This window comes from Callospermophilus lateralis, chromosome 7, assembly GCF_048772815.1.
Source record: "Callospermophilus lateralis isolate mCalLat2 chromosome 7, mCalLat2.hap1, whole genome shotgun sequence".
Classification (NCBI taxonomy): domain Eukaryota; kingdom Metazoa; phylum Chordata; class Mammalia; order Rodentia; family Sciuridae; genus Callospermophilus; species Callospermophilus lateralis.
The window spans coordinates 37,953,475-38,097,653 of NC_135311.1; the positions used below are offsets into that span (position 1 = coordinate 37,953,475).

General features: G+C 38.7%; 2 protein-coding genes and 1 pseudogene across 2 annotated transcripts; 2 read left to right on the forward strand and 1 right to left on the reverse strand.

Annotated features, from left to right (window-relative positions):
- Positions 1-17,811: 17,811 nt before the first annotated feature.
- Positions 17,812-22,562, reverse strand: LOC143403279 (tripartite motif-containing protein 43-like). The gene is made up of 6 exons (XM_076861227.1): positions 22,152-22,562; positions 21,393-21,488; positions 20,588-20,818; positions 19,957-19,979; positions 19,144-19,241; positions 17,812-18,305 (listed from the first exon to the last, which is right to left on the reverse strand). The coding sequence occupies exons 1-6, from the start codon at positions 22,560-22,562 to the stop codon at positions 17,812-17,814; spliced, it is 1,353 nt and encodes a 450-aa protein (XP_076717342.1).
- Positions 22,563-28,162: 5,600 nt separating this feature from the next.
- Positions 28,163-105,996, forward strand: LOC143404192 (myomegalin-like). Its single transcript, XM_076862478.1, is given in 43 exon segments — positions 28,163-28,237; positions 29,217-29,332; positions 29,564-29,660; positions 29,790-30,002; positions 31,220-31,378; positions 32,554-32,688; positions 32,880-33,017; positions 34,130-34,309; positions 35,213-35,407; positions 37,421-37,588; positions 37,761-37,776; positions 37,779-37,841; positions 48,470-48,561; positions 52,675-52,791; positions 53,022-53,159; positions 54,145-54,257; positions 55,691-55,818; positions 67,274-67,362; positions 73,308-73,540; positions 78,578-79,010; positions 79,843-80,035; positions 80,918-81,034; positions 82,103-82,129; positions 82,132-82,630; positions 84,151-84,386; positions 85,398-85,449; positions 86,453-86,676; positions 87,316-87,468; positions 89,349-89,534; positions 91,470-91,721; positions 92,896-93,027; positions 93,512-93,631; positions 95,001-95,190; positions 95,780-95,907; positions 98,125-98,364; positions 100,667-100,696; positions 100,699-100,782; positions 101,333-101,386; positions 101,389-101,558; positions 102,543-102,686; positions 103,729-103,867; positions 104,162-104,208; positions 105,955-105,996. Coding segments are annotated over 43 exon segments (6,357 nt in total).
- Positions 105,997-106,409: 413 nt separating this feature from the next.
- Positions 106,410-113,708, forward strand: LOC143404194 (plakophilin-4 pseudogene; annotated as a pseudogene).
- The last annotated feature ends 30,471 nt before the right edge of the window (positions 113,709-144,179 follow it).

Here is a 144,179-nt window from a genome sequence, read left to right on the forward strand (position 1 = left end):
ATAAAATGGACCCCAGGAAGGGAATAATAATGCTGACAAACTGTAGTAAAATTTCTTCTCTTTTTTCTAAATGTTCTTTAATATCCACTTAAACAGCTGAGGGCACAAGCAGAAACAAAACTTTATTTATTTTTCACTTTGAAAGAAATGAGGATTCTGAATGATATCTGCATTACAAACCAATTTTCCCATTATCTCTTCTTTTGCATGAGCACTGTGGTTCCTACATCATTTTAAAATGGTCATAAAGACAGGTACAAGATAGATCTAAGTCCTGGTGCTATTTGCAACCACATATACTTAAAATGTAAGGAGATAAACACCCTTAACACATTAAACCCACTAAGTTAAACAAAACATCTCAAGATATGTACACAGGCTAGAGGTAAAGGCTTTAATACAGCATAGCAGTCCATTCCATGTGTTTAAGAGATTAAATAAAAATCATTGCTCTCTCAAATATTATACTGCTTAGTTTTCACGAAAATCAAGTTTTTACTGAGTTTTCTGATTTACAATAAAATGTACTCACTTAAAAATATCTGTACTTAAGCTATCATCTGTAAGTCTATTTTTGCCTATTTGCAAAGTGAAAACTGTGTGTTTTTAATCCCTAGAAATGTTATGTAGTATGTATATTTTAACTGTATGTATTAGGAATAAATGAAACCATATTTTGGTGACTCATAGTGCATGCATTAAATGAAAAAAAAAATGCCTACCAAAATGCATTTTTCACTGGGAAAAATAAACATTGGTTCTATGGAAAGTAAACATTAACTTTTGTAGATTTCAGTGTAGGACAGTCTATCACAAACATATTTGCTTCTTTTCCCTCAGAACTGCTTAACTTTCAAATTATAAAATTCAAATGTTAAGAATTTTAAAAATCTTTTTTAAGTGTGATTTTATTATTTCAACATTTGTTTTTCATTCCACATGATTTTCAAGCAAGCCCAGAACACTTAAAGCTGTGACTAGTCATTGTGAGTTTAGATAGCAACATCTGCAACACCCGTGGTGGAAGAGTTTGCTGTTAACACATTCAGCAAGTGAGGTGGCTGTTCAGACACAAGTATATTTGTCAGATGGTCCACAGCTTTCTCAAGTTCACCTTGAGCTAGTGACTCTTAACCAAGCTGTATTTCTTCAAGGAAGACTTTCTGAACAGCTTCAACATCTTTAAGATCCTGTAACTTGGAAAACACACTCTCTTCTGGGCAAACTTCTGCTTTACTCTTTGTCCCCAAGTGTGATCTTGAAGTTGGTGTTGCTCCACCTCTTGCAATTGGAGTAAATGGTGTAGCAGATGATGAGCCCCACATACCCTTCGGGTCACTGCACTGCTTAGGCTGACCTCTTCCTCAGGTGCAGGGAGTGCCACTGCTCTCCCTGTAGAGTGGATTGTGGCTGCATAAAAAGAGAGTGAAATATTAATAAATTTTCTTTATGTTAAAGTTTATGTACTGATTGCTTTTCACTCATCAGGCTTTGCTCTGCTTTAAATACAATAACCTGTAGTTTCCTGACATGCATTCTTAGTCTCCTTTGCTGCTTTCTCTTTCATTCAGTTGTGTGTACTTCCTTAGTCTTTAACTCACTATACCAGGTGCTTTGATGTGTCATTATTATATTAAGTCCAAAATAATATCAAGACGTGTCAAAAACTCGGAATTCTTCTTACTTCTAAATCCTGCTCAATTTTTTAGCCTGTTGTGTTTTTCCTTGTAAATTATCCACCCAACAGCCCACAGTTTTTTTCCTTCTTATTTAGTGTATTTCTCTTGCTTTTTCTCCATCATCAAATGTGATGCCCAGGAAGAATGCTATCAGGCTGCCAGGCTCTGATAATTTTAGTAAATTTTCTTTATGGTTAAACTTTCTTTAGGCTTTGTCTGTTGCTACAAACAATAGATGTAGAGATGATAAACTAGTGGAGGAGAAAATAAAAGTTCCCAACTGATCGCCTCCATTTTGTCAAAAGAAATGAGGTTATTTTTTTAGACAAAGGTCTTTCAAAGATTATTCTTGTATATAATTGCATATTCATATTATGCACTTTACATAGTGGAAACTCTTCATATCATTTTTTATTAAAACAAAATTTTATCAAATATTGTATTAAATTTTTATGTATAAAGAATGATGGAAATAATGCACAAAGCTTTTGGAACTCAAAAAATACTTGTATTTTCTATAGAGTCTTGTAGGCAATTTCAGCACTATGTTGTATATAAATATATGCTTTTGCTTTCTTAACATGCTTTGGGAATTTAGACTATTCTATATAAATTCTAGATGGGTAAAATGTTGAATTTATTTGAAAAAAAAAACCTGTTGGGCTAGAGATGTGGCTCAAGTGGTCACATGCTTGCCTGGCATGCACAGGGTGCTGGGTTCGATCCTTAGCACCACATAAAAGTAAAATAAAGATGTTGTGTCCACCAAAAACTAAAAAATAAATATTAAAAATTTCTCTCTCTTTAAAAAAAAAGTGGTTGCAGATTATGTCCATTATTTCCATTGTGGACACTGAATTTGAAAATTCAAAATTAAAGATCCCTTGTCGGGGATATAACTCAGTAGTTTAGCACCTGCTTAGCATGTGTGAGGTTTTAGATTGGTAACATGCACTGAAAAAAATAAAAATTAAAAATCTGATTTTCATTCATATTTATTCCTTTTCTGACTGCTTTAGTCCTCTCTGCTGAAGCTGTACCTCAGGGCCTCATGCTTGCAAGGCAGGCACTCTATCACTGAGCTGCACCCTCAGACAAAGACCTGACTCTTTTTCTTTTTATTTTTTGAGTATATAGAAGATCATTAATGGTTTTATCACATACATACAAAAGAGACACAATCATGCTAGGGTGTTCTCCATGTTAAACAACATTTCTTTAAAAAAAGCCAAATCATATGTAATAAGTGAAAATATTAATATTCTTCTGTTGTGAAGTTGGGGGTGGGGTATGTGCTATTTGTATTTTCAATTAATTTAGAAGTTTACCATGGTTGTGAGCACAGATTATGCAAACTTATATATTGTGTGTGTGTGTGTGTGTGTGTGTGTGTGTGTGTGTGAGTGTGTGTGTCTGTGTGTGTGTGTGTTACTGGTGATTGAACCCAGTATTATGCATTTGAGGAAAACTTTTAAATTTGTAACATTCCTTAAGTCACATTTGCCACCAGATGGGAGTAAGGCTGATAGCACAGTTTAGAAAAGGAGATATATGACTTCAACTGGAGCTCTGTGTGGCTAAATTCACATGGACAATGTTGAATAGAAGTGGTAAAAGAGCCCATTTGTGTATAATGGGTTAAACATTGTCTCCTAGAAAATATTTTTAATTTTCTCCATTTAGAATGATGTTAACCTTGGGATTAGAATATACAGCTTTTATAATCTTGTGTTCTATTTTACTATCACTAGTTTTTCTCGAGTTTTGAACATGAAGGGTTACTGTGTTTTGTCAAATGCTTTTTCTGTATCTATTTATATAGTCACATGATTCTTGTATTTAAATCTATTGATATAATGAATTATGTTTATTGATTTCTGTAGGTTGAACCAAACATACATCTCTGAGACGAGCCCCCACTGAGACCCCCCCACAATCTGATGGATATGATCTTCAGATTCTTCAAGCCCTTCCACACAGCAGTCCCAAGGTCTCAATGCCAATGCCATTCCAGCTTGCAAACAGAGAGACTACCAGGGATGCACTCACACAAAGGAGTGACAATGCAAAAATGCAGCAAGATGGCAGCCACTAGCACACCCAGCACAAAACCTCACATACAAGCAAACCTGGAGGCACACCAACACTGAACCTGCAGATCCTGGCCAGTGTCACCAGATTCATATCATGTAACCAAACCTGCAGGAACACTGACACTGGACCTTCAGGCCCTAGCTGATGACTGGCAAGCAGCAGTCTCATAGAAAACCTTTTTTTTTTTTTTTTTTTTTTTACTGCTAGAATCTTGAGTCATGGAACTACAAGGAATGCAACCTCCCTCTAATCTGCCAACTTTATGGATACAATATACTGAGTCTTTCCTCCTCCTCCTCCTCCTCCTCCTCCTCCTCCTCCTCCTTCTTCTACTGGAACTTCAACACAGGGGCAATTAACCAGTAAGGAACGTCTCAAGCAAATTTTATTTTTTAGTTTGAGACAGGTTCTCATTAGTACCTCACTATGTTGCTGAGGCTGTCCTTGAACTTGCAATTCTCCTGTTTCGGGCTCTGGAGTCACTGGGATTGCAGGTGTGTGCTATCATGTTTAACATTTGCTGAATCTTGATAGAGAAGGCCTATCTTAACAAAGCTCCTGCTAAGTGCACACATGCCTCAAGCCTTATAAAAGGCCCAGAGACCTTAATAGCATCACCAAATTGCCAAGACTCCTGGTTGGAAGAGGACATTTTCAGGTTGCTTGAATGTATGTAGAATAACCTCACACCAATGACAGCCATCACTTCACAGTAACAGAATCCAACTGGGCAAGTTTTTCTGAAGAAATATACAAACTTACATTGTTAGAGATTCTCAAGAATTGAAAAAACACTACTGTGAAATAATTGGTCTTAGAATCCAAGAAACATGTTAATGCTAAAAAAAAAAAAAAAAAAAAAAAAAGTCAGAAACTTGAACTTCTCAAAGCAACTCAGGAATAATTATTTCCCAAAACTCTGAACTAAACAACTTGGACATGATCAAAATCCCAGGGAGGAGGTTTCAGAGCAAATGAAACTAAAGTAAATTCAAGACTTCCAGGAGAAACAGTACTTTGAGAGAAAACTTACCAACGAAGTGAAGACTATCCAATGTAGTTAAATACACCAAGAAACCTGGTTTCCCCCAGAGGCACTGAACCAAACAGAAGAAGATTTAGGAAATGTGGAACAAGTGAGATATCCAGAAACTATTATTTTTTTCAAGAAGATGAAATTGCAGGGATAGCCAAAGAGGCTACACATGAAAAGACACCACAAGTTTTTATTTATTTCTTTATTTGTTTTTTTGTTTGATTTGCTGGTGCTAAAAATCAAACCCACTACCCCATTTGTACCAGGCAAGTGCTCTACCAGTCAACCACATCCTTGACCTCAGGACACCAAAATTTCTATCAGCATTTGTATTTGAGTAAGTATCTGCAACAGGTACCCCTGAGGGATTGATTCCATGATAGAGCTGGCATCACATCTCACAGCACCTGAAGAAACAGTGTGAGAGACAGGCTGTGGAATTGCAGAAAGTTTACAGAGTAAACCTAAATCTGTGGATTGAGATTGCTGCCTTGGAATTAACTGATAGGCAAGCTGTTGTACACACAAGAAGCTGACCGTGACAGGAGGCCAGAGTGCCAAGTTCAGATGAAAATACCTATAATCCTCCTCAGTGAAAAGTCTAAAAGAGAGGGTTGAAGAGTGCTTGCACAGTGAAAAGTCTAAAAGAGAGGGTTGAAGAGTGCTTGCACAGTGTGCAGGAAGTACAGAGTTATTTTCCTATTCTGAAAAAGAAAAAAAAACCCACCAATTCTCACCCCAATTTTAAAAGTTCCAATGGTATGTAGAGAAATGGAAATACATTTGTATTTTTGGTTTTACTGTTATGTGGTGTTATGATGTCAGGAATTTTTATAAACTATAATGGGTTAAACATTGTCTCCTAGAGAGATCTGGGACCTGGGACCTGGTAGTTGTAAATGTGAACTTATTTGGAAATATGAGCTTTGCATTGTGATTTATTTAAAGACCTCCAGATAAGATCACCCAGGATTTATGGTGGTACCTACATTCAATGATTAGTGTCCTTCTAAGAGAAAGAATATTTGAGACATGGACAGAGGAGAGCCATTTGAAGAGAGAGGTAGAGACTGAGAAATGCTGCCATAATCCAATGAGAGCCAAGCTTGCCATCGGCCACCAGGAACCAGGAGAGAGGCATAGTACAGGAATTCTTCACAGCTGCCAGAGAGAGCCAACCCAGTCAGCACCATGATTTTCAACTTTAGCTTTCAGAACTAAGGGAGTTGCCTAGTTTCTGAGACTGGCTGTGGGGTAGATGCTCAGAACCTGGGAAAATTGTTCTGGATGCTGGGTTGTGGAAGAAGATGAAAGACTCAGTTGGGATAACAGATATGCTTTATTTAGAGGTGGCACGAGTCCCCAGTTTTAAATACCAGTTCCATTTTGCCCCAGCCAGTTCCATTTACCCCAGCCAGTTCCATCTAAACCCTGAGTGAATTCATATGCCATTTTTTGAGGCAATGCAAAGAAAAACATTTTCAATAAATTATATAAATGGGTGCATGTTCAGAAGCAAATGTTTATGACCTTGAGTGCATATGCAGAATCAGGATATTCCAGACCTTGGCTACATACTGAAAACATAACCCACTAGAAGCCTTGACCAGAGAGCCTAACTACTGCCACTTGGGGCCTGCACAACATTGACCTCAAACTTGTGATTCTCTTCCTCAGCCTCAAAGGTAGCTGGGATTATAGATATGTGCCACTACACCTGTCTGAAATGCCTAGAATTCTAAAGACACAAACCAAAGAAATCAAGAAGCCAGCAGAATGGAAAGGACAAGAAAGGACTTCCCCACACAGCCTTTGGAGGGTGTTTGACCTTTTTAATCACTTGAATTCAGACTTCTGGCCTCCAGAGGTATGAAAATAAATTGTTTAAAGGCACTTACTCTGTGAATTTTTTATGGCAGGCCTAGACCACATTCCTAATATACACGGAGGGTCACACTGGGAGAGTCCAAATCCTAATTGTCTTAATTTTATTTTATGTGCCTCTAATTACTACATTCAGCACTCAAAGTGGAGATATCAAGGCAAAGAGACTTCTGAGACTCAAAGTAATAAGAAAAATAGTAACTGACACTGATAATTGAAGTGCATGATCATATATCATGTGCATAATACAGGCTAGTAGGAAAAATGAAAAAAAATAGAAATATAACTAAAAGGATAAAATTTTTGGATCTAGTATAACTGACAGTAGATTACTCCTTGAACAAATAAGATAAAACAGCAGTACAAAAATCCAAGATTTTGCCTTGATTGTCACTCTGTGGAACGTTTCCCCTGTGAAACTAACACTCAAAGCATAGTTGATGATTATGGGGTCCTACATTTGCACCTATTTTGACCCCCATAATTTTATTTGGATGCATTGAGAAAAATAGTTTTTGATCTCCAACATACAGAATAATATATAAGCTTGTTCTTAAATTCATTTTTCTAAACATTCATCAAAGAGATTATAGCCATACTTTTCATAAATGGTTTATTTAGAATCATAGAATCTGGTCTTTTATATTCAAATATTCATTGTGTAGGTAAAATGTAAATATTATTCATCTGTTGAGAAACCACAAAATGACACTACTTAAAAAAATTCACCATGTACAGCAGTTGGGCCTCTTTATATTTTTAATAACACATTTATTTTTAGAGCACCTTTTCATCCAGAGGAAATTGAGTAGAAAGTTGAGTTCCCATATGTTCTCTTCCATCCTACACACACATCCCTGGCCACTATCCAAGATCTGCCTGGAGAAGTATGTTTGTTACCATGAATGAAAAAATTCTTATCATTCAAGCCATTGCCATTTTGTCATTTACATATGGCTACAGTTGGATTCATCCATTTCTGAGCAGTGATAGCACTCATTACTTCATATCAACTATTCAGACCCATAACACTGTATGGCCTATTAGTCCCTGAAGATAATAATATATGAAATTTTAGATACATTAAGTTGTTTCCCTTTCCTTAAAGAGCTTTGACCAATTTTCATATTTGTCAGGCTACCATGGGCACAATCATTCCCCTGAGGATTTCACTGTGAGGAGCAAGGTCTGAAAGTGTGTTTTCATCAATATCTGTCATCAAATTGTCACAAAGTACCATCAAGGTCAAGCATAAAATGCTTCACTTCAACTGGCAACCACAACTGCTATTGCAACTGAGAAATAGGACAAACAGCAGAACTCAGAAGGAAAGTGGTCCAAGCTCTGCATATTCAGAGGATCACTACTGCACAGGGCTTCACACTTCAGCCACTGACCACATTTCATGGATAAAGCATCAGTGTAAGTGAACATTTTTCAAAAACTTAATTACACTATATGTTCTTCTAAAACTTGCCATGTTCACAACATAAGCATGTCATGGAGCATGGACATATAGATATTTGTCCTAAAACTTTTCAAATTTAACTTGAAAACATTTTATATTTAAAGAGATGTTAAAAATGTGATGGAATGACTTACTTTGTATTTCCATGCCCAGTTTGTTTCTCCCCTAAAATGATCATACATTTCCATGGCACAATTTGCAAAAATAGGAAGCCTACTTTGGGAGGTTATCACAAACTGAAGTCAGACATTTTTCAGATTTCACCAGCTTCTGTATGAACATCCTATGTTCTATTCCATGATCCAACCTAGAATGGTGCATTGAATTCACTCTGACATCTCCTTTGGTTTGAGTTGAAAGAGCTTCTTTTCTTACTTTTCATGACCTTCACAATTTTGAGGAATACTTCATAGGTCTTTTGTAAAATGATCTTCAGTTTTGGATTGCAGCTATTTTTCTCATAGATAGACTAGAGATAGAGTTTTATAAATAAAGAGCACACACACAAGAACTTCTTTCCTCATTATATAATATTAAAAGTATGTGGAGAGAGAGGCAAGATGGCCGCGAAGGGAGTGCAGTAACTCCGTGTACTGCGTCACTGTGAGGGAAAATGACGAGTTAGAACGGCTAAAAGCTAGCTTGTTAGGAATTTCCATCAAAATTGGGGTGCTCCAAAACCTAGTGGAAGGATTTTCATCACACGAGGATAAGCTTCAGGGACTCAAACGCGAGCGATCTCTCCGTATGGAGTGCTGCTTGTTCGGCAGATCACCCCGCGGCTGGAGTCTGCGGCGTGCGCTGGGAAACGACAGGCTGGTGGCGCAGAGGTACAGCGATGCTGATTCTGCGGGCTCCTGCCAGCTAGGCATTTGCTGAGCTCGGAGCTGAATTCTGGGTTGGAGACGGGGGAAGGAAACGGTCCAGTTCGGTTCTCCACACTGGTCAGACCACGGAGGAAGCCAGCGGCCACCATCTTGGAGAGCTGACGTCACCATTCTTGTTTTCGACTGATTGTAGCTCTTTCAGCTATAGAACAGGTAATTTCAGGCTGACAATTGTCTGCGTCTCGCAGACAAATTGCTCAGACAGTGCTAAATAACCCGCGGAAACTGCTTCTTGGAGCCTGCTCCTATCAGAACATGCAGCGAGCCCGGAGTGGCGGAGTTCCGGCTCCCGGAGCTGCTCTGGCCCAGGGCTATAGAACCCGCGGAAACTGTTTCTTGGAGCCTGCTCCTGTCGGAGCATGCACCAAGTCCGGAGAGGCCGAATTCTGGCTCCTGGAATTGCTCTGGCCCAGGGATAAAGAACCCGCGGAAACTGTTTCTTGGTCCGGGTCCTGCTGAATACTGTGGAGGCCAGAGGGCCGGAGCAGAGCCGCCGCCAGAGCCCGGAACAGGTCCAGCGACCTGCCGGTGTGGTAGTCAAGAAACCCCGGAGGCGGCGCTGGTGCAGGAGCCGGCGGGAGCCGCGCGGCGCGGCACTCCCAGCTACCGCTCCCACCAGTGCTGACAACTGAGGTCTCTTGCACCAGATACGGGGGCGTGGCTACCAGAAGGTAAGCAAATTGGCTGGGGGTTCTCAGCCCCAAGCTCTACAAACTTAGGGCCTGAGGGAGGCAAACAAGGAGAGTGTGCCCAGGCACTAATGAAACAGCTGCTCCACGCGTGTGCAAGGTAGGCGGAACTGTGAACACCGACAAAACAGGCCCAGGGGACCGCCAGACACATCGCTCCGGTTGGGGGAGGGGCAGAGCCGCCGGGCGCCTGCAAGGTAGGCGGACCCACTACCCACCAGCAGAACAGGCACAGCAATCCACAGAGCGGCAGAGCCACCCCCCGAGCCTACAAGGTAGGCAGACCTGCGACCTACCGGCAGGTCAGGCCCAAAAACCTGCGGAGGGGCACAGCTGCCCCACGTGCCTGCTAGGTAGGCTGAACCGTGACCACCAACAGAACAGGCGCAGCGGCCGGCCAGACACATCACCCTGCCCCAGTTGGGGGAGGGGCAGAGCCGCCGGGCCCCTGCAAGTTAGGCAGACCTGCGAATCACCAGCAGATCAGGCCCAGCAACCGCGGAGCAGCAGAGCCACCCCTGGGCCTGCAAGGTAGGCGCACTTGCCACCCACCGGCAGGTCAGGACCAACAAACCTCGGAGGGGCACAGCTGCCCCACGAGCCTGCTAGGTAGGCAGAACCCTGACCACCAACAGAACAGGCTCAGAGGCCGGCCAGACACATCGCCCCACCCCGGTTGAGGGAGGGGCAGAGCCGCCGGGCGCCTGCAAGGTAGGCAGACCTGCCTCTCACCAGCATATCAGGCCCAGCAACCCGCGGAGCGGCAGAGCCACCCCCGGGCCTGCAAGGTAGGCGCACTTGCCACCCACTGACAGGTCAGGCCCAGTAACTCTTGGAGGGACACAGCTGCTCCACGCGCGTGCAAGGTAGGCGGAACCGTGACCAACGACAAAACAGGCCCAGTGGACCGCCAGACACATAGCTCCAGTTGGGGGAGGGGCAGAGCCGCCGGGTGCCTGCAAGGTAGGCGGACCCGCGACCCACCAGCAGAACAGGCACAGCAATCCACAGAGCGGCAGAGCCACCCCCCGAGCCTACTAGGTAGGCAGACCTGCGACACACCGGCAGGTCAGGCCCAAAAACCTGCGGAGGGACACAGCTGCCCCACGTGCCTGCTAGGTAGGCTGAACCGTGACCACCAACAGAACAGGCCCAGCGGCCGGCCAGACACATCGCCCCGCCCCGGTTGGGGGAGGGGCAGAGCCGCCGGGTGCCTGCAAGTTAGGCAGACCTGCAACTCACCAGCAGATCAGGCCCAGTGACCCGCGGAGCGGCAGAGCCACCCGTGCGCCTGCAAGGTAGGCTCACTTGCCACCCACCGGCAGGTCAGGCCCAGCAACTCTCGGAGGGACACAGCTGCTTCACGCACGTGCAAGGTAGGCGGAACCGTGACCACCGACGAAACAGGCCCAGTGGCCCGCCAGATACATCACCCCGGTTGGGGGAGGGGCAGAGCCGCCACCAGCGCCTTTTAGGTAGACAGACCTGCAACCGACAGACAGAACAGGCCTAGCGGCCAGCGGAGGGGCAAAGCCGCTGCTCACGCCTGCAAGGAAGGCGGACCTGTGACCACCGAAAGAACAGGCCCATCGAAAGTACAGGCACAGCGGCCTCCTGGCGTGGTAGGCACATTGCCTCAATTGAAGGAGGGGCAGAACCACCACCAAAGCCTGCAAGGGAGACGTTGCAGCTATACAAGAGCAATATAAATATATAGTGGGAAAAACCAATAAAACAACAGTTTAACCAAGCAGAAAGAAACGCGATCAGTATGAAAAGACAAGGAAAGAAAGGACCACAAGCAATGCAGGTCAACTCAACTTTAGAAGAAGTAATATCTGCAGCAGATGGAATGTCAGATAAAGAATTCAGGATATACATGCTTCACATGATCTGGAGTCTCAAGGAAGACATTAGACAGCAAAATCAGACAATGAAAGACCACTTCGACATCTTCGAAAATGAATTACATAAACAAATCCAAGAAGCAAAAGATCGATAATACAGGGAGATAGAGGTTATAAAAAACAAACAAACAGAAATCCTGGAAATACAGGAAACAATAAACCAACTTAAAAACTCAATTGAGAATACTACCAGCAGAGTAGAACACTTAGAAGATAGAACATCAGACAATGAAGACAAAGTATTTCAACTGGAGAAGAACATAGACAGCTCAGCAAAGCTGTTAAGAAACCATGAGCAGAACATTCAAGAAATATGGGATAACATAAAGAGACCAAACTTAAGAGTCATTGGGATACAGGAATGTATTGAGGTCCAAACCAAAGGAATGAGCAATCTATTCAACGAAATAATACGAGAAAACTTCTCAGACTTAAAGAATGAGACAGAATCCCAAATCCTAGAAGCCTACAGGACACCGAATGTGCAAAATCATAAGAGATCCACACCTAGACACATTATAATGAAGATGCCCAACATACAGAATAAGGAGAGAATTTTAAAAGCTACAAGAGAAAGGAAGCAGATTACATTTAGGGATAAACCAATCAGGATAACAGCTGATCTTTCAACACAGACTCTGAAAGCTAGAAGATCCAGGAATAATATATTTCATACACTGAAAGAAAATGGGTTCCAACGAAGAATTGTGTATCCAGCAAAATTAAGCTTCAGGATGGAAGATGAAATTAAAACCTTCCATGATAAACAAAAGTTAAAAGAATTTGCAGCTAGAAAACCATCTCTTCAAAACATCCTCGGCAAAATATTACAGGAAGAGGAAATGGAAAATATCAATGAAAACCAACAGCGGGAGGTAGTACAGTAAAGGGGGGGGGGGGAATAATCAAAGAGGAAAACCAACCATGTTTAGTAACATAAATAAACAAATATGGCTGGAAGAACAACCCATATCTCAATAATAACCCTAAATGTTAATGGCTTAAACTCACCAATTAAGAGACACAGGCTAGTAGAATGGATCACAAAACAAGACCCAACAATATGCTGCCTTCAGGAGACACATTTGATAGGAAAAGACATACATAGACTGAAGGTGAAAGGTTGGGAAAAATCATATCACTCATATGAACTTCGGAAACAAGCAGGAGTGTCCATACTCATATCAAATAAAATAGATTTCAAGCCAAAGTTAATCAAAAGTGATGAAGAGGGACACTACATTCTTCTCAAGGGAACAATACACCAACAAGACATAACAATCATAAATATATATGCCCCAAACAATGGTGCAGCTATGTTCATCAAACAAACTCTTCTCAAGTTCAAGAGTCTAATAGACCACCATACAATAATCATGGGAGACTTCAACACACCTCTCTCACCACTGGACAGATCTTCCAAACAAAAGTTGAATAAGGAAACTATAGAGCTCAATAACACAATTAATAACCTAGACTTAATTGACATATATAGAATATACCACCCAACATCAAGCAGTTACACTTTTTTCTCAGCAGCACATGGATCCCTCTCAAAAATAGATCATATATTATGTCACAGGGCAACTCTTAGAAAATATAAAGGAGTAGAGATAATACCATGCATCTTATCTGATCATAATGGAATGAAATTGAAAATTAACGATAAAAGAAGTAAGGAAAAATCATGCATCACTTGGAGAATGAACAATAGGTTACTGAATGATCAATGGGTTATAGAAGACATCAAGGAGGAAATTAAAAAATTCTTAGAGATAAATGAAAACACAGACACAACATATCGGAATCTATGGAACACATTGAAAGCAGTTCTAAGAGGAAAATTTATTGCTTGGAGTTCATTCCTTAAAAAAAGAAAAAACCAACAAATAAATGATCTAATACTTCAACTCAAAATCCTAGAAAAAGAAGAGCAAAACAACAGCAAAAGAAGTAGAAGACAAGAAATAATTAAAATCAGAACTGAAATTAATGAAATTGAAATGAAAGAAACAATAGAAAAAATTGACAAAACTAAAAGTTGGTTCTTTGAAAAAATAAAAAATCGACAGACCCTTAGCCACGCTAATGAAGAGAAGAAGAAAGAGAACTCAAATTACCAGCATACGGGATGAAAAAGGCAATATCACAACAGACACTTCAGAAATACAGAAGATTATCCGAAATTATTTTGAATCCTTATACTCCAACAAAATAGAAGATAGTGAAGGCATCAATAAATTTCTTAAGTCATATGATTTGCCCAGATTGAGTCAGGAGTATATTGACAACTTAAACAGACCAATATCAATTGAGGAAATAGAAGATACCATCAAAAGACTACCAACTAAGAAAAGCCCAGGACCGGATGGGTATACAGCAGAGTTTTACAAAACCTTTAAAGAGGAACTAATACCAATACTTTTCAAGCTATTTCAGGAAATAGAAAAAAGAGGGAGAACTTCCAAATTCATTCTATGAGGCCAACATCACCCTGATTCCTAAACCAGACAAAGACACTTCAAAGAAAGAAAACTACAGACCAATATCTCTAATGAACCTAGATGCAAAAATCCTCAATAAACTTCTGGCGAACCGGATACAAAAACATATCAAAAAAATTGTGCACCATGATCAGGTAGGATTTATCCCTGGGATGCAAGGTTGGTTCAATATACGGAAATCAATAAATGTTATTCACCACATCAATAGACTTAAAAATAAGAACCATATGATCATCTCGATAGATGTGGAAAAAGCATTCGACAAAGTACAGCATCCCTTTATGTTCAAAACTCTAGAAAAACTAGGGATAACAGGAACATACCTCAATATTGTAAAAGCAATCTATGCTAAGCCTCAGGCTAGCATCATTCTGAATGGAGAAAAATTGAAGGCATTCCCTCTAAAATCTGGAACAAGACAGGGATGCCCTCTCTCACCACTTCTGTTCAACATAGTTCTCGAATCACTGGCCAGAGCAATTAGACAGACAAAAGAAATTAAAGGCATAAAAATAGGAAAAGAAGAACTCAAATTATCACTATTTTCAGAAGACATGATTCTATACCTAGCAGACCCAAAAGGGTCTACAAAGAAACTATTAGAGCTAATAAATGAATTCAGCAAAGTGGCAGGATATAAAATCAACACGCATAAGTCAAAGGCATTCCTGTATATCAGCGACAAATCCTCTGAAATGGAAATGAGGACAACCACCCCATTCACAATATCCTCAAAAAAAAAAAAAAAAAATTTGGGAATTAACCTAACAAAAGAGGTGAAAGACTTATACAATGAAAACTACAGAACCCTAAAGAAAGAAATAGAAGAAGATCTTAGAAGATGGAAAAATATACCCTGTTCATGGATAGGTAGAACTAACATCATCAAAATGGCGATATTACCAAAAGTTCTCTATAGGTTTAATGCAATGCCAATCAAAATCCCAACGGCATTTCTTGTAGAAATAGAGAAAGCAATCATGAAATTCATATGGAAAAATAAAAGACCCACAATAGCAAAAACAATGCTAAGCAGGAAGTGTGAATCAGGCGGTATAGCTATACCAGACTTCAAACTATACTACAGAGCAATAGTAACAAAAACAGCATGGTACTGGTACCAAAACAGGCGGGTGGACCAATGGTACAGAATAGAGGACACAGAAACCAATCCACAAAACTACAACTATCTTATATTCGATAAAGGGGCGAAAAGCATGCAATGGAAGAAGGATAGCATCTTCAACAAATGGTGTTGGGAAAACTGGAAATCCATTTGCAACAAAATGAAACTGAATCCCTTTCTCTCGCCATGCACAAAAGTTAACTCAAAGTGGATCAAGGAACTTGATATCAAATCAGAGACATGGCGTTTGATAGAAGAAAATGTTGGCTATGATCTACATACTGTGGGGTCGGGCTCCAAATTCCTCAATAGGACACCCATAGCACAACAGTTAATAACTAGAATCAACAAATGGGACTTACTCAAACTAAAATGTTTTTTCTCAGCAAAAGAAACAATAAGAGAGGTAAATAGGGAGCCTATGTCCTGGGAACAAATCTTTACTCCTCACACTTCAGACAGAGCCCTAATATCCAGAATATACAAAGAACTCAAAAAATTAGACAATAAGATAACAAATAACCCAATCAACAAATGGGCCAAGGACCTGAACAGAAATTTCTCAGAGGAGGACATACAATCAATCAACAAGTATATGAAAAAATGCTCACCATCTCTAGCAGTCAGAGAAATGCAAATCAAAACCACCCTAAGATACCATCTCACTCCAGTAAGATTGGCAGCCATTATGAAGTCAAACAACAACAAGTGCTGGCGAGGATGTGGGGAAAAGGGTACTCTTGTACATTGCTGGTGGGACTGCAAATTGGTGCGGCCAATTTGGAAAGCAGTATGGAGACTTCTTGGAAAGCTCGGAATGGAACCACCATTTGATCCAGCTATTCCCCTACTGGGTCTATTCCCTAAAGACCTAAAAAGAGCACACTATAGGAACACTGCTACATCCATGTTCATAGCAGCACAATTCACAATAGCAAGACTGTGGAACCAACCTAGATGCCCTTCAATAGACGAATGGATAAAAAAAATGTGGCATTTGTACACAATGGAGTATTACTCTGCATTAAGAAATGACAAAATCATAGAATTTGGAGGGAAATGGATGGCATTAGAGCAGATTATGCTAAGTGAAGCTAGCCAATCCCTTAAAAACAAATGCCAAATGTCTTCTTTGATATAAGGAGAGTAACTAAGAACAGAGTAGGGACGAAGAGCATGAGAAGAAGATTAACATTAAACAGGGATGAGAGGTGGGAGGGAAAGGGAGAGAGAAGGGAAATTGCATGTAAATGGAAGGAGACCCTCAGGGGTATACAAAATTACATACAAGAGGAAGTGAGGGGAAAGAAGGAAAAATATAAGGGGGAGAAATGAACTACAGTAGAGGGGGTAGAGAGAGAAGAGGGGAGGGGAGGGGGAGTGGGGATAGTAGAGGATAGGAAAGGCAGCAGAATACAACAGACACCAGAATGGCAATATGTAAATCAATGGTTGTGCAATGGATGTGATTCTGCAATCTGTATATGGGGTAAAAATGGGAGCTCATATCCCACTTGAATCAAAGTGTGAAATATGATATATCAAGAACTATGTAATGTTTTGAACAACCTACAATAAAAATTAATTAAAAATAAGTATGTGATATCCACATAGTCTGTGTATTAAAAAAAGTTCATTGGTTTTAACAAATGTATCATTCTGACTAGGGATGTTGGAAATGAGTGAAGCTACACACTTGTATTTAGAAAGAGGGGGCAGTTAATACATGTATTTTTTTAATTTCCTCTCAGTTTTGCTGTTAACATAAAACTCTTTAAAAATAGTTTAGGAAATATAAGGGAAAGAGGAAGGTCCCACTTTACTGGCTTCAATAAAAAATGAGTCCTTGTCCTGAGTATGAGAAAGAACTTCATTTGTTTTTATTTCCCAAGGAAAAATAAATTATATTTTCTTAGATCAATAGAAAGATGAAAACATCAAAATAATGTTTATTGCAGACAATGATATAAAAATTCATCCTAGAAAATGTCATTCAGCTTAAATCATAAAATTATGCAATCTTAAATCTGACAAATTCAAAAAACATGTAAGCAATCATAGTATGTAGTGCATCTGGAACACATAGTTTGCCAATCATTTTATGTTCCACAAAATATGACCATCATTAAAAGAAAAAAAAATGGAGTCAACACAATTTTTAATTTACACTGTCTTTTTATTTAAAAAGAAAGTTATATTCAACAAAATGCCATTTTTATTTTTTCATTGGGTATTAAACCCAGGAGTATTCTACCAAAGAACTACACTCCCAGCCCTTTTTTTTCTTCTTATTATTATTTTTAATTATTTTGAGACAGGGTCTTGCTAAGTTGCCCAGGCTGGCCTCAAACTTGAAGTCCTTCTACATCAGACTCCCAAATTAACCAAATTGTGTAAATTAATAGGCATGCGCCACCATGTCTGGATCAAGTACAAATTACTTAAAAAGCACTAAAGAACAGTATTGTAAACTTCAACTAGGAAGGGCTGCCCGAAATGTAAATTCCCCAGACATAGAGTTCCTGACTTATGCCTGTTCACTTGTGGCCAGTGTGAACAAAAGGCCTGACTGGGAAATGCAAAGAGCCAGAAGGGTACCGCCATATAAGAGAACTCTTGACAACGTTCACAAAACTCACACTTTCACTCTCAAAATCAAGAAATACACCAACCTGGCCCTGAGGCTTCTCTATGTAGTGAGAAAGCATTGGGGAGGTTGTCAAGAGACTATGGTCATCATCTTCTTTCACAAAAAGGAGAAGAAACATGTCTTCGGATTCAATCACTGTGCCATTCCTTGTTATCCAGGAATCCTTACAGACTCCTACAGACCAGTCTAAAGGGTCCTTCATATCTAATTCCCAGTACAATTTCCCAGAGTTGAAACTCTCTGTTCCCCATGCAGCAAAACAGTTAATTCCATCAGAATTCAAAGATGAGTCTGGAAGGACGTGCCCAAATCTCAAACTTCTTACATCATCAAATAGCTTGAGGTTATCACTGAACACTCTATTTTCAAAGGATACCTCCACTGTAGAATGAAGAGAATATTCAAATCAAAACCAACTTTTAAATTGCTGTTAGATGAGAAGGTCTACCTGAGTCTTAATGTTGGGGGGATAGGGTGGAAGAAGAAGAGGGGTAATTGTGGCTGAAGTGCATTGCACTCACAGGTTTCTAGAATGCTGCAGAAGAAACAATAGTCCAACCATAATGAAAACACTGCTAAATATATGGACACTGTAATAAAAGGGTGGGCATGTCTACTTCCAGCTTGTTACTTTTCGTTTCATATGAGAAATTGAAGGTCTGCATTCCCATTCAATCCAAAGCAATAATTCCTTGCTATGGTTCCTATTTAGTTCTACCATGGAAATCTAAAAACTGCTTCATCATATACCAACTTTTCTTTTTTTGATGCTTGTGAAATACTGCTCTGTGCATTCAGTTATTTTAAGTTTGTTCATACATGCTATTATATTAAATTTAATGCATTTAGTATATTACGTTTAATAAAATACGTATCACACATTCAATTTCTAAGACATTTTAAGGGTAATGTTTAAATAACCTTCATCACTCAGTGCACTTATTTTAAAATGGGAACATACTGAACTAATTTATAATTGTCTTATTGATTGAAATGGTTTTGTACATATACCCCGAATCACATTTATTATTATACCAGTGATCACTTATTTCTTTTTTTATTTAATCATGGTGATCAGATTACTAAATATAATTATAAATACCAATTGGCAGACCATTCCCTTTGGGTAAATTAAAGGTTAATAAATGGAAAGTTTTCCCATAGAAAATCATTATTGAAAGTCATTACACTATGCTCCCATCACTGGGCTGACACTCACCTTGGAAACACTTGAATCTGTCTATCAGTCCAGTAATGGTCTGGGCAGGAAGTGCTGGCTTTATAGGCCGAGGCAAGTGCAGCTGCACTGATTCACTCCTGAAAGTAGGAAGAGGACATGAATCTTCTGGTGACAAAAATGACATCACTGTTTTTAAGGAACTAAACAACAATTCTGCTGAAAATGTTTCTTGAAACACTTTCCTCATGAATGTACCTCTGTGAACATAAGAAGGGACTGTTTCTAGGAATCTTTCTTACTTAATTTGCCAGTTAACAACCCATTTCTCAGAGGTACCCATGTCTCTCATTAGTTAACTAGGAAAAACTGTCCCATGAACCTCAATGTTTCTGATTTACAATGTCAAATCATACGTGGTTGCATTTATCTTATTTATTTTTTTTTTAAGGAAAGAGTGAGAGAGAGTGAGAGAGAGAGATAGAATTTTTTTAATATTTATTTTTTTAGTTTTTGGCATACACAGCATCTTTGTTTTGTATGTGGTGCTGAGGATCGAACCCAAGCCCCACGCATGCCAGGTGAGCACGCTACCGCTTGAGCCACATCCCCAGCCCCACATGGTTGCATTTATGAATGTCAACATTCAGCCCAGGATGACATATATTCCTCAACCAACAGTGGAAATAGAGGCTGACTTCTCATAAAGGGGAACAGGAAATCATATTCAAACAAACACATGAATACACAGTTGATTACTCTCTACATAAACTATGCCTTCACTTTGTTAGAAACAACTTAAACACTTTCATAGCTCTCAATGGTATCCCAGTTTACACTAAAGTCAAAATTTACCTGGTCAATAGGTCTCCCAAGTCCTGCAAAGAAAACAAACAAAAAAAAGGCTTATTTTTTTTAAAGAAATCGAATAGTATTTTGTTTTTTGGAAAGATCATGTAGTATCAAATATCATCACATCAATGCTTCTTATGAATTCATTTTCATCTCTCAGAACAGTACCAGCAAAGCATATTTAAAGATTCTGAATTTGTGATTAAATCAGAATCCAGAGGGTCTAAAAAGTGTGAGAATGAAGGATATCAGTAATACACAGTGTTTACTGTCCCCAATTCCATAACTTTTAAAGAGAAGAAAGAGAACATAAGCTTTTCCAAGATGTCTGCATATTGTCAAATGGCAAGCAAAAAAATGAAATGTTCATGAATAAATTGTTATTTTCCTGGATCTTAGAGAAGCAAGATACAACAGAAAAATTTAAAAAAAAACTCTAGGAGAGCTACTCACAATGTTTCATAAATCTTGCTTATTTATATTCAGGATAGAAGGTAAACTTTAAGTAGATTTCTATCCAAAGAGGAAAGAACTCAATAATTGATGCAAGAAACATTAAAACTACCAAATAATGTGGTCAAAATTGAGAACCCCAAATCATATAAAATACTTTCATGCACAACTCAGTTCTTACCTGGAGCAGCTCCACATATGGTTTATGGGACATTTTCACCAGCTCCTCATATATTTCTCTTAAGTCTTTCTTCTTTTGAACCATATTGGCTTCACTTTTTTTGAGTTCCTCTAAAAATCTTTTGTTTTCCTTTCTAAGAATGTCTAGATGTCGATTTTCCTCCACATGAAGAACTGAATGTAGTTTCCTGTACTCAGCCCTGATCAACTCTTCCCTGAGATACACATAGTACTGTAGAGATAGATTGTCTAGATCACAATTCCAGTATGATTTTATCCTCCTCCACCTAAACCTCTCTCTTTGACCATTGTCTTTTTACCAGTATGTTACATATGCCATAATTTTATATTCATCCACATTTCAGAAATTAGAAACTCACTAATCTTTTATCTTTATCCTTTCCCTAGTTTTTATAACAATGGCAAGGAAACAAACCCATCCTTCCCTCCAACCACTTTTATCTGCTTCATGAATGCCTGAAATATCTTAAGAAAAGGTTTTGATTGACAATTTATCCTTGAAATATAAATTTCTATATGCAAGCGATTAGAATTTATAGCTGTCACTTAAATCACTATATGCAATATTCTGATCTCTGGTTAGAAAATTAATATTCATCTCAAATCTCTCTTGACACTGCCTGGTCATATGTTTGATCTACAAAGTCAAATTTTACTTTTAGGATTCAAAGCCACCAGAAATGATGTGCCTAATATCCTTATACCATGATGCTATAGTGAATAATGGATGGATTTCTAGTATGTCTGTTTCAAGCTGAGTCTCAAGGAAATAGACTCATACTTACAATCCATGGACTGATTATTTTGTTCTCTTCATTTATATTTCTTTGATTTACTTGGATCTTTTCCTGTAATGATTTTATTTGCTTTAGGAGCTTTTCCTGTAAAAGAAATATAAACTCAAACAATAGAGAAGCAAGCACATTTGGTTTCAATCTCACAATGATAGAAAATAAAAAAAAAATAAGAGATAAGTACTTCAGTGAGAAAAAAATCATATTGCTTTCCTTTTGCTATTGATGATTGCGAATTTTAGTAGATTCCAGACTGCAAAAGTGCATAATGTAGCCATGTGCCTAGGGATAGTGATAAAGATGAATAGTTTTTAGATAGTGTGGCAATTGGCTTCAGAATTTTGTTTTCTGACGCTCTACCCTGCTAATTCCCCAAAGCCTTTTATCTTATTTATTCCCTAGTGTTAGTAAATATTCATGCTGTATAGAAATATATTGCATTTGTCATTTTGGTAGCCAGTAACTCTTTTCAAAATGAGCAGTTTCTAATGCCTTAACCATAAAAATTAAAATTAAAGTGACCAACTACTTTATCACTACCTCTGTGGAATCAAGCTCCACAAAGGCAGGCATGCTTGCATATTTTATTTATTGCTTACATCTTTGGTTCTTAGCTTCTTCCTTGATGCTTATAAAATTACCTAGCTCAGAAAAGAGTAGGGTAATCATCATCATCCAGATCCTCAGCTCTTTTGTAATCTCTTAGCTCTACTGCTCAGCCTTCACAGTGCTCTCACTGGTGTCACTTACCTGGTATTCCTCAGCAGCCCTTTCCACTGAAGGGTGGTTGTGAGCCCTGTGCTCCTGAGGGTTGCAGCAGAGCAAACAGAGCAGGTTCTTGTTCTCCTCACAGAAAATCTTCTTTGTCTGCTGGTGGGTCACACATATATTTTTCTCAGAGTTCAGGAATTGCCTGAGATGAGCCTGCCTTGCCATAGATGTAAGATTCTTCAGGAGAATATTGTTTTTGACATCTCCCTGCTGTGACGGCTCCCTGCACACAGGGCAACAGGCAAGAATTTGGGCTTGTCCCCAGGGAATGAAGAAACAGGGCCAACAAAAGCTGTGCCCACAGCCTATGGTGACTGGGTATATAAGGTACTTCAGGCAGACAGAGCAAGTGAGTTCTTTCTGGAACACTTGTGGTATTTCTGAATCCATTATTCTGAGGGAAGAAAACCATAAGGATTTAATCATCTGCCCTTAAAGACATAAAGACCTGAACCAATTTTTACTCATATTCTCATTGAATAGCACACTACTGTCTAGGGAATAATAAACTTGCTTTTGTACATGACAAAATAGAACAAAATGAGTAAATAAAGAATGCAAATAAATCAAATATTTAAGTGAGTAGCTCTCTATACAAGTCTGAACTATTATCAAGCACCTTTCATACTGTGAAAATATGTGATTATTTTAATCTGCTCCAGAAAACAAAGACTTCTTTACAGTTTTTATTTAGCTAAAAATCTGGGTTCTCATTTCTACTACAGTTGAACTTCTAAGAATGGAAGAGATAAAATATTCCTAAAAATATTTTTGGATCTACAGGGAAAAAAAAATATACATTATCTGAGAACTAGTTTCAGAGTGCTTATAAAGTATGTAGGAGTACTGGGCATGGTAGCACACACCTGAGACAGAAGCAGCGCAAGTTCCTCACCAGCCTCAGCAAAAGCAAGACTCTAAGCAACTCAGTGAGACCCTGTCTCTAAATAGAATCCAAAATAGAAATGGGTATGTGGCCCAGTGGTCCAGTGCCTCTGAATTCAGTCTCCAGTACAATAAATAAATAAATAAATAAATAAATAAATAAATAAATAAATAAATAAATAAATAAAATAGAAATAAAAAGAAAAGAAAAAAAGTTTAAACTACGAAATTACATTTGATTTTGTTTGGGAAAGTAGTAGCTACAGCTCATGTGGCAATTGAATACGTACATTAAGAATTACTCTATGGTTCAGCAGTTCTTTCTGCAGGATTGAAAATAAGAATTAAGCTTCAGGATCAGGCACTCAAGGTGTGGAGGAGGTCGATTTTGATGTCATTCAGCCAGGTGAGCTTCAAAGTCTACTCTGGAGAAGAATGAGCTGGTCTCCTGGAGTGCACTTTTATTGATTCCCTGAAGACCACACCCACTTCTTCCTTGATTGCATTCAGGGTGTTTCCAATCAGTGTTAGGTAATTAGTGTAGGTAATTAAATTAGCATGGGCAATTAGATTAGTGTGAGTGGTTTGGATGTGTGGGTAATTAGTTTTCAGGTAGAAAATTTTGATGTAATCCCTTCTCTAATCTTCATAAACCAACATTTAGAGTCTTGCCCACAGTTACTGACTGATTTTCAGTTGTGTTCTTTCATTTTTCACCTTTTAGAACAGAAAGAGGGGGACATCATATGTGATTATTTTAGTATGTGTTTTTGAACATTTATAAACATTTTTGTTTCTGACTTTTGCTTTAGTCTTATTCTCCCATGTGGAGAGGGATTTAGTTTAGAAATTTTGTTTTCCTCACCAGCTGAGGTGGCCCACACCTATAATCCCAGTTCCTGAGGCAGAGGCAAGAGTATCAGAAGTTCAAACCCAGCCTTGGCAATTTAGTGAGGCCCTAAGAAAAATACAGAAAGACTCTATCTCTAATTAAAATATTTAAAAGGGCTGAAGATGTGGTTCAGTGGTAAAATGTCCCTGCATTCCATTTCTGTTTAAAAAAAAAGAGAAAGAAAGATAAGAAAGAAAGAAAGAAAGAAAGAAAGATAGATAGAAAGAAAGAAAGAAAGAAAAAAGAAAGAAAGAAAGAAAAATAGTTTTGTTTTTATTTTTGTCACATCAATCTTATGCTTTCCCAAAAGAGACCCAGGACTCTTCCTTGGGGCTGCTTCTTAACTAATGCCACATACACAGCATGAACTGCAAGAGCAAAGATGGCCACATTCCCCACACCCCATCTTGTGTGGCAGTGAAAATTAGTCACCATGAAGCCTCTATTGATCCTTTCTAGCTTTGATAGACTTTCCTGGAACCTCCCTTTTACACAGATTAGTATCAAAGATGATTTTGTCCAATAGATACTAATTATGATTTTAGCATGTAAAAACAATGAGACTTCAAAAAATATCATATTGGATGGTATGGTATGAAAGCATGAGTTTTGGTTTATAATACAAGAATCCTGGGCTATAAAGAAAAATGTTAGAAGTCACTGCCCTGAGATTTCCTCTGCTACAAAGGCATTAGGCTGTCAAGGAGGCCCTATTTCTTCCTCAGATTATCAGAGTGATAGATGAGGGAAGCACCTCATTTCCAGGGACCTCAAATGTTCACATTTGCTAAATTTATTCCCAAAAGAAGAAATCAAGTAGATACAACCTCTCAGATTCTGAATTATAGACAGAGCGGCTATAAAGTACTATGGTTTAAATGTGGATTTTCTTTAACAAATCTCAAGTTGAAATATTATTATTATATTATTCCATAGAGCTCTTCCATCTCCCAGTAATATCTGTCCGTGGTAGAAGTCTGAATACCCTAGGCAAGAAAGTATTTTGATGTTGGAGTGATCCAGGAGGCACCTTGAACATCACATCCAACATTCACACTTCTCAACTCTCAATACAGGAAGATGTGGCAGTTGAATCTTTCAGACACAGAGTAAGAAAAGAACTATAGACCTGTATTCTGTATGTAAACAGAATAAGAAGAATAAGAATCTTTCAGACACAGAGTAAGAAAAGAACTATAGACCTGTATTCTGTATGTAAACAGAATAAAAAGTTAAAGTTCTAAGAAAAGTCATTCTGTGAAGAACTGACATTACCGGAAACTGTGAAGTTATAGCAGCAAGGATGATTTGGGCTGTAACATCTAATACAATTGTGGGCATAAAGAGTTATTCTGCAGAACAAATAAATTTTATATTTATTTGTTATTTATTTATTTTCATTGATTTGTTATTTATTTATTTTATTATTTATTTGCCACAGATATGGAAAATTGTTGAACATGTGAAAATTTAAATACTGAGTCAAATATGAGATTAATATCTTTGAATTTAATTTTTATTTCAAAATAGCTACAGAAATTATGTCCTTAACTCTCTTCAGGCATCAAAAATATTTGTATCAAAATAAAATTCCCATTTCTAAAAATGGTGTCATTAATTTGAATGATGTGAAAATTTCCTCTCTTTTCAGCTTCTCTATACAAGTGGATAAAACAATTTATACATTTTAGAAATAGTAATTTAAAACTTATTTATGCAAAACTCCGTATTATCCCTGATTCTTGTGCATTCTCTGCACTGGCCTGCATTTTTTAGATTTAACATGTAGCTTTTTAGACTGAGATTTAACGTGTAGCTTTTTTATCAATTTATAAAATTCATTTTGTTTTTATTATTTCTTCTTGGTTATTAGGCTGATTTCTTCTCCTAGTTTTTATACATCAGTTCAAAATTTTATGTTATATAAATTATATATACCCTTGGTAAAAACAACATAAAGTCCTAGTAAACTATTTACCTCTGAAAGCTCCTCTCAACGATTAAAATTTATGCAGGAGTAAGGTGGCCCAGGCCTGTTATCTCAGGTATTTGAAAGACTGAGACAAGCAGTACAAGGCCACCTTGCACAAATTATTGAGAACTTGTTTTTTAAAAAAACTGGGCTTTGCACATTTGGCTCAGTGGTGGGGTGCTTGCCCAATATGTTGGCAGTCCCTGATTAAAATGACAGTATTATTTTTTTTCAAAATTGAACATATTTAGCAACTGCATCATTTTGTTTAAAAATTGAATAATGAAGCTTAAATATGAATTTAGTTTCATTTATTAAAAATTTCAATTGTTACATCACTTGTTTTATATATACCTAAATAAATATGAGCCTGGGTTATTTTAACTCTTAAATTTTAATTTTTTATTTTTAACTTTTATTTTTTCTTTCACTTTTTTATGCTATAAGTCTGAGGCATATCAAAGATTTGCAGTCATTATTTATTTGTTTCTGGAAATTGTTTATTAAAAATATTTTTAAAAAGAGGAAAACAGTACCCACATTGTCCTAAAAACAAATAACAGATTATAAAAATATTGCCAATGGACTTACCCTTACCTCAAAAGCAGTTGAGCCAGTCAATTAGTCCAGTGATTGGCCCTGAACTGAGTTCTGGATTCACATATTGGGCTACACAAAGCTGCATGAATTCAATTTTGCAAGAAGGAAGATGCAGTTAACATATATACAGTCCCAAAATCATGACTTTTCTTAATAAGACAAAATATAAGGATTCTTGCAACATACAGAAAAGTAAATAAAAATGTTCTAAGTGTTTAAGAGCAAAATTATATTCCACATGTGTGGTGGAATGAAAAGAATTACCACTCATGATAAGATACTGCATTATGTAAAGGTTTTTAGAAATATTCTTTACTTATACTCTTTTGGAGAACAACATATTTAATAATAAAATATTTACTGTTCAGAAAAATAAGTATTTATATCTTGTACTAAGACTGAATATAAGGTCTCAAAAATGCTAGGCATGCTTTCTCACACTGAGCAAATACCTAGCCTTTTTAAAAATTTTATTTATTTATTTTTAAATTTTGAGACCAGTTCTCACTAAGTTGCGAAGGCTGAACTTGAACTTATAATACTTCTATATCAGACTTCCTAATTACTGTAATTACAGGTGTATACCACCATGCCTGGTGTAAAGAAGATTAAAAAATCTGAATGTTGTTTCAAATGCTTGTAATAATCAGCAACTCACGAGGTAAGGCAGAAGGTTCACAAGTTCAAGACAAGCCTTAGGATTTAGTAAGGTCTTAAGTAACTTAGTGAGCTTCTGTCTCTAAATAAAAAAAATTTAAAAGGATGTGATCTGGCTCATTGGTTATGTGGTCCAGTAACAATCCCCCCAAATTAAGTTTAAGAAGAGTTCTTAATAATGAAAGATAAAAATTGATGAATGAAAAATTAAAATTATTAAAATATGAAGATTTTTCTGAGAGAAAAAACTTCAAAGTCACTGAGTTTTTAATTTTAAATTTTTTAAAAGCATTTTTTCTGCCCTCAGAAAAGGAAAATGAAGCTTCATAATGCAATAGAGATTGTTGACTCTTTTTTCTACGCTTCTTCTCCTAGAACAGAAGCCCCAGGTTTCTGTGCCTCACAGGTGCTGAAAAAAATCAGGGACAAAGATACAGAACCACAAAAGCAAAGAAATGGAATTGTTATCAATCAGGGATGTAGCCATTGATTTGACCAAAGAGGAGTTGGAATGCCTTCAGCTTGATCAGAAAAAAATATATAGAAATGTGATGTTAGAGAACTATAGAAACTTGGCCTTCCTGGTCATGACTCCTAATCATACCCAAGAATATTTAACAGAAAAAGGCATAGAACATATATTTCACAAAGTGATAAGAGAAAAATATAGAAATTGTTATCTTGACTATTTACAACAAAAGAAAATACAGAAAAATACAAGTGAGAGTAAACACCAGCAATCATATAAAAAAAATCATGCCTTGTTTACCACCAAAGAAATTATACTGGAGAGAAGCCCTACAAATATAAACAATGTTGCAAAGCTTCTAGTAAAAAAAAAAAGGTCTTATTTACCACAGAATAACCCACACTGGAGAGACACCCTACCAATGGACAGAATGTGATACAGTTTCTAAAGAAAAATCAATTTTTATTAAACAAAGCAGAATTCACACTGAAAAAAGCCCTATAAATGTGAAGAATATGGCAAAGTTTTTAGTCAAAAATTTAACCTTATTTACCAAAGAAGAATTCACACTGGAGAGTAGCCCTACAAAGGTAAAGAATGTGGCAAAGCTTTCCATTGAAAAACAGGCCTTATTTGTTGCAGCAAAATTCACATTGGAGAGAAGTCCTACAAATGTAATGCATGTGACAAAGGTTTTACTCAAATATCAACCTTTCTTTGACACAGAAGAACTCACACTGGAGAGAAGCCCTACAAATGTAAAAATTGTGGCAAAGCTTTCCATAGAAAAATAGGCTTTATTTGTCACAATAGAACTCACATTGGAGAGAATCCCTACAAATGTAAAAATTGTGGCAAAGCATTTAGTCAAAAAACAGATCTTCCCAACACAGGTGTTTAGTGCAACCAGGGACCCGAGTAGGACTTGAGAGGTGAATTCTGTGGTCTTCTGATGCTCTAGGGAACTTTCTCTTATAAGTTTAGTCCTTTACTTTATTTCTCATCAAGATTTTAGCGAGGTCTGCCCAGATTCCAATATCTGGTATCGTTTAGGAATGTAATTAAAACTTGCACACAACCTTTAACAATGTAAGGTATCACTTTTTGATCTTTGTGCTTTTGATCTTAGCTTAACTTCACTTCTTTATAGCTCATGGATTTTCATGTCTGTTAGAAAAACAATGCCACAATCTAAGATGCAGAGTTTCTTGCCTGCTGAGTCCTTGTAGTATCCCGTCCTATATAAGATAGTAGAAGCTCCTTAGTCTTAGGTGAGGAATCCACAGTGACTCATGTGGACAAGTGCCTACTATAGCTACCATTATAGAGAAAGCATGGTGCATGAGAATTGAGGCAACTGAGTATTGAAGGAAGTATTTCACATTTATTTCTATTTCCTTGTGTTGATTGGCTTTAAACTTTAGTGGTTACTGTATGTGAGAAAAATAAGAAAGTACTATTCGGTAAAAAATTCTTCAGAACCTGGTTTTGAGGAAGTAGTTTGGTTGCTTAAAGTTTAAAGATATCCTAGACCTAACAAACTAGCAAACTATTTTTTTTTTAATTCAGACTCTTCAAGAGAAACTTAATGAAATGAGCTCTGAACTAAAGTCTGCTCAGGAGTTATCTCAGAAGCAAGATGGTACAATTCAAAGCCTCAAGGAAACTCTGAAAAGCAGGGAAAACAAGATAAAATATTTAGCAATCAAGAACCTGTGAGAAACCAATTTGTTCCATCAAAGTAGACAGTATTCTATATTTTGTAGAAATATGTATTATCAGACTAACAAATCTTAACCTGGAAAAATTGTATCTTAACCTAAATTGGTGTTTTGTAAGAATCCTGTTACTAAACAGGCAAGATAACTGAATTTATATTTAGTTTGTTAACATGTTTGGCGCATCCTCTCTCATTTTCAGACTGAGGAGTTATACCAGGTGATTGAAGGTCAAAATGACACAATGGCAAAGCTTCGAGAAATGCTGCACCAAAGCCAGCTTGGACAGCTTCAGGTATGTGAACGTCATAGGGAGAGACTTCAGTTGGGCATGTGCCATTTGGTTTTATGTTTTGTCTTTACAGTCTTCTCAGGTGTTCAATGCTTGCCCTCCTCGTGAGGATAGTTTTTTATCTTTCTTCAGAGCTCTGAGGGTACTTCCCCAGCTCAGCAACAGGTGGCTCTGCTTGATCTTCAGAGTGCTTTATTCTGCAGCCAGCTTGAAATACAGAAGCTTCAGAGGATAGTACGACAGAAGGAACGCCAACTTGCTGATGCCAAGCGATGGGTGCAATTTGCAGAAGCTGCAGCAAACAAGAGCGAACAGCAGAAAGAAGCTTCTTGGAAACATAACCAGGTAAATCATTAACCACTTTGTAGCCCCAAATGCTGACTTTGCCCTGATAGTAACTTTTTAGCAGGACTGTGTATGTTGAACCTCAAACTTTGAGTCATTTTTTTTAATCTGAGTAATTCAGTTTAACATTTATTGCCCATGTGTCATGTGCCAGATATTGGACTACATTGTGGGAGTATAATGGAGAAGACCACAGGCTCCTTCCTCTTAACTTATAATTTAGTGTGAAAAAAGCACATGAACAGAATATCAGTATGGTTAATACTGCAGAGGAGCCATGTATGGATTTTTATAAGAATATGTAGGAGGGGCTGAAGAGGGAGTCAGGGAAAGCTTGATGAAATATGAGGTGTTCTGCAAGCACGGGGAGGTGTGAAAGTCAGCCAAACAGAAAAGTGGGGAAGAATGTCCAAGGTCTCAGAAATGGAAAGTACAATTAGTCGTGTAATTTGAAAAATGTCTAATACATTACTCTTAAATGAATTTCTTTTTCTTCTTGGTTTAGAGTATATTCTTTCTCACTCTCTCAGTCTGTCTTGTTTGAAGATCTTAAGATCTTTTTTGTGCTAGCTTCTCTTAGACTCCCTGATACTCAGATTTAAAAGTACAGTTTTTGAAGCAGCTTCCTGGTTTAGTACTTTGGAGGATAAGTATGAGACCTGAATTTCCTTTAGAAGTATTAAAATTCAGTTGTCTTGATAGTTTGGGGGTAGTGGTAGAAGGATAGGGATGGAAATAATTCTCAACTTTTTATTATGCACTCAAAGGAAACATATCCTAAGTTTTGTTTAATTGTTATATAGAGCTCCCTTTCTTTTTTTACAGTACGTTGCATATATACCTATCATTTATAAATATCTGCACACATATTTATATAAATGTGTAGACCATAAACATGCAAAGTATTACTTATAACTCATGGGTGTGTGAAAAAAAAATTCACTTATTACTTATAATTATTTACATCCCTTCTGATGGGAATTTATACATGAAATATTTAAAGTTAGTATTGAACTCTAATGTCAAGTTTATTTCCTACTACCCCCACAGTTTTTTCACAATTTTCATATCCTATTTGATCCAAATTTCTATAGCAATATTAATAATAGCACTTTCTGCTATTGTATATTTCATTATATATCTTGAAAATTTTAATGTATTTTAATGACCATGTAAAAACTTTAGATTGCTTTAAGAAGGGAATATATTTAATTCAGGAATTGCGGAAAGCTTTGCAGCAGCTACAATGAGAATTGCAGAATAAGAGCCAACAGCTTCGTACCCTGGAGGCTGAAAAATACAATGAGATTCGAACCCAGGAACAAAATATTCAACACCTAAACCATAGTCTAAGTCACAAGGAGCAGCTGCTTCAGGTGAGTGTTTATGACTTCAATGAAACTGTACTCATAGAGCTCTGAAATTCTTGTTCCTATAATATGAAGGTATTAATCATCTGTGTTGAGATCCTGCTGTAAGTAGAATATTAAGTTGTGGGAATCAGGAAGATTTAAATAAGTAGATACAATCTAAATCAAAATCAAGATGCTAATCATCAAGTAAGAAACATCTGCATAGACCTGAAAGACTTAACCAGTATTCAGCAAATGGTAAGCACCTCTGTGAGTTAGACACTTATGCCAGGGGTTGGGAAAACAAAGAGATTTGGCTACTCTCTCAATCTAATAGGAGAAGACATCTGTACATAAATTTCCTGAAAGTTAAATGACAGAATGAAAGTTTTAGAGAAAAATGCGATATTAAGAAGAGTGATCAGACCGGGCGCAATAGCACACACCTGTAATCCTAGTGGCTCAGGAGGCTGAGACAGGAGGATTGCGAATTCAAAGTGGCGCTAAGCAACTCAGTGAGACCTTATCTCTAAACAAAATACAAAATAGGGTTGGGGGTGTGGCTCAGTGGTTAAGTGCCCCTGAATTCAATCCCCATTACCACAAAAAAAAGAGAGAGAGAGAGAGAAAAAAAGGAGAGTGATCAGTTCTGCCATCTACTCTAAGCTTTACTCACATTGAATCGCTTATATTTCACTGAGTATCTGATTTTTTTCATTGTATGCATATATTGTGTATAAAAGTGTTTTTGTTTTTCTTATGAATGTACCCCTAGGACCTCTTCATTTAAGAAATCCTTGTCTTTTGTGGTGCTGGGGATTGAACCCAGGGCCTTGTGCATGCATGGCAAGCACTCTATCAACTGAGCTATATTCCCAGCCCAGAAATCCTAGTCTTTTATTAGTGCAAATCATTCCTCCTTTGTTAGATCTTTATTGCACCATTAGGCAGAGAGTCAAGCAATATACCCTGTGTTCCCCTACTAGTTAGCTGTCAAGCATGCTAGTATGTTCTATGTTGAAGATTAGTTATCAGTTCTATGTATTATATATGTTGTATGTTGCAGAATAGTTAACAATTTACATGAATGCTATCTCTGCTAAATTTTTCCCCCTGCAAATGATCATGTTTTTTATCTTAAGTGACAGATTACTTAGCAAAATGTAGGAATACAGTTAATAATAGATAAATGAATAAAGGAATATCTTTTGTCTCATTTGGAATTTCAGGAGCTCCTACAGTATCGAGATAATTCAGAAGAAAACCCTGAAGCAAATGAAATGTTGCTTGAGAGACTTCGGCAACGAATACATGATAGAGCTATTGCTCTAGAGGTACGTGTTGTGATTTTGCTTATTGGGCTATGGGTTATTCTATGTACATGAGTATCATAGAAATTCATGTCTACTTAATTTGGTCCTTTTGGGTTTTGCTTTTCCATTCTCTCATATTTTGAAGCTCATTGAGTAAATGGTAATCAAGATAATGAACCTTGTAAAATTAGGAGCTTTACTTTTTGTTACAGCGGGCTATAGATGAAAAGTTATCTGCTCTAGAAGAAAAAGACAAAGAACTGCACCAGCTTCATCTTGCTGTGAGAGAGCGAGATCATGACATAGAGAGATTGTGCAGTGTCCTCTCTTCTAATGAAGCTGCCATGCATGTAAGAGCAAAATCTGTCTTGACTTGGTATTCCTCTCTCACTTGCATTCTAAGTCTGAAGCATCAGCCTCCTCCATCATTTTCTGAAAACCAGAGTATTTGCTTTATAAGGTATATGTATATGTGTGTGGGGGTATACACACACGTATATTATTTTTATTTATACACACACACATATATATAAACAAAAATAGCACTTACTAGTTCCATCATTATAGACTAGAAAGGGAAAAATTAGGGCTGGTGTTGTAGCTCAGTGATAGAGTACTTGCCTAACACACATGAGGAATGGAATTCTATGCTCAGCATCACAGAAAATAGACATTATTATTGCTGTATGTATATAGGTGACTGTATGACCAATATGATTCTGCAACCTATACAATCAGAAAAATGAGAAATTATACCCCATTTGATTCAAATGTATGAATTGTCAAGATCTTTGTACTGTCATGTGTAGCTAATAAAAAAAAAAAGAAAAAAAAACAAAATAAAGGTATTGTGTCTAACTTAAAAATTAGAAAAAAAAACAGAGAAATTACAGCACTTCTGTTTTTGTAGAGGAAGTCAGTGAATACTGATTTCTGTTTACATGGTTCTAATTTATTTTTCATCTTTGGAAATGGGATTTGGATATAGATACATACACACCCTTCCCCACACATATACACTTTTACAGAAGCATTTCCAGGGTATAACTGTTGTTCATCTCGTTAATATTACATACACGTCCCTGTATTCCCGCAATTAGAACACTTGTTTATTTTACTAACATTTACCATGAGCTTTTTATTTACACACTTATTTTAAATCTTATATAACTAACCATCTGTCATTTTTTAAAGGAGTCATTTACTTTCTCTTCAGAGAAATTACTTCCTCTATAATGTTTCCATTTTATCATGGGCCTAGTATTTCTCTCTCCACAAACTAGTTAAGAGTTTCTAAAAACAAAAAATAAATTTGTATGGCGTTGTTAGATTTGTTACTTAGTTTTCTCCTCTTTCAAAAAAGTCAATAGGTGTTAATTTAAAGATGGATCTAATTTCTCATTTATCACGAGAAGTATAGAATAGCTCTTTTAACTTATGATTGATCTCTTTGTGACTACAGAGCATCGAGAGTCTCCTGAGGGCCAAAGGCCTAGAAGTTGAACAGTTAACTGCTACCTGTAATAACCTCCAGTGGCTACAAGAAGAAATGGGAACCAAATTTAGCCATTGGCAGAAGGAACAAGAGAGTATTATTCAGCAGTTACAGACATCTCTTCATGACAAGAACAAAAAAGTGGAGGCAAGACCTCAGTTAGCTTAAAAGCAGTTGGCTTAGTGGTTACTTGATTTCAGTCTTGACTTAGGACTCTAGAAGTCTGGGAAGCAAGTTATCCAAGTTTTTAATTTCATTTTCTGGGCAAGTAACTGACTTTCCCTAAGACTTGTTCCCCATACCTGTAAAATTAAGATGATGTTTATCTTTCTGAAAGAAATTATGTGAGAATTAATGTGATCAAAAATATGCATCTATAATATGATAACTAACCTTTATTAGTTATGGTGCTCTTGCCAGGTCAGGTACTATTTTAAGAGCTTAATGGGCAGTAACTTATTGAGTCCTCACAAATATATGAGGGACATAATATTATCCCTTTTTTACAGACAAGGAAAAGACTTCTGAAGTTAACTTATCCAGGTAACAGCTAGTTAAGTGTCAGAGCCAGTATTCAATGCAGGCAGTTTGGCTTCACAGTTTTAACCACCAATATAGAAATAGGAATTGCATCAGCCTGCTTATTAAAACAGTTTTTGTTATTCCTTTTTAACTTTCTGTTTGTTGCTCCCCTAAAAGTTTTTGCTGGGGAGAAAAAAAAAATGAAACACTTGGGCTGAGTGTCCATTTGTTCTCATCTAACATTAATTATTAAGTTCCCTGAGCAAATAAGAGAAGAATTTATTTCAGAGAACAATATGGAAGTTGGCACTGTATATATTTTATATTGTTAGTGTTTGTTCATTGAGCATGTCTAGCCTTCTGAGTCATAGGCCTTTGCTAGATGCGGGGAAACAAAAGTGGATAAAATATGATGCTTATTCTCAAGAACCTCAAAGCTCTTTCTTCCATGACAGTTCTTATAAGCATTTCAATATGTGTTAGAAAGGACTTTTTTTCCAAAATCTTACACCATTCCTTCTGCATTAGGATCTTAGTGCAACATTGCTCTGCAAACTGGGACCCGGACAGAGTGAAATAGCTGAGGAGCTCTGCCAGCGTTTACAGCGAAAAGAAAGGATGCTGCAGGACCTCCTGAGTGATCGGAGCAAACAAGCTTTGGAACATGAAATGGAGGTTCAGGCTCTGCTTCAGTCTGTGAGCACCAGGGAGCAGGAGAGCCAGGTAAGGACTAGTGCGGAGACCAGAAAAATATCATTTGTAACATGTGAATATCATTTTACATGATATATGGAGAAACTCCATAGTTTCTCTCCTGCTGTTTATTAAATAGATTTCAGTTTTACATCAATCATCCAAGTGTTAAATGTGTTTTAAACACCACATTTGGAAATGTGCCAAAGACACGTGTTCATTAACTGCATTGTCTACATTGATTTTTTTTTTAATGCTTTGATCATTTTAAGACAACAAGGTATGGAGTTTTGGAGTGTTTTGATTTTAATTCTAAACCATCAAGACTTTAGTGACATTTTATATTTCCATTTGAGGTATGGAAAAACTTACAATCAAATATATTTTCTTTCACTGGGCACAGTAGTGCACGCCTGTAATCCCAGTGGCTTGAGAGGCTGAAGCAGGAGGATCTCGAGTTCAAACCAGCCTCAGCAAAAGTGAGGTGCTACACAATGCAGTGAGACCTTGTCTCTAAATAAAATACAAAATAGGGCTGGGGATGTGGCTTAGTGATCGAGTGTCTCTGAGTGCAATCCCTGGTACTCACCCCCCAAAAGTATTCCTCTCCTATCTCAGGAGGAAAAAAAAATGATTGGTTTGGAAAGGACATGAAGAGAATACATTCCCATACTCAATATTGAGTGTTAATCTCGAAATAATGGTATACAACTATTTCAGAAATATTTTTTTTTATTTTTCCCTTCATTTTTATCTTTTTCCTTAAGGGCAAAGACTACTAGTTGACTTATGCTGCATATTAAGGACCAATAGCTCAGAATCAGTTTTTGGAGGAAGCTGCATTCTTACTTGCCTATGATATGTTACCACAATATTTTCTGATGCTTTCTTGTATCATGGGATAGTGATATTCCACTCTTCCAATTCCCTGGCCTACTGAAGTAAATACACATTTTGTTAGAAACATCCTGCCACATACTTCAATGATCACTTCTAGAAGAGACCTAAAAAAAATTATTGTGAATCATTTAAGTCTTTGACAAGAGGCTACTAAGTCTTTGAAGTTTATTTTTAACTTCTGTTATTTGAAAGAATTAGTCTTATTCTACATCTTTTTATTACACAACAGATAATAAAATAATGGAACCTTGTAGCTAATGGAAATGACTGAAGATTTTAAATTCAGCAACAGTATTAGTTATACTCTTCTGCATTCTCAAGTTCTACATGCAGAAGAATCACCTAAATGGCTTTTTTTAAAAAAAATACTTTTTTAGTTGTAGATGGATACAATGTCTTAGGAAACAGTTATTTCCTATGTGTGGATAGGAATGAGGACATTAAAGATCTACTGTCTTAGCAAATAGAGGTAAACAATGTAACATTATTACCAGTAGTCGCTGTGGTGTACATTAGATCCCTAGAATGTACTCATAACTGAATATTTGTGCCTTGTGACTCACAAGATTGTTGTTTTAGACAGGATACTCAGGGAAGGCCAATCTGATAAGGTGACATTTGGCAAAGACCTGAAGGGAGCAAACCATCCAGATATAAAGGTGAAGAGTAATCCAGGGCAAAGAAACAAGTAAGAGTGAAGACAGACATCTGTAACACCAATTCAAACCGGAACCTTAACACTTAGTCCAATAGAGTTCTAGCAGAATCTACTTCAGTTTCTCTTATCTGTAATAAATGTGTTATGTTTTTTTTTCATCATTTTGCCTATGAGCAACTTTTTTTCTACTCACTTGACTGTTTTTTTTATATATCAAGGAAACTATATCTTAGGGTCCCAGTAGTTTTTTTTAAAAATTTTTTTAGTTGTTGATGGACCTTTACTTTATTTATTTATATGTGGTACTGAGAATTGAACCCAGTGCCTCACACATGCTAGGCAAGTGCTCTACCACTGAGCCACAAACCCAGCACCCCAATAGCTTTTCCTAAATGGTTGGCCTTTAAGCAATTACACTTGAAAACAAATTGTGTTTATTTTACTGCAATATCTTTCTAATGTTATTTGTGACTTCTTCTCACTAGGCTGCTGCAGAGAAGATGGTGCAAGCCCTAATGGAAAGAAATTTAGAATTACAGGCTGTACGCCAGCATTTAGGAGGGAAAGGCTTAATGATGACTCAAACACTCATCTCTAACCAACAAGCTAAAGCTACTTCCTTGAGCCCCAATCTGGGAGAGCAAACTGATCAAGTAAGAACTGTAGACTTATGTAGACTTCATGTCTGCAGCATTTCTTGCTTACATTTCAGGTATATAAGTTTAATAACTTTTAATGTGAAACTGTGTGAGAATATTGCAAGTCCTGCCATTGTGATAATAGTTCCTGTGTCTTCCTAAATTCCACAACTATTCCAATTTTTAGGCATCAATGCAAATACCTCCAGAAATGATAGCACTTCCTTGCCTGCTAAAGAGGATGTCAGCATTCCCAGGTCCACATTAGGTAAGTATCAAATTTTGTTTCATGAAAAGATCTTTTGTTTTCCTTCCTGTATCTTTATATTAATAGGTTTGGCCACAACTCTTTCTTTTAACAGAAAAAAATGTTTGGATTCCTCTGAAAGGCTGGAGACACGTCAGTTCTGAGAAGAAATGCCCATAATTTATGTTCATAAGAGTTCACAGTTGGATGCTTCAAGATGGCCGCGAAGGGAGTGCAGTAACTCCGTGTACTGCGTCACTGTGAGGGAAAATGACGAGTTAGAACGGCTAAAAGCTATCTTGTTAGGAATTTCCAGCAAAACTGGGGTGCTCCAAAACCTAGTGGAAGGATTTTTATTGCACGAGGATCAGCTTCGGGGGCTCAAATGTGAGCGATCTGTCCGTACGGAGGGTCACGCTGCTTGCTCGGCAGATCGCCCTGCGGCTGGAGTCTTCAGCGCGCGCTGGGAAACGATGGGCTGGTGGCGCAGAGATACAGCGATGCTGATTCTGCGGGCTCCTGCCAGCTAGGCATTTGCTGAGCTCGGAGCTGAATTCTGGGTTGGAGATGGGGGAAGGAAACGGTCCAGCTCAGTTCTCCACACCGGTCAGACCACGGAGGAAGCCAGCAGCCACCATCTTGGAGAGCTGACGTCACCATCCTTGTTTTTGACTGATCGCAGCTCTTTAAGCTATAGAACAGGTAATTTCAGGCTGACAATTGTCTGCGTCTCACAGACAAATTGCTCAGACTTAGTGCTAAATAACCCGCGGAAACTGCTTCTTGGAGCCTGCTCCTATCAGAACACGCACCGAGCCCGGAGCGGCGGAGTTCCAGCTCCCGGAGCTGCTCTGGCCCAGGGCTATAGAACCCACGGAAACTGCTTCTTGGAGCCTGCTCCTGTCGGAGCATGCACCAAGTCCGGAGAGGCCGAATTCTGGCTCCCGGAACTGCTCTGGCCCAGGGATAAAGAACCCACGGAAACTGTTTCTCGGTCCGGGTCCTGCTGAATACTGTGGAGGCCAGAGGGGCGGAGCAGAGCTGCCGCCGGAGCCCGGAACAGGCCCAGCGACCCGCCGGCGTGGTGTCGCGTCGCCCCAGCTAGAGCGGAGGCCGAACAGAGCCGCAGCCTGTGCCCGGAACAGGTCCAGCGACCTGCCGGCGTGGTAGTCAAGACACCCCAATTGGAGTAGGGGTAGAGCAGATCCTCCACCTGCGCCCGCAAGGGAGGCAGGCCTGGGACAGACTGGCGGAACAGGCCCAGCGGCGTGCCGGCGTGGTAGGCACGTCACACCACTTGGGGGAGGGGAAGAGCAGAGCCGCTCCCAGAGCCCGGATCAGGCCCAGCGGTCCGCCGGCATGACAGTCTCATCACCCCATTTGGAGTAGGGGCAGAGCAGAGCTGCCGCCCGAGCCTGCAAGGTAGACAGACTTGCGACCGACTGGAGGAACAGGCCCAGCGGTCTACTGGTGTGGTAGACACCTCACACCAATTGGAGGAGGGGCAGAGCAGAGCCACCTCCCGAGTCCGCAAGGTAGGCAGACCTGCGACCTACCGGCGGATCAGGCCCAGCGGCCTGCTGGTGTGGTAGACACGTCACCCGTCATCCCAATTGGAGTAGGGGCAGACCAGAGCCTTCGCCCGCGGTCGGAGCAGGCCCAGCGGCCCGACAGCGTGGTAGTCACGTCAACCCAATTGGAGCAGGGACAGAGCAGAGCCGCCACCAGTGCCCGGAACAGGTCCAGCGAACTGCCGGCGTGGTAGTCAAGACACCCCAATTGGAGTAGGGGCAGAGCAGATCCTCCACCTGCGCCCGCAAGGTAGGAAGGCCTGGGACAGACTGGTGGAACAGGCCCAGCGGCGTGCCGGCGTGGTAGGCACGTCACACCACTTGGGGGAGGGGCAGAGCAGAGCCGCTCCCCGAGCCCGGATCAGGCCCAGCGGCCCGCCGGCGTGGCAGTCTCACCACCCCATTTGGAGTAGGGGCAGAGCAGAGCCGCCGCCCGAGCCTGCAAGGTAGACAGACTTGCGACCAACCGGCGGAACAGGCCCAGCGGTCTACTGGTGTGATAGACACATCACACCAATTGGAGGAGGGGCAGAGCAGAGCCACCTCCCGAGTCCGCAAGGTAGGCAGACCTGCGACCTACTGGCGGATCAGGCCCAGCAGCCTGCTGGTGTGGTAGACACGTCACCCGTCACCCCAATTGGAGTAGGGGCAGAGCAGATCCTCCACCCGCGCCCGCAAGGTAGGCAGGTCTGTGACAGACTGGCAGAACAGGCCCAGCGGCCTGCCGGGGTGATAGACACGTCACACCACTTGGGGGAGGGGCAGAGCAGAGCCGCTTCATGAGCCCGGATCAGGCCCAGCGGCCCGCCGGCGTGGCAGTCACATCACCCCAATTGGAGAAGGGGCAGAGCAGAGCCGCCGCCCGCGCCTGCAAGGTAGTCAGATCCGCGACTGACTGGCAGAACAGGCCCAGGGGTTTGCGGACGTGGTAGACACGTCACACCAATTGGAGGAGGGGCAGAGCAGAGCCGCTGCCTGTGCCTCCAAGGTAGGCAGACCTGCGACCGACCGGCAGAACAGCCCCAGCGGCCCGCCAGCGTGGTAGACAGATCACCCCAATTGGAGGAGGAGCAGAGCTGCTGCCCGCCCCTGCAAGGGAGACTTTTCAACTATACAAGAGCAATATAAATATATAGGGGAAAAATTTCAAAAACACAACAGTTTCACCAAGCAGAAAGAAACACGAGCAATATGAAAAGACAAGGAAAGAAAGGACCAAAAGCAATGCAAGTCAACTCAACTTTAGAAGAGGTAATAGCTGCAGCAGATGGAATGTCAGACAAAGAATTCAGGATATACATGCTGCAGATGATCTGGAGTCTCAAGGAAGACATTAGACAGCAAAATCAGACAATGAAAGATCACTTCGAACACTTTGACAATGTATTACATAAAAAATCGAAGAAGCAAAAGATCAACTATACAGGCAGATAGAGGTAATAAAAAACAAACAAACAGAAATCCTAGAAATGCAGGAAGCAATAAACCAACTTAAAAACTCAATTGAGAATACTACCAGCAGAGTAGAACACTTAGAAGATAGAACATCAGACAATGAAGACAAAGTATTTCAACTTGAAAAGAACATAGACAGCTCAGCAAAACTACTAAGAAACCATGAGCAGAACATCCAAGAAATATGAGATAATATAAAGAGACCAAACTTAAGAGTCATTGGGACACAGGAAGGTATAGAGGTCCAAACCAAAGGAATGAGCAACCTATTCAATGAAATAATACGAGAAAACTTCCCAGACTTGAAGAATGAGACAGAATCCCAAATCCTAGAAGCCTACAGGACGCCGAATGTGCAAAATCATAAGAGATCCACACCTAGACACATTATAATGAAGATGCCCAACATACAGAATAAGGAGAGAATTTTAAAAGCTACAAGAGAAAGGAAGCAGATTACATTTAGGGGTAAACCAATCAGGATAACAGCTGATCTTTCAACACAGATTCTGAAAGCTAGAAGATCCTGGAATACCATATTTCAAACACTGAAAGAAATGGGTTCCAACCAAGAATCATATATCCAGCGAAATTAAGCTTCAGGATGGAAGATGAAATTAAAATCTTCCACGATAAACAAAAGTTAAAAGAATTTGCAGCTAGAAAACCATGTCTTCAAAACATCCTCGGCAAAACATTACAGGAAGAGGAAATGGAAAATAACAATGAAAACCAACAGTGGGAGGTAGGACAGTAAGGGGGGAAAATAATCAAAAAGGAAAACAAACCATGTTTAGTAACATAAATAAACAAATATGTCTGGAAGAACAACCCATATCTCAATAATAACTCTAAATGTTAATAGCTTAAACTCACCAATCAAGAGACACAGGCTAGTAGAATGGATCACAAAACAAGAACCAACAATATGCTGCCTACAGGAGACGCATTTGATAGGAAAAGACATACATAGACTGAAGGTGAAAGGTTGGGAAAAATCATATCACTCATATGGACTTCGGAAACAAGCAGGAGTGTCCATACTCATATCAAATAAAATAGATTTCAAGCCAAAGTTAATCAAAAGGGATAAAGAGGTACACTACATACTGCTCAAGGGAACCATACACCAACAAGACATAACTATCATAAATATATATGCCCCAAACAATGGTGCAGCTATGTTCCTCAAACAAACTCTTCTCAAGTTTAAGAGTCTAATAGACCACCATACAATAATCATGGGAGACTTCAACACACCTCTCTCACCACTGGACAGATCTTCCAAACAAAAGTTGAATAAGGAAACTATAGAACTCAATAACACAATTAATAACCTAGAATTAATTGATATATATAGAATATACCACCCAACATAAAGCAGTTACACTTTTTTCTCAGCAGCACATGGATCCTTCTCAAAAATAGATCATATATTATGTCACAGGGCAACTCTTAGACAATATAAAGGAGTAGAGATAATACCATGCATCTTATCTGATCATAATGGAATGAAACTGAAAATCAACGATAAAAGAAGGAAGGAAAAAACATGCATCACTTGGAGAATGAACAATAGGTTACTAAATGATCAATGGGTTATAGAAGACATCAAGGAGGAAATTAAAAAATTCTTAGAGATAAATGAAAGCACAGACACAACATATCGGAATCTATGGGACACATTGAAAGCAGTTCTAAGAGGAAAATTCATTGCTTGGAGTTCATTCCTTTAAAAAAGAAAAAACCAACAAATAAATGATCTCATACTTCATCTCAAAATCCTAGAAAAAGAAGAGCAAAACAACAGCAAAAGAAGGAGAAGGCAAGAAATAATTAAAATCAGAGCTGAAATTAATGAAATCGAAACAAAAGAAACAATTCAAAAGATTGACAAAACTAAAAGTTGGTTCTTTAAAAAAATAAATAAAATCGACAGACCCTTAGCCATGCTAACGAAGAGAAGAAGAGAGAGAAATCAAATTACAAGCATACGGGATGAAAAAGGCAATATCACAACAGACACTTCAGAAATACAGAAGATAATCAGAAACTACTTTGAATCCTTATACTCCAATAAAATAGAAGATAGTGAAGGCATGGATAAATTTCTTAAGTCATATGACCTGCCCAGATTAAGGCAGGAGGATATAGACAACCTAAACAGACCAATATCAATTGAGGAAATAGAAGAAACCATCAAAAGACTACCAACTAAGAAAAGCCCAGGACCGGATGGGTATACAGCAGAGTTTTACAAAACCTTTAAAGAGGAACTAATACCAATACTTTTCAAGCTATTTCAGGAAATAGAAAAAGAGGGAGAACTTCCAAATTCATTCTACGAGGCCAACATCACCCTGATTCCTAAACCAGACAAAGACACTTCAAAGAAAGAAAACTACAGACCAATATCTCTAATGAACCTAGATGCAAAAATCCTCAATAAAATTCTGGCGAATCGGATTCAAAAACATATCAAAAAAATTGTGCACCATGATCAAGTAGGATTCATCCCTGGGATGCAAGGCTGGTTCAATATACGGAAATCAATTAATGTTATTCACCACATCAATAGACTTAAAAATAAGAACCATATGATCATCTCGATAGATGCAGAAGAAGCATTCGACAAAGTACAGCATCCCTTTATGTTCAAAACGCTAGAAAAACTAGGGATAACAGGAACTTACCTCAACATTGTAAAGGCAATCTATGCTAAGCCTCAGGCTAGCATCATTCTGAATGGATAAAAATTGAAGGCATTCCCTCTAAAATCTGGAACAAGACAGGGATGCCCTCTCTCACCACTTCTGTTCAACATAGTTCTCGAAACACTGGCCAGAGCAATTAGACAGACGAAAGAAATTAAAGGCATAAAAATAGGAAAAGAAGAACTTAAGTTATCACTATTTGCAGATGACATGATTCTATACCTAGCAGACCCAAAAGGGTCTACAAAGAAACTATTCGAGCTAATAAATGAATTCAGCAAAGTGGCAGGATATAAAATCAACACGTATAAATCAAAGGCATTCCTGTATATCAGCGACAAATCCTCTGAAATGGAAATGAGGACAACCACAACCACTCTATTCACAATATCCCCGCAAAAAATAAAATACTTAGGAATCAACCTAACAAAAGAGGTGAAAGACTTATACAATGAAAACTACAGAACCCTAAAGAGAGAAATAGAAGAAGATCTTAGAAGATGGAAAAATATACCCTGTTCATGGATAGGCAGAACTAACATCATCAAAATGACGATATTACCAAAAGTTCTCTATAGGTTTAATGCAATGCCAATCAAAATCCCAATGGCATTTCTTATAGAAATAGAGAAAGCAATCATGAAATTCATATGGAAAAATAAAAGACCCAGAATAGCAAAAACAATGCTAAGCAGGAAGTGTGAATCAGGCGGTATAGCTATACCAGACTTCAAACTATACTACAGAGCAATAGTAACAAAAACAGCATGGTACTGGTACCAAAACAGGCGGGTGGACCAATGGTACAGAATAGAGGACACAGAAACAAATCCACAAAACTACAACTATCTTATATTTGATAAAGGGGCTAAAAGCATGCAATGGAGGAAGGATAGCATCTTCAACAAATGGTGCTGGGAAAACTGGAAATCCATATGCAACAAAATGAAACTGAATCCCTTTCTCTCACCATGCACAAAAGTTAACTCAAAATGGATCAAGGAGCTTGATATCAAATCAGAGACACGGCGTCTGATAGAAGAAAAGGTCGGCTACGATCTACATACTGTGGGGTTGGGCTCCAAATTCCTCAATAGGACACCCATAGCACAACAGTTAATAACTAGAATCAACAAATGGGACTTACTCAAACTAAAAAGTTTTTTCTCAGCAAAAGAAACAATAAGAGAGGTAAATAGGGAGCCTACATCCTGGGAACAAATCTTTACTCCTCACACTTCAGATAGAGCCCTAATATCCAGAGTATACAAAGAACTCAAAAAATTAGACAACAAGATAACAAATAAGCCAATCAACAAATGGGCCAAAGACATGAACAGACACTTCTCAGATGAGGACATACAATCAATCAACAAGTACATGAAAAAATGCTCGCCATCCCTATCAGTCAGAGAAATGCAAATCAAAACCACCCTAAGATAGCATCTCACTCCAGTAAGATTGGCAGCCATTATGAAGTCAAACAACAACAAGTGCTGGCGAGGATGTGGGGAGAAGGGTACACTTGTTCATTGTTGGTGGGACTGCAAATTGGTGCAGCCAATCTGGAAAGCATTATGGAGATTTCTTGGAAAGCTGGGAATGGAACCACCATTTGACCCAGCTATTCCCCTTCTCGGTCTATTCCCTAAAGACCTAAATAGAGCATGCTACAGGGACACTGCTACATCGATGTTCATAGCAGCACAATTCACAATAGCAAGACTGTGGAACCAACCTAGATGCACTTCAATAGACGAATGGATAAAAAAAATGTGGCATTTATACACAATGGAGTATTACTCTGCATTAAGAAATGACAAAATCATAGAATTTGGAGGAAAATGGATGGCATTAGAGCAGATTATGCTAAGTGAAGCCAGCCAATCCCTAAAAAAACAAATGCCAAATGTCTTCTTTGATATAAGGAGAGTAACTAAGAACAGAGTAGGGACAAAGAGCATGAGAAGAAGATTAACATTAAACAGGGACGAGAGGTGGGAGGGAAAGGGAGGGAGAAGAGAAATTTCATGGAAATGGAAGGAGACCCTCAGGGTTATACAAAATTACATACAAGAGGTAGTGAGGGGAAAGGGAAAAATAATACAAGGGGGAGATATGAACTGTAGTAGAGGGGGTATAGAGAGAAGAGGGGAGGGGAGGGGAGGGGAGGGGGATAGTAAAGGATAGGAAAGGCAGCAGAATACAACTGACACTAGTATGGCAATATATAAATCTATGGAAGTGTAAATGATGTGATTCTGCAATTTGTATATGGGGTAAAAACGGGAGTTCATAACCCACTTGAATCAAAGTGTGAAATATGGTATATCAAGAACTATGTAATGTTTTGAACAACCAACAATTAAAAAAAAAAAGAGTTCACAGTTGGGGCTGGGGTTGTGGCTCAGTGGTAGAGTGCTCACCCAGCACAGGTGAGGCTCTGGGTTTGATGCTCAGCCCACAGAAAAATACATTAATTAATTAAAGATAATGTATCCAACTACAACTACAATATTGTATCCAAGTACAATAAATATTTTTTAAAAAAAGAGTTCACAGTTTACTCCAGGGAAACTGAATCCTAATTCTCCTTTTGAGAGAGTTTTGCAGGGAGTCAGAAATGCCAGAGTAGTATTTCCAAACCTACACAGTAGGACCAATGGAACTGATACATTCTACTGGATATCTTTCAATAGTGAGGTGCTCATAGTAACTTGACAACACTTACATTAAAGCGTTAGGAGGGACAATATAACTGAATTATTTTCCAAACTCAACCTTATCCAAGGAATGGCTGTAGGGCTTGAACTCCCCAAAGACAATCACATTCTAAGCATGGTGGGATCAAAACTCAAGTAGAAACCTTGGATTGGAGTTTCTGCTTTTACAGAGCAAAAAGGTTGGTATTTAGGGTAGCTTTAAGGAAGCTATTTCCCAGAGAATTACAGAAGTAGCTACTGGTGATAATTAATGAGGTAGAAATTATAATGCTGGAACCAGAAAGGGTGTAAACTTAAACAATTAACTTGTGATTTCTTTTGTCACCAAGAATGTAGAAAGTTTGTACCTGTATTATAGTGTATGGTATTAGATGATTCTGTGGGAAAAAATTGCACAAGTTTCATTATCTAACAAGAAACCTTTGCATTGTCCCAAAATAATGAATGCTAGATTTGTGTAATTTACTTTATATTTGCCATTTTCTTCTTAAAATTTATTTATTTATTTTAATTAGGTATATATGATAGCAGAAAAAAACATACTTTTCCCCAACTTTTTATTCTGGAAATTTCAAACCTACAGAAAAGTGTCAACAATAGTGTAGTGAATACCCATATACATTTTTATTAGGATTCATCAATTGTTAACATTTGCCACATTTGCATTATTTCTTTCCATGTGCACAACATATATAGATACAATGCTTTTTTTCTGAATTTCTTATAAACATCATGATATTTGATCTGTAAATATTTCAGCAAGTATTTTCTAAGGACAAAGGCATTCTCCTACATGTTTACAATGTAATTATCATGTTTGGGAAATTTGACCTTAATGTATTTTTACTATCTAAATATATAATCCATATTTAGAATTCTCATTGTCTCAATAACATTTTCTGTAGTTGCTTCTTCTTGCCACCAGGGGTCATGCATTATGCTTAGATGTCCTGTCTTCAGTCCACTTTAATCTAGAACAGTTTTCCAACCTTTTTCCTCCTGTCTTTTACAACATTAGGATTTTTGAAGAATTCAGGGAAGTGTCTATCATTGTTTCCTCATGGTTAGGTTAAGGTTAAACATTTTTGTCAAGAATCCTATGAGTGATGTCTTTCTGGGTGTATCCCATTAATGCATATTGGTCAGTTTGCATCAAGTTGAATAATTGGATATACAGGAATAAGTATCAGATCAGCAAATGTGGAAAATTTTTATGTAGTGGTAACAAATTTCATCCTTTGGTTAAGGTTGTAATGTGTGCCAGATCTCTCCATTGTAAAGGTTCATTTTCCCCTTTGTAATTAGTAAGTGCTCTACAGGCTGATAGCTTGAGATGCTGACAGTTGTATTTCCCAATAGTCAGTGGCTTTAGCATTCTTTAAACCTTGCTTGAACTTTTCAAAATTAATTTCCTAGTTCTTAAATTTTTTCTTATCTGTTATGAAAGATAACAAAAAAAGATTACAAAAAAAGAGTTATCTTGCTCTTATCTTCCCACTCCATTTGTTGTGTAAGTGGATTGTGTCTTTTAAAAAAATATTATAATATGTACTTCTGTATTCCATAATTTTAGATTTTTCTGTCCTATTATTGTCAAACACATTCATAATTTAACATTAACACAGTTAAAAAAGTCAAATATATGAAAAAGATATTCTCAGAAGTCCCATCTGCTTTCCAATCTTTTCTCTCATGTTTCTTTTCATTCTCTGAAGGTAAATTGTTGAATTCTGTGGTCTTCTTAATGAAATATCTTTTTTTGTAAATAAACAGATGAATCATGTGCATACATAATTTGTATGTGTGTGTCACATATTTCCCCCTTTTCCAGATAGAAGTATTCTTTTGAACATAGCTTCTTTCAGTTAACATATGCTTGAAATTGCTTCATATATGTTCATGAACTTCCTCATTCTTTTTTATAGCTGTATATATATATAGTCCTTAGTGTGAATATACTGTAGCTGATTCCGTCTTTTCTCTTTCGAATGTAGGGTGATTGCAATATTTTGCTATTATAAATAATGCAATTAAAAAAAACCTGTGTGTGTGTGTGTGTATGTGTGTGTGTGTGTGTATTTTTTCTTAATTGCTGGAATGCATATTCCAAGTAAATTTCTCAAAAATGAGGCAGCAGAGATTACATGTTTTGAATGATTAAACCTGGCACTATGTGTTCATTTTAGGAGACTTGGACACAGTTGCAGGACTGGAGAAAGAACTGAGTAATGCCAAAGAGGAACTTGTACTTATGACTAAAAAAGAAAGAGAAAGTCAGGTGAGTTTTATAAAGGCTAATTTCTAAATTACTGTTTCCCCCTGCTGCCCCCCCCCGAATAGTTGATATTTAAAAGTACAATTCTCTAAGTATAATATCTAAGTTCAAATATAAGGTATACCTTTTTTCTTTTTGGAAAAAATATAAATCATTTTGTGTGTGTGTGTTTATATATAAAAGATGTATATGTAAGATATAGATAATATATTGTATATAATATAATAATATATGTAAATAAGATATATATAATATATATGCATACATTATATATATTTTATCCAATAAGATCCTCTTATTTTTATAATGGGGACCTCTAAAGCTTTTTAACTACTGAAATAATGAAGTTTTTTATAACCATTGATAACTGTAAGAAAATAATTGTAAAACACTTATGAAAAGAGGAAATGCTATTTATTGCTGCTTAGAATTATGACATCAGACTCATGGAATTAGAGTTTAGAAGCATTAAACAAGAGAAATTTGAGTATGAACAATAATATTTATTGAGTACTCATTATATGCATTAGACTGTGCTGAATTCTTAAATTAATGCCAGTGTTCACAACTCTACACAAAATAGATGGTATTGGACTTATTTTATAGATGGAAAAGCTGAAACACTAATTTATTTATTTTTTAATGGGACAGGGATTAGTCCTAACTAATAAATGCCAAAGCTAAGATTTAGACGCAAAGTCTTTTGTGTCTCCAAATACTTTCTTTCTAAGAAGTCATTTCTTGGAATAGATACTCTTCCCTATCTTATGCATGAACTATTTCTATCAGTAATTTTCATCCATTTTCTTAGAAGAAACCTTTCAGTCTTATAGAAATCCTTCCTCTGTCTTCCCCATACAGTCAGTTGTATGTCCAGCTATGATGTAGAAGACATGTTAGGGCTACAACATAGCGCTACAGACAAAAACTAAACACATGTTGCTATGGAATCTATTTTAAAAGGTCAGTCAGGGGCTGGAGTTGTATGTAGCTCAGTGGTAGAGTGCTTGCCTCATATGTGTGAGATACTGGGTTTCATTCCTAGCACCACCTATAGATAAGCAAATAAAATAAATGTCCATCAATAACCAAAAAATATTAAAAAAAAGTCAATGTCATTGGTTCCTAAGTTAAGTTAGCTAGCTAAGTTCCTAGCTTTTTCTACCTTTTTGCTGTAATTTGATCTATAATATAAAATCTCTGTTTATATTTATGATGAAATTGTCTTATTATACCTTTTGATTTCATTACCATATTTTTGCTTATAAACCAATTCATACATGGCATTTAAAAAATTAGTTTTTAAATCCCTTAGTCCTTTCCCTTTTTTCCTCTACTTTAGCCATTGATTGATTATTCATGTCAGATATTTTAATTTTCACATACTATTTCTGTTTTTCTCATATGTACCAAATCCAGAGTAATGTTACTTTTTGATTCTGTTCTGTTTTCATGATCGTAAAATTATAATGCTTATGAATAAATATTTTGAATGAATGATGTTTAGTCATTGCTTAACTTCATGAATCCTTAATCCATTACCCTCTTCTAAGTCCAATAACATATAAATGTATTTCCACATTCCATCTAACATGAGGTATTTACCAAAAGCTATGCAATTTTTCCCATATTCCCTGTCTTGATATTATAGTATATAGATGCGGCAGTAGTTACTTCATTAACTCCCTGCAATGTGCCAAGTACTTGTAAAATATTTTCTGTATTTCTTATGTAGCGCTGGAAAGTAGCTATAATATTCCCATTTTACACTTGAGGAAATCATTAGTTTAAATGCCTTGTAAAGGAGTTTATGCCAAGATTTAAAACCTGTGTCAGTCTTACCTGCAGACCTTTTATCATGCTGTAAAAATGTTTTCTTCTTCTTGTTTTCATTTTTCTTCAATGGAACCAAGTACCTGGATGTCTGTATCTATCTGTCTATCTATCTTTCTATCTGTCTGTCTATCTATCTATCTATCTATCTCTTTGAAGAAGGTCTGATAAATAGCACCCCTTTTTCCATACCCAACTCTGAATAAATTGAGAAATAAAACAAATTGGTGGCAGATAGCCTGAAGCTTTATCATATTTAATACTGACAGAGTCTTAGAAACCTTAATGTAATAACCGATGTTGGACCTGGATTTGGTAATTGACCTGCTCAGTCACAGGCAGCATTGGGCCTGGCAGACTACTCCGTGGTGCGCAACAAACTGCCTTTAGAGAAGCAGTGATAAAAAAATAGTCTTCCTTTAGGCCAGTGTCTTCTAAGGAGAGCAAGTGGGGAGAGCCAAGCAGGCCTGGTTTATTCTTCCACTGTGTACAGATAAGTCAAGTCCCTCCCCCTAATTGGGGGCAAAGAAAGGTCAAGAGTTACACTAATTGAGCTTCTTCAGCATGGAAGGAAAATAAAGATAGTTAAAACTATCAAATAACTGTTACTAAATCATTATGAGCCCATATGGTTATACTGCAAGCATTGATGGAATTAGAAGATACACGAATAAAATTTTTCTTACTTTTGACTTAAATTTTATGTGCTTAAGGAAGAAGTGTTGCTTCCTTTAGGAAGCTTAGTTATACTTTAAATTGGCTTCTCTACCATCTCTCTTCACTTGTTCCACTGAATTTTTAAAGATTATCTTAAAATAGTTCTTTAAAATATTTATTTAAAATAACTTGCCATTGCCGTAAAGATTATATGGATATACGGTACCTACAAGAAAGACATTATACCTAGTGAATCAAGTTTGCTTCCACAAGTTCATACTCTGGATCTGCCACTTACTAGCTCTGTGATTTTTGAATTGGTTCCTTAATTTCTCTCGGTCTGAATCACCTCATCTGTAACTTGAGGTGTAGAAGTCACCTTATCTGTAAATTGAAAAGTAGTTGCCCCATAGGGTTTCTGTGAGGATTCATCTGTTCACTTGTTCATTCATTCATATATGGGTTACTTTCTGTAAGCTAGTGCAGGGCTGAGGTAGTGAGCAATATCAACAGTGTCCCATTCTGGCTCTGTGTAATTTCTACCAGAGAGATAGAAGACAAGAAACATGTTATATTATAAATTACAATATGTTATAATAATTATGCCATTAGATACTATAAATTATAAACATAAGATTTCCTTGACATATTTGCTCATATAAGCATTTTAAAATATTATAATATTATAATTGAAAATTAAAATGAGTGATACAAAAAAAAGTGATAGAAAGTAACATGGATGGGGACCACCTTAACGGGAGTGGTCAAAGAAGACTTCTTTGAGCAGATGACACTGGGGTCCTGAGGATGGGAAGGAAGCATCCTTGGGAAAGATATTTCAGGCAGACCGAGTAATAGGTATAAAGCCCATGAATCAAGAGTCTGTGTTACAAGAACAGAAAAAGTCTTGTATTCCTAGAAAGTGAAGAATAAGGAGAAAAGTGGATGATATTGAAGGACAAGAAGTAGATTAGCCAGATCGATGAGTTTGTGAGAACAACTCAGCTATCATTATTATCATAATTTTTAATAAATTTGTTATAACAATGTTTATAATTTTCTAGTGAGGAGGGAAGGAAAATACAACACTGAAAATTTAGGGCCTACAGTGCTGTGTGTAAGATTACATTGTAGGTGGTAGCATGTTTAGTAGGAAGCATGTAATATTTAGTGATCTCTGATGTTAGCAGCTATTTTTGTTTGATGCCTTATTTATTAATTCATTAAGTTTTGCATGATGGAGGTGTTCTATAATGTTTTAATCTATTAGCTAAGGAACTTATATGAAGAAAAATTTCATCTTTTACTTCTGCTAAAGATAACCAGTTTTTAGGTGTCATAATAAATATGGTTAAATTAAATAAATTTGATGGTTTTATACTGTTAACTCAAGTAGAGGAAAACCATTAAAAACAACCATTACAACTTCCCATGAAACAACATTTGGTACCATGCTGTGTGGTTTATTGATTTGTTCTAGTAGAGCTTTATTCATGTTCTTGTTTTCTTTTGCATTATTGGCTGATAGTGATGTGATATGAAAAGCAGTTGCCTCATTGTTGAAATGTAAATGTCACAGCTGTTGTTTCCTCTACCTGCTGACTCCAGTGTTTCTTCTGTCCCCAGATGAAACTTTCTGCTCTACAGTCTATGATGGCTGTACAAGATGAAGAGCTACAGGTGCAGGCTGCTGATCTGGAGTCATTGACCAGGAACATACAGGTAAAAGAAGACCTCATAAAAGTCTTTCAAAGGTTTTTAAAGACTATTGGATGTGTTGGAATTCAGATTACCTGTAGGGCATCTTCAAACAATATGTGGATACAGTTGGTCCATTGGCCAGTGCTTATCAATATCCCACTTGAAAGTGTAGTAGATTATTTCAAGAATATCTGTTCCCTTGCCCCTCTGCTAGAACAGCTTTTATTACTATTTTAAAATCTATACTTATTATTTGTTTTTTTAATTTCTAGGTCCTGCAAATGCAACTGGTTGATCCTGAAGACATACCAGCTATGGAACGCCTGACACAAGAAGTTTTACTTCTTCAAGAAAAAGTTGCTTCAGTAGAATCCCAGGTTCAAGAAATTTCAGGAAACCAAAGACAACAGGTAAATTATTGAAATGCAGACTTTATTATTTTATTTGAAATAAGCAATATGAAGACTGTCAATCTCAACTACTTTTGAAAAAAGTCTAGGTCAACTGATGGTACTTCATAGAGAATCCATACTCCACAGTACCTTGCTCAGTTGCAGTCATACATGCCTATTTCTAACCTTTATAGTTCTGAAAGGAGTAGCAGTTGCTTTTGGACACATACTGTCAGTTATCCTTCACTCTCAAACATAAGTCACTTCTCTCTCAATTAACTCTTTATCATCTGCCTGCATTTAGCCACGTTCAGACAACTCCCAATTTAAAAAAGGAAGAGAGGAAACAACCCTTCCTTTGCCTTGAGTTCCTCTGTAGCTCTACTTTATGATTAACCTTTTCAATGCCAAATTTTTTCAAAAAGATTTATCTACCTATGCTTTACATCCATTACTATTACTCTCACTAACTGTTCTTCTCATCCCCCCTCCAGCTTTAATTTTAGCTTAAACATCTCTGCTATTTACACATTATCATAGCCCATTATTTTTATGTCATGTAGTATATCTCACAAGAACATATGTATGTTGATGGATGTCTTTTCCTCCCACTAGATAGTAAGCTTTTCCCTAGAATTAGAACAGAGTCTGTCATATTAAAAGGTGCTCAATAAATGTTTATTTCCAACATTGAAAACTAGAAAGTCCTATTGTATGTTTCCCTCTTACCTATCTTTTCTCACTGTTTTTTTGGCTTCTTTCCTATGCTTCTGACTTTTGTCTCCTTTTTATTTCTTTCTTGCACTCATATTTGAATTCAGCTAACATATAAAATGATATTGTGTCATTGATTAAAACTGTAAGATAATACAGAGATCTTAAGTAATAAAAGACTGGGACTTTTTGGTCAGAGTATGTGCAAATACATTTTTTTCTTTTTCAGGATAAACTTGGCTTCATGTCTCACTTTTCCATTTGTATGTTGCTTCTTTTCTTTCTTCAGTTGCTGCTGATGCTAGAAGGACTAGTAGATGAAAAGAGTTGACTCAATGAGGCCTTACAAGCTGAGAGACAGTTCTATAGCAGCCTGGTGAAGTTCCATGCCCATCCAGAGAGGTAAGAGAGTAACTTTTCCCTTTACTAAATAATAATAATAATTATTATTGTTATTATTTTTATTTTTGAGTCAGAATCTCACTAAGTTGCTGAAGCTGGCCTTGAATTTGTGATGATCCTGCCTCAGTCTCCCGAGTCACTGAGATTATAGGCATATGCTGTCATGCCCAACTTTGTTTTTCCCTTTTTTTTTAAAAAAAATCCTTTTATTCTTTTCATTTCTTCTATTCTTTATTAAGTGCAGATGCCAATAATACCAAAGAAGAGAGAAAAAGAAAGCTATCCACTTCGTTATTTGCTGCGTAGATGGCAATAAGCCTCAGTGTCTAAATCTTGTCAGGAATAGTGTGTGTTTCACATAGTTACTGTGAGGATTAAATGAGAAGACAGCTTAGGCTTCTAAACAGTGCCTTGCGTATAGTAAGCATTTGGTGTATTTTCCTTTCTTTTCTCTGCTCTGTGTCCTGTTAAAGGCTGTTCTATTATAAAAGTACAGCTATAAAGGACTCAGATATTAGTTTAGTATCATTGAATATCATTGAAGGTAATACATTCATTGCAATACCTAATATTACCTCAGAATCATCGATAACCATCATGATGATTATATTTTCTTGTACCTCTTGATTTTTGGTCATGTATATTTTGTCTTTTGTGTTTATTTTCTATTACCTTCCCCCCGCCCCATTTCACTTTCTCTCCCAATCCTTTTTTCTCTTTCACAGTTTTAATTTTTTATTATTCCCATTTCTTCTAAATTCTTGTTGGGCTTAAAAATATTTTCTTTTTAAAGAACCCCTGGATCTTTAGTCTTCATGAACTGGATTTGTTTTCAGAACACTGTCCATTTTGGTAAAAAATAGCTATCCTCAGCAATTCTACTTGGCTCAGTCTTGCTTCACAGGGTCTTCTGAATTACTCTACCTTTGTCAGACATTTTTCAGCATTACAATAATTTTAGGTAATCATGGAAGCAAGTTTACTTTTTTTTTTGTGGTGCTAGGGATTGAACCAAGGGGCCTGTGCATATGAGGTAAGCACTCTACCAACTGAGCTATATCCTCATCCCTTTCAGTTTACATTTAATTTTTTCCTAGGTTTTAGTTTTTCAGAAATAAAAGCTTTTAATAATGAAATTTCTCTTATGGGGCCTGTAGGAGGGTGAGAGCAATCATAGAACTATATTTTATTTGAGATTTGTCCAGAATCTGGCCTAAAGGGGCAGGCTTTGAAGAAAGAAGAGGCCTTGCAAATCTACCAGTAGTGACTGCATGTGCTGCACCAAAGAGCTCATTCATTTATGATGTCCTGGAGAACAGTACTTTAGAAAATCTCACGGTCTACAGTAGCATTGATGGCTCTTTGGAAACATAAGTGGACTTGTTACAGTTGATGGCTAATCCATTTTCCTTCTATGTGGCATGTTCAATCAGCTCTGAGAGAGATTGAACTCTGCAGGTGGAACTCGAAGGGGCCCAGGTATTACACAGTCTGCTAGAAGAAATTCTTGGAAGAAGCCTGGAGCGCTTAAGCAGACTGGAGACCCTGGCCGCCGTTGGAGGTGGGGAACTGGAAGGTGTGCAAGTTCATCACAAGCATGCCTTCTGAGCACTGGCGGGTCACACTGCATCCCAGGATGGAAAACCTGTTTACACTAACCAGAGGGAGCCTTGTCTGATGTGGCAGAATTAAATGGTGACTTACTAATGATAGAGCTGGTACAAGTAGCATCAACTACAAAGTGAAACTCACTTTAGCCTCCTGTATCTTATGTACAAATCTACTTCTCCATTGATTGTTGGAAATAAAGTGTATTTGCACATTTAAATCATTCAGTTTTAGTTTCCCCACACATACTCATTTTTTTCCCAGCCCTTCCTTCTTGTTCCCTCATCCCTTCTATGGGCCAATAAAGTTTATTCCTTCCCCACTTTCACAATCCATTTCATATGTTCCATATCATGTCATAAATGCATGTGTGTGTATTATTTTTGCCATTCAATCAACTCCTGCTCTTTGAGAACATTTTTAAAATCCAATAAAAGAATAAAATGAAAGTTTCAAGATGAGAAAGAGAAAGATTGAGTTCATAAGAATGACTTTGCAAAAGTGATAATCCATATCAGAACGTAATCAAAATCAGGAGAGTAGTTTTAGGCCAACTTAAGAAACAGAGGCAAAACCTGTTAAAGTGTTTATAGTAAACTTTTGGCTCTAATATTGTTTCAGAGTTGACTGTTGATCAACAGAGGTGAAATTAGATAGTTAAATATTAAATTCTATTTAAAACTTTGTTGATCCCTTTAGGTTTTCTTTTAAGCCGGGGACATGCCATTTAGTTCAGAAATGTCTTCCATTGTCAGAATTCTCAGTATACAAAGATAATTGTTAATGTAATATCCCTGTTTAAAATCAGTATTTTGCCAAATAACTTGTAGAAAAGAGTATCACTTCTGTATTTCCATTTGGTAGTGGCACTAGTTGGAGTCCTTTATTTTTCACTATCTAGTATGCATACACTTCTCTATATTAAGTAATGGGCTCTAGGCTTTTAAGTGCTCAAATAGTTTAGAATGAAATGTCACTGATCTGTATTCATGGGTTTTAGTCAGTGTCTTGGTGATCTCATGTGGCAACATGACAGGTGGAAGGAAAAGGTACTTGGGATTGTATTTCTGGTATTTTAAATGTCAAGAGTATGAAAAGTAACCAAGATTACTATGGAGTTTTGTGGATTCAGCACCAGGAGGTTTCTTATTTCTGTGGATATTTGTTTCCTAGATTAGAAGCAGAGATTTCAGTTGCTTTAAACATGGTAATAAGTGAGCAGGGATTTAGGGTTTTAGTACCCTAAACATGTCTGAGTTTCTTTTCTAAGCTAGATGGAACATAATTTTTATTTCTGTTTTTCACGTGAAACTGTTTCTTTCATATTTTTAAAATTTTTTTCTTTAGTTGTAGATGACATGATACCTTTATGTGGTGCTGAGTATCAAACCTAGTGCCTCACACATGCTAGGCAGGCACTCTGCCGCTGAGCTACAGCCCCAGCCCTTTTCTTTCACATTTGTATGCTGACATGGCTTACATTACAGTCTAATATTCATCAAAGATTCTGTAGCCTTAGCTGTGCCTGTAACAGTGTCAATTGATGTAACATGGACAGGGAGGATGTATTCTACCAGAGAAACACCTGGAATATTTTGATTATGTGGTTTTGCAGAGATTGGTAGTCATAAACCTTTCTCTTATTGGTGATGCCATTTCACTTTTAACGGCCTTGAGAGGAAAAGGGAGTCAATGGGAAAGAGAGAGGAAGTATAAGCATAACCACTCACTATTCTTAGTTTCCCAGTTGTAAGAGATGCTTTTCTGTACAAAACTTTATGTAGCTTTCTCCAAGATGCTGGGAGCCACAGCCAATTAATATGATGCATGGCATTTTTGATTGAAAGGTGATGCCAGCTAGCCATTGAGATGATATGATTATGTTAAAAATTACATTCATATGGATACCAGACTCCTGCTGCGGGACTCCTGGAGAGTTCCCATTGGTTGGGAAAGTGCAGTAGGAGGGAATTCCGGGGAGGCGCTTGCGCTAGAGTTCCGGGAAGGAACCAGGAGTACGCCGCGTGGGTGGATCGGGAAGCTTCCCGGGCGAACGTGTTATTGGCGGTTCTTTCAAATAAAGTTTGTTCCTGTTTGAGTGGCTCGTGATCTTGTGCCCAGCCAGACAGCGGCACAAGTAAGAAAGCAGATAGTGGAGTTGAGCATAGAAATGTCAACCTGGGCTGGGGTTGTGGCTCAGTGGTAGAGCTCTCGCCTAGCATGCACGAGGCAGTGGGTTCAATTCTCAGCACCACATAAATGTAAAATAAAGATATTGTGTCCACCTAAAACTTAAAAAAAATTAAAAATAAATTTAAAAAAAGAAATGTCAACCTATTGAAGAGTAGTTTCTCATGTTATTACAACAAGGCATTTAGGAAAATTTTTCTCTTAATTTTACTAATAGACCAAGGAAGCTTTCTAAGTCTACTGTTAAGTTTTAACTGTGAGTGATTCTTCAGTTCTAATGGCTCATAGTTATTATAGTAATTTATGTTAATAATCACTGCTTCTATCAACCTCCAGTGAGAGTGGATTGATAGAAGAATACATTGAATTTTATTTTGATACCATAAATGTAACTAAAATCTAATACTAACTTTCTAGTTTTGATTGGGTTGAGGCTTGCAAATAGTGCTACTTGGAAAGAGCTTGCTGTCTGGATATTTGTTTCCTAGATTAGAAGCAGAGATTTTAGTTGCTTTAAACATGGTAAGAAGTGAGCAGGGATTTAGGGTTTTAGTACCCTAAAAATGTCTGAGTTTCTTTTCTAAGCTAGATGGAGCATAATTTTTCTTCTATACTTCTGTTTTTCACATGACACTGTTTCTTTCACATTTTTTAAAAATATTTTTTTAGTTGTTGATGACATGATAATATAACATATTATGATTAGAGAACAATTCTGATGAACATTTTTGTGTAACTCACATATAGCTGTGATTGGACACATCATTCATATTGTCATTTAGTATTATATAATGTGCTTCTTTTCTCTCTTTAGAAACACAGGGTCTTCTGAATTACTCTACTATTGTCAGGCATTTTTCAGCATTACAATAATTTTAGGTAAACCTGGAGTGCCATGTGTGTGTGTGTGTGTGTGTGTGTGTGTGTGTGTGTGTGTATGTTTGTGGGTTTTACTCTGGGGTCAAGCCCAGGGCCTTGAGAATGCTAGGCAAGCACGGTACCACTGAGCTATATCTCCAGCCCACTTAGGCCATTTTTAATCAGAAACAGAACTTAAATTTAGAAAAATCCATATTGATAGATTTCATTGGTCTTACATTTTCTTTTGAATGATGCAAGTCCACAAAGTAATGGTTAAAAGGGATCAGGGTAGATAAAGTTTATAGTTTTTAGAACTGTAGAGTTAAAAAGGACTTCTAAGGGTATTTTTTTAATGATTGAAATGGAAGTCCTTCTGACATGTTTAAACTCTTATGAAAGTTTTGTTAGTTTGTTTTTTGAGCGGTTCTTTTGTTTGTTTAGGTTTTTTTTTTTTTTTTTTTTTTTTTTGGTGCAGGGATTCACTATAGAGCTTCATGCATGCTAGGCAAGTGCTGTGTGACTGAGCTACCTACCTAGCCGCTCTACTGCAGGTTTAAATCATATTATTGAAATCTAATGATTATTAGAGACTAGTATACGTCAACATTTGTCTGTTGGTCTTTTTTTTAAAGCTATTTAATTATTTACTTTGAGAGGGTATACTCTTATCCCCTGTTTCCTTTACCCTCAACCCATCCATTGCCACAGCAACTTTTCTTCACTCAGTTGTAGAAAACAGCAATATTTTTAGTACCTCTGTATCTTAGTACATTTTTCTTGTTCATAATTCTAAAAGATTTTTAAATTATATCATAATTGGTTAAAAAAAATCTATTAAGGATGAAGAAAATCTAAACCCGTATAGGATCTCAGCCACAAAAAGTAGCTTCCTTATAAGATTCTTTAATATATTTTACTTGGTTTATTCATGAGTGACTTACGCCTAAAAGACCTATCACTTCTATGCTAATTTATGCTCCTAGTTTAGTGTGTGGGTTATAAGAAGTTGAGTCATAGTTTCAAAACAGTTCAGTTTTCATTTTGTTAATTTCAGTTCTACTTTGAGTTTTGAGTTGCTTCTGGAATCTTCTGATTAGGGAAAGAAGAAGCAGGTCACATTATACTAAAATTATTCCTTTTTTTTAAAGAAGTAAAGGTTGATTGGCTTACCTAAAGTTATAGTCTTAGAACACTTTTAGTACTTTTGCTTTCCTTGAGCTCGTAACAGAAGTCTCTAGATCCAATTGTTTGGGTAAAGGCATTGTTTTCTGGTGTTTTTATAAAAGAGCCACATAATCTTCACACTTGAGATAGTTGTCTCTTTAATACTAGCTGGCCTTGTATTCAGCAAGTCTGTAGCCAGTATCCTCCAGATAAGGGACAAAATGTCTATGAAGTTAGGGAAAAAAATCAGTAACTCACACACTTGAAATCCATTTTTCATCTTATATTGAAATATTGTACAAAAGGTAGAATAAATGAAATGAATTTTCTTTTTCAAATACAAACATCTTGTGAGACAGAAGCACATATTTCTCCCTTGCTCTTAAGTTAAAGCTTGGGATGCTTTTCTCCTTTGGGTAGTATAGAATCATTTGTACTCAGGAAAAAAAAAACAGCTGAAAAAATGGAGCTCATTTATGGTAACTCTAATAAAAAAAGAGAAGGGACAAATTAATAGGTAGTGTGCTGGACAGATTTCTATAGTGTAGGTTCTGAGTCTTAATGCATTTTTAAATATTTAAGCCACTCCTTCACCATTTATAGGTTTATTAAAACATTTTATTATGATTAGAAAATAAAGTAATACTTTTACATAGTCTTTGAGTATTGATAGAAGGTAAGTTCTCAGCTTTTTTCTATATAATCACATGAGCCAGGATGAGTGCCCCAAATAAAAAATTAGCATTACCATTTGCCTCCAACAGGGAAATGGAAGGGAAACCCAAAACTGTTGAACTAATAATGCTAATTTTTGTCAGATTTCAAGTAAGAACACTTAAACTTGTAAAGTGATAAACTCATTATTTTTGTGTTACTTCCCTTTTGTTGTTTAAAATCAAATTCCAGAAATAAAAATCTTTATTATACTGTTTTCCTTTGCTAGAATTGAAAGAATAAAACAGAAAGTTCAGCAGCATCAGAAAATGTTTGGTCTAAAATATTAAGAGTAGGACTAAGTACTTGAACCAAATAAACTTTTTTCCATGGAGAACATCTAATTATATGGCAAATTCTTGTAGATTTGCTTTTTAGTACTTGAGTATGAGGTGCTGCTTTTTGTAGTTATAAAGTCATTATTCTAAGATATTTGTCGCTCAATTTATACACTTTAGAGGTGTGTATATATACATGCAAGTATATTTTATAACTCCTGAATTCCCACCACTGTCCATGCAGCATTATTAGCTTAATTTTTTTAAAGCAAAGTTTTATTTGCTTTTATCACTTTAAATTTTGTAGGCTTAAAGTGATTCATAACTTCAGAAGAAAAAGAAAATTACATGTTAAATGATCAGAAACTTGGCATTAAATTATTTTTAGAACTTTCCCCACCAAGTTAAGCTGTATATTTTTCTTTGAAAGTTAATTTCTTCATAGATCTGTGGTGTTAATCTGTATTAATATTTGTGCTAAAATGGAGAGTGTACTTTTTATATATAACTGTTAGAATTCCAGCTTACTTTAGTTGAGACACAATAAATTGTTACTGATCTAATAAAAATATCAAAGGCCTACAGAAACTATTTGGTTTTGTTCTTGAAAGATTTATGAGAAAAGAAGTAGAGGATACTTATCTTTTGTTCTTTTCCTTTATAGGAAAATCAGTCTATTGATCATTGTACTAAAATTCCAAGTCAAAGTAAGGCTCTTTGGAATGACTACTTTACTAAAGGAAGAAAGAAGAAACCTGAATTTTTCTCCTCCCAATGAAGTGACACTAAAGTGACAGTGTTACACTTTTCTCCAGAAAACTGAAATTGGCTGCTTTACCTTAAAAATCCTCTCTTAATTCTCCTTGCTGAAGTAGATTAGGAGAAAGCAGGACGGATTTGAGGATCCACTGTTATAATGGCTGGTGCTGTCTCTTTAAATCTTCCTAGAAAAGCTTTGTGTTCTTTAAAGAAGAGACCATAAGCAGGAGGAAATCCTCAACATTACAGAATTACATTTAGAGAGTAAGTCCAGTGAGCATATTTTCTCTCCAGGATGTCCTAATTTACACATGTACTGGCCATCCTAAGGATAAGTGACTAGTTCATTGAATAATCACCCTTTTGAAAAAGTAAAAATGTTTTCCAAAACTCTGTTGATATTTCATATCCTGAAAAGTGATTTGGATTTTAATTTAGTTTTGAAAAGCCACTTAAAAACAGTGCTTTCTGAATACTGTATGGGTTAGGGGCCTCCAGGTTGCATGAGATGTGTTGCAACTTAAAGACAAAGGTATTTCATAAAGGGGCTTGATTTGCAGACAGCAGCTTTCTGCTGTTCCAAAACAAGCATCTGTTTAGACAAAGAATTTTATTTCTCAGTAGAGGCTATGGAGAGCTACATAGAATATTGACTTTTTCTTATGGCCCTGAAGGGAATAGATGCAGATAAAATTGATAGAAGAATGTTCTCCTTTGGTTCTTTCATCTAGCATCATAATATTAAGTCAGTGATGGTTGGTTCATGATATAAAGTATGAGAGTTCTGCTAATGAGCACACAGCAGAGTGTCCAAGAATGAAAGAGATGGATGGAGAGGACCTGGCACTGAGGGAAAGAACACTGGGCACTGCAAACTTATGCTGTCAAGTACTAGCTTTTAAAATCCTCTTTCATGATTAGTAAAATATGAACCCTGCTATGTTCTTGGTTTAGTTCTTAAAGATTTATGAGCAAAGTAGAGAACACTCATATCTTTTTTATTTTCCACAGGGGAATCAATCTATTGATTGTTGTACTAAAATGTCTTATCTCTTTTCTGTTGATCCCATATAAATGGCTTATAGGGGAAATAATGATTATAGAGTAGGGGGAGTGATCTTGACCCCACCCAGTTTGGACTCCTTACTAAGAATTAAAATTAAACTTTGTGAATTTTCCTGTAAAGCTTATTTTGCATGGTGGAGTTTCAAGACAGTTATAATTTACTGCTGATGAATCCTGTTTGTATGGCACCTTTCCAAAAGAGTTCATCCTATTTCGCTGATGACTTGATTCTTTTTCAACTGTCCTGGAAAGCAGAAAGAGCACAAAGTATTATTTCAAGCATCTTGCTGAGGAAAACCGATTTTCATAAGTGAAGAAGTACAGGTAGAATCAATCAAGATCATCCAGTTAATAACATCAGGTCTAGAACTTTCTTCTTCTGCTTACATTTAGATTATGTGGCCTTCAGTTTAGTTAGCCCTAGTCCAAGGACCACTTCAATTGATAGAAAATTATTTTCTAGATCTAAATAATGGACATTTTGGTATCACCTCTATTTTGGTGGTTCAGAGCCTAGAATCTTGTAAGAACCACAACTCCATGAAAACCATAAATAAAAGTTTATCAGCAGCAACAACAATAATAAACAGCAATACTGTCTGAGGGTAAGCTTTATTGAGGACATACTGTACTAAGCACTGTTCTAAGCACTTTAAAATTAGCAAACCCTTTGAAGTTCACAACAGCTGCATGGAATGGATGATAATATTAACCCTAATTAACAAATGAGGATACTGAGTTACAGACAGGTTATGACTTGCTTAAAGTCAAAACTAGTGACAAAAGAATAATTCAAACCTCGACTGGCTCCAAAATCCACATTCTCAATATGCAATTTATCTTCAATTTAAAAAGTTTTATAAAAGTAAGAATTTTTTCCTTGCCAAAGAAGACCTTATGGTTGCAGAATGCTTAAACTGTTGCCAAAGGATTTTATCATGTTACATTTTAGAGGGTTATTAAAAAATATTTTTTTAGTTCTAGTTGGACACAAAACCTTTATTGTATTGATTTATATGTGGTGCTGAGGATTGAACCCAGGGCCTCGTATGTGCTGGCAAGGCAAGAACTGTACCACTGAGCCACAACCTCAGCCCTGATTTTTTTAATATATATTTCTCTTAGTTGTAATTGGACACAATACCTTTATTTTTATTTATTTTTTATTTTTATGTGGTGCTGGGGATTGAACCCAGTGCCTTGCATGTGCTAGGTGAGCGCTGTACCACTGAGCCACAACCCCAGCCCTTTTAGAGGGTTATTTTGTTTATTTTGTAGAACTGAATAGATGGTAGAAGATAATTTTCAAGATCTAGATAATGGACCTTTTGTTATCACCTCTATTTTGTGTAGTTCAGAGCCTAGAATATTATAAGAACCACAATTCTATCAAAACCTCAAATAAAAGTATTTAAGATTGCAGGCATGTTTTCATGTTAACATGAAACATGTAAAACAATCTTGGAGAATTGAGTCAACTTATGAATGAATAGATTCTTAGATTTTGGAGCCTCTCAAAGTGACAGACCAGTTTATTTTATATTTTTATCCATAAAAGCAGAAGACTCATCAGTATAAAAAGTTTTAGAAACTTTCATTTAAATTAGAAATTTAAAGAAGTCCAAGATAGTTCTAAAGATAGACTTCTTTTACCATGTAAAAAGCTTAGAAAAGGGAATTCCCCACAAAAGAGGTTCTTTATTTTCATTCATTTTAAAAAAATGTAAATTATAACAGAAAGATGGATGACTAATGTACACTTAGATATAATATATAAGATATCTTCATTTTATTCCAACATTTTCTATAAAATATTTTCAGCTTTATTCTAGTCCTCAAACAAACAAACAAAAATTGTTTTCAGCTTTCTAATTCAAGGTGGTAAAAGGTAAGCAACTTTAAAATTGCTGTAAAGTAACTACAGCAGATTGAATGAATTCTGGGGGGTAAGGAGGAAAGAAAAATAAAATCCCTGTGTGGTAGAGTGTTGAGGTAAGATGGGCATTCTTCCTTTTTCTCTAATTTCTGGTGAAGTCAGAACCAACACATCCTGTCCTCCCCCCAGTGAATTAAAAATGAACATTATCTAGAAGTGTAAATGTGGCATCAGAAAGGACCTCAAAGGTAAGTGGAGGGCAAAAAGTGTCACATAAACAACTTCAAGACCCATGACAGTCACATTTCCTAATTCCACTTGAGGAACCTAATAAAGGAATCATCCTGGGATGGGGACTTAGCATAGGCTGTGCAAGCCACCAAGAATGGTACGGGACAAAGATCTGGATCTAACAGAGCTGAGCTTCCTTGAATTACAGGATCATTCTCTAGCTCAGTGTTCTAAAGGAAAACAATGGAAAAATATGCTTTATTAATCTTTCACTGAGTAGGACAATTAATTTGTGTGCGTGTGCACACACACAGGAAAAATAAGATGATGATCTCTATCATTGTACAGGGAAAGATTCTCCAAAGTAAGCATAATATATATATGTCCTTCAGTGAATTATCATTTAGTGTTTTGAAGCAGTCAGAGCATTCACCTCTCAGTAGAGGTGAACATATTCATCTCTATTCAGCCAGTGCCTTGGGTGAGAGAGTTCTGGGGCCAGTTTGAAATAATAAGTATTGGAAATCCCCGCTGTACACTGTCTGCCACCGATTAAGATGCTCATTGTTAGAGGTTTCTCTTTGTGGAGGGATTTACTGAATAGGATCCTGCCTTGGTCCACGATTAAATAACATTCACCAAAAGATCAGGGAAATTAAACTGTTAGAACAGCATGCCTAATTACCTTTATACCTTGATGAGGTCAGCATGAGCCATTGTAAATTCTCTGGCATGAACTTGCAGATGCCAAGAAATGGAATCTAAATACAAATTGCCCCTGTTCATCTCATCTGCAGGATGGGGAGTAAGAATTCAAGTTTAAGAAAGAATAGATGAGAGGGCTAACCACTCGGACAGTGAATACTTATTATTCATGTAGAACCTTTCATTTATGGAAATCTGAGCTCAGGAGGAAGCTCCTTGGTTTGGCAAGAAGAAGCAAAAATAAAGGTCTGATTTATCACCTGAAGAAACAATGAATGGATCCTAAGAGTACAGACACTTCTTGACAAGTACAGACACACTTGTCAGGATTAGTTGGGTAACCTTGGACAAGCCACTTAATCTCTTTAAGGCCAGGGTTATTGAGTGGTATGAAGAGGACTTTAACAGATTGGTTGCTGAGTCCAGGGTCAGAACTAGATCTTGAGATTCTCTAACCTGGGTAGGTTCTGTAAGATACAGGGTGGCACAGGAGATATTCTTTGGTATTTTGATAAAATAAAACTATAACATGGGCACAGTTATTGATCTAAAGTAGTATGGACAGTCTTTTATTCTAACAAAAGTAAAAAAGAAGAAATTCTCTAAATTTGTTCATTATTGTAGTCACTAGCTATATGTGGCTATACCAATAAAAATTAATTTAAGTAAAATAATTAATCCAGTTTCTAAGTCACACTAGTCACATTTCAAGTGCTTAATAGAGACATGTGACAAGTGTCTACTTATTGGGTACTGCAGACAAAGAACAGTTCCATCATCAAAGAAGGTTCTGTGGTCAGCACTGCCCTAGACCACTAGCTGCCTAGACCAGTAATGGCAGTGATTTGTCCTTTAGAGCAGGGTGTGGACGTTTGTGCTGTGGGGTGACTGTGTACATGATGACTGTGTACATTGGGGAATGAACGAATGGATTAATCCTTATTGGAACAAAGTATAAAAAACCCTCCATTCAAAGGATGTTGTCGTTGAACAGAGTTTGAGAGACATGGGGAAGAGGGAAAGAGGAGGGAATTAGGAAACAGTATCATTCTGTGTCTGAAATCTGGACTAGACCTGAGTCTTTCACAGGACACAGGACCCCCAGATGGGAGAACCTCAGAGATGTCATCAGTCTATGCATAGTTGATCACAACAATGGAAAAGTGGGAAAGGAACTGGGTTGCCTTAATCCCTAGGAAATGAGGGAAACTCTTAGCATTTGTTGGGGGGGGGGGAAGATTAGTTATGTTTGGCCCATGTTACAGAAGAAAAAGTTGCTACATAGCCAGGACAAGGAATCATTTAGAATTTTAAAAAATAGATAAGAGGGTAATCATTCTTGACAGTCAAGCTTTTTGGTTATAGATCTGTACAAGCTTGAGAGTTAGTAAAAAATTACTGCAAATACACTGAGAAGGATTGGTTCTGCTTTCCCTTATGGCTAGGATTCCAGGCACTTGGGGAAAGAAAGAAATCAGAGGTGGATGGCAAAGAGTGTAATTTTACCTGCTGTCTAGAAGCCATCTGTGAAGGGACTCACCTTTCTCTTCTGAACTTACTTCCAGGTGCAGCTGCAGGGGATGACACTGAAGATGCCAGCACTGAATTCACTGACAGTATTGAGGAGGAGGCTGCACACAACAGCCACCAGCAAGTAAGTCAGTGTCAGGCCCTGGGGTTCCCTGGGTGGAAGGTACACAGCCCTTCTGGGGTCTGATGGTCTCCCACAGCCTTTGTGCTCCTAAAGTGAGAAGACATCATTCTATATAAACCACTTCCCAGTCTGCTGCTTGTCCTCCCTGAGCATCCCAGCTGCCTCTCCAACCCACATTGTCAGTTTCTCTAATAGACCCCTTTGTTTTTACTACTTCTGTGTTTTTCTTCTACTTCTTTCCTCTTCCTACCCACTTTTGCCTTTATTTACTGTCTGTAGCTATAGATTCAGAAGAATTTTTACTTACAAGACAATGGATACTTCCCCTCTTGGGCTATTGTAACTGAAACACACCACAGAAGATAGGGAGACATCGAAGGGCTTCTTGGGGAGGTGGCAGGGCTTAGGACCTGCATGGGGAGAATGCTGAGAAACTTCAAGAGGATCAGAATGTCTCCATAGCAGGGATCTTTCTCAATGGAGTCTCATATAGAAGAGAACTTGGCAGTGCAACCTGACAGACTACCCAGGTTGTGACTAAGTCAATGACCAGCAGATGGCCCTTCAACAGCAAGCCCCTGTCAAGCCTCAACTTGGTATCCAAGGCTGAAACACCGTGCCCACCCACTATCAGAGAAAGCACGTTCTCAAGTCCAAGAGTGAATGTCCTGGACCTCAGAGATTATCACTGATAGTGAGCCCACAACACTTGTTGGAACTCCTAAGAGTCTCCGCCTTGCCCAGTGACATTTAACTGTTGCATCTTCTAGAAGGACGATGCCTGAAACTAAGTTATTGCAGAGAAAGTAGATCCCTGATAGAAATCCTTCTGCAAAAGCAGCCAGGCTTCCCCAGTGATGGCTTCCTGAGGACTATGAGGAAACCTGTAGGGAAAATGAGGATGCCTGGGTCTGTCTATACACCATCTGCATAAGAAAAAGAGGAAAAATTTAATAAACCAGTGAAAGGAGCCCAAGTGAACAGTCCCCAAATCTTACAGGATATGGCACAATACATCCTCAAGAATTTCCCTTCTACCAAGAGTCCCTTTTTGTTGCTTTAACCATAGCTAACCTTCACTTCTCCCTTGAGTTTTTGCATCAGCTCCACTACTTTTGCTTGAATATCTTTTTCTGAGTCCTTCTCACCAAAGGTTGTGAATTTAACTGTGCAAGCCACTGCCCCTCAGTACAGATGCTTCTGCCCTTCACTCCCTGATTTCACTGAGGATCTTCAGTAAGAGAAAGGAACCTACAGAATGAACAGATATTCACTTTAAGACAACTAGTTTGGGATGGCAGCTGGTCACTGATGGTTAGTGACTGTGGGATGGGATTAATTTAGAATAAATAAGCAGGAAGCACAGCTGTAAGGAGATTCAGATTCTGATTTGCATGGTATAAATTATTTTTGGTAGTACAAGTCCTATAGGAAACTGACTTATAAAGTCATTTCTTCCATAGCTTTTTTTTTTGTAGCCTAACATGGAGAATACAACCATACCCTATTTTGATAAGGTCAGTCCAGCTGGGAAATGGACTTTTACATTGGGGCATATTGCAGTGCTTGCAATATTACTTGGCATAGGAGATGCCTAATATAATTTTAAATTGACACACTTCTGGATTAGGGCTTGACTCATGATAGATAAAGTGTATACCTGTTGGATGAAGAGTCTCTTGGGTAAGCACCATTTTTCTTTTTATCACCTTTTCTTAAAAAAACCAATCTTTAGCTTTGGGGAGAAGAAACCTTCGTATGTGAAGTCATTGTAAGTTTACTTCATTTTTCAGGAGTTTACAGTTGTGATTCTGTTTCTTTCAATTAAATAAAGCTTGCTTTGCCATAACTGTGTTTTGTGTCCAGATTCTCAAAAAAAAATTATTTGCTTTTTTTCTAGGAAAATGGTTCCAAAAAAAAAAAAAAAGGAAAATGGTTGCTTATTTATTAGGTTGTGTTCTCCTTGTTGGAAACTAAGACTTATTCTTGACACCAAAATCCCTTCTTCACTCAAGCATCCATATACTTCCCCTGGTACACATATCCAACTTTGGGTTCCTGGGCAAGAATCACCTTTTAGCCAAAGAAAGTTTTTTTTCCTCCTTATTTTTTGACTCATGTACTTAAGCAAGCTTCAGGTCTGGCTATGATGATAATTTCTCCTAGATATCTCCCCCAAAATTGCAATCTTAAATAGATTAAGATCTACAGTAAACACCTAGGAAATTTCCATTAAAGAAACTAGAGTAATCAATCATTGCTTTATTCATTTTAACTTTGCAATGGAGAAAAGTTGATCAAGAATTGAGATTCAAATGCAAAGGAGAGAAGTCAGTAGACTAAGTGTGATGTTTTAGGAACAGCTATTTAAAAAAACTAATATTATTTTTATTGTCCAATCATGATTATGTACGTTTATGGGGTACAAAGTGATGTTTTACTATACATAATAAAACGTGAAATAATTACATCAAGCTAATAAATATATCCATCACCTCACCTCACCCTGGTTTCTTATGGTGAGACATTTGAAATTTACTCTTAGTTCTTTGGAATTATACATTATTAGTGACTGTAGTCATCTTGCTGTGTAATAAACTTCAAAACCTATTCCTTAAGTCTAACCAAAACTTTGTACCCTTTAATAAACAACTTCCTGCTGTATCCCCCCTCACTCTGGTATTATCACTCTATTCCTTACTTCTGTTAGTTCAACTTTATTATAGATTCCACATTTCAATCCTATAAGTAAGATCAAGAAATATATGTCTTTGTTTGCCATGTTTATTTCTCTTAGCCTGAAGGACTTCAGAATCTTCCAAGTGACAGGATTTCTCCCCTGAGCATCATATTTTCTTTATTTACTTACTTCTCTGTTGAGATGTTGACCTCTTATCATGGCTATTGTAAAATGATGCTGCAATAGACATGGAATGCTGAAATCCTTTGACAATATGATTTCAGTTTCTTTGTAAATAAATATCCAAAAATGGAATTATTGGATCATATGGGTAATTCTATTTTTAGTTTTTGGAGGAGTCACCATACCATTTTTTCACAGTGGCTATACTAAAGTTCATTCCTACCAACAATGTACAAGTTCCCCTTTCTTGGCATCTTAATGCTTGATATCTTTTTTTTCTTTCCTAAGTTTCTATAAAAGCCAATCTAACAGGTTTGAGGAGATATCTCATTGCAGTTTTATTTTGCATTTCCCTAAAGATAAGTGACGCTGTGCATCTGGGGAAAGCTAGTTTTTAATGCACTTATTGCTGCCTGGGAACTGACTTACATTGTGAGAGGTATGAAGCAGTAGGGAAAAACATAACAACTCTATTTAAGCAAGAGAGAGGTTCCTGCACTAAACCTCTGCAGGGCAAATAGGAACTCAGCACCCAAAAAGTTGAATTGTATGGAAACAATAGCACAAGTGAATTAGGTAATGTTGAAGAAGATATCTATAAGAAAGACATAGCTAAAATAGATTAAATGGATTCATACTTCTGCCACACATAGTGGAAGTCTCAGGGTTTGTTTGAAGGAAGGAGCAGAAATATTTGCTTTTCTTAAATGATTGAAAACTAATGAAAAGGCTAGTTTCTGAGTCACTTTTCATACATTGACATTTAAATTATATTTATATTTAAATTTTAAGTTTAGTCAATGTAAGCCATCTTTGAGATAGAACTATGAAAACCCAAATTAGCATAAGCAAAAATTAGATCTTGAGTCGTCATTTTTTTCTTTAACAAAATCGGTGTATTGAAACCAATAGAGTAAGGTATCATACATACAGATGGTACTTAAAAATAGTTAAACTTGTTTGGCATGGTGACACATACCAGAAATCCCACTTACTGGGGAAGCCAAGGCAAGAGGATTGCAAGTTTGAGGCCTGCCTTGGCATCTTTGTGACACTCTGTCTCAAAATGAAAAAATAAAATAAGAAGAGCTGGGGATGTAGCTCAGTGGTAGAGCACCCCTGTACCATACACACACAAAATAGGTAGATTTATAAAGTTGGACATTATTTTTAAGCAAAAGGAATCCTTGGGTTTTAGAAGATAATAAATATTGTACCCATATTCAAGACTAATGGTGATGTTTTAGTTATGTTAATTGGAAAGGGTTTATATTGAAAGATAACACAGTTAAATGAGAGGTAGAGCCATAAATTTTGCAAAGTAGTTTTATCCAGTACCATGTCCTTTATTTTGTCACAAATGGTTGGTGGCATATGTGGAGATGACCCCCAAACTGACTAAGCTGATCAGCAGAGTTGCAGGGATAAATATTGTCAGGAGCCTGCCAGATATCAGGCTCACAGAACCCATGTACAATTGGGTACCTAGAGATGGTGTGCTTTGTGTGTGTTTCTCTTTCTTTGACACAGGTGCATATCTCCTTACTAAACACCACTTGCATAGCATGTTATGAGTTACCTCCACCACAAACCTGTGGCTTAGATTTTATCATGGTTTCTTATGGGAAGTAGCAAAAGTCAATTGCTTTTTGCCAACCCAAGCTGCTCCAATCATTGATCCACATAAGGTACCCTGTATCTTATTCTGTTAACATATTGGTAACTTAAATGAAGGTGTAAAGCATATAACTAATTCAATAAATCATCCCTACTTGTGTAACCACTACACATTATAGAGATGCACAGCAAATATTTTGATGGTTTTGATAATTAGGAAATGGTTCTGTATAGCTAGAATGAATTTATAAGTGATAAGTACAAATAACAAATTTATAGATATAAGAGAGAGAGAGAGAGAGAGAAACCATGACTCAGACATAGCTGTGGGAGAGAGGTGGGAAACTGAGAATTAGAATTGTCCTGGAGGTAAGTAACTTCAAATGCTGCCACTGAGAGAAAAATAAAAATCAATGTGACATTGAGATATATTGAAATTAATTTAGACAGGCAGGAAATCCTTGTTCTAAAATAAATCATACACTAAGTAGATTGCCATACTTGTGTTTTGATTTCTACACTTTAAAAAGCATGAAAAACAACTAGAGATGAGTGCAAATGAACAGAAAGAAAGTCTAAAAGTTTACTAATTCCCATTTGAGGAAACACTGTAAAATTTGCTTTAATTGAAACACTGAGGAATAACTTGAAGAGGATTCTTAAGAAAAAGAAAGGTGTTGGGAAATTGTTTCTACCTTAATTTCTTCTTACATGCTTAAATTCCTAAAGAGAAGGCTGACAATATTGGCACAAGTGAAATAACCAAAAAGGAATAGAGGCTTTTGAACAGGGCTTCACCTCAGCTTCTCAGTAGTTTAGGAAATGATTCCCCTGCTGTCAATGAAATAAAGCTTACTCTGTAGCTCCACCATTATTCTAATTTTGTGAGGACTGCTGCTGTTTCCTGAGTACCCTGAGCCCTCCTGCTCATCTCCTGGAATCTAAGTTCCAGGTAGGGCCTTGGGCATTGAGCCCTGCAATTTTGAGCCATGATCTTCTGATTCAAGGATTCCAGTGTTGTGAAGCTTCCTGGCTTGTGAGAAGAGTCTGGGGAACTCTGACCTCTCAGAAAAAGGAATCACCGCATCCACAGACACCAGACTTAATTAAAACTTGTGTGTTTATGGGTGTGTGTGTGTGAGAGAGAGAGACAGAAAGAGAGAGAGAGAGACAGAGAGAGAGAGCAAGAGAGCACTTTTTGTGTTTTCCTCACCCTTCTGTGTATTCTCCTTCTCTTCCCCTTTGCAACAATTCTGCTCACTAGATGTGTCCTCCTTGCCCAAAGCACTCTCCAAGACCCTTATGACTGAGAAAATCCTTAGAGTTCATTTTAGTTTTGTCTTCTTGTTGTTGCTTCCATTGAAGGATGTTCTTGTGGTCTCATATTTCTTTTGGATCCTCTTTAATGACCTAACATTATTTTATGTATATGACCTAATTTCTTTAAACCATTTTTTTGTTTCAGCTTACCAAGGTGGCTTTGGAGAAAATCTCGGCAACCATGGAGACCCAGAACGCATCTCTTTCCCCTCCATCCCCAGTAGGAGGGGACAGTAACAGGTGTCTTCAGGAGGAAATGCTCCACCTGAGGGCTGAGATCCACCAGCACTTAGAGGAGAAGAGAAAAGCTGAAGGGGAACTCAAGGAGATAAAGGCTCAAATTGAGGAAGCGGGATTCTCCTCTGTGTCCCACATCAGGTAGGACATTTTCTCCAGGGAAGGGGAGCCTACAGACCACAAGTCCCTACCACCACAGCCAGGGCCTTGCCTTGCTGCAACCAAGATGTTTGTGTTGCTACATGACTATGAGATCCACATTCCAGGATCCATGCATTGATGTTTCTATGAATTCTTTACAGGAAAGTTAATGGATAATGGTGATAACTTTTGTCATTGATTGGAATGCATAAGGGATCTTCTGCCCCCAAAGTTTAACTGCCTTATGCAGAACCGCAGCCGTTCACAAGATAGGGGTATTTATATAGAAGTCCCTGCTTCTCCAACTCAGTTCCCTGGCAGAAGCAAGGAGTACTCGAATCATGGAATAGCAATTTTAATAATCTCTGCTGCTTCATTAACTTGATGAAAATGATAAAATATCTGATTCATTGACTAGATTGGCTACTCTGTCTTTAGCAGCTTTTTGTCAAAAGATGCCCAGAGAATATTTTGATATAGGGATAATCCACTTAATCATTCACCCCTGAGGACTCTTGTTTAGAGTACAGCTATAAGATGTACAAATTTTAATTCAAATCCTGTGGTTTCCCTGTATATTACACATCACTTAAACTTCCTTGAATAACATCAACATTTGAAGAGGACCTTGATATCCAGCCCATTGTCCATGTTTATAGTTAAGGAAACTCAGGCCTAAGAAGTTCTAAATGACTTACTCAAGATTGCATAATGGTCCATAGCCAGACCCCTGGCTCCTGATTTTTAAATCTGCTCCTTTCTTCTGTTTTGTATTTTTTCAAATGATTTTTTAAAACTTCGGTGATCATTCTAAATGTTAGTTCTTTCACACGGAATTATAATAATTCTTTAGTTAAGTTCTACTTAAGTTAAAGCACAAGCTTTGATTAACTTTTGCATGTGTGAATTTAGTTGAGATGTTACAAACAGAACAATTCTGTTTTTTTAATTTTTTTATTGGTTGTTCAAAACATTACAAAGCTCATGACATATCATCTTTCATACATTTGATTCAAGTGGGTTATAAACTCCCATTTTTACCCCAAATACAAATTGCAGAATCACATCGGTTACACATTCACATTTTTACATAATGCCATATTAGTGACTGTTGTATTCTGCTACCTTTCCTATCCCCTACTATCCCCCCTCCCCTTCCCTCCCATCTTCCCTCTCTACTTCATCTGCTGTTGTTCAATTCTCTCCCTTGTTTTTCCCCCCATTTCCCCTCACAACCTCTTATATGTAATTTTGTGTAACATTGAGGGTCTCCTTCCATTTCCATACAATTTCCCTTCTCTCTCCCTTTCCCTCCCCCCACTCGTCTCTGTTTAAAGTTTATCTTTTCCTCATGCTCTTCCTCCCTGCTCTGTTCTTAGTTGCTCTCCTTGTATCAAAGAAGACATTTGCCATTTTTTTAAGGACAGGATAGCTTCACTTAACATAATCTGCTCTAATGCCGTCCATTTCCCTGCAAATTCCATGATTTTGTCATTTTTTGTGCTGCGTAATACTCCATTGTGTAAAAATGCCACATTTTTTTTTATCCATTCATCTATTGAAGGGCATCTGGGTTGATTCCACAGTCTAGCTATTGTGAATTGTGCTGCTATGATCATTGATGTGGCAGTAACCCTATAGTACGCTCTTTTAAGGTCCTCAGGGAATAGTCCAAGAATGGCGATAGCGGGGTCAAATGGTGGTTCCATTCCCAGCTTTCCCAGGAATCTCCATACTGCTTTCCAAATTGGTCACACCAATTTGCAATCCCACCAGCAATGTACAAGTGTACCCTTTTCCCCATATCCTCGCCAGCACTTATTGTTGTTTGACTTCATAATGGCTGCCAATCTTACTGGCGTGAGATGGTATCTTAGAGTGGTTTTGATTTGCATTTCTCTGACTGCTAGAGATGGTGAACATTTTTTCATGTACTTGTTGATTGATTGTATGTCCTCCTCTGAGAAGTGTCTGTTCAGGTCCTTGGCCCATTTGTTGATTGGTTTATTTGTTATCTTATTGTTTAATTTTTTGAGTTCTTTGTATATTCTGGATATTAGGGCTCTATCTGAAGTGTGAGGAGTAAAAATTTGTTCCCAGGATGTTGGCTCCCTATTTACCTCTTTTATTGTTTCTCTTGCTGAGAAAAAAACTTTTTAGTTTAAGTAAGTCCCATTTGTTTATTCTTGTTATTAACTCATGGGCTATGGGTGTCCTATTAAGGAATTTGGAGCCCAGCCCCACAATATGTAGATCAGAGCCAACTTTTTCTTCTATCAGGCGCAGAGTCTCTGATTTGATATCAAGCTCTTTGATCCATTTTGAGTTAACGTTTGTGCATGACGACAGAAAGGGGTTCAGTTTCATTTTGTTGCATATGGATTTCCAGTTTTCCCAGCACCATTTGTTAAAGATGCTATCCTTCCTCCATTGCATGCTTTTAGCCCCTTTATCAAATATAAGAAAGTTGTAATTTTGTGGATTGGTCTCTGTGTCCTCTATTCTGTACCATTGGTCCACCTGCCTGTTTTGGTACCAGTGCCATGCTGTTTTTGTTACTATTGCTCTGTAGTACAGTTTGAAATCTGGTATCGCTATACCTCCAGATTCACACTTCCTGCTTAGAATTGCTTTTGCTATTCTGGGTCTTTTGATTTTTCCATATGAATTTCATGATTGCTTTATCTATTTCTACAAGAAATGCCATTGGGATTTTGATTGGCATTGCATTAAACCTATAGAGAACTTTTGGTAATATTGCCATTTTGATGATGTTATTTCTGCCTATCCATGAACAGGGTATATTTTTCCATCTTCTAAGATCTTCTTCTATTTCTCTCTTTAGGGTTCTGTAGTTTTCATTGTATAAGTCTTTCATCTCCTTTGTTAGGTTGCTTCCCAAGTATTTTTTTTTGAGGATATTGTGAATGGAGTGGTTTTCCTCATTTCCATTTCAGAAGTTTTGTTGCTGATATACGGGAATGCCTTTTATTTATTCATGTTGATTTTATATCCTGCCACTTTGTTGAATTCATTTATTAGTTCTAGTAGTTTCTTTGTAGACCCTTTTGGATCTTCTAGGTATAGAATCCTGTCTTCCACAAATAGTGATAATTTAAGTTCTTCTTTTCCTATTTTTATGCCTTTAATTTCTTTTGTCTGTCTAATTGCTCTGGCTAGTATTTCAAGAACTAAATTGAATAGAAGTGGTGAGAGAGGGCATCCCTGTCTTGTTCCAGATTTTAGAGAGAATGCCTTCAGTTTTTCTCCATTTAGAATGATGCTAGCCTGAGGCTTAGCATATATAGCTTTTACAATGTTGAAGTAAGCAGAACAATTATTTTTGATTCTACACACCATGCCTACGTATCCTTGTGGATTATTTTCCTTTTTCCTCAGAGTTACTGTTCTGAAACTGATTTTTTCTCTCCATCAGACCTCAAAAAATACTGATGTTGTAGAAGATAGAATCGAATACCTAGCCACTCCTTTCAAGATTTTGTTGAGCATGCTTTCATTACTTCATACTGTGAAAACATTAGTGTTTACCCCAAAATATAGTTATAATATTAAATATTATTTTCTACATTATATGTGTGTCCCCCTCTCTCCCTCTTTCATCCAAATTTTGGTAACATCCTGTCCCTTTTTATCCATTGAAGAACTGTCTCATGGATGCTCTGAACTCAATGTCCTAAAGTATTTTCTTCCCTAAATGACACCAGAGTAATTCTGCTTGAAGGCCCAAGACTTCAGGATTCTGAGAAATCTAGTTGAGGGACATAGCCGACTACTGATCCTTCAGGCCATGAATTACCTTTTTTTCCCCTCTTCAAGCTCAGCACTCTCAGTGCTTAAGAATCACCTGTGGAACTTAAGTAAAATTCAAATTCATAGGCCTTAGCTTAAGAGCCTTTTAAACAAGGACCTTGTGGGATTTTGATGTTAATATTCCTCAGGTCTGCAGCTAGTTGCAACAGCATCGAATGACTCCTCTGTTGTGGATTTTGAGCTAACCACATCCTGTAATTTCATTATTATCTACTAATGTTATAATTCTTATTTTTCATAAAAAGTGTCATAATTTTTATTTTATCTAAAAGGAAACTGAGACTCCAAGAGGTTAAGTGAATTACTTTGTGAAAGCCATGTTTTTTTATAGCTTCCATTCAACCCCAGAAAAGTGTTTATTAGGGATAAGGGAAAAGCTAGAATGTCTTGGTGAAAATTAGTTTAGTCAATTTTATTTTGTTGACAGTGTGAAGGAATGTTTTACATGGCAGGCACCTGTGGAGACCCTGGGATACAGGGCAAACTGTACAGATATGATTTCTGCTCTCATGAAAACTATCTTCTATCACATGAGCCAGACTTATAGCAAATAATTATATGTTTATGTTTTATTGTAGCTCTAATTAGTATTGTTTCTTTCTTATGTGTTCCTAGATGCAATTTTTTTTTGATACTGGAGATTTAATTCAGGGGTGCTTACTGAGCCACATCCCCAGCCCTTTTTTAGTTTTTATTAAGGCTGGCTTTGAACTTCCAATCCTCCTGCCTCAGCCCCCCAAGTCACTGGGATTAGAGGTGTGAGCCACTGTGCCCAGCTCCTAGATCACAATTTATCATTCAGTGGTCTAAAATGGATGATAAATAATAGAACTGTAGAATCCATAATAACAAATTTGTCATAGGCCATTTCCTTCTAATGTTTTACTGAATAGTGTAAGTACTTCTGTGTTTTCCAGAGGTCACTGAGAATTAGAAAACAGGCTATTTGGACAAGTAAAGAAAAATAGACTGTAGATCTTGAAACCATCAAACATCTGTTGGAAGTATCTGGTGTGGGGCTGTCTCTCACCCTTCCTAACTCTGGGTGTTCCAATGTATAAAATAAAGATGTTGTTGTGGGTTTTTGAGGTTGCTTCATGCCCTGGCATGTCCCTGAGTCTATCGTGGACTGAGATGTGGGTGAAAGGGGCTATAAAGAGCTGTGGCCAAGACCAGATCTGTTCTCTGAATGTATATTTTCTGTAGGAATACCATGTTGAGCCTTTGCTTTGAGAATGCAGAGCTGAAAGAGCAGATGGGAGAAGCAATGTCTGATGGATGGGAGATGGAGGAAGACAAGGAGAAAGGCGAGGTGATGGTGGAGACTCTGGTCGCCAAAGGGGATCTGAATGAGAATACCCTTCAGGCTGAGTTCAGAAAGCTCCAGGGAAAACTGAAGAATGCTCACAACATCATCAACCTCCTCAAGGAACACTTGGTACTAAGCAGCAAGGAAGGGAATAATAAACTTACTCCAGAGCTCCTTGAACACTTGACCAGGGAGATTGACAGAATGAACACAAACCTGGTTTGTTCTCCTGGGAAGAACCAATGCCAAGAGGAGGAGTTGACCACAAGGCCCAGCCCCAGGCCCCAGAGCCTTGACCTTGGGGCTGCCCTGGCAGTGGATATCCACCAAGTAAGCAAGGGCATGGGTGAAATGAAAAATACTTGATAAAGACCTGGAGATATCAGTTTTTATCTTAAACTGTCTATCAGGAGGTAATAAAGGAAGGGCAGCTTTGTGCTACAGGGAGGGAGATGGTAATAATAAAAGTACCCATTCAGTTTTAGAAAGGTTTTTACATTATCTCATGAGTATCTCCTAAATTGTTAGTTTTCCAGGTAACATCTCAGCAGTAGCAGTGGGTAATAAGACCTCATCTCTGCCCTTGACATCATACAGTGGGGAAAAATGGCCACAAACCCAAATAATTTTAATAGGATGTAACTGCCATAATAGTGGGATCCATCAGATTTTGAAGCATCCCAAATGGTGTGTAATGACATCTCTTTCTTATCAACTTCTATTTTCATCACACTTCATTACAGGTGTCTGTGATCACAAGGGGATGTTGGGATTCTCTTAAGGGAATTAGCTTTGCTGAGGATTCAGTCAATGGAGAATACAGAGGATTCTGAGAGAACCACTGAAATAGGAATGCAAGGAGGGCTGAGTGGAGGTTTCTACCTCTTCCCTTCAATCACTGAGCAAACATTTTCTGAGAGCTCTCCTATAGACTTGATTGGCACTCTGCTATGTGCTATAGATACAGAGATTAATAAAACATTTTAGAAATTCTCTAGGAGCTCTGTCTAAAGCAAGTAACTATTGAATGGTGTGACAAGTACTCTGACAGACACATGAGTATAACCCACAGTGTTAAAAAGGGGAAGTGGCTATCACTGTGTGTGTGGGTAGCGGGGATGGCCTCAGGCTGTCCTGATCCCTGTATTGGTCCCTTTTACAGTTGGATAACCAGTCTCAGGCCCAGGATGCTAGGCCTCAATCAGAATTTAGCCTGCGTGGTTCTACCAAGCACCTGCGCTCTCAGCTGGCTCAGTGCAGACAATGCTATGAAGACCTTCAGGAGAAGCTACTGATCTCATAAGCCACTGTCTTTGCCCAGGCAAACCAGCTGGAGAAGTACAGAGCCATATTTAGTAAGTATTGGAAGCTCACTATCATAGTGTCTTTGTTCTTCCTAAGAAAAGAGGTTTTGCAGATTTTACTCTTTCCCCCTCCAGTCTCAAAACAAATTCAGTTCTGACCATAGTGCTAGAACTGTGGAAATGGATATTTTATTTCAATTTGAAGATGGCAGGGAAAAAAGGAAGAAAGCAAAGTTTCAAGGTTGCAATGGGCGTATAGGGAGAAAACTCATCTAGGTTTGCTAATTTCTGGTATAGTGAGTAAACTGCCTTCCTCTCTCAGTGTAATTGGTTCTCTTTTATTTTTTTTTTTTGTACTATAACATATTCTTTAAAAATGTATAATAATTATTGGTTTAGATCAGCACTGTCTAATATAACTTTTTTGTAGTGGTAGGAAAACATATATATATCTGTCTCATATGTCCATTGAACATATAAAATATGGCTAATGCAATTTGGAAATTTTAGGTTTTACTTGATTTTAATTAATTTAATATAAAATAGCAACCTTATTGGCCAATACAGGTCTAGATGTCTTGGGACTCTACATTAGCTCAGCCCCATTTAAATATTTACTGCACTCCTGTGGATAAAGGACTTGCAAGTCTCACTGCAGCTTCCAGAGATGATAGTATTGAATATCCAACTTACAAGTTTCTAGTCCCAACCTAGGTTGTCAGAAATGAGATTATCAGTGAAAAACAAGCTCATCCTCAAAGAAATCCTGCCTGGAGCAGGTGATTTCTTCTCCTGCCCCCAATCAAAAGAACATATATTCCACACTTGATCTGACCTCCTGGCCCCTAAAAGTCAGGGTGTATGCCCCAGAAGTTCAGGGAACATGTGAGAAATTCAGATACTCTGTAATACTTTCTGTTACTTCTTGAGCAGGTGAATCCCTGGTGAAGCAGGACAGCAAGCAGGTCCAGGTGGATCTCCAGGACCTGACCTATGAGACTTGTGGTCGAAGTGAAAATGAGGCTGAATGTGAGGAGACCACCAGCTCTGGTAAGATCATAGGGTATAGGACTCACCTGCCTGCCCCAGGGTCAGCTGTCACATTTGGTTGCCATTCTAGGACTATTGGAACAGGAATGCAAGGAGGGCTGAGTGGAGGTTTCTATCTCTTCCCTTCAATCACTGAGCAAATATTTTCTGAGAGCACTCCTATAAAGAGAGCTATATGCATTCCTGTTCCAGTGGTCCTAGGCTATTCCCATACCTTATTGATTAGTAGGGATTGGGGAGTTGTGATTGAAAGGGACCCAGGACCAGAAAAGGACAGGAAATGTAGAGAACTCTGCTTCAAAATGAGTCTGAATATGAGTTTCACCTTCTATAATTAACTTTTAGCATACTTCTCTCAAGAAAATAACATTCTATCTGTATCACTATTATAGAAAAAAATACCAAGGACTACTTATGAAAGAAGGGAATAGATGAGCTCTTGGGGTTATGTAAGCAATACGTTTTTAAAAAATATTTTGTTTTGCCTTATAAAAGTCATGGGACCCCTACCTAATAAATACTGAGAAAAGGAGAAAAACACTTTCCATCTCTTTTCCCTTGAGGCAGAGTAGTCTGGCAGTTAAGAGCAGAAATCCTGGGGCAAGCCTAGTTGGTTCAAATTTCAGTTTATGAATTTCTCTGTGCTTCAGTTTCCTCAACTGCTAAAATAGTTATTTAATAAAACTACTATCATTGTTAAATGGCTATTTAATAAAGGCCCAAGTTAATGTCATAATTAAGAGGCAGCAATTTGTATGGGACGTATACATGACATTGGAGGATTTGAATTATGGCTTTGCCATGTGCTAGTCTGAATGATCTAGAGCTAGTTAGTTTATCTCTGAGTCAGTAAAATGGAAGTCATCCATACCTAACTTGCAGGGCTGTTGGGAGTATATAAAATATTAGGTTTGAATACTGGTACAGAACCAGGTTGAATAGAGTACTACCTCAATTTTGCTCCACTAATTATTATTCCTATGGCCAAACCTATTCCCTGAAAAGGGAATGACCACAGTAGCATGTCTAGTCTGTATTCAGGAAGATGTCTTTGTCTCTGTCTTTCAGAATGTGAGGAGCACAACAGCCTCAGGGACATGTACTCATGGAAGTGCTGTGCTCTGAACAAGGGTGCCTGGGTCCAGCCCTCACTCACCGTCCTGGGAAGAAGCCTTCAGAGAGTTGGCTAGGGAAGCAAGAAGAGTCCCAGGCATATGGAAAGTCAGAAAACATCTCTGTTCTACAAAAGGACATTAAAGATCTGAAAGCCCAGCTGCAGAATGCCAACAAGGTCATTCAGATCCTCAAGAGCCGTGTCCGGTCTCTCTCAGTTACAAGTGATTATTCATCTAGTCTGGAAAGACCCTGGAAGCTAAGGGCTATTGGCACCCTTGAGGGGTCTTCACCCCATAGTGTCACTGATGAGGATGAGGGGTGGCTGTCTGATGGCACTGGGGCTTTCTACCTTCCAGGCCTTCAGGCCAAAAAGGATCTGGAAAGTCTTGTCCAGAGAGTATCCCAGCTGGAGGCTCAGCTCCCAAAAACCGGAATAGAAGGGAAGCTGGCCAGGGAGCTGAGATCAGCCTCGTGGCCTGGGTAAGGAGGGCACTATTTGATTGATGATGTCTAAGTTTGTGCTTGGAATTAAGTGACCTAGGTAGTTTGAATGAAGAACATATCAACATAGTAAGAAGGCACTTATTTAAGTGGTGGTAAGTCTGAGAAGATACTTATTATCGGCTATCATTAGTACATTGTATGGTGACCCAGTGTCTGGGAGATACCAGGTTGCTGGGATTTTCTATTAGGGATATATTTAAAGTATCTGTCTGTCTGTCTATCTACTGTAATCTATCTAGTATGAGATAGTAGAAAGCTAGATTCAGACTATCTGGGTTTAACTCCTAGCTTTGTCACTTATTAGTTGTACAATTTGCCTAACTTTTCTGAACCTATTTGCTTACCTATTAAATGAGGATAATAAGAGAGGCCAACTCAAAGGATGGTTAGTAGCTTTCAGTGAATTAATGCAAGTGCTTAAAATAGTGTCTGACATGCATTAAGCTCAGTGCTATTTGCATAATTGTTATTGTTACTGAAATTTCATTTTGAAAAACACTGGATGGACATCCATCTTGGTATTTGTCATACTTATCTATTGCTAAATCATCACTTTACAACATAGTAGCTTTATCATTTCTCATGGTTTTGTGGGTTTACTGGGCTCAGCAGGGCCCCTGCGTGGCTGCCATCAAATGGTAGCTAAGGCTGGAATAATCAGAAAGACTTTACTGGGCTGGACACAATTTCTTTCTCTACGTGTCTAGTGAGTCAGTGCTCCCTGGCTTCTCTTTCTCCACAGGGCTTCTTATTGTCCAGGGCTTTCCTTCTGTCTTTGGCTTCTCATAGTGTGGTGTTCTCAGAGTGCTTTCTTTGTGAAAGCTGAGATCTCAGGCAGGAAGTAAAAGTTGCCATGTCAGTTAAGAGTTAGTACCAGACTTTACACAATGTTACTTCCACTGTATTATCTTGGTTAAAATGGTCATAGAGCCTTCCAAGATTTAAAAAAGTAGAGAATAACCTCTAAATGCTGAGGAAGAAATGGCAAAGCATATGGGACTGGAGGTCGGATAATGGCCATCTTTGTACCAGAGCATATGGGACTGGAGGTCGGATAATGGCCATCTTTGTAAATTACAGTCTGCCACAGTATCATAGCATAGAAGAAATAAAAGACATGGAAAGTCCTATGTAACTTAGGATTAAGTGATTTTAAGTGTTTATTGAGTATCTATCGTGAGCCTACATTATACTGGTGCTGTATGAGATGTACCATATAGTATTGTCTTTACTTTCACAGAATTTATGATTTAGTTTTGGACATATGTCTAATATATATAAAACAGTTGAAGAACAGTGGCATACTAATTTTTTATGCAGTAGTTTCTCAGAATAGCATTTATTCTTAAATACCTCCTAATGATTATATGAATTTCTCTTGGGGGAGTTCCTTAGGTATATCCTCTCTGAAATCTCTAAGGAAGCCCCTATAACTTTTCATTTTTTCCCATTCTCATTCTCTCTCTCTCTTTCTCTCTCTCTTCTCTTTCCTGTAGAAAATATGATTCCCTGATTCAGGATCAGGCCTGAGAACTATCCTACCTATGGCAAAAAATACGTGAAGGGAGGGGTATTTGTTATCTTCTCACCCAGCATGCAAAAGATACAGTCAAAACTTTTGAGGATCTCCTAAGGAGCAATGATATTGACTACTACCTGGGTCAGAGCTTCCGGGAGCAACTTGCCCAGGGAAGTCAGCTGACTGAGAGACTTACCAGCAAACTCAGCACCAGTAAGTAGGCCATGGGACTTTGGAATACTCTCAGTCACTCTCACAGTTCAGGCCCAGGTAACCACCACACCTCCACTGCACAATTTTATCCCAAGGTGCAATTTATTTCATCTCCTGTGGGCCATTACAGGATCATGACTGCCTAGCAAGGAGTACCAAGAGGAACATACAGGGCTGGAGATGCCATGGTTACAACTGCAGAGAATTCATCACATATTGAATGTGACCTTTCAGGCAGGAGGTAGCATCCATCTAATGTTAAAGAGAGAGGGAGATGAAAGGGCCCTGTTACAATGAAGAGTCCTGAATTAAGAACTGAAAGATGCAAGTTCATCCTAGGTGTTGCCATCAACCTGCTTTGAGCAAAGTACTTTTCCTTTTGTCATCTGCTTCTGTTTCTTAATTGATTGCATAGTGTATGTATATATATATATATTTCAAATATAAATAAAGCCATTTTGGACATAATGAAGGCAGTGGCTATGGTAGTTCAAGGGATACGTTGGTTATTATAGAACCTGTTACATAGAATTTCCTAGGACTATAGCAGTCTCAGACTTGGGGGACAAACCAGTCCTTCTACTGGTGACAGGTGCAAAGGTGGAACAGGGCTGTCATTTCCTCAGAGACAAGAGTAGGTTCTACATGAGAGCAGTAGTGGGACACATAGCTGCGTATTTGGGAGGAAGTCTATGGCAGGACATAAAGGCTGGAGTATTTGAGAGGGCACCTAGGAGGTATCTCGTGATCACGGAGGCAAAAGATATTTTGAAGTTTTGCCATGATTTAAGGCAGACAAAGTCACAATGGTTAGGGAAGGTCTGCCTAGCAAACTCAGTTGAGTCTGCCACCTCACTTCTACAAAGACACAACTGAGGTCCTCGAAATAATTATTCTGGACACACATGTAGAGTAATCAGTATTCCATGTCTGAATAGGCCCCTGAGTTTATGATGTGTGAAATGAGATCTGTTTAATTTCTTACTATTTCTTTCTGAATTTGGTTTGCAGAGGATCATAAAAATGAGAAAGAACAAGCTGAATTTGAGCCACTGGCCCTCAGGTAATTCAGAAAATAATCTTATAAAGGCATCTGAACTAGGGCCCAAGGGGTCAAATGTGCTACAACTTCATAAATTGGGTGGGGGGGCTGAATGTAATTAATTAATTTATTCACTGAACATCTTAACATTATTTTTAACCAAATCCTTTCTTCTCTTTTGATATAATTCCATGGACACATTAATTCTCTAAGCTTCGTAACTTAGAATTAGCATGACTTACAAGTGAACTAAATAGGTTTCAGGAGTCTTCTCACCTTTCCCAGGGGCCTTCCCTGCTTCCCCCCCTGTGTATTTAATGACCAGGGTAAGGTTTTTACAAGGTTAGCTTGCCCTAAGTTAGAGAGAGAGCTTGCTTAATGGCCACCCAATTTTCTTGGAGAAGAAGGAGTCATAATACCGTATCTAGTGAAAGAGGCCCAGTGAAAGAGACTGGACACCCTGGGAAGCCACGATGCCTCAGGAACCATTTTTTAATGTGTCACTTCTTACAATGCTCTATAAGATATGTGCTAAGGGTAAGTTATAGCCACTAGTTTGAGCTGTCTGTGATACAACTGTGCCTCAAAGTAACTGTGGTGTCAAGGTATTTGGGTTTTTATTTCTAATCTGTCACAGACATTTCAATCAACTAGATGATTCTACCTAATGTAGTCTTAGATGTTGGGACAATGTTTTTTCAATGCTTTTAAATGCTCAATTTCAATTTTATACTGGTCTAATTGGAGATAAGAAACAGTCCTTGGGCTGCAGTTGTTCAGAGATCCTATCATACCTAGATAACTGTCTCCTCAGGTCCTGAGCATACTATGTGGCCAGTGTGCTGGGTAACTATTATTCACTCTTCATCTGTCTCCTACCTGCCCTCCAGCCCCACTTAGAAATGAGTTATTTCAATTGTGATATGCAGAATGGTCCCCCTGGCTTACATGACTTTTTCTCATATGCCTTAGTCAGGACTTTCTGGACTGTGAGAACTTGGTTTCACCTGCTGTCTACCACCAGGCTCAGCAGGGAGCTGCAGGAGAAGGAAAAAGTGATTGAAGTCCTGCAGGCCAAGCTGGACGCCCGGTCTCTTTCGCCCCCCAGCAGCCATGCCTTGTCTGACTTCCACCGTTCTCCCAGCAGCACCTCCCTCTTATCTGATGAGCTGGAAGCCTGCTCTGACATGGACATAGCCAGCGAGTATACACACTGTGAAGAGAAGAAAGCTTCACCTTGTCACTCAGGTAGTCTCTACTTTCTGAGAGGTGCCCTTCTGTTTAGACTGAGCAGAGACCTAGGAAACCAGGCCTTATGGCTCTGCCTTGGTGTGTATCAGGCTGAACATGGTTCTGGGACCAAGTGCCAAGCACAGGCTCCCATGGGCTAGGGACTTTGCTCTGCTCCTGACTCTTCAATTTACTATGTCACCCTATTACCCATCAGCATATATTGCTGTTGGACTCAAGGCAACCTGTAGTGCACAGAATGAGAAGATGGTGGGAAGATTTTTCTTCTTCACTGAATCTGATAGACATCTTTCTTTAAGATTGAACATCTTGTCTCTCTTGTAGTGATCTTGCTGCAGTTCCTGAGCAGTATCTCCTGAGTATCTGTGGGTGTCCACAGTTGCTACCAGTCTTCCCTGATATTTTTAGAGGTATAGATTTCATCATTTCAGGGCTCTGAGCCCCACTATAACCCCTGAAGTGGATGCCTCACTAAAGGAACTATTTGCAAGCAAGAAAATGAACACTGCAAAAGTGCCTGTGCTTGGAGCTTTTTCTGACAACGAGACCCCAGCCCTGGTACCCTATAGTTAAATATAAGGCCAGGATTCCAGTTCTCTGTAGAACATCATTTTCTTTCATTCATGGGTTTTACAGATTCCATCCATCATTCAAGTCTTTCTGCTGTATTGTCTTCTAAACCATCAGTAACCAGTGCTTCACAGGGGGTTAAGGCCGAGTCCAGCAGCAACCCCATCAGCTTGCCAACTCCCCTGAATGCCCCCAAGGAGGCCAACCAGGCCCATCCAGGTATGCAGTAGCTTCATCTCCTCTTCCTCAGCTGCCCATTGGACTTTCCTTCAGGGACAAAGGTGTGAACATAGAAATCATTGTGCATCACATCCTAGACAAAATCAAGACACCACTTTCTTGCACTAATTGTGTCTGATTTAAAAAAAAAATTAGAACATAAGTAATCCATGACAAGATTTGATCAGCATACCAATTTTGACCAATAGTTAGCTAATAATTTTAAATAAACATTTTTATTTCTTTCTTTTGTTTAGCCTGGGGAACAAAGAGGCAAAATTTTCTTACAGGATTACAATCAAAGAACGGAAAGAAATTCCCATTTACTGATCCTGTATACATGTTACCCATGTATTCTTCACAGTGGCCCTGTGTAATGGGTGGCATGGCTTACTTTGTGACTAAATTCTGTTTATTTTATACTATCATTCCTGGATTTGTGAATGTATTACTAGGCCTTGATTTGTACGTGGGGTATATATCCTGGGGGCAACTAGATGGGTACATTTCACTTGTATGTCTCAGCACAGTTGTCAGAGGCTACATTGTTTACTCATCGCTCTACACAAGGGTTGGCAGGGAAAGGGCCAGCCTTGTCTTTACCTCCTGCCCCACACACCCGGATGGCTGCCTTCAGTGTAGTCTGACGTGGATAGGGATTCTCCCAGGAAGCACAGTGCTTTCTTTTGCCACCCTCCTCTCTTCTGAGAAAGAAAGGTGTCCCTAACCTGAGACTGGGCACAGAGTTTCTGAGCCAGAGTATATACCAACTAGACCAGGAGATCATGGGGGAAAACTTTTTACCCAGAACTATAGATATCTGCTTAAATGCTCAGTTCACAGAGCAGAAAGCCAGGGGTTTTAAAAATCAGAAGACTTTTTCCATAAGAGGCCTGAGCTGTGCTACTTGGCAGTTTGGGTGTCTTTGCAGTATTTCTTTGTCATGATGTCAGCCTCATGGGGCAGTGAATGAGTTTTAGAATGTAACCATTGTCTTGTCTTCTACATTAGACATTCTCTACAGGGCAGTCTCAGTTTCTGGTCCTTCCATTGGATACCTGCCCTCTACCTATTTTTAGTAAAGAAGAAACAGATGCAAACATTGGAACTTCCCAGGGTTCACAAAAACCAGGCTATCAATGGGCAGCATAAAGATCACCTGGAGATTTCTCAAAGTGAAAATTTCCAAACCCTGCTCATGATTTCCAAACCCTGTTCATGATTTTGTAGCTCTGCATTAAGGACTGAAGAATCTGCATGTATTATGAGTTTGTCCTAAGTAGTTCTAGTGCCCAGACAAGTTTGTAAGCCACTGAATAAAGGCTTCTGTTTTTCCTCTGGTGAAAGAAGATGCTGATTTGGGTTTCTGACATTCGTTTCCATCAAAATCTTGAACTCCATGTACTAGTAATGCAAATTTCCTGACAGCCCTATCAACTCCTGCCTTCCTCAAGATGGACCCTGATGCTTTCAGAAGAGGAAGTGTAGGTGTAGGAAGAATCACTCCCAGAGTCAAGGACTGATACATGCTGGGAATAACACCCAGTGGCCCTTGAGGTCTTTGGGGCACAGCCATTTTGACATGGGTGACAGTCAGTAATGGCCCCTTGCCTTCTGTAGCCAATTGATTTCAAGATGAGCAAAAACATATATATGAGACAGCCCTGGCAGGGGAGAAGGAGGAGAGGTCAGCCGGGTCAACCTCTCTGGAGCAAAGGTCACTCTTGGCCGGCTCAGCCTGCACCTCATTAAGTGTAAGCCACTCTACCAGTTGGTATCTGGTCAGGGAATTATTTCACCTTCTCAATCTTTTACCCATGCTTTTCTCTCACTTCTCTCTAATGATATTGTCTCCTTTCTCCCTAACTTTCTGTTTCTAGGCTTTCATTTTAACTCCATACCCAAGCCGGTTAGCCTCCCCCAGGCTCCATTGCCCTCAGCTCCATCCAGTTTTCTGCCCTTCAGCCCCCTTGGTCCTCCCTTCCTTGGCTGCTGTGAGACACCAGTGGTGTCCTTGGCTGAGGCTCAACAGGAGCTGCAGATGCTGCAGAAGCAGTTGGGAGAAAGTGAGCACAACTGCTGCCCTTGTGTGCTTGCGAGTGGCAGTCTCACATTGTGTTGCTCTGCATGGCTTTGGCTTGATAGTGAAGTTGGAAAACAAACAGTGGCACATGCTATAAATGGAAGAGGGAGGGAAGACTCTGCTTGCTTATTTTGAAATGCATTTGCTTTTGTCTTTCTGGTGTGTGTGTCTCATCAGTTATAGGATATGTTCAGGAAGCTCGAGACCTAGTGCTCACACACTTTTGACAGATTGGGTACCACCACATGTGCAGAATGCGGACAGCTGGGAGAAGTATTTACTGGTAGGGAATGGGAGATAGATTTTGTTTTGTCCTCTTAGGGTTAACATGACAATAAAAAAGGTGGCCACATATATGGATGGACTCCTTTGTGGGGCTCTTATATTCTGCTGTGAAATTATTTTAATCAAGTTTAGTTCTTGACATTATGAGCTCAAGGAAAAAGTGTGGTGGCAGAAGGATTCAAAAGCAGAAGTAACAGAGGCCCTTTTTCTGTTCCAGGGCAGCTGGAATCATAAACACAGGTCATCATGTCTGATTGTGAATTCTGTCCTCTGACTCCCAAAGATAGTTCATCTTATATAGTCACATAATTTATAGGCTGTGTACAGTCAACTTTTAGAAAACAGTTTAATATATTTATGGGCTGGATGCCTCATCATAAATTTTATTTTATTTATTTGTGTGTGTGTGTGTGTGTGTGTGTGTGTGTGTGTGTGTTTCCTAAACCCAAATCATACTTTGGGTTTAGGAAAAAAGAGGGGGAAAAACCCTTCATACAATGAATTTACTCACTAATAGTGCTTTAAAGAACAACTAGAAAAATTGGGGGTAAAACTGTCAAGTGATAATTGCATTAACCCCTCTTAGAAGTTTGGATTTATTGAAGGAAATGATGAACTCACTCCTGTTTGTTTAGGGGGAGATGAATGTCTGTTCTGCTGCCCATGGTGATAATCCTTGGAAGAAAGCAGTCTTCTGAATTTTCTAAATTATGGCCCTGCCCACGTTTTATCCCCTCTTTCCCATGTCAAACTTTTTCTTTTATTTCTTTTTTTAAACACAGAAGCAAAGATGAAACTCAAAGGGTCTTACCTTCAGAAGCTCCCTTATTATGGCCAGAAATAGGCGATATAGGCAGAATTTTATAGTTTTTAAAGTCACCCAACTTCTTACCTCTGCTTCAAGGGCTCAAGTGGAAGCCCTGTGGTTTAATAGGACATATGGAGACATCAGTTCATGCAATACAAGGTCAGGCCTCCCTCCTTGGAATGGGTTCATTGGTCTTTGGGCAGGTATGGTGACACCTTTCAGTTCCTTGAATCATGTTGGAGGGGATCCAAATCACAACTTGCCTTACATAGGGTTTTCTCCGGCTCACAATAGGGTTCATTAGTCTAGAGGAATTGAGTTGCCTTGTCTTGCTGGGTTTTGTGTCCTCTTTCTCCTCTGAAAACTCCAAAGGAGGAATAGAAAGATTTACTGGCTAGCAGGGACAGCAAATATTCATAGGCAAATATTCCTGTTCTCAGGGATATTCAATCCTACATCCCATCATGCTCTGACCCCTAACTTTGGGAGTAAGTCCTATTTCTGGAACTCCTCAGGAAACTTCCTATACTCTATCATGAAGAATTATAGTAGGAGCCACGAATAGGGTCACTGGACTTTTCCTTGTATACAAAGGTGATTCAGGTTACTTTATCCATCCTTTTCTATTGGTGTCTCATGCTAAGAAATACAAAGGGTGCAAGTTATCCCCTCTAGGTCTTTATGCCATTGGTGTCTCACAGTGGATGTGACCTCTGAAGATCCACATGGCCCCTGGTAATCTCCATTCTTAGTAATCACAGAATTCCTTGCTGATCCTTCCCTTCCGATACCCTATTGGTTTCTCACTCATGTTTCTTTCTGCAGGTGCCAGCAGTGTTCCTCCAGCTTCCACAGCCACGTTGCCAGGCAGCCATTCATAAACCAGCTCTTCCCACTACCTCAACCCTGCCCAGTCCCACTCTCCAATGAGGGGTGCCATGGAATTGGGCAGAATCCTGGATCCTGGATACCTGGGTAGCAATGGCCAGTGGGATGTCATGAGACCTCAGAAAGGGAGTGTCTCTGGGGACATCTCTTCAGGTTCTTCAGTGTGTCAGCTTAACTCCAAACCCACAGGTAAACACAAAGCTGAGAGTCTTGGCCTTTGAAAGGAAGAGCATTTGGTTTGCTCCTCTCCTACCTGGGCAGGGCTTCTTCACTCCTCCCCAACTCCTGGCTCCCAGAGTAGGAATATGATCAAAGAGCAGTCTCAGTACCACATCCTTTCTAAGTACACCCTTTCTTTCTCCCTGAAGAGGGTTTTGGTGCTCTGCAGGGCTATTGAAAACTCAGTGACCCATCCCCTGTGCTCTCACACATGTTGTTCTCCTTCATTGAACCTGACCTCTTTGCAGCCCACTCTTTTAGACCCTTCTAGATGGCCAGGCAGATGTTCACAGGGATTTTCTTCTGTCAGTCATGAATTTTATGAAATCCCCACCCAAACATATGTATTGTACACAAAAACCAGTCACATCAAGTGGAGGGGTAGAACTAAGCATGTGGATACAGGAACACAGCTCAGTTCCAACAGTAAGATGTTATAATTCTCAGAAAAAGATTGAGCCCCAAACAAAATGGTATAGTTGATACGGTCTATTCTTAGCATCTCTTCCACTTTTCTTTTCTGCATCCTTTTTCTTTCCTTGGGGTTGCTCCTTTCTCCTCTCTAATCCATCTTCAGATCCCTCAATCTATGCAGGCTCTCCTGCTTTTCCCACCATATTAAAAGTGATTTGAGGGAAGGTTTTAGTTTGGGTCATTAACCACATGGGATAAATTGAAGGTCATGTGCTTTTAATTTAGGCCTTCTCTCTAAGGATTGGAGGACTATGCTAAAAATTGTTCAGTCATAATATCAGTAAGAAGAAAGGCATTAGAAGAAAGTCAGAGTGAGGACTTTCTATCATCCTCAAAGCCACACCAGGTGGTGGCCAGGCCTTTCCCGATGGTAGGCAAGCTCTAACCAGATTTGTCAGTTATTTTTCTAAATCATGTGGAACTTTACCAGACCTCTGTGTGAGAGAGAGCCCATGGGGTTTCCTTAGCAAAGGACCATTCTGCGCTTGAAAGCCCATTTACTCTTTAAATAAAGTTACCTGTGTCCCCTTGGTGTCCATGTGAGAGAAGGAAGTTGGCAGAAGGATGGTGATTTTTAGGGGTCATGCTGAGGCTGATCCATCTCCCATTCTTCCTAGTAACCAGGACGCTCATTTCCTACTTCTCTCCATGTCCTGGAGATATGATGCAGGGGCTGACCTACTGGAAGAGCATCTTGGTGAAATCCGGAAACTGCGCCAGCTGCTGGAAGAGTCCATCTGCATCAATGACCGCCTGTGGGAGCAGCTGGAACACCGGCTCAGTTCCACTGCCCGTGACAGTGGTAGGGAAGGCCCAGCTCTTCCTGTTTCTGGATGTATTTAGGGAACTTTTGAAGAAAAGGCCCTTTGGCAGAGTTTCAGTTTTCAAACCCTTTGGTATACTTTCCTTCAGTACAGACTGTCCAGCAAGGGAGATGGCTAAGCATTATTATCCTACTTCATGAATGTATCTGAGCTTAGAGAATAACTTTCCTCCAGGCCGAACTAGGTCTAGTCCCCAGAGTCTACTTATTTCTCACATCATACTTCATCTCCTTACATGCTGCCTACTGATTCTGTGTGTCCTTGTGATTGGCATGTGGTAAAACCTGATCTATAAGGGCCTTCCCCCACTATTTCTTCTCTCTCCCAGTGCTTTTCCTCTGAGCTGCTGGCACTTAGAGTTTTAGGAGCTTTCTGCTGGGTTAGGACAAAAGATCTCTGGGAGATACAGAATGGCAAACTTTTGGAAGTATCTGTAACTCAAATGTATGTTTCCCTGGACAGGATCCACCTCTCACTTCTATAGTCAGAGCCTGGAATCTATGCCTCAGCTCTACAATGAGAACAGAGCCCTCAGGGAAGAAAACCGGAGCCTTCAAGCTCAGCTGAGTCATGTTTCCAGAGGTGAGTGGACAAAAATCACAAACTGGTAACACCCATGTCTCTTTCTTCCCTGGCCACAGCAGTCACCAATTGGAGAAGCAAAGAAAAGAAGGCCGAGATAACAGCTATTAAGCTGTTAATCTACCAATTCAAGATTCTCCTAGACATTCTCACTCTACAAAGGGCTGCTTCCTAAGAGGTCCCGACCATGGCCCTCCCAAGAAGTCCATCTCTTCTGTGAAGTCCACCTACAGAGGTCCAGAGTCACTAACTTTCAAACTGGTTATCAGTTTGAGATTTACTCTACCTCCTCCCATTCACAGCTGGTTTGAACCCTTGAAAGGAAGAAATGTGTGTGTGTGTGTGTGTGTGTGTGTGTGTGCTTCCTGTCACATTTCTCCACACTGAACTCCAGCAGTGTGTCCCTCATCTGTTATTCTGTCACCTCATCACATCCACTCACTATACATTTCACGCTGCTCTCTGATAGGCAGTCCTACACTTCTGTGTCAGGAAGTACTAGCAAATGTTCTCCATAACTCTCCCAACTGTATTTGATGGGCATCTATGGGTAAGTGTCATTTCTCATGTGACCTGGAAGGCACCTGATTTAGTTAATTGACCCAATAAAATCAATGTATAACCATCACAAATTCTTTTTGTTTATAGATATTTCTTAAATATCTATAAAAAGTCTAAAAATAGTTTCTGAGAGGAATAAATCCAGAATGAAAAAATGCTTGAGGAAGTCAAAGGCTTCAAGAGATAATTCCTTAATTAGTCACTCTGAAGCATACTTCAGAGAAAGGGTCCTGCTTGGGGAAGATAACAAAGTTAATAGTTAAGAGAGAAGGAAGAGTGACTAAACTATCATTGCATATTCGGAAAGAATAGAACAGACCTTACCAGTGAGAAGAGAGTAGAGATTTAAATGAGTACTGTTTGCTAGGCCCAGGCAAGTTACACTTCAGAGGACTGACTGAACATCCAGCCTTATTCTCAGGGTTCCTATCAATCATATTTGAAAATTTGTGATCAGATGCTGCTGGCCCCACCAAAAACACTGTCCCAATTTTCAAAATGATGAAAAAATATATTCTAAAAACCATGGTCAAGAAATCTTGATGTTGATCTTTGGCAAACTTGAGGTAGATTGTTGAACAGACAATAAATGGTAAGCTTTAGATACCAGAATATCTACTTTCAGAGTGAGGGAGGCCATACTAAATGAGAGAATCAGGCACTGCAAAAATGGAGGTATACCGGACTTTAGCATGTATGGGTACAGTAAGCCAAACTCTGCCCCTATGCCTTACCTTGGTTTTGATTGGTGCACTTGGGCTCATCTCCTACTGAGCTTTGACCCCATACCTGTTGTTCTGCCCACCAGGGCACTCACAGGAAACAGAATGCCCAAGGGAGGCTCTGTTCTCCTTTTGATCCTGCCTTCAAGAGCTGGAAAAGGAGCTGGAGCAGCAAAAGGTGGAGCAGCAGCAGCTTCTAGAAGACCTGCAGGAGAAGCAACAGGAGATCTTGCACTTCAGGGAGGAACGTCTGTCCCTCCAGGAAAATGACTCCAGGTACGGGGAAGGGGGCCCTATTTTCAGATTTATAAGTTATATTGGCAAGACAGTAGTGTCCTCTTTGGGAAGCCTGGTTTCCCATCTGCTATTTCTGCTTCCTGGGTGAATTTGAGCAGAGGAGGGCCTCTCTAGGGATACCTTTTGCACTCCAAAGTGGAGTTGCATAAGACTTGCATGTACCAGAGACTGGAGAAAGACCATTTCCATGCTGTCAATTAGATACAGGACATTACTTTCACCTTTACCCAGAAGCTGCCTCAGCAGCACAAGTTTGAGTGATGTTCATCCAAAACACAGGCTCCACAACTACCTGTCAGCATGAAGAGCACTGGGGGTCTAGTGAAGACACTATGCTGGTGTGTCTGTCCTGGTCCTAGCTTAGGTAACTAATGCTGCATCACAGCAAGTTACTTTACCTGTCCCAGGCTCTGCTTCTATGTCTATAAAGTAAAGAAGATGGTCTTCCTGATCCTTGAGGGGATGTCTAGAGCTAAAACTCTAGGAAGCAAATGTTGGCTCATAGTGTATTGCACAAGTATGGCTGAGCAGCCCTGCAAGCTCAGTGGCTCTTGCTTCTCCCTGGCAGACTGCAACACAAGCTGGCCCTCCTGCAGCAGCAGTGTGAAGAGAAACAGCAGCTCTTCCAGTCCCTACAATCGGAGCTACAGATCTATGAGGCACTTTATGGAAATTCTAAAAAGGACTAAAAGGTATGTTTTTCTTCTCCCTCTCCTCTTAAAGCCCAAACACGAGACATTAGTGGCATGGGCAAGATTCAGTCTGGGTACCCTCACAATAGGCCACAAGAATCAAACTTCACCTACTTAGGTAGCTAGAAACAAATTAATTAACATGAGATTATACCATGTTTTTAAAACAAAGAACTATTCTGGTGCTATCATCATTTGTAAAGGTCTTAAATATTATAAATAATATATCATGACAGCCCATGCAGCCATCCTACTTTACCTTAATCCTGACCCCCAACTCACCATGGGAAAATTAAGAGATATAAAACAAAAGTAATTGTGTCCATCTGCAACTAAAAAAAAAAAATTAAAGTATACATATATATGTATATAATTAGCTTTTAAAAATACCTTCGAAAGCTTAAAATTTCAAGCCTGATTTTAAATATTCGCATTTTTATTGAGGACTTTTTCCACCTGCTGAAATAATAATCTAGTATTTCAGAATTTTGGTATATTTTCCTATTTGTCTTCTTTAGATGAAGAAGGCACATTTGAATTTTCTTAAAACTGGATTTAGTTTCCTAGTTTACTAAAAGGGGAAAATGAACTAGAACTTGAAGCATAGGGGCCTTACCAGGCTGAGAGAATAGCAAATGTACAAAGCCAATGTGAATGTTGGGTCAGAGGAGAGACCAGCCTGTCTATAGGAGAAGCTTGATTGGAGGAGTAAGAGATCAGATTAATGGAATGAGAGACACCAGTTGATAGAAAACCCATAATTCAGCATAGAGGTTTATATACAATGGAAATAACTATGCTTTTTTCTTTTTCAATGAAAGAAAGTATGTAATGAAAACAGAATTTTAAGATGTTAAGTCTGGTGGGACATTTTAGAGACATTAGAATCTAAAAAACCTCTTGGATGGCTAAATAATTTGGGGAGCTTTAAAAAGTGAGAGCTTAATATAAGGTGCTTGGGAAGATAAAGAAGGACACATGAAAAAATGTTTCATAAAAAAATACTGACAATAAGCAAAACTTAGTGGGAATTTGGATCTAGGGAGAGAAAGGGAGGCGTGTGATAGAAACTTTGGATTAGTTTCTAAAGCCACTTGATCCTAAACCACTTCCCCTTTCATTCCATTCCTTCTGTTCATGGGTCTTTTAGGATTTATTACAAAGCTGCTGCCACAACAACTCCAAAATTCCTTATTTTTAATTCCAAAATCCAATAAGAATTAAAATTGAATTAAAAGCTTTTTCATATATTCTTTAACTGAGTGACAAGAGGACATTTAAAAGCTTTTTCATATATTCCTTAACTGAGTGACAAGAGGACATTTATAGTCTTCAAATAATCACTTGACGGGTAAATAGCTGTGGGCCAGATGCAATTTGGTGCGAGTAATTCAAGGCACCCTCTTGCATGGTATATGCACCCTCTTGCCTTGCTAGAAATCAAAACCAATTCAGTCTTTTAAAATATATTTGGCTTTGGGCTTGGGTTGTGGCTTAGTGGTAGAGTGCTTGCCTAGCATGTGTTAAGCATGGGTTTTGATCCCCAGCACCATATAAAAATAAACAAATAAAATAAAGTTATTGTGTCCCTATGCAACTAAAAAAATTTTAAAAAGTATACATATATATGTATATATTTGGCTTTAAGGTAAAATATTTCTGAGATCTTTTCATTATAGTATGTACAAATATGTATGGTAAGTAGAAATGAAAACCTTAGAGAAGCTGAAAAATTCACTTTGTTAGGACCCCTGTCTAAAGTACTTGACTCCCATTTTCACATGTTACCAAAAGTCCTGGTGCATTCCTCCTCTCCCTCTTTGATTTCTGAGTGCAGAGGTGATCAAATCTTCTCCCTCAGCCCCTACCCTTCTCTAGTTGAGTGCTGACCTCCTGCCTTGGAGGATCCAGCTCTCCATCCAGCAGAACTAAGGTTAATATGGAGGTGAGATAACAGATTTGTTATTGTCTGCCAATCAAATGCCTTTAAGTACATGGGGGTATTTTGAACCTCGGAAAATTTCAGACTGAAAATGTGTCACCTTGGTGTGTCCCAGGGGCTACACAGGAATGATTAACATCTCTACCACAAATTTGCTGCCCAAGTCCCTGCGATTACAGTAAGGTCCTTGGCAGAAAGGAATGTCACAGAACAGTATTCTCATAAGTGCTTGTAAAAAATGGGCCAATGCAACCAAACCCCTCTTGTCTCTTCTTTCAGCTTTCAGCCTGGATGGCTGTTACCAAGTTCCTTTGAACAGTAACTTGAACCACTTGGTGGCAGAGATACGAGCTCTGAGAGGGCAACTAGAACAGAGCATTCAGGTGAACAATTGCCTGCGGCTACAGCTGGAGCAGCAGTTAGATGGTGATACTGGCAAAGGCAGCCTCAGCCCCTCCACCATGAGCCAGAACTTCCCAGCCAACCCTGACTCTGGAAATAAGCAGTCAGTCTTTCAAGGTAGGAAGGGCAAAGAATCAAGAAGCCCTTAGCCAGTGGGGTGATACCAATATGTGTGCATTGGAAGGGATACTCTTGCTTCTCTTAGGTTCCTTAGGGTCAAGTTCTCAAATTGGAGAGGCTTTAATTTAATATGGTGTCCTGAGAGCATGGGATTTAGAGTCAGACCTGTCTCCAGAGTCTGCGTTTACCATTATAGGTGGTTTGCTTTGGGCAATGTGTTTAAACAATGAAGTGTTGAAGCCTTGGTTTCCTCAACTTGCAGATGGTAATAATATAAAATATATACCATGTATGGTTATCTGGAGCATTGAATTAAATCATTTTCAAGTGTCTGGCACAATAAGAATTGCTCAATAATTATCAGCTATATATGTTAACATCTATTCCTTGTATTTGTGTAGTCCCTTACAATTTACCAAGCATTTTCAAATATTTAATTTCCTCTGAAGTACATGAGAAAACTGGGGCATTGAGATATTAATGGACAAGCTAGGGTTTATAAAATTTAGGGACAAAATCAGGTTAGGACCAGATATTTTGATTCCCAGTCTGTATCTTTTTGCACCTTACCAGACTCTATCTCAGTATCACAGACCTTGCCACACTTTCTAGAGTGGCCCTTTCCTTCATCTGGGGGAACTCGGCATGTGGCAAGATACTCCTGTCCCTAAGAAAACCAGGGCTATGGGAAAGTACTGGGTGGCAAGCACGATCATTCCAGGTGACAGACATCTACTTCTGCCCCTTCCTCTTGCCTGCATGTAAATACACATGTTCATCAGATCTGTATTACTCTCTTCAATATCTAGTCTCAGTTTTGCTTTCCTCACTTTAATTAAAAGTTAACAGATCTCTCATACCTAAGCTCTTGACACATCATTCAACTTCTACATCTTCTTCTGTTTTTACTTTTGATGTATCATTTAACCCACTCTCTCCACTCACCTGCATGGCCATATCTCCAATTTTATTCTAATCAAGAATCACTGATGCTCAGGTTTCCATAAGGCTGAGCTTTCAAACTCTCCTGTCTGATGTTACTGAGTCAAGTTAATCTTTATTTTCTCCTTTTTTGGTAAATACTCATTTATGAAACTATGACCTCAATTGTCAAATGAAAGGGACAATTACATGGACTTGTTGTGACCATCAAGTAAGAAATATCTATGGACTGCTAAGTACCATACTCAGTTGGCATCAACTTCTCATCATTTATTGAATGTCTGTTTCACCCTTATGGGGCTGTCATGATGGGCATGGTCTTAAGTCATGGGAAAGTACTGGGTGGCAGGCATGTTCATTCTAGGTGACAGACATCCACTTCTGCCCCATCCTCTTGCCTATAACCAAGTTTCCCCTCTTAGTGTTTTCCCTTGTACCAGCTGAGATGCAGCCCCATGGTTTAGTCCCTTCTTCCTCCCAGTCCCCAGAGACCTGAGCTGGAAACCTCACTCTGACCCACATTTCCCCTAGCACTACCTTCCTGTCTTTTTTTTTTTTTTTGATATTTCACGTTTTTTATCAATTTTATTTTCTCTTTTTGCAGTACTAGGGAATCAAACCCAGGGCCTTAGGGCTGGGGATATAGCTCGGTTGGTAGAGTGCTTGCCTTGCATGTACAAAGCCCTGGGGTTGATCCCCAGCACCAAAAAACAAACAAACAACAACAACAAAAAAAAACCAAGGAGGCTGTAGCTGTAGATCAGTGGTAGAGCGCTTGCCTCACAAGTGTGAGGCACTGGGTTCAATTCTCAGTACCACATAATAATAAACAAATAAAAAAAAATTAAAAAAACAAACCCAGGGCCTTGTGCATAGTACGCAAGCAGTCTATCACTGAGTTGTACCACTACCTTTGATTAACATTTTAACATATGTATGCATACATTTATGCATTATACAAAATAGCACATACAAAATTCTACTCAGGATTGGGTTTCTAACAATGATATCTAACAATGGGCTGGGGGTATGGCTCAGTGGCAGAGTGTTTGCCTAGCATGTGTGAGGCACTGGGTTCAATTCTCAGCACCACATACAAATAAATAAAATAAATATTTTTTAAAAATTGTATCTAACAAGTTTTTAAATGGGAAGTTACACTTTTTTTCCTGAATAATGGAAACATACCAAGCGAACTGATTGTTGGCTTTTGCTTTTCAATGTGGCATATGGATGCTAATGTGTGAAAGGGGAGTCCTGTCAACATAGACTTGGGTGGTAAAGACTAGGCTGTGCATGATTTGGGGTGCAGAATTTTCCAGGGGTTCTGAAAATTGTGATTGTCTTTACTCCCTAGATTCAGTTACTTCCCCTCCAGTTCGTGATGTTGCATTAATTCTCCTGCTCTGGTCCTTCCCAGCTCTTCTTCCTCTTCTCCTGGCTCAGACACTGCCATTGTCACCAGGAAAAATGGTAAATATGGCAACTAAATGGCTCAGACACCATGATGGAAAATTATTAATGCAAATAACTGTTGGTTCTCTTTAAGTATAATATCTGAATTTAGAAAATTTTCTCTGCATGCCACAAAACCTTCAGTCCTATTCATTGAATCTTCTGTGGCTGCCTTTCTTTTCATTCTTCTTCTTCGTCCCACAGTTGTCCTGTTGTTCTGTTTGCATCATTGGCCTGTAATCTCTCCATTCATATATGTGCTGTGTCCCGCTGATTTACTTGTCTGTGCCTTTTCTATCCATAAATTTTTCAGGTTTATAATACTGTTTGTCCTGAATAGTCCACTTGTCAATAAAGATAAAATCTGTCTTCTAGCAAGTTTATTATACAATGATGTAAGAAAGATTATAAAAATAAAGAAACCAGAAGGTCTCTATGGACTTGACCCATCCTGCATTTTTGAAGGCTGCCTTTCTTGATCCTTTCACTATCTCTTTGCATTGGCTGGAACTGAGGGTATCATTATGAATAACAACAGATCCTATATTATCGTGGTTTTCTTTTACAGAGCTGGAATCAGATGCTCCTCAAGGAATGAAGAACTCTCCCAAGCTGGAGGGTGATGTACAGATGGCTCCTTTGCCAACAAAAATGGCCGCCATGTCATAGGCCACATCGATGACTATACTGCTCTCAGGGAGCAGATTGAGGAGGGAAAACAGCTGGTGCAAAAGATCCTGTCTCTCCTGAGACCCACATGCAACATCCTGGGCCTTGAATCTCAGAGCTCAGAGGTAGTCACACCTGCACCTCCTGGGTTCACCCTTTCTTTGTGTCCTTTGTCCTTAGTTCTACTTCCTTCTCCACTATTTATTTTTGTGGCCTGCATCTCCCAATGACAGAGAAATCATCTTCCAGTTATTCTAGCCAAGCCCTTGCTTCCCTTTCTCTTGATTCATTCTAAGTTCTATTCTGTTGTAGAGAAGGCCAACTAGATATTCTTCCTTAGAGCCCCAGAGAAGTCTATGCAACATTGTTACCATCCTCAGTAGTGCATTTGTTAAGTATTGACATTCGTGTGATGTTGTGTTGAACTCAACACCCTCTGGTAGTTATTACCTGTTACAGTCATGGTGGCCTATGCTGGCCCACTTAAAATCAATCAGATGGACAGATGCTGAGGAATTTGCGTCCATAAGGACCTTGTGTGTGGAAAGGGTAAGAAGTGGGACACTGTGGTATTTGTTGAGGCAGAACAAAGGCTGGGAAGCAGTGCTTCTCAGAGTACTTTACTGTTGAGGGAGACCAAGGATCAGTGACTATGCCAAGCCACCAGAGACCCATAGATGAATAGACACAGCCCTGCCTCCAGAGAGCCTGGCCTCGAGGACAAGACACAGACCTCTGTTGATAAGCAAACTAAGGTGCCAAGAGCACAATGTGAGAAGCCACCTCTTGTGCCTTGAATGGACCAATGCAGAAGGGTCTTTTGTTGCAGGAAAGGAAGGTAACAGGTCTATAGAGGACATGACATGGGAATGTGCTTTGACAGCCTTATAGGGTGTCCAGGTGGGAGGAGGCATTCCAGGTAAAGGGAGCAGCACTTCAGTCCTGGGACCTCACAGGGATGAACCAGGGTTTTATAGGTTCAAGCATCCCATGTTTTGTGCCTCACTTAAAAGGAAGCAACCTTAAGACCTGTACAGGCCTGCAATATCTTGGGCCCTGAGATATCTCGGATTGAATTTTGTCCATGGTTCCCTTCCCCCTTTCCACAGGCACCAGGCAACAAAGGAGTCCGTGAGCTACGCAGCAATCTCAGTGCCCTACACCACACCCTAGAAGAGTCAGCCTCCCTCCTGACCATGTTGTGGCGAGTGGCCGTGCCAAGTTCCCAAGGCCCTGCACTGCCTGGCAAAGCAGTAAGAGACTAATGTCTTCTTTCATTTCAAATACTGCTCTTCGGTTTCTGGTATGGTTCTGTCTCCTTAGTCCCACAGCTTTCCGAGGGTCAGGAACCACATGGGAAATTAATATGGACACAACCTTAGGGGAGCATCCTGGAGGGAAACCCCTGATCCATGGCAGTTGCTTTCATGGCATCTCTGATTACCTTACCTCCTCCTTATACTCCAGCCTCCAAGATCAGAAATCAAAGAGGAGAAAGAAAAAAAAAATGGAAGAACTATAACTGAAGTTTGAGTGAACTGAAATTCAGGGGCCTTTTGAAGTTTCTCTCCCCCTCAAGTCTCCTTGGTCAAAAGATCAGAGGATATCACCATGAGCCTGAAGCTTCTTGTGGTCATGCTCCTAGAATCCCAACATATCTTTTTAAATTATCATCTCTGTGCCAGGGTCCCCCCACAGCCCCTAGCCCCCAACCCCAGGATCTGCTGTGATCTCAGGCTGGCTCTTATTGCTAAGCCTGGAGTGGTCCCACATCTGGATCCCCTTCCTAGATATTCAAGTTCCAGACAAATATTGCTGTTATCTTTTGGGAACCAACTGCTAATTCCAGGGAAGGTGCTTTACCATCTTCACATTTGTACAGATATTTAGAGACTTACACACTGTCTTCAGGGCAGCCCTGTGTCCCATACATCATATCTCTGAAATTCCAAATCTTGTATGGATGGGGGAAGGATGAGATAGAACTTTTACAAGGACTGAATTGGAGGTCATATTCACAATTGGGGTTTTCTGCCAGTCTGGGGTCAGGGTCTCCTTGACCACAGGACAGTAGACCTGTGCTAGTCTGGGGGCTTTCATGTTTTCAACATTCTTACCTGTGGCCTCTTCCTAAACTATCCTGAACTGGAGGATCAAGAGGCTGTAATGGAGAGAACATACTCCAGAGAGTGTTGAGAAGATTATAGAGTTCTGCTTCCAATTGGTAGGAACCACAAAGCACTGGATGCTTTTGGTCTCCATACTTTTGTCTGAGACCCTGTCCTTCTTCCCAAGGATGAATCAATGGAAAGGGAGCTACTGGATCTGCGAGCCCAAGTATCGAAACAGGAGAAGCTCCTTCAGAGCACAGCTGAGTGTCTGAAGACTGCCAACCAGCAGAAGGAGAACATGGAGCAGTTCATCATCAACCAGTGTAGGTGCCCCTGAGCTGTGGAGCAACAGAGGAAAGGGGGGGTCTTGCAGATGCCCCACTGTGCTGCAGATGAACAGTGACCACAGAAGCACTGGAATGTTGGGAGGGGAGAGTCTGATGCACTGGGCCCAACCTCCTGTGCCATGAGTAATTGTGGGTGCAAAGGGAGGGAAGGAAGGAGTCAGCAAGAGGCCATGATTGAGGGGTCAGAAGAAAATGCTTTAGAACACACATGCCCAACAAGTAGGGCCCAGCTGGTAATTCCTGCTTTATGGGGCTGCTTTGTTGTTTCAGTGACCAGGACACATGATGTTTTGAAGAAGGCAAGGACTAATTTGGAGGTAAGGAAACGATTACACCTGTCAGAACCAAAGAACCTGCCTCTAACACACCACTGTCTATCATCAGGTCTGTAGGTGACCCTGACCTTCTTTCTCCTTCCAGAGGAGATATCTGGTCCACTTGATTGGTCCTAGCTCCTAGTTAGCCTCCTGTTAGGATTCCATCCTGTCACTTCTCCCCACTCAGTTCCCTTCCCTGCCCTTGTTTTTCCCTTGTCATCATCTCTCCTTTTTCATTACAATTTTTCCTCCTTGACGTCAATTAAACAAGGAGCCAGGAGAAATGTAGTTCAGTTGGTTCTTGAGGACAGAGACATTTGCAGGTTGTTCTGAGAATTAGTTATCTGTACAGGGGTCTTTAGGCCATTTGGGCATTCTGGACTTTCCTAAACTACTTTATGATAAAGCAGAGTAAGGCACAACCTTATAAATTGACTTTAGTGCAAAATATTATGTTAAGATTTTGACACATTTTTTTCTTTAAAAAACATGATAAAAAATCCACTTGGTCTCATTGATCTAAAATAAAATAAAATTTGATGATAAATAAACACTGAATCTTAAGGCAAGAGATTTTTTTAAATATATATATATATACATGCTAGACATTCTCTACATTTACTTAAATGTTAAGTGCTTATTACTTAGTACTTTGAAGAAAACCTTGATGTACACCAATTGGTTTAAAACTCAGAAATTAAACTTTTAAACTTAAACATTAAACTTCACCAGAGAAGTTGAACATATTCCTAGAAATATTACTAAATTGAGGCTGGGGTCATAGCTCAGTGGTAGAACACTTACCTAGCACATATGAGGCACTGAGTTTGATCCTCAGCACCACATATAAATAAATAATATAAAGGTATTTATTTGTCCATCTACAAATAAGATAATTAAAAAAGAAAAGAAATATTTCCTTAGTTATATTCCAAAAGGGTTGATTCCCACACTGTGATTAAGGGTGGGCCATGGTTTAACCAGCTCGTGTTTTCTAATTCCCTTTGGTTCTTCTCTGATGATTCCTTTCTTTCCTGAGCCTCTTTAGCACAACACTTACAAGATTGCCTCTGTACAGCCTTATTATGTCCCAGCCAAGGTAACCCAGCAGCCTCCAGATCCCACTGGCTATCTCCAGTGTGCAGGCCTCCCTTTCTACTTCCTGATGCCTGGGCTCTAACTCCAGGCTTGTCACTAACTGGCTGTGTGCCTTTGGCTGGCCCCCTTGCCTCTGTGAACTGCTGCACCCTCATCTGTTAAGAGTAGACTAGATAGTCTCATCCCTGCCCCTTTGAATTCTCCTCAAGAAAACTGGGATACACGCTTAATAGGTGAACTTCCCCCAACATGTTTTCTCCTTCCTACCACAGGCTGTTTCTACATGTGCATGTTTCATGCTTAGCACTAGTTTTCCTAGAAGATGGCAAACCTCCCCACTTTTTTGTTTTTCTTCAGACCACATAACTTGTAGCATGAACTGGCTCATCAAGAGAAAGTGGTAGGATCTGACCACATATAGTGGGGCTATGGCTGGGGCAGCAGGAATTCGGGTGCACAGGGAGGCTTTTCCTCTAAGCTGGGACCTGGAAGCTCCTCCAGACCCAGTGCATCCCCTGGCTCATCCTCTGAATCCCCTCCTGCCATGTTCTGGCTTCCTGCACGCTTTGCCCTCATTCCAGCCTCTGGGTGCCGTCAGCAGGGTCTGACAGTTCCATCTGAACAGGGTTGTTTTATGTTTGCTTGCAGGTGAAATCTCTAAGGGCCCTGCTGTGTGCTCCAGCCTTGTGACCCTTGCCTTCCAGGAGCCACACAAGAAGCAAAGCCACCACAGGTCCTTAAAGCATCAGGAAGAATGGGCCTGCCCCTCTTTTGCACAACTACCTGTCTGCTGAGGAGAATCTGGGCTTGATTCCTCTAAATCTGCTGGAGGTCTGAAGATGCAGTCAGAGATGTGCCCTTGTGGGGTAGGCAGAAAGGTAGAATGACTTCCTGGCAGTGATGGAATAACAGTAGCCAAATTCCCCTGGGCCCAGCATTAAGCAAAGTGTGTGTGAGATTGCATAGTAGGACTTGTGACACTGCTTCTGAACAGCCTCAGTGGCACAGCACCTGCCAGAGCACGGTTCTCATCTCAACAGCTGTCCTCAGATGGTCAATGCAAAGGAAATAGTTGCCTTCTACATGTGGGGCGTGTGATCCCAATGCTGAAGCTCCTCCACAGTTATAGAAGCACACTACTGAGCAGCAGTGCCCTGCTGGACAGTGTCAGTGGGGTTCAGCGAGCACTGCTCACAGATCCACACCTAACCAGGTAGCTCCTCTGGGCCAAGTCAGGCTGGGCTTCATGCTGTACCACCAGTTCTGAGAGCTTTGATTCTGTGTGGGGAATTGGTGACTCGTTAGATGCCCTGTCATGCTTAGCCTAGCATGATCTTCTTCATTTCTTACATGTTCTCCAAACTGTACTGTCCCTACCCCCATTAGGTATGTTATCCCTTTGTCATCCTAACTTCCCTCAGGCGAATTGGGAACTGATGGCCATACCAAGCCTATGGAAAGTCTTGCATATAGCAGCCCTCTGCTTGTTTTTAAGTGGTCTGGGCAAGGCCCTAGTTGTACTGAAGCCTAGTCTGTGTCTTCAGAGTGCTCCTAGGATGTGGGTATGTGTGTATAAATATATGATAGAGATTTATTTATGTTGCTGTAGCAATATGTTGAAGGCCAGCATAACTCATGGATGGGGAGGATGAGAGGAAACAACAATCTTTTTTTGGTGGCTATTAAAGAAATATGTGTATAAGGAAATAGTTTTTCTTTGTTTTGTTTTGCATTTTTACACCATTTCCCAGAACAAGTGTATCAGAATAGGAAAGACAAACTGTCATGAAGAAATAATAGTCTAATCCATAAAGTCTAAGTCTAAAAATTCATTTTTCCTCTATTTTACAAAAATTTCCAATATACAATATGATGGAGTGATCCTTAAACTTGATTTGCCTTACAGTTTTCACAAGGAAGGACATATTTTGCTGTTTGTCATGTTCCATTAAAACTCAGGAGTTAGGATGGCAAGGGAAATAAAAATTTCTTGCAATGATGGATTTGAGCAAGATAGAGAATATTTTCTTTCTCAACTCTCCATCGTTTGTGACTCAGGAGCATGGAAATCTTTTATAAGATCTATGGTGCAGTAGGACAAAAGGCAGGAAATATCCATGTGTATATTTAGCTAGGCTGTGTTAATTAGAAACATGTCTCAGACTCAGTTCCTCTGGGCAGTGCCCTCAGGGCCAGGGAAGTCCCTCAGACTCCATTTTCAGCTTAAGGAAAGTCAGAAGTTAAAAGGCTTTGGAGTTGTTAATTTCAAATGCAGTCTGTTTCACAAATCAGTTGTGAAGATTGTGGGAGCAATTTCCTGGGATGAAATGCCAAGAAATTTTGTGGGTGTGGGACCCTAGGGTTGCATTTAAATATAAGCATCCCAGGTGATTCTGATGCAGGTGGGCTACTGACCATAGTTTAACACACATTGTTTTATATCATTGAGTCAAAACATTAAATAAATTTATTTAAGAACCATAGTTGAAAATTATGTCATTCTGATACCAGTCCTAGAGATCAGGAATGAGTCTTTGTTCCCTGGTGTTTAGGATTAAACATGCTGGGAAACACCCAGGCAAGTGTAGAAAGCATATTTTATATAAGAAAGAGACAGGGACAGCAGACTTCTCTGAAGAGAATTGGTACCGCTGGTTATCTATCAGTGACAAGTCCTGCTTCCTCACCTGTTGAAGTTTGAAGCATGTCAAGGCATGCATATAAAGCAGGGTTTATTTAAAAGGGGTAACATAGACTTCTCCTGGGAGGGAGGAGGGGGCCAGAGCTGGTGTCCTGGTATCCCTAGAAGTGAGGTGTTCTGCCCTTTTTATATGTCCTAGGCTTCCTTTGTTCTCCTGCCTCTTCCCCTTATCTTTCTCCTTCCTGTGTATGGGACTAGGCCTAGGCAGTGACTAGACCTAGAAAATGCGTAGTGGGATGGCCAAAAGGTGGGAAACAGGTAGGCTGAAGTGGGAAGGGCAGGATGGTGCAGCCCACATTAATTAACAACCTTATAGCTCCCTGTAGGGAGCTATTCCTGTGACTGGTTACCTTAGCAACAGGTTGGAGCAGGGGCAGTTCTTGGGTGGAGGAAGGGCTCTGAAGAAATTAACATTTCAATCCCTCAGGGGACAGTCTCCAGCTAGTCAGACTCACTCAAAATTGGCCTCTTTAAACCGACCTGACCAGATTGACCTGTTTATACTGACTGTCTCACTAATTCTGGCTTCAGAAGTGGGCAAAGAGCTAGGTGTCAGTAGTAGTGGGTGTGTCTTACTGTTTTATAGACCCCAGAAACCCCCCCACACACCTTTTTCTTCTATGTGCATATGCCTAAGGGTAAGAAGGAGCTGGAGCACTTGGGATAATCAATAGCAGCTCCTTGTGCTGGAAAGTGTGATCCCCAGATTAGCTGTTAGCAACCATCTGTCTTTTCTTTGATAACCAGCCCTTATTTTCTCAACCCCATCATTTATTACCTACACTGACTGCCAGGCCTTCTTACCCCTGAGTCAGTTTGCTGAGGAATGTGACATATTCTGTCCCCTCAGGCCAGGTGGGGCTGCAGACAGATTAACTCACCATCCTCATTTATCTGTCCTCTTATACTTCCATAAATGTTGAAATAAAAATCTTAAAAGATTCCTTCAAAAAAATTCTTGTATTCTTTTGCCTTCTAGAATTAAAATTAAGCCATAACTCTATAATTATTTCCTAGAAACAGTTAAAAATGAAATCCTGTGAGGGGAAATAGAATTTAAGTCCTATAAAGGGGGCTGGAAGGGAAAACAGAACAGGTACCACTTAAAATATGTAATAGTATCTCTTGACCTGTCAAACTAGGCCTTCAGAATGTTCAGAGTTCATCACATCCTTCAAATCTCATCAGTGGTGAAGTGAATTAGAGAGGCACTTGTGTTGATTTTCTGTTGTTGCTGTAACCAATTCCCATAAACATTGTGGCTGAGAACACCCCAAACTCATTTCCTTAGAGTTCTGTGGGTTAGGAGTCCACGAAGGGTCCCAACAGGCCTAAAATTGATAGGTCAATCCTTGGCTGGTAGCTGCTTCCTCCACCTTCACAACCAGCAAAGCAGGCAGAGTGCTTGATCCATCACCCTGACCTCTTTCTCTGACTCTTCTTCCATGTTAAAGACCCATGGGATTATTTGGATGTTATGGATTACCCTGTGCCATTCAGCATGGTCTCCCTATCTCAGAATCCTTAACATAAGCCCATCTGCAAGTCCCTTGCTAGATAATGAATGAAGCCTGTTCACAGGTTCCAAGGATTAGGAAGAGGATCTCCTGGGGAGGCCATTATTCTGGCTGCCACATACTCTTTTTTATTTTTATTTTTTTGTTTTTCAGTTTTCAGTGGACACACATCTTTATTTTATTTTTATGTGATGCTGAGGATCGAACCCAGTGCCCCGTGCATGCCAGGTGAGCACATTACCGCTTGAGCCACATCCCCAGCTCCTGCCACATACTCTTAATTCATGTGCTGACTAATGTTGAAATTAAAACAAAACACTAAATCAAGTTAGTAAAATTAAAACACTACCTTAAGGCATAGCCTGACATAGCAAAAACACTAAATTTAAAATTGGGCTCTGGAAATACTCCACTGATGACCTTAGGAGTTTATAAGTGTTGAGATTATTTTAGATGTGGCCTTTATTTTCTCAAAGCCTGGCTTTGGGTGCAGAAATCTCATCTGAGGCTAAGAGGACACAAGGAAGCAGGGAGGGAGAGGCAGATCTGTATACCTGGGAGCCTGCTGACTTTGGCTCAGTACCCTTGGCTCATTCTAAATGGGGCAGTTGGATGGTTTTCTTTGGTCAGGCTTTCCTGCTGCTTTGTAGCCTCTAGCACCATGGGGATCTCTATGTGCCCAATGAAGGCCATGAGGTGGTGCTAGAAAAGGGCCTAGGGTATTCAAGTCCCTCAAGATGAGGGCCAGATCTAACCATGCCGCAGTCTGGCTGGGCACAAAATCACGAGCCACTCAAGCAGAAACAAACTTTATTTTTGAAACTGCCGCCAATGCCCCTTACGCTCCCGGGGAAATTGCCAACCCACACATGCAGCGTTGGACCCCAACAGGAAGTCCCTCCTCTGGAATTCCCTCTTACTGCACTTCCCCAAACAATGGGAACTCTCCAGGAGTCCTGTAGCAGGCTGAGGTGGACAGCAGGAGTCTAATATCCATATGAATGCAGATCTTAACATAATCATATCATCTCAATGGCTTGCTGGCCTCACTTTTCAACCAAAAATGCCATGCATCATACTACTTGGCTATTGCTCTTAGCATAGCCATGAGGAACTGGAAATGGAATTGTCTAGACCTTGATAGCTGTGGTTGAAGTTCAGCTTTAAGGTACAGCCATTTTCTTTGGTCTCCTCATAAACTGAGCTTGACCAGAAACAATGTGATTGTTTTTGATTTTTCTTCTGATACAAAATATTCCTTCATCTTCATCTCACATGAGGGCAACCCCTTCCTGTGTTGGCCTGTATGGTGTGTATGTGGGAGGGATAGAGGGTATGTGGGCAGGAGGAGCAAGAAGAGGAATGGGGAGTGGAACAACAAGGCAGGCCAGGAGAACAGACAGGAGAGAGGGATGGAGGTGGGGCAAGATGTGCAGGAGGTGGTGAGAAGAAGGAGCTGAGCTTGAACTCTCAGGCCCAGAAGGAACTCAGCTTGTAACCAAAAGCTTGGTCCTTGTTCCCAATGCCAATGAATGCCTATTTATAATGAGGACACAGTTTTGAGAAAAAGAAAAAAGTTGTTTTATTGCTTCTCTGACGAAGGAGAAACACAGGGGACTACTGTCCCTGAGGCAGTGATTCTGCCCATCAGAAGGAACAGAGGATTTTAAAGGAGCTCCTTAAGGGCTATATTCCAAATGTGCCCTGACAGGGAGTCCAGGGGCACTGATGGAGTGTTAGGATTCACTTGTTATTTGTCACATCTGAGATCCTCTTACAGACATCTCCTTCCTGTGGAACACAGTTAACTCAGGGTAATCTGGCCTCCAGGTTAGGGAGAGTGAGGGGGAGAAAAGGAAAAGGGAAAAAATGTCCCTTTAAAAAATAAGCTTCAGAACTATGTTCAAAAGGTGAAGTGGACCCCTGTTACAAGCTGTTGATGGATTGGTACTCAAAAGTTTATTTGGGGGCTGGAGTTGTGGCTCAGTGGTAGAGCTCCTTCCTTGAATGTGTGAGGCACTGGGTTCGATTCTCAGCACTGCATATAAATAAATGAATAAAATAAAAAGCCATCAAAAACTAAAACTATATATATGTAGTTTTATATTATATATAATATATTATATATATATATATATATATATATATATATATATATATATATATATATATAAAGTTTACTTGGGACAATAGCAGCATCTACTCACTATCCACAGAGACAGGAAGTAGGGAATCCTCTGGCAGCTGGCTGGAGAGAATCCAATGACAACAAAATTTAATGCACCCAAGTTGGAGGCCACATTTTCAACACATCACACCATGATTTTAGAGGCTACTCAGGACTCCCAGTGCTGTGTGGCAGATTGGTTCAGTCACCTCTTGAAAGACCTCCAATCCCAGGGGAATAGCCCCTCAATGCCAAACCACCTTTTGAGTCCCCAGTGACCCTGACAGATGCACAGACACAATAGCTTCTCCTTCCCAAAGCCAGGTGGCGGCAGCGTCCCCCCAAATGCGCAGGATCGACTGCAGTACCACAGCATCTGGCATCTTCTCTGAAAAGGGGTGTTCATGACATGGAGCAATTTGGATAGTAACAGTAAGATATTTACAATAGGATGGTTCCATCTCACCCAGACAGCCTGATGGCTTATTGAGTTCCTGTGTTTGTCAGCACAGACAGCTTTCGCTAGACTATGTATTCTGCTATGTCTCCTGTATATGAGGGAAGGACCTATTATAGCCCAGTGTACCACAGGCCAAACCAAAAAAACGTGGAGCTCCAAGGATGGCAGGTGGCTCTCTATCACACCAGCTCAGGTGTTGGAATCTATAAAAGACTTCCAGCCAACAGAATGACCTTCCATACCAAACAAATGATTATTCTCTAAGTACAACAGCTACCTACACCCAGCTCTACAGGCCAATACAATATCAAGTATAACAGGCTTCAGTAGGCAGCTCTGGCTGATAATGGCACCACAAGATCCCCATCAACAGACAGTGTGATGGGGTGACCAGCACCCCAACATAGCAGGTTCCTGCTCAGGAGGTGTGAGCCGCCTGGGAAAATAAAAAGTCTAACATAATCAGTAAGAAGTAAGACAAAGCCAAAGGTTAAATTTAAATAGAGGAGTGTCTGGTGGGTCTTCCAGTCCTGATAGGAACTGGAACTGAACATCTGAAAAAGGCCCTAATTTTTTATTTAAGGAGGAGTATATCAAAGGCAGAGATAAGGTTTCAGTGGGAGGAGTCTTGCTTTGGTGCTCATTCCTTGGTGTAGCAGGGGTCTTGCAATAAACAGGTTGATTGGTGCTTGGCAGGCTACACCCATCTCTCTCTCTCTGAGACTGTGCTTGAAACTTGAGCTGTGAGTTAGAACAGAGTGCCAACGTGAATTGGGCATTCTCGCATCAGGAGGTTCTGCTTGAGAGTTCCCAAAACCAGTCTTCCCTGCCTAATGGTTTGAATGTCACTCAGTTCACACACAGCTCATAGATGGCCTCCCATGGGACAGCATCCAGAAAGACCCCAGGAAGTTTGCCTGGCACAATCCTAAGCTGCCCCAAATCATTTATATGCTGCAGCACCAGCTGCACTCCATCCAAGCAAACACAGCAGCCTATCTCCAGCACCTGGGTTTTGGCAACAACAAAGTGAAATTGGAGGTATACAGGCTAGGGCGAATCAGGCATCTGTTTGACTTTTTGGACCATAGAGTTTTGAAAGTTCAGAAGGATACTTGTGCCCTCTGAAACCTTGTTTTTGGCAAGTACACAGATGAAAATCAAATAGCCATGAAAAATGTTGGTGGGATACGTGCCATCTTGCATCTGTAAGAAAAACTATTGATGCAGAAGTAATAAAGCTTGTTACAGGAGTTATTTGCTATTCATCTTCATGTGATGCCTTAAAGAAGACATCAATCATCTGAAATGCCCTCTCAACCTGAACAAACACTGTGATTGTTCCTGCTCTGGGTGGAATGCTCTTCTTTTGTTGGTGATTATAAAATTAAATTTCTGACTTCACTAGTTCTGCATAACATGACAGGGTGCCTGAGCGACCTCAACCCTGCAGGGAATAAAGTAAGGAAGAAAATACAGTCCTGTGAGTGTGGTGAGCCGTTTCTGCAGATTATGGTCGCCATTGCAAGATGGCGCTGGCTCCACTGTGGTCTGTAACAAACAACTCCTTGTTTGGGAGAGTTGGTGCATGGTTTCTCAGCACCCTGTGAGAAAGTTCCACGTGGCAGCTTCGCATTGGGGCTTGGGATGCTTTATTAAGGCTGGGAGGGGCATCCGAAGGGAGAGAGATTAGAAGAAATATCAGGGGCCTGAATAAACTGCTGAAAGAAGATTCCTGAGTTGCGTCTTCCTTGCGGGCAAGGGGTCGCGACAAGTGGTGCCGAGACCCGGGAACCAGAACTTTCAGCAGTCAGGGGTGGTGCACCAGTTAGTCCTAGGTAAGTAGGACCCGCAGGTAAAGCGGAAGATTAGTCCCAGATTAATTGGGACCCGCGATCAAAGCGGAGATTAGTCCCAGATTAATTGGGACCCGCGGTTAAAGCGGAGATTAGTCCCAGACTAATTGGGACCCGCTGTCAAAGCGGCAGCTCCTCTGTAAAGCCAGAGAGAGCATTAAATCTTATTGCAGCTGCACTGTGTACTTTTGCTCTTACTTTCACTCTTGTTTTTTGTGTGTCTTTTGTTGTGTCTTGGGTGCCGTATCTTCAAGTCCGCTTCTCCTGGCCCTAGATAACCTGTTACGTTCCAAGAGCCTAGAAGTGAAACGTAGTACTTTACAGAGATTTTTACAGAAGACAGATATTGCTGCACCGTGGTTTCCGTTCTGGGGCAGCTTTACTCTGCCTAGCTGGGATAAGTTAGGCACAGACCTTGACTTTGCTTCTGAGCAGGGCATATTAGAGGGTGGGGTGATACCCCTTTGGAAGATGATCCGTAGTTGCCTCGCAGATGGCAGATGTCAGGAAGCACTTACTAAAGGACAAGAAGTTTTAGAGCAATTACATGAAGAAAAATCAGAAATGGCAGGCAGTGAGGTATTTCAGGAGGGTGGGAGTGTGCGGAGCAAGAAACAGGGGAGGAAACAATTATCTCCGGCAGGCAGTGACGTATTTCAGGAGGATGGCAGTGTGCGGAGCGAGAAACAGGGGAAGAGGCAATTATCTCTGGCACGGAGTGAAATATTTCAGGAGGAAGGGAATGTGCAGAGCGAGAAACGGGGGAGGAAACGCTTGTATCCAAATCTCAGTACACTGCGCACACTCCCATGCAAAAGTGGGTCAGAAGAGGAGGAGAATGAGGAGGAGGAGCTCGGGAGACTGTCTCGGCAGCTAGGGAGTTTAACTATGGGAGAAGGGAACAAAAATAAACAGGAGCTCAGAAAAAAAAAAAAAAAAAGATCCTCCGGACCCGCCGCCATACGGTGGGGGTGTTTCGAGGAGAGCTTTCCATGCCCAAACATAGAGGGGGCTATTAACACTTTTACTGATGGTTCCAAGTCTGGAATGGGAGTTTATGTAATTAATGACTCTCCCCCTATCCAGCATCAATTTGCTCCTGGAAATCCACAATGGGTAGAACTACAAATTGTTATTGAAGTTTTTAAACAGTGTTCTTTTCCTTTTAATCTTATTTCGGACTCCAGCTATGTGGTACAAGCACTAAAAGTCCTGGAGGCCGTGGGAACTATTAGTGATGCCCACAATGTGTCTGTTTACTTTACTCAGCTTCAACAGCTTATCTCTAACCACACTGCTTCCTTTTATCCAATGCATATTAGGGCTCACACCTCTCTTCCTGGCCCGTTATCCCAAGGTAATGCCTGTGTGGACTTAGCCACTAGAAGTCAATTGATATGCTTGGCTTCCTCCTTAGAGGGGGCTAAGTTGTTTAACCAAAACTTCCATGTTAATGCATTAACGCTGCGCAGGCGTTTTTCCATTTCAAGAGTGGATGCTCGGCAGATAGTATTGCAATGTCCCCATTGTGTCACATTTCTTCATCCCCCTAATTATGGAGTAAACCCACGGGGATTAAAGCCATTGGTTGTTTGGCAAATGGATGTGACACATATACCTGACTTTGGTAACCTTAAGTATGTGCATGTTTCCGTTGATACGTGCTCTGGAATTATCCATGCTTCTGCTTTATCGGGAGAAAAGGCACGTAATGTCATTACTCACTGTTTAGAGGCATGGGCAGCATGGGGTGCACCTGCATCCCTTAAGACTGATAATGGACCTGCTTATACTGGCAGACAATTTACAGCTTTTTGTTCTACTATGGGAGTGCAACTTACTCATGGTTTGCCTTATAATCCTCAAGGACGAGGCATTGTTGAGCGTGCTCATCGCACCTTAAAGGAAACTTTACAAAAACAAAAAGGGGGAATAGGAGCTGAACACACTCCTAAAGAACGCCTGTCCTTAGCTCTCTTTACCATTAATTTTTTGAATTTGGATATTCATGGTCGCTCTGCGGCCGATAGACATGTGTCCCCTCAGCCCTCTGTGATTGGCTATGTTAAGTGGAAGGATGTTCTTACGGGCCAATGGAACGGCCCTGACCCCGTGCTGACATGGGCACGAGGATCTGTATGTGCTTTTCCCCAGGATCGTACGGAACCGTTGTGGGTCCCTGAATGCTTGACAAGAAGAGTCTCGACATCAACTGACCAGCAACAAGAGATACCACAACAATCCTGTGATGAGGATCTTCATTCTGCTAAGTGCTCTGGCTCTGGTGCTGGTGCCGATGGCACAGGCGACACCAATGCGGTGGTGGGCAGTGACACGGGCATGGCCAATGCCGATGCTGGTTCATGGTAATTCTAGTGTCCTCTCCACTCTTTTTTCTACCTCATGTGAGATGTCTACTCCCTGTGCCTCTCCTAGAGGGGACATGGAGAGAATTTTTAATCAATCTCAAGTTAATCTCACAGGAGTTTTTTGTTTCAGCCTTACAAACACTAATTTCATTAGCCTTAAGACCAAAAATTTGACTAACTGGGAGGACCCATTGCGGTCCAATCAGGTCTCAGGAAGCATTATCAGTGATGTATTGAGCAAGGTAGCTTCGGGGAAGCAATCAGGCTCAGAGACCCCTGCAAACAGCAGCTCTGCTCTTAACATAACTACCTTGGCTATTATCTCCAAGGTACTAATCCCAGTGCCTCCTTTTCTAGTAGTATTTATAATGCCACTCATTTCAAGGCCTCTCCTTACTGTTCCCCTAATCTTGATTTCCCCCCAACATTTACGCCTTGTCAGGATCATTCTTGGGAGAGACATCAAGTTGCTAAAGGTTTCTCCCTTTCCCCCTCTCTTAAGAGGTATGTTTATAACTTTAACAATAGTGCCAGCTCCTCTACAGGAGTAGGTTGGTCCTGGTTTCAATGGCTGATTTCCAATGAAAAGGGGGCTTCAGCCGATATTTCTGCACTGGCTCAGTTGGTAGGAGCCAAAAGTTGGCTGGCTAATATTTCTGGTACTGTTAGGGAAAGTGAACAAGGTAATAGACTTACATCTGTTTCATTCAACTCTCTGTTGTATAATGCCACATTGCCTCCTGCAATGGTCTGTGTCCAATCCCCCTTCTTATTCCTTTTGGCTGAGGCCACCTCATCGGGGATGCTGGATTGTTCTCATACTACCTGTCTCTTATCTGAGTGTTGGAATGGTTCCTGGACTGTAGCAGTGGTTATGAAAATTCCAACTTTTGTCCCAATCCCGGTCACTGCGGATCCTGATAAATTCCCTATTGTTGAGCTACTTAGAGTCCGCAAAGATTTTGGAATCACAGCGGCTATAGTGACAGCCGTGGCGATATCTGCTGCTGCAGCGGTTACGGCCAAAGTGGCTATGGCCAATCAAGTACAAACTGCTGCCACCATTAATCAAGTTGTCCAACAAACTTCCACCATACTTGAATCCCAAAATACAATTAATCAACATATTTTGTCAGGGATTTTAGCTGCCAACCAAAGAATAGATTTACTCTAAGCTCAGGTAAAAGAATTGGCTGACTTAGTGCTTTTGAGTTGTGTTGACCAACGTGCACATTTATGCATAACCTCTGTCAGATTTAATGATTCCAGGAATGCTTCCCGCATCATTGGCAAATATTTGGCTGGAAATTGGTCCATGGAAGCGGAAGACATGATCCAGTCTCAACTAACCCAGATAGCTGTCTTGTATAGCACTCGTGTTGATCCCGTGACTTTGGGTCTATTCACCAATTGGATATCTTCTGCTTTTTCCTTTTTTAAAGAGTGGGTGGGGGTAGGCATTTTTGGTGCAATGTGTTGCTTCGGTATGTTTCTCTGTTTGTGGTTTCTCTGTCGCCTCAAGGCCCACAATGCTCACGATAAGGCTATGATCATCCAAGCTCTTGCAGCTTTAGAAAATGGCAATTCACCTCAAGTCTGGCTTGCGCAGCTTAAACAGTAAATCTTTGACATGGCCATTGCACCCCAAGTTATTATAACATTGCACTGGGATCGACATGTCTTTCCTCGTTATTCTCTTAGTGTTGGAAAGCCCTTGCACTCTGCCGGTCTTGCTGCCATTGCACGCAGGTGGGTTTCCACACTAATGCTTCTCTATCGCCTTGAAGTCCGTGCCTTTCTTTCAGGGTGCTGTCAACTCGTTTGTCGTTGTGTGCAGCCACAGTTCAGCCTCAGCTGTCCCCCTTCGTCCACCTTCGTCACGATACAGGATGCGAGGCAAGGCACTGCACTTGAGTGATCCTTGAAGTGGACCTCAAGGAGAGCATGTCCTATTGCATGCGGGTTTGATGTCCACGCCCCGCCCCACGAAAAAAGGCGTTGGCTGATATGGCTTCAGATCTGGGGAAGGGCCCTCCTTAGGACTGAGCCATACTATGCAGCCACTTCTGCACAGTGGGATAGGACCTCTACTCTCGCCTGTATTGTTTTCAAAAAACAGAAGGGGGGAACTGTGGTGAGCCGTTTCTGCAGATTATGGTCGCCATTGCAAGATGGCGCTGGCTCCACTGTGGTCTGTAACAAACAACTCCTTGTTTGGGAGAGTTGGTGCATGGTTTCTCAGCACCCTGTGAGAAAGTTCCACGTGGCAGCTTCGCATTGGGGCTTGGGATGCTTTATTAAGGCTGGGAGGGGCATCCGAAGGGAGAGAGATTAGAAGACATATCAGGGGCCTGAATAAACTGCTGAAAGAAGATTCCTGAGTTGCGTCTTCCTTGCGGGCAAGGGGTCGCGACATGTGAGAGGCTGGTTGACTCACCATTTTAAGTGATCCGTAGGTGTGAACACATCTGATTATAACAGCAAGATGGTGGAGAATTGTGCACCGTGAGGAACTTGTCCTATTGGCTGGAACTGAAGGTCCCTTAGGCTTGACTGCTGGGACTGACGAGTTGGATGACTTACTAGGTAGGAAAAGAATCTCCCAGAAAAGACTCCAAGCCAAGCTGCTGGAGGAAGAAGAAGAAAAAGAAAAAGAGAAGTTCATATGAGGATCAATGGGATGGAGTTTGTCCTATCCCAGCACTGCTGAATTCCTCCAAAGGACCCAACACGCTCTCGTATCTGTCAGTGATAATACTATATCTGGGGCTGGGATTGTGTCTCAGTATCAGAGCACTTGCCTCTCTCACTTCCCAGACACTATGGTGTGAACACATTTGCTTTACCACAGGACTGACACCATGATGTTTGGCCTCACCAAAGGCCCACTACAGTGATACCAAGTAACCATGGACTAAAACTTCTCAAATTATGAGAAAAACTAATTTGTACCTTCTTTTAAGTTGTTTTTTTTTTCAGGTATTTTATCACAGTTTCACAAATATGAATAATAAATCATAAAAATAAGTCTTGAAAATATCTTAACGATTTTATTCAGAGAATTCTTTAACCACAACAAAGTTAGATTATTAGTCAACAATATAACAAATCTGAAAACCAACCAAATGTTTTGAAATTAGGCAATCTATTTCTTTTAAAATTACTTATGTGTTAAAGAAAAAAAATTACCAGGGAATTAGGAAGCTTTTGAATTGATGAATAATTGAAATGCAAAAATATCAAGAGTGAGGGGATGCAGCTGAAGAAGTTCTTAAGGGAGTGTCTCCCTCTAACTCTCCAACTCCTTACACTAGAAAAGAACACAAGGACAAAATCAGTGTTCTGTCTGTGCTTCCACCTTGAGAAGGACATTTAAATTATTTTATTCATATTTATTGCCATCATTATCATCATCATCATCATTATCATTACTAATTTTATAGTGCTGGTGATCAAACCCAGGGCCTCTTCAGCTGGCATTCTACCACTGAGTTAAGACCCCCGTCCATACAAGGACATTTTAAGGTAAGCAAACTAAAAACTATCATTTCTAATGAACACAAATACAATAAACACCACAAGATATTGGGAAAGTACATGTAAAAACATTGTAAAACTGGGCGAGAAGTCACTGTGATCCCTGGGAGACACTTACCTGGCATTCCTGGGGACCCAGAGGACCTCGGGACCATGGTGGCTGGGAGGATTGTGTCCCTGTGTGCCCTGTGCCTTCCCCCAAGGTGGCACCAGATCAGCTAACCCTGCTGCTGTTCCTGGCCACATTGTTCATGGTCTTTCTGCTGATGGTGCAGTTGGTGTTTTATGTGGCATCTCTTTTGTGTTTTAAGTTTCTACCGGGACTGGTGGGAAACCCAGAATCCCAGCAGGGAGGTCATGAGCCATTCTGGATCCTCAACTGAAGCAGACCCTTTATGCTCTGCAGGCAGGAAAAGATCACCTCCCCGAAGGAGAGCACATGATGATGAAGGTTGTTTTAGTTAGCTTTTATGCTGCTGTGACTAGAAGATATAACCAGAACAATTTTAGGAAGAAAAGTTTACTTGAATGCTCACGGTTTCAGCAGGCTATATTCCTCAGGGATTAAGATAAGGCTGAACAACATGGTAGAAGAGTGTGGCACAGGAAGCAGCTCACAGGATGATCAGGAAGCAGAGAGATATATCACTCTCCAAGTATATATATATATATATATATATATATATATATATATATATATCCCATAGATGTGCCTCCAATGAACCACTTCCTCTAGCTACACCCCACTTACCTCCAGCCCCCACCCAGTTAATCCCATCAGGGATTAATTCATGATTAGGTTAAGAATATAATTGAATCATTCTCCTCCAAACCTTCTCACATTGTCTCACACATGAGTTTTGGGGGACACTACATTTAAACCATAACAAAAGTCATTGATCACACACATGGTCCTTTATCAGTGAATGGTGGAATGTAATTGTGAACCTCTCTGTCTTTAGTGACTTGACTTTGAAATTTATTAAATGACTGAAGAATATTTGTATTTGGATTTATATGAGGTTCACAAAAGTTAAATGTACGCCATAAGATAACAAAGGGAATTAAAACCAATTGGACCACTGCTAATTTTATCTTAAAGACAATATTTCGATTCACTAACTTTTTACTTAGCACACTTATTCCTTGGCTTATGGAGTCTTGTTTGCTTGTTTCTTGGCACTGGTGTGAATCTGGTGATCATTCTAAACTCGAAAAAAACCCCACATATTTCCACCATGGCAGAGAACTGATGTCACCAAAACGCAGCGGAGGAGATAAATTCATTGAAACCAGCGGCAACAGGTGTGTAATCCCCTAGCCTTCCCTCTCCACACAGCGGGGAAACCTTAAGGGCCCCTCCCAGCTCTCCCGTGAGCACGATAGCCAGACCAAGGGAATCAGGAGTGGCGCAGACCCGCGGCGCGGAACTCCTGGCTACCGCTCCCACCAGCGCTGACAACTGAGGTCCCTTGTACCAGCTACCGGGGGCGTGGCTGCCAGAGGGCAAGCAAATTTGCTGTGGGTTCTCAGCCCCAAGCTCTACAAACTTAGGGTCTGAGGGAATGGCAAACAGGGAGAGTGTGCCCAGGAGTTCATGAAAACAGGGTTCCAAGGAGCAGCAGACCTGGCGTGTAGCCAGTATTGTGGTGAGCGTCACCGATGAGCCAGGCCTGGCTTGAGGAAACACAAGAGAAGGCCCTAGGCACTCAGGATTGGAGACCTGCCCAGTCTGGGAGGAAGAGCTGCTGCACAGTGATTGGTTCCCGCCTTTTGAGAGGAGAGGCTTGGCCCAGTGGGTACAGCTCCACCTACTGGAAGAGAAGTTAATCAAACTCTAAGATGGCATATATTAATTTTTTTCTTCATTTTCATTTTTTTGTTGTTTTTTAAATTTTTTTTTAATTTTTAAATTCTTTTAAATTTTAATTTTCATTTTTTTAAATTATTTTTTTTAATTTTTTTTCTTTTTTTCTTTTCTATTTTTTCTTTTGTCCTTTCAATTCACTTATTCCCCCTTCCTTGAATTCTACCTGCTTACTCTCATTCTCTTTAGTGAATTATTCCCTTCCCTTCTAATACCTTTCCTCCCAAGCATCAAATAAATTTATAGGAGTAAACGGTAACTCAGCATTCAAACAGAACAAGAAGTAACATGAGCAGCATGAAAAAGCAAGGAAGAAAAGGAGTACAAACAATGCAGGACAGCCTAAATATTCAGGAGGACCTAGAGTCATCAGAAAAATGGTCATATAAGGAACTCAAGGAATACCTTAGACAGATGGAATGGAACCTTAAATAGGATACGAGACAGCAAATTCAAACACTGAAAGAATACATTGAAAATGAATTACATAAACAGATATAAGAAGAAGTTAAGCATCTTTATCAGGAGACAGAGATTATAAAAAAAATCAAACAATAATTCTAGAAATGAAAGAAAATATAAACCAAATTTAAAACTCAAATGAGAGTATCACTAACAGAGTGGAGCAAGTAGAAGCCATAATGTCAGATAATGAAGACAAAATATATCATATCGAAAAGAGCCTAGCTAACTCAGAAAGGCTGGTTAAAAATCACGAGAAAAACATCCAAGAGATATGGGATAACATAAAAAAAAAACAAATTTAAGAGTCATCGGGATAGAGGAAGGTATAGAGATTCAAACCAAGGGAATGAGTAACCTGCTGAATGAAATAATTACTGAAAACTTTCCAGAAATAAAAAAGGAAATGAATATACAAATTGTAGATGCGTACAGGACACCAAGCACACAAAATCACAGTAGACCAACGCCAAGACACATTGTAATGAAGATATCCAATATACAAAACAAAGAGAAAATATTAAAAGCTACAAAAGAAAGAGACAGATTACATTCAGGGATAAACCAATAAGGTTAACAACAGATTTTTCATCACAGACGCTGAAAGCAAGAAGATCCTGGAACAACATATTTCAAACACTGAAAGACAATGGATGCCAACCAATAATCTGTATCCAGCAAAATTAAGCTTCAGGTATGACAATGAAATAAAAATCTTTCATGATAAACAAAAGCTAAAAGAATTTGCAGCCAGAAAACCAGCATTGCAAAGCTTCTTGAGCAAAACACTACACGAGGAAGAAATAAAAAACAATAACCAAAACCATCAGTGGGAAGTGCCTCAGTAAAGACAGAGGGCAGGGGGAAAGCTAATCATGGAGAAACAAACTAAATTAGAAAAAAAAGATAAATAATCAAACATGGCAGGAAGTACAAACCATGTACCAATAGTAACTCTAAACGTTAATGGCTTAAACTCTCCAATAAAGTGACATAGGCTGGTAACATGGATTGAAAAAACAAATCCAACAATATGCTGCCTCCAGGAGACACATCTGATTGGAATCGACACACACAGGCTGAAGGTGAAAGGTTGGGAAAAAATATACCATGCACATGGTCCTCGTAAGCAAACAGGGGTGGCCATCCTCATATCGAATAAAATTGACTTCAAGACTAAGTTAATCCAAAAGGATAAGGAAGGACATTATATACTGTGAAAAGGAATCATTCACCAACAAGACATAACAATTATCAACATTTATGCACCAAATAATGGTGCTGCGACGTTCATAAAACAAATTTTCCTCAAGTTCAAGAATCAAATAGACCACAACACAATAATTATGGGTGACCTCAACACACCTCTCTCACCATTGGACAGATCCTCCAAACAAAAGTTGAATAAAGAAACTATAGAACTCAATATCACAATCAATAACCTAGACTTAACTGACATATATAGAATATTTCAACCATCATCAAGTGGATATACTTTTTTTTTCTCAGCAGCACATGGATCCTTCTCAAATTTAGACCATATATTATGCCATAGGGCAACCCTCAGTAAATATAAAAGGGTGGAGATAATTCCATGCATTTTATCTGATCATAATGAAATGAAATTGGAAATCAATGATAAAAGAAGAAAGGAAAAATCCTACATCACATGGAAAATGAACAATATGTTACTGAATGATCAAAGGGTTACAGAAGACATAAAGGAGGAAATAAAAAAATTCTTAGAGATAAATGAAAATACAGACACAACATATCAGAATCTATGGGACACAATGAAAGCAGTTTTAAGAGGGAAATTCATCGCCTGGTTGTCATTCCTCAAAAAAAGAAAAAACCAACAAATAAATGAACTCACACTTCATCTCAAAGTCCTAGAAAAGGAAGAGCAAAACAACAGCAAATGTAGCAGAAGGCAAGAAATAATTAAAATCAGAGCAGAAATCAACAAAATTGAAACAAAAGAAACTATTGAAAAAATTAACCAAACTAAAAGTTGGTTCTTTGAAAAAATAAATAAGATCGACAGACCCTTAGCCATGCTAATGAAGAGAAGAAGAGAGAGAACACAAATTACTAACATAGAAGATGAAAAAGGCAAAATCACAACAGATGCTACAGAAATACAGAAGACAATTACAAATTATTTTGAAAACCTATATTCCAATAAAATAGAAGACAGTGAAGACATTGATAAATTTCTTAAGTCATATGATTTCCCCAGACTGAGTCAGGAGGATACACACAATTTGAACAGACCAATATCAATGGATGAAATAGAAGAAGCAATCAAAAGACTACCAAGCAAGAAAACCCAGGACAGGATGGGTATACCGTGGAGTTTTACAAAACCTTAAAGAAGAATTAATACCAATACTTTTCAAGTTATTTCAGGAAATAGAAAAAGAGGGAGCCCTGCCAAATTCATTCTATGAGGCCAACATCACCCTGATTCCAAAACCAGACAAAGACACCTCAAAGAAAGAAAACTACAGACCAATATCTCTGATGAACCTAGATGCAAAAATCCTCAATAAAATTCTGGTGAATCGAATACAAAGGCACATCAAAAAACTTCTGCACCATGATCAAGTGGGATTCATCCCTGGGATGCAAGGATGGTTCAATATACAGAAATCAGTAAATGTTATTCATCACATCAATAGACTTAAAGATAAGAACCATATGATCATCTCGATAGATGCAGAAAAAGCATTCAACAAAGTACAGCATCCCTTTATTTTCAAAACATTAGAAAAACTAGGGATAACCGGAACTTACCTCAACATTGTAAAAGCAATCTATGCTAAGCCTCAGGCTAACATCATTCTGAATGAAGAAAAATTGAAGGCATTCCCTCTAAAATCTGGAACAAGACAGAAATGCCCTCTATCACCACTTCTATTCAATATAGTTCTCGAAACACTGGCCAGAGCAATTAGACACACGAAAGAAATTAAAGGCATAAAAATAGGAAAAGAAGAACTTAAATTATGACTATTTGCAGATGACATGATTCTATACCTAGAATACCCAAAAGGGTCTACAAAGAAACTACTATAACTAATAAATGAATTCAGCAAAGTGTCAGGATATAAAATCAACACACATAAATCAAAGGCATTTCTGTATATCAGTGACAAAACTTCTGAAACGGAAATGAGGAAAAACACTCCATTCAAAATATCCTTAAAAAAAATAAAATACTTGGGAATCAACCTAACAAAAGACGTGAAAGATTTATACAATGAAAGCTACAGAACCCTAAAGAGAGAAGTAGAAGAAGATCTTAGAATATGGAAAAATATACCCTGTTCTTGGATAGGTAGAAATAACATCATCAAAATGGCAATATTACCACAAGTTTTCTAAAGGTTTAATGCAATGCCAATCAAAATTCCAATGGCATTTCTTGTAGAAATAGATAAAGCAATCATGAAATTCATATGGAAAAATAAAAGACCCAGAAGAGCAAAAGCAATTCTAAGCAGGAAGTGTGAATCAGGCAGTATAGCGATACCAGATTTCAAACAATATTACAGAGCAATTGTAACAAAAACAGCATGGTACTGGTACAAAAACAGGCGGGTGGACCAATGGTACAGAATAGAGGACACAGAGACTAATCCACAAAGTTACAACTATCTTATATTTGATAAAGGGTCTAAAAGCATGAAATGGAGGAAGGATAGCACCTTCAACAAATGGTGTTGGGAAAACTGGAAATCCATATGCAACAAAATGAAACTGAATCCCCTCCCGCCATGCACAAAAGTTAACTCAAAATGGATCAAAGAGCTTGATATCAAATTAGAGACTCTGCATTTGATAGAAGAAAAAGTTGGCTCCGATCTACATATTGTGGTGTCGGGCTCCAAATTCCTTAATAGGACACCCATAGCACAAGAGTTAATAACAAGAATCAACAATTGGGACTTACTTAAACTAAAAAAGTTTTTTCTCAGCAAGAGAAACAATAGAGAGGTAAATAGGGAGCCTATATCCTGGGAACAAATTATTACTCCTCACACTTCAGAGAGAGCCCTAATATCCAGAGTATACAAAGAACTCAAAAAATTAGACAATGATATAACAAATAACCCAATCAACAAATGGGCCAAGGACCTGAACAGACACTTCTCAGAGGAGGACATACAATCAATCAATAAGTACATGAAAAAATGCTCACCATCTCTAGCAGTCAGAGAAATGCAAGTCAAAACCACCCTAAGATACCATCTCACTCCAGTAAGATTGGCAGCCATTATGAAGTCAAACAACAACAAGTGCTGGTGAGGATGTGGGGAAAAGTGTACTCTTGTACATTGCTGGTGGGACTGCAAATTGGTGTGGCCAATTTGCAAAGCAGTATGGAGATTCCTGGGAAAGGTGGGAATGGAACCACCATTTGACCCAGCTATTGCCCTTCTCGGACTATTCCCTGAAGACCTTAAAAGAGCATACTACATGGATACTGCCACATCAATGTTCATAGCAGCAAAATTCACAATAGCTAGACTGTGGAACCAACCCAGATGCCCTTCAATAGATAAATTTATTAAAAAAATGTGGCATTTATACACCATGGAGTATTATGCAGCACTAAAAATTGACAAAATCATGGAATTTGCAGGGAAATGGATGGTACTAGAGCAGATTATGCTTAGTGAAGCTAGCCAATCCCTAAAAACCAAATACCAAATGTCTTCTTTGATATAATGAGAGCAACTAAGAACGGAGCAGGGAGGAAGAGCAGGAAGAAAAGATTAACATTAAACAGAGACATGAGGTGGGAGGGAAAGGGAGAGAAAAGGGAAATTGCATGGAAATGGAGGGAGACCCTCATTGCTATACAAAATTACATATAAGAGGTTGTGAAGAAAATGGGAAAATAAACAAGGAGAGAAATGAATTACAGTAGATGGGGTAGAGAGAGAAGATGGGAAGGGAGGGGAGGGGGGATAGTAGAGGATAGGAAAGGTAGCAGAGTACAACAGTTACTATTATGGCATTATGTAAAAATGTGGATGTGTAACCAATGTGGTTCTGCAATCTGTATAAGGGGTAAAAATGGGAGTTCATAACCCACTTGAATCTAATGTATGAAATATGATATGTCAAGAACTTTGTAATGTTTTAAACAACCAATAAAAAAAGAGATCTTCATTTTTCTTTGTAGTTGAGATCTCCTGTTTCCGTCACATTTATTTATTTATTTATTTATTTATTTACTTATTGCTTATTAATTTTTGCTACAAGAGATTGAATCCAGAGGTGCTTAAATGCTAGAGTCCTCTTAGCCACATCCCAGAACTTTATACTTTTTTGTTCCCAGACAGGTTTTCATGAGATAAAGTAACAAAGCTGAAGAAGAATTAGGGAAATACATGAGGTGGAAAGCAAAAGTGGAACAAAGGTTTTTACAAGATAATTATTTGAGTTAACCAAGTATGAAGTTTCAGATTAACTCACAGAATAGTGACAGAACTATTTTGTTTCAATATTGTACCATCATTAAAAATGCTGAAGTAAGCACGCAGAATTCAGAATATTTAAAAATGCAAGGCTCGATTGCCCGAATACATTCAAGTGAAAGTCATTTGGAAGATGCTAAAAAATACAAATGTATTAAAACCTGAAAGGATACTTCAGAGATGAGCACACCCTGCTTTTCTAAATGAGGAAAGTGAGCAGACAGAAACTAATGAAACACACAGGGAGAGAACAATGTGCCCATTGATCTATCTACTGCTATTTGCAACCACATGTACTAAGAATACGAGGAGATAACTATGGAGAGTACATTAAACCCACTGATTTAAACAAGACATTTGGAGTTGAATGACATACATGGAGAAGGTAAAGGTATTAACAGTGTACAGCAGCACTCTGTGGGCTGTCTTGGTCCTGCCAAAGCCCACCAAACAGCTGAGAAGGGTAGGCCAACAGAGGTGAAAGAAGACGTCTGGACACCAGTTTTGGAGAACTCAATCTAATTTATTATTGCATAGGCAAATTTTTTAGGTATATCGTGCTACTGGACAGATTCATCTGAGGGTCGTATAACTCTATGAGCTACCAACATGCTTACCAGTGGTGGCCAATGGGCTAAAAGGTCAATGGCAGAAAAGGAACATGCTGAGCACACAAGAAAGAATAGGTTATCAAGGAGATGGACCCAGCGGGTTAGTGTGCCAACTGCTATATCCTGGTTCAGTGTGCTGAAACCTGAGAGACTTCCTCATATAGGCAACATATGCTGCTTCCCAACTTATGGGCCCTACAGCACACCTCATATACTTAAGAGACTAATTAAAACTAAATGATCACTCAAAGATTTTACTGCTTGGTTTTTAAGAATGAATGTTTTTATCAAATTTTCAGATTTACAGTAAAATGTACTAACTTAAAAATGCACATTTTTTCTGTTATCTTCTACAATATTTTTTGCCTTTACTTAAACTGAAAACTGGGTGTTTTTAACCTAAGAAAGGTTATATTGTATGTACAGTTAATTGCATTTCTTAGTTAATTTATTGCATTGGAAGAGCACATTTTCAGGGTGGAAAATGGTCGCTGGGTATAAGAGGGGTCTGTGTTTTATAGGTTATAATGAGGGTGACTTAATCATTGGAGACAAACAGAACTTGTTGATTTGTTTTTTGTTTGTTTTTATTTTTATTTTTATTTTTTTTATTGGTTGTTCAAAACATTATAAAGCTCTTGACATATCATATTTCATACATTAGATTCAAGATGATTATGAACTCCCAATTTTACCCCAAATACAGATTGCAGAATCACATAGGTTACACATCCACATTTTTATATAATGCCCTATTAGTGATTGTTGTTACAGAACTTGTTGATTTGGACAGTCAAGAAACTAGTAATAAAAGTCTGAAACCCATTATTACCAGGATGGGATGAAAATCCAGAGCCTGGAACTTACTATTTACTTTTTCCCTCTGGGACTCATTGTTACTAAGAGCTCACTATTTGCTTTCTCCCTCAAGGACCCATCCTCACTGGAAAACTGTTTAAAGTCTAGAGCCCAGGTCAGTATTTACCTCATCCCTCAGGATCCATTGTCCTCTTTTTTCTTTGGGGACTGTTATTTTTCATAAACTTTATTTATTAAAATACATTTTCACTGGGAAAAATAAACAAATGGATCCATGCAAAGTGAACATTAACTTTGGTAGATGTCAGTGTAGGATAGCCTATAAAAAGCATATTTGCCCTTATTCCCCCAGAGCTGCTTAAATTTCAATTTAAGAAATTTAAAAATTAAGACGTTAAAAAATTATGAGATTTTTATTATGTCAACATTTTTTTTCCCATTCCACATGGTCATCAACGTTCTCTGACTAGCACATAACGTTCTCTGACTAGCCATCGGGAGCTTAGTCTGCACCATCTAGAACACCTGGGGGGGATGAATTTGCTGCTAACATCAGCAGCAACTGTTACAGCTGTCCACATACAGCAATTGCATTTGTCACATGGTCTGCACCTTTCTCATGCTCACCTTAAGCTAGTAACTCTTTACCAAAAGGTATTTCTTAATGGAAAAATTTCTGAACAACTTCAGCATCTTTAAGATTCTGTTACTTAGAAAACCCACTGTCTCCTTGAAAAACTTGTGCTCCTTTCTTCCTTCCCAAAGTGTGATCTATAAGTTGGGGTTACTCCACCTCTTGAGATTGAAGTAAATGCAGTAGTGGTTGATGAGCCCTACATAACTCTGCACAGGTGCAGCTTGGGCTCACCTTTTTTTCCCTAGGGGCCGCCTGTCCATGGAGCAGAGGTTGGCGGTGCCTAGAGAGAGTGAAATTTTAATAAATTTTCTTTACAATAAAGTTTATTTCTGGTGCTTTGATCCATCATTAGTATATCGAGTCAAAAAATTGTATCTACATGTGACAAAAACTGAAAATTCATCATACTTCTAAAACCTGGTCATTTTTTGTGCATGTTGTATTCTTCCTTGTTAACTCGGTACCAAACAGCCCAAGTCCTTCCCCTTTTTAATCACTATGTTTCCCTTGCATCTTTTCCATCAATACAAAATCTTAAATTAGGGGCCCAGGAAGAGTGTGAGAGTGCTGCAAAGCTCTACTAGACTTTTAATAAATTTTCTGTACAGTTAAACTTTTTCTTTAGGCTTTTCATTTTGTTAAACATGAAATAAATTGGGATAATAGACTCATCAGGAGGAGAAAATAAAATCCCCCAATAATAGTAGTTGTTAATACTAACATTTTTCTCTGAAAAACAAATACTAACTTTTTTAAAATTCATTTTCTCTTTCATTCCACTTGTATTGTGTATTATCTTTTAAGGGTTGCATTCCACATAATCGGAATATAGTAGTAAATGTGACAAATACTGCCCTTCTGTTGTTAAATTTAGAGTTGAGTATAATTAACCATGAATTTGGTGAGAGTTTGTTGAATATAAGGAGATGACATAATATGCTTGGAGTATGTAAAAAGAGGAACTACCTTGGTCTATAGAGGCAGGAATGGCTTTCCTGAAAATCTTTTGAGCTGAGATGTAATGAATGACTAGTTGGAGAAAAGATAATTCTTCAGATACCTGGGTCTGATACCAGAGACATTATGTGTAGAGTTTTATTTTGACATGAAAAGGTCTCAGAAACACAGTTTATTCAGACATGGGTATTCACCAATTAATTCTCATTAAAAAAAAAACAACAAATTACTTCTCTTTTTTCAATCATTTTATTCCTCTCTTTTTAATTTTTAACATATTTTTTTTTCTTTTTTTCACCTCTATTTTTCAATACTGTGGAATGAACCCAGGGCCTCACACATGCTAGGCAAGTTTTCTACTACTGGGCTACACCCCTACCATTCCCTTTTAAAATCTTGTTAAAGTGCCCAAGCTAGCCTGAAAATTTGTAGTCCTCCAGGAAAACCTCATTTTCATTTGGGATCTTAGGAAGAGAATAGTCCTCAGAGGGGAACTGAAGGAGGAAGAAAAGAATATATGTGAGGGAACCTTGGTAAACATATAAGCTCATATCCAGAAGTACCCCACTCTGATCCTGAGGTCTTTGCACATAATGAATTAAGGGTGGGGAGTTGTGTAAAGACTACAGTCATTGTTCATATTCAAGAGAAATAGTAGAAAATTTTGCTCACTGTCAAAACTGTGACTTGTGGTGGAATGTTTACAGACCCCCAGCTCTTAGTTGGAGGCATTTGCCACATCCCTATCCCAGTAATGCCTACAAGAGGTGAAGACCTGAACACCCCAGGCAGCATAACCTTCCACACTCTGGGGCTCCTCAGTTGTGCCATCATCTCCAAATATCCTGTTTCTAAGTTTGTCATAAATGTTCATATAGTGATTAGCCCATCCTTGTATCATTTCATTATTCACTGCACAAAACAACAACAAAAAACCCATAAGGTCAAAAATTACATTTGCATGCCTTGGGCAAAGGCTGTTTCCCCAATGGATCTGTTCATTTCTCCATCCTCTAAGGAATGATAGGGAGCAGAGAAAGTTCACACAAACTGATGTATGGAGAATGGTGATTATGTCCTCTGTAACACCAAGACCTTTTCGAAGTATAGTGCAAAATAAGAAAGCTGAAGGTATCATGTACTGTGTGTTTAAATATCTACTTTGTCTAGTTTCTTTAGGACACAGTCAAATGTCTTTAGTAGAAAACTCTTCTTGAGTTGGTTGTTTTTCACACCACTAATAAATAGGCAGCACATTACTATGATTGTGCCTGTTTCATTATGAAATATCAAATAATTTGATAGAAAGTAATGTCTGCAACTTTACTGAAAAGAATATCTGACTTACATTATCTTCTGAGACCATGTATTCAATCTAACTTGGGTTTCATCCTCCTGCTATCTAAACCTCTTCTCTAGTGGGGAACTAACTTGGCTGAGTCATGTTCACAGATCACTCACCTTTCATTTGTTTTGAAATCTATCTATGGGCATTAAAATCATTCTATTTAAGGCAAATTTAGTCATTTTTGGTACATTAAAATTCATATTACATACATATTAGGTTTTTTTGCCCATTGCATATTATAAGTACACTTGGAATATAGAATAGATTAAGAATCAATAATATTTTAATCTTCAAAATTAGAATAAACTAGAAATTAGGAATTAGAAATTAGAAATCACCAAACTATTGATTTCTGCTGTGTAAAGTGCATTGTATTGCTTAATAACCACCAGACACCAATACTCTTTCTTCTCTTGTACTAACATATGTCTCTGAGCTATAAGTTAAGAAGTGCAGTCTTGATCATTATATTATGAGTAGACAGGGAAAGAAGATACAAACGTTTTCATATCAGAAAATTAGAAATGAGAAGCAGCTGGTTTTCAGGAATCCCCTAAAATTTGAACCTGACTTCCAGATTGCTCACTTTTACCTGTGAACTTGTTCAGCATGTCAGGATTCCAGTGATGTGCAAAGAAGACATCTCTAGGTTCTCTGACTGGGGCAGCTGCCTCTGCAAAAACTTGATCCTGTAAATGAGGACTTCAGTTATACTTGCAAACCAAATGTTAATCACAAAATCATTACATATGTACTTCCTTTTAATCCAAGATATTCATCAGAATTCTCCCATTTTGGTGAAATAGGTATACATTTTATTTTATCCACATTGAATATACTAAAATCCAGTTTCCTTATTCTTCTCAAACATTATCTAAATTAAAAAGTTGTTGAGAGTCATTCCCTCCCTCTATTCCTCACTCATCCTTCAGTAATGCAAAGATCCTGGGTTTCTTACAGAAAGCAGAAAGTTCAGGCAAAGTCTTTGGAACTTCAGTCCACAGAAGTCATTTATGATATAGTCATTGGTTTCTAAATGTTGTTTCTTACCAATAAATATAGAAAGAAAAAAATGAGAATTAAAAGCACATATTGTACAAATATGGAACTGGGGCAACAATAGAGCAGATGGTAGCACTAGAACCATGAGGTTCTCCTACTCAGGCTGGACCCTTTCATAGTTAGGTAATGTAAAAACTCTTTTCTTAGGAAATTGACTGTAGGACTTCCTTCAAACACTTATTTTTTTATATTATTATTTTTGCTTCTGATATCCCAAATGGTAGAATCAAATTGGACTTATTAATAAGAATCTGATCTCTTTAAATTCAAGATTACTCTTTTCCCAAACACTGATTTTTTTCCAATATGCTACAAGATGAAACCAACAAGATTGTCTTATCTATCACCAAAGCCTATGGTTATTTTACAGGAAAGATTCTAAAGAAAATGGATCTTTTACGGAAAATGACTCAAGATTATCTAAATGAGGACGTTGGCAAAACTCAGTCCTTTGTGAATTTTTGTACAGATTAAGAGGATACTGTCAGCTAAATTTGAATTACCATTAAAGAGTAGTGTTTCTTCTCAGAGGAAGCAGTAATTTCTGGTAATATTACAAATATACTGGCCAACACATTTGATAAGTATCAAGAGGCAGCCAAGAATAATACAAAAGTTCTTATTCTAATGAAAGCAAAAGTTCAATCAGGCAACAAGACTTTAAACGTACAACTAAAAAATAAATAATAATTTTATTTCTTTTAGTTGTTAAGGAAAAATACTGAGTACTGAAGGAATAGCATAACTGGCTGGGGATGATGCTATGTGTATGTATTTCAAAGTCTTCACTACAACCTCAAAGCTACTTCACTGCCAGTCACTGGCCTACTACACTATGAAGAGGCTGCTGATGACTAAAAAACTCCAGCATTCTGAAACCAGCCTGTGGTCCTGTCTACTTCTTCAGTTTTTCCATCAAGGCACACTGGAGAGTTCCAGAAGCAGCACCACACCTGAGGCTATTGGTGTATCCTACCCAATTACATTTGCAAAGCATTTTTCTTTGAAACTGGGATAATGGCTGGCTTAGCCATAACATGAAAACAAAATAAATGGTGTGTTCTAAACATGAATCTATACATGCATTTATTCTGTAAATACATCTTTTTATACCATGGATAGGGATAGATGGGGTTTATGTAACAACACCCAAATAGAAACTCACAGGTAGAAAAGTAAGTATTCATGCATTTCCTCTAATGCTCAGGTTATTTTGAGTGATTTTTTTTTTCCCACAGGAGAAGTTTTCCATAATCATGGAAAGAAAATGGGCCCAATTTCAGTGATATTTTTCTATTTTCTACTGAAGGAGTAAGCTATAGGCCTTATACTGGAGTCATTATGTAATGAAACATATTTATACATATATTTTTTTACATTTGCATTAGCCTATAGACATCAAACTGAAAATAATGACAGATAAAGAGAAAGTACTTTGCCTTGTAATAAATTCATAAATATCAATAATGCTATTTTCCTGATTAATATCATTAGAAGCAGGGGTCACATAGCCTGGTTGCATGTTCAGTGCACTGAGTGCAGCAGTCCAAGACTGGGGAAGTAATATGGGGTACAGTTGGTTGGCTGCAATGATCCCCTCCCAAAAGAATGAGAAAAACAATGCATTTACACCTTAAAAGTTAATATTATGATGAACATAATATGTATACATACATATGTATTTACATATATATATCTATATACATACATACATTCTTCTGAGTATGTCATGTTTTCCATGAGACAAGGAGAGAAATTATTAAAGAAAGATTTTGTACTTGATTAATGCTCTGTAATGAATTATTTTTATTTCTTAGAACTAGAATTGCTGGGCTGGGGCCAAGCAGATATTAAGAATTTTAAGGCACAATTTTTTTTAAATCCCAAAATAATGTCATAGAAACATATCTAAAAGTATATGGAGGTACTTATGTAATATTGTTACAATATTGGATGCTGTAATTCCTTAATAATCATAATTCATTTATTTTATAGTACAATAATGGTAATTTGCCTTGCATAGTAATTGAAAGCGTTTCAAAAATGTACTTAAAGCCCATAACTTTTAGTAAATTAATGTGATAAAATTACTCCAATACTTATTAAATACATGAATATATAATATTTATTGTTTGATTATTTTAATAAATACATAATTAATCAAATAGCATAGATAATATATTGCCTCATTTAAAATTAATTATAACTGCACACACTTAAATAACTACTTATGTGAGTTTTATGGCAGATTTGCTTCTTATTAATATAGATTTTCTTTTCTAAAAAGTGTTTTTATAGCTTTTATTTTTACTACTAAAAATTATAACACATAAAAAGAAAACATATAATTTTACAAAATCACAGTAAGTTATTACTGTGGTCAACTCTAGGACTTTTTCAGTCTTCCAGAGGTTCTTCTGTACTATGTTCTTCTGTTGCTATGTCCATTTCTTCCCATGATTCTATCAAATCCACAATTTAAATCAGATTTATATATTGATTTGTAATGATAACAATATATTTAAGCAGTACATTAATTTAGTCTTTTATCATTTATATCCTTGTGTTGGACTGTTCAATGAGTTACCTCTTTAAATTCAGATATAATTCAACATTATTCTCAAAATTATTACTTGTTTCCATCAAAAGGTCTTTTTGAGTCATGTAAATTTGATCAAATATTGTTTTTAACCAAATCATCTGGAATTTAAAAATTCTATTACTCATTTCTGTTTTCCCAAGCTCAGAGTTAATTGATAGAGAATAAAAGGCATTTGCCCCGATAATGCTCATCCTCCTAAAGTCCCTACAACCATTCACATTTTGATCTCAAATGCCATCTTAATCTGTAGAGTTTTTAAAACTGATCAGTGTTGAAAAACTTTAAACAGCCACCCCAAGGATAAAGATAATATCAAATCCTGGACCATAGTGAAGAGAAGGCAGAATTTATGAAGGAAAGTAAGGATGCATATTCAAAAGGAATGTGGAATTGTGGTCATAGGTGAGACATCGTATGGGAGTGGAAAGTGTAGCCTATGTGAACATCAATTACAAGATTAATTCACCATTAGAAGCTATTTGTAGGGAGCCATTTATGGAAATCAGGGAAGAATCTAATCAATATCAGAAGGCACGCCCCTCCTGGGTATTCCCTAATGCCATTGGGACAAGGCTGTTAGCATCTTGATATAAAGGCATCCTTAAAATAAAAGTGTTTCTGTTCAGAGGCATTTAGAATCTGCCAGACTGTGTAGACCTGATTTTCAGCTGTACTTCACAGAGCCCAGAGGACACAGAATCATTTACTGGATTTGCTGTTTGTCCTGACAATTTTTTGAGATTTATTATAGAATCTTCAAGTCAGTACAGAATTCCTAAGATATGAACTCATAGTTCTTTAGCTTAAAAGTTCAAAAGAAAACAAAAAGATAATTATTTTGTTGTTGTTGTTGTTTGGATACTGGGAATTGAATTTAGGGGCACTGGATCACTGAGACACATCCCCATCCCTGTTTTGTGTTTTACTTAGAGACATAGTCTCACTAAGTTTCTTAATGCCTTGATTTTGCTGCAGGATAGATAGATTCACTATCCTCCTGCCTCCAAAGCTACTGAGATTATAGGCATTTGGCACCACGCCAGGTGAGACAATGTTATTTTAAATATCAGTGGACTTTTCCAATGTTAATGGCAATATATCTAAGTAACAGAGACATTAATTAATTACTTTCAGGGTTTTTTTTCCTGGAATATACAACATAATTTCATTTATTGCTTTGAATTTTATATGTTTAATTGGGTTTTTGAAGTTTATGGTGTCATGTATAATAATAGCCTGAATTTCTGGAGGGAATGCTCCCCAAAAAACATGTTCTAAAAGGTAAAAAATGACTTCAGAGACTTCAGTTTGTAGTATTGATCTTTACTAGACACCATAATCATCTAAAACATGAAAATGACTACAGAAAGTAGATGATGAGTAACACAATACATGTCAAAGTGAGGATTCCTGAATTCTCTTTGATCCACAAATCAGGAGCTGATTAACTTGACCTTGCTAATAATATTGCTAGTGTCCCCTTTATTACCTGTCTTGAATTATGTGTTAGATTTTATTTTCTATTTTCTAGAGTGATACAAGCTGTTTTGTATTTTTAAAATTTGGTATACTTTACCATTTTCAATCTACTACTGAAGTTTTCATTTCTGTTCCTTTTAAAAACTTATGATCCCTTTTATTCTATGAATGTTTCTTTTAAGAATTTCTAGCAATTTTTTATACATATAAATTCTAGCATTTCCATCCGTTTGGCACCTGACATATGCTCTTTCAGTTTCCTTGATTTTCTCATCTGTGAAGTGAGGAAATACTAGCAAACACACCAGGCAGAGCTGTAAAGATTATCATGGGAAAATCAGTGTAAAGCCCTGGGGAGGATGCTTGGGTCATGAAAGTGCCACAAGGGAACAACACCACACTTCTGTGGCTCCAGACACATCCAAACACTGTAGAAAACTGGAAGAAGAACAGTTCTTCCTCATTTGAGGCATATTGCAAATCTTCCACATCACATTTTGAAAGTAAATTTTATAAAATTTATAATTTATCTTAGATTATGTCTGTTATTTATTTTTAGTCATAAAAAATTGAAAAAGTTTGGAGGTTTAAGACTGAGACTGAGAACTTTTCTCTTAACTCTTTTGAGTTAAGGTCATCCTCCATAGTAAACATATAGTTTTATTTATTAATCTTGTCCCATTTTTTTTTCATATGAGAAAAACTTCTGTCTCAATTATTGACTCTATAGCATTTTTTTCACATTTGTCAAAGTGTTTATTGTAAATGTTTCATTTTTATTAAAGGCATACATTTTGGACAAAATCTGTTCAATGTTCACTACTGGTATGAGTCTTCAGATGTTCAATGAATTTAAAATTTGAATAAGTTTTGGAAATATTATTTAACTTTATAGGGTTTATGGGCACAATGAATTCTCCAAAATTAAGTAGTGTTTAAGAAACATGTGGATATGAAAGTTTTTTTATTTTATTTTTTACCTTTTAGTATTCTCTCTAATCAGTATGTATACTCAGGTGCTGAGTATTGGTGAATAAATTTTGGAGACATGTCACATAGTCAGTTTTCACATTTCAAAAATTTCTCTCTGCTATGATTATTGTGGTGAGGATCAAATGTTGACCCTTTCTTAAGGGAATGATACAGTGGTCTCATTTGTAGTGCTTCTCTCCAGTGTGTTTTCTCTGATGTCATTCTCTACATTGGAAGGCATTCTTTCCAGAATAAATTGCTTAGTGGTGAAAAAGTTTTGATCTCTTATTAAAAGATTTGCTACACTGTCTCCATTTGTAGGGGTTCTTTTCTGTATCAATTCTGTTATTAATAAGATTTAAATTTTCTTTAAAAGTATTTTCATTTTATTCACATTTTGAGGCTTTCTTACCAGGGTGACTTCTGCTGTGGTGAATAAAGTTTTATTTTTGATTAAAAGCTTTGCCACATTATTCACATTTGTAGGGCTATTCTCCAGTGTAAATTCTGATGTGGCAAATAAGCGTTAATATTTGAGTGAAAACTTTGTCACATATTTTGCATTTGTGGGGCTTCTCTCCAGTGTGAGTTCTGCTGTGGCAAATAAGGTGTGGTTTTTCGACTAAAAGCTTTGCCACATCTTTATATTTGTAGGACTTCTCTCTAGTGTGCATTCTGCTGTGGCAAATGAGGCCTGCTTTTGATTGAAAGCTTTGCCACATTCTTTACATTTGTAGGGCTTCTCTCTAGTGTGAGTTCTTCTGTGGCAAATAAGGTCTATTTTTTTTTTTTTTTTTTTTTTTTTTTTACTAAAAGATTTGTCACAATCTTTACATTTGCAAGGCTTCTCTCCAGTGTGAGTACTGCTGTGACAAATAAGGCCTGCTTTTTGACTGAAAGATTTGCCACATTCTTTTCATCTGCAGGGCTTCTCTTCAGTGTGGGTTCTGCTGTGGCAAATTAGGTGTGTTTTTGACTAAAAGCTTTGCCACATTCTTTACACTTGTAGGGCTTCTCTCCACTGTGAGTTCTATTGTGCTGAATAAGGTGTGTTTTTCAATTTAAAGCTTTTCCACATTCTTTACAATTGTCAGGTTTCTCTCCAGTGTGAGTTCTTCTGTGGCTAATAAGGTCTGTGTTTTGACTAAACGCTTTGCCACATACTTTACATTTGTAGGGCTTCTCTCCAATATGAATTCTGCTGTAACAAAAAAGGCCTGTTTTTCAATGGAAAGCTTTGCCACGTTCTTTTTTTATTTGTTTTAGTTAGTTACACATGACAGTACAATGATCTTGACATATCATACAGTTGAATCAAATGGAGTATAATTACTCATTATTCTGAGTGTACAGGTTGCAGAATCACATTGGTCATACAGTCACGTATATACATACAGCAATACTAGTGTCTATTTTATACTGCTGCCCTTTCTATTCTCCTTATCTTCCCCTCTTTTCCCATCACTACTCTCTACCCAATCTAAGGTGACACCCTTCTTTCCCCACCCCTCACATCATCATACAGGTAATTTGTATAACAATGAGGGTCACCTTCCTTCTTCCATGCAGTTCCCCTTCTCCCTCCCTTTTCCTCCCACCTCTCTTTCCCACTTAGTGGTAATCTACTCCTTATGCTCTTCCTACCTATCCCATTTTGAGTCACTCCCCTTATATCAGAGAAGACATTCAGCCTTTGTTTTTTTAGGAAATGTCTAACTTCACTTAGTATGTTCTGCTCTAATGCCATCCATTTCCCCCCAAATGCCATGATCTTGTTATTTTTTAGTGCTGCATAATATTCCATTGTTTATAAATGCCACATTTTTTTTTCCCATTCATCCATTGAAGGGCATCTAGGTTGCTTGCACAGTCTAGCTATTGTGAATTGTGCTGCTATAAACATTGATGTGTCTGTGTCCCCGTAGTATGCTCTTTTTAGGTCTTTTTTTGTATTGTCCAAGAAGAGGAATAGCTGGGTCAAATGGTGCTTCCATTCTCAGCTTTCCAAGGAATCTCCATAGTGCTTTCCAAATTGGCTGCACCAATTTGCAGTGCAACCAGCAATGTATGAGTGTACCTTTTTCCCCGAATCCTCGCCAGCACTGTTGTTGTTTGACTTCATAATGGCTGCGATTCTTACTGAAATGAGATGACATTTTAGAGTAGTTTTAATTTGCATTTCTCTGATTGCTAGAGATGTTCAGCATTTTTTTGTGTATTTGTTGATTGATTGTATATTCTCTTCTGAGAAGTGTCTGTTCAGGTCCTTGGCCATTTGCTGATTGGGTTATTTATCATTTGCTGATTGGGTTAAATATTTATTTATTTTGTTGTTTAACCTTTTGAGTTCTTTGTAAACTCTAGAGATTAGAGCTCTATCTGATGTGTGAGATGTAAAAATTTGTTCCCAGGATGTAGTCTCCCTGTTTACCTCACATATTATTTTTCTTGCTGTTAAAAAAAAAAAAAACTTTTTAGTTTGAATTCATCCCATTTGTTGATTCTTGGTTTTAACTCTTGTGCTCTAGGTGTCTTATTAAGGAATTTGGGGCCTGACCCCACATGATGGAGATTAGGGCCAACTTTTTCTTTTATTAGATGCAGAGTCTCTGGTTTGATTCCTACCTCCTTGATCCATTTTGAGTTAACTTTTGTGCATGGTGAGAGAAAAGGATTTAATTTCATTTTGTTGCATATGAATTTCCAGATCTCCCAGCACCATTTGTTGAAGATGCTCTCCTTTCTCCATTGCATTCTTTTAGCATCTTTGTCTAATATAAGGTAGTTGTAATTTTGTGACTTGGTCTCTGTGTCCTCTATTCTATATCATTGGTCTACCCTCCTGTTTTGGTAACAGTACCATGTTATTTTTGTTATTATTGCTCTGTAATATAGTTTAAGATCTGGTATAGTGATACCACCTGTTTCATTCTTCCTGCTTAGAATTTCTTTAGCTATTGTGGGTCTCTTATTTTTCCAGATGAATTTCATGATTGCTCTTTCTATTTCTGCAAGGAATGCAATTGGGATTTTGAACAGAACTGCATTGAATCTGTAAAGTGCTTTTGGTAATATGGCCATTTTAATAATATTAATTTTGCCATTCCATGATCAAGGTATATCTTTTCATCTTCTAAGGTCTTCTTATATTTCTCTCTTTAGGGTTCTGTAGTTTTCATTGTATAGATCTTTTACTTTTTTGTTAGGTTGATTCTCAAGTATGTTTTTTTTGAGGATATTGTGAATGGGGTAGTTTTCCTCATTTCAATTTCAGGATTTGTCACTGATATACAGGAATGCTTTTGATTTATAGGTGTTGATTTTATACCCTGCCACTTTGCTGAATTCATTTACTAGTTCTAGAAGTTTCTTGGTAGAACCTTTTGAGTCTGCTAGGTATAGGATTATGTCATCAGGAAATAGTGCTAATTTAAATTCTTCTTTTCCTATAGTAATTTCTTTTGTCTGTCTAATTGCTCTGGCTAGTGCTTCCAGAACTATCTTGAATAGAAATGGTGAGAGAGGGCATCCCTGTCTTGTTCCAGATTTTAGAGGGAATACCTTCGATTTTTCTCCATTTAGAATGATGCCGGCCTGAGGATTAGCATAGATAGCTTTTACAATGCTGAGGTGAGTTCCTGTTATCCCTAATTTTTCTAGTGTTTTGAACATAAAGGGATGCTGTATTTTCTTGAATGCTTTTTCTCTATCAAGATGATCATATCGTTCTTATCTTTAAGTCTATTGATGGGGTGAATTACATTTATTGATTTCTGTATATTGAACCAGACTTGCATCCTGGAGGTGAATCCCACTTGATCATGCTGCACTATCTTTTTGATATGATTTGTATCCAATTTACCAGAATTTTATTGAGGATTTTTGAATCTACATTCATTGGAGATATTGGTCTGTAGTCTTCTTTCTTTGAAGTGTCTTTGTCTGGTTTAGGAATCAGGATGATGTTGGCCTTGTAGAATGAATTTGGAAGTACTCCCTCTTTTTCTGTTTCCTGAAATAGATTGAAGAGTATTTGTATTAGTTCTTCTTTAAGTTCTTAGAGATAAATGAAAACACAGACACAACATATTGAAATCTATGGGACACTATGAAAGAAGTACTAAGAGGAAAATTCATCGCATAGAGTTCATTCCTCAAAAAAAAGAAAAAGCCAAAAAATAAATGATCTCATACTACATCTCAGAACTCTAGAAAAAAGAAGAGCAAATCAATAGCAAAAGCAGCAGAAGGCAAGAAATAATTAAAATCAGAGCTGAAATCAAAATAAAAGAAACAATTCCAAAAATTGACAAAACTAAAAGTTGTTTCTTTGAAAAAATAAATAAGATCAACAGACCCTTAGCCATGCTAATGAAGAGAAGAAGAGAGAGAATTCAAATTACTAGCATATGGGGTGAAAAAGGCAATATCACAGAAGACAGTACAGAAATACAGAAGATAATTAGAAATTATTTTGCAACTTTATACTCCAATAAAATAGAAGATAGTGAAGACATTAATAAATTTCTTAAGTCATAGGATCTGCCCATATTGAGTCAGGAGGCTATACACAACTTAAACAGACCAATATCAAGTGAAGAAACAGAAGAAGCCATCAAAAGATAACCAACCAAGAACAGCCCAGGACTGGACTGATATACAGCAGAGTTTTTGCCACATTATTTACATTTGTAGGGCTTCTATCCAGCGTGAATTCTTCTTTGGTAAATAAGGTTTAATTTTTGACTAAAAACTTTGCCATATTCTTCATATTTGTAGGGCTTTTTCAGTGTGAATTCTGCTTTGCTTAATAAAGATAGATTTTTCTTTAAAAACTTTATCACATTCTGTCCATTGGTAGGGAATCTCTCCAGTGTGGGTTCTTCTGTGGTAAATAAGATTTTTTTTTTTTTACTAAATGCTTTGCCACATTATTTATATTTGTAGGGCTTCTCTCCAGTATAATTTCTTTGGTGCTAAACAAGGCCTGATTATTTTATATGATTTCTGGTGTTTACTCTCACCTGTAGCTTTCCATATTTTCTTTTGTTGTAAATAGTCAAGACAACAATTTCTATATTTTTCACTTATCACTTTGTGAAATATATGTTCTATGCCATTTTCTGTTAAATATTCTTGGGCATGACTAGGAGTCATGCCCAGGAAGGCCAAGTTTCTATAGTTCTCTAACATCACATTTCTATATAATTTTTTTCTGATCAAGCTGAAGGCATTCCAACTCCTCTTTGGTCAAATCAATGGCTACATCCCTGAATGATAACAATTTCATTTCTTTGTTTTGGGGGTTCTGTAGGTTTTCCCCTGATATTTTTCATCACCTGTGTGGCACAGAAATCTGGGGCTTGTGTTCTAGGAGAAGAAGCTTAGAAAAAGAGTCAACAATCTCTATTGCATTATTAAGCTTCCTTTTCCTTTTCTGAGGGCAGAAAAAAATGCTTTTTAAACAAAAATTTTAAATTAAATTTTCAGTGGCTTTGAAGTTTTTTCTCTCTTCTCAGAAAAATCTTCATATTTTAATAATTTTAATTTTCATTCATCATTTTTTATCTTTTATTATTATGAATTCTTTTTAAACTTAATTTGGGGGGATTGTTACTGGACCACATAGCCAATGAGCCACATCACATCCTTTTTAAATTTTTTATTTAGAGACAGGAGCTCACTAAGTTACTTAAGAACTTACTAAATCCTAAGGCTGGTCTTGAACTTGTAAACCTTCTGCCTCATCCTCGCGAGTTGCTGTTTATTACAGGCATTTGCAACAGCAACCAGATTTTTTAATCTTCTTTACACCAGGTATGGTGGTACACACCTGTAATTCCAGTGACTTGGAAGTCTAATATAAAGGGATTATAAGTTCAAGTTCAGCCTTGGCAACTTAGTGAGATCTGTTCTCAAAATTTTAAAATAAATAAATAAAAACTTAAAAAAAGGCTA

Coding starts and splice junctions, on each gene's coding strand:
- LOC143403279 (XM_076861227.1), bottom strand. CDS start 22,562: ATGGATTCAGAAATACCACAAGTGTTCCAGAAAGAACTCACTTGCTCT. Junction 20,819..21,392: donor AAATAATCAGTCCATGGATT/GTAAGTATGAGT, acceptor CTATCTCTACAG/TACTATGTGTATCTCAGGGA. Junction 19,242..19,956: donor TTGGGAGACCTATTGACCAG/GTAAATTTTGAC, acceptor TCCTACTTTCAG/GAGTGAATCAGTGCAGCTGC.